The following is a 144,179-nucleotide window of genomic DNA, read 5'->3' as shown; positions in this document are numbered from 1 at the left end:
AGCTAAAAGGAAAAATAAGAGAGGATCCTATGGTAGCCCATGACAAACTCTGGGATCTGTCCTGTAACCACTTGTTGAAAAGTGTTTTGAAAACTTTTGCTTTTTTCTTTCTTTGTTTTGAATATATGTTATACTATACAATAAAAAAAGTTTAAAAAAAAAAAGTTCTACTTAGAATGGATTCACATCCACAAAAATGGATTAAGTTTAAGAACGTGTTTTCCATATGGTTCAAATCACCATAGAAGATTATGGGAACTCTGTATTTTCTGCATGATTTCTCTGTAAAAGAAATGTTAGACTTTCCTAACAAAGAAAAAAAAGTTTAATGGAAATACCTTGAACAGGAGATATAAACTTTTCGAATACTTAGAGGAAAAGCATAAAGAAGAAATCTTGTTTTCTTTCTTCTTCCTATACCCTCACTCTTTGTACCCATTCTGATCGTAAACTCTGTCTCTCTGTACAGATTAAAAACTCCTTTTTAAGGAGCATTTATTTTTCAAATATAAAATATTTATTGTAATGTAAAATTTTGCTATAGAAAATTCAGAGATATGTGATAAAAACAACCCAAATCATCCATAGTCTCACCATTCTGAAATAACCACTGTTAATATTTTGATATAATGGCAATCAAACTCACTGCCCTCTCCCTCTCTACATGGGACATGACTCCCAGGGGTATAAACCTCCCTGGCAATGAAGGACAGAAATTCTAGAATGAGCTGGGTCTCACCATCGAGGGATTGAGAAAACCTTCTCGACCCAAAGTGGGAAGAGAGAAATGAGACAAAATAAAGTGTCAGTGGCTGAGAGAGTTCAAACAGAGTTGAGAGGTTATCCTGGGGGTTATTCTTACCCATTACATAGATATCCCCTTTTTAGTTTAAGGTGTATTAGAAAGGAGGGAAATGCCTGAAACTGTAGCTCTGTGTTCCAGTAACCACGTTTCTTGAAGATGGTTGCATAATGATATAGCTTTCACAATGTGACTGTGTGATTGTGAAAACCTTGTGTCTGATGCTCCTTTTATCTACGGCATGGACAGATGAGTGAAACATATAGATTAAAAATAAATAAATAATAGGGGGAACAAATGTTAAAATAAATTGAGTAAATTGAAATACTAGTGATCAGTGAAAGGGAGTGGTAAGGGGTATAGAAAAAAATAGGGGGAACAAAGGTTAAAATATATTGGGTAGATGGAAAAATACTAGCAGTCAATGAGTGGAAGGGGTGAGGGGTATGGTATGTCTGAGTTTTTTCTTTTTTCTTTTTATTTCTTTTTCTGGAGTGATGCAAATGCTCTAAGTAATGATCAGGGTGATGAATATACAACTATGTGATGATATTATGAGTCACTGATTATATACCATGAATGGAATGCTCATATGTTAAGAATGTTCGTGTTTGTATACTAAGTTCTGTCAATAAAAATATATAAAAAATATTTTGATATATTTTTTTCCTTTTCTATGTGGATGTGTTTTTTTAAGTTGTAATTATACATATGTATATACATATATTAAGTTTTGCATTTTGATTTTCCCACTAAAAATTGTGGAAGGCAGTGCAATGGTGCTCAGTGGCAGAATTTTCACTTGCTATGCTGGAGACCTGGATTCGATTCCTGGACCCCGCCCATGCCAAAAAAAAAAAATTGTATCTTGAGCATTTTCCCATGTCATTTGATTGTTCTCAAAACTGTGATTCAAAAAAAAAAAAATGGATGCAGCCTAATTAATTTTCCCAAACTGGAATCATGAATTACATCTTGGAATTCTCTTTATTCTTCTCTTCCATCAGAATGTATTGCAAACAACATTTTAGCCAGCAAATACATCTACTAGAAATATTACGTCTCACAGAGCTCTTTGCTGAGGTTTTGCTGCAACAACTTGGTAATAACAGTGTCACTAAGCTTTCTCCCTGGGGACTGCCATATTACCGTCCTTTTGAAGACATGCTGACTCTACTTCAGTTCTTCTCACCTGGCTGATCAGAGGGACCAGCTGTGGTACAGGTAAGCTCTTTCAATAGATAGACTGTTTATTTGGGAGAAATTGTTGGCCATGAGTACGGACTGTAGAAGTGAATGACTGATAATGTGACTGAAAGACTGGTAGTATCTACTCCAACAGTCTCTGCTCTCTTTACACCAAGGTGTCTACATAAAGCTAGTTCCTAGACTCCTCATGGTTTTTCTATTAAGGAGAGGTGAAAAGGTACAAGCCCAGGAGGCAATAGCTGGAAATTCTGTTTATATAAAGCTTATACTCGTCTTTAGTATTGCATGAATTTCTTTTTACTGATATGTGGTGAAACTTTGTTAGACTCTTACACAAAATTAAATTAAATATAATTAATTCAATAAACACTTATGGCATGGACTTATAAAGGACAAAGAGGACCTTGCCCTGCCCTTAGAGAATTTATACTCTATTAGAGGTGATAAGATATTCATAGAGATAATTATAAGACTGCTTAATGATGAAGAAATGCTCACAAAATAGTGTCATGAGGAAAATTAAACTGGACTGAAAATGTATATACAGACTGTGTTCTCTTAAAAGGTACCCATATAAAAGGGAATATTCCAAAATATTTATAGCGGTTGTCTTGGTGATGGATTAAACATGATTGCAATATTCTTTTCTATTGTTTCAAAAGAATTTTTTATAATGAATCTGTGCTACAATTAGAATTAGTAAAACCACCCTATGAAATGGTTGAGAGGGCTACATAAAAGTGCAAAACACAGTAAACGTGCAGAGGAGCAGAGACTATAAATGAAGTTGGGGGGACCAAGAAAGCTGTAGGATTTTGTCTTTTATAAGGATCAAAAACTTTCATATCTTGGAACTAGACAATGAATTATATTGAGTTGACAGGCATATTATATTTTTTCCCCATGACATTTAACTATAGTCTTTCTCTGTATGAAATATCTGTAGCTCTAGTAGCTGCTATCCGGCATATTATTTTTATAATTTTAGACACATCTTTAAAATGCGTTGCCATTAAAATTTGTTCCATCTACTGTGGAGAGATATTTCCTAAATCAACAGTTAATATAGGATGTATAGACTTGGCAAAGAATCTTTCCACTTGTCCCACTGATCCAGAAATGCTTTCTTTGATCATTTTGCTGACAAGGGGTGCTTGAATGGCCTTGGTCGGCCTGTTTTTCTGAAGACTTCTGTTAATATACAACCTTCAGAGCACAGTCTGCACGGTCCAATAGGCCTCTAGGAAAGAGGCTTCTTTGTGATATTCCACGAGCCATGTTCTTCATCAGCCCATGATGAAGCCCATGTGCTCCTGCTCTCTTGGTGGAGGACCTGGGCAATGGGGCTTCCTACAGTGTGGGGGTGAAATTATAGAGGTTTGTTGCAACAGAGTTTGGATGAAATGCACAGGTTTCAGCTACCCTTGGAAAGAGTCTTGGCTCTGTGTCACCTGGATGAATTATTTACACTTCCAATGACTTGGTTTCCTCAACTATGAAATGAAGGTAATAATAGTACCTACTTTGTAGGCTTTTTTTAAAAAAATTTTTATTGACAAATCTGCACACATATACATTCCATCCATGGCATATAATCAATGGCTCACAATATCATCACATAGTTGTGTATTCATCACCACGATCATATTTTAGAACATTTGCACCACTCCAGAAAAAGAAATAAGTAGAAAAAAGAAAAAACTCAAATATACCATGAACGTATGCACCTTACCCCTCCCTCTCATTGACCACTAGTATTTCCATCTATCCGATTTATTTCATCCCTCATCCCTCCTATTAATTTTTATATCCACACTTTTTTATTCATCTGGCCACACCCTGGATAAAAGAGGCATCAGACATAAGGTTTTCACAATCATACGGTCACATTCTAAAAGTAGTGTCTTTATGCAATCATCTTCAAGAATCAAGGCTACTGAAACACAGCTCAACATTTTCAGGTACTTCCCTCCAGCCACTCCAGTACACCATACACTAAAGAAGGTATATCTATATAACATATAAGAATAACCTCCAGGATAACCTCTGCATTCTGTTTTAAATCTCTTAGCCACTGAAACTTTACTTTGTCTCATTTCTCTTTTCCCACTTTTTGGTCAAGAAGGCTTTCTAAATCCCAGGATGCCAGGTCCCGGCTCATCCTGGGAGTTCTGTCCCACATTGCCAGGGAGATTTACACCCCTGGGCATCAAGTCCCACATTGTCTGGGAGGGGGACGGGGGTGGGGTGAGCTCACCTGCTGAATTGGCTTAGAGAGAGAGAGGCCACATCTAAGCAACAAGAGGTTCCCTGGGAGTGACTCTTAGGTCTAATTCAAGTAGGCTTAGCCTATCCTTTGCAGGAATAAGTTTCATAGGAGCAAACCCCAAGATCAAAGTTTCAGTCTATTGATTTGGTTGTCCGCACTGCTTGCAAGAATATCAGAAGTCCTCCAAACAGAGAAGTTGAATATTTTCTCCTTTCTCCCCATTTCCCCAAGCGGACTTTGCAAATACTTCTTTATTCACTGCCCAAATTAGTCTGGGATATATCAGGGCATCACACTAACCTGGACAAACCAACAAGATCTCAGTCCCTATTCAAGATTCCATGTACTTACGTAAATATCAACTAAACTGAATATACAAGTTCAATTAGGTAATGCACTACCCAAAATATAAATTTTGCACCAAATAAACATTTGTCTCTTTGGTCTCACACAGAAGTTGAAGTTTTAAAATATGGACGATATCGTCCTTTACCCTGTATTCTGATTTACTGTAGTCCTATCCAGATCAGCTTCATTCATATCCAATCACTTTTTCAACTTTTTATACAGTTCCTGTATGGGTTAGTGCTGACTTTCATAGCTTCAGAACTCTAACTCTGAGTCTCAGATGTCACATAAATATCTGAAGTTTCTGGGAACAACCAGGTTATATACAAACAGCTCAGTCTCTCAGAATTTGGAAATAACAGTTACACCTCCTGAATACATGTAACTGTTGTAAGAGTTTACAGTCTGGGACCCTTTATATAGGCCCCAACCTGATAACCCATGTTCTTGACTTCAGTGCACCGAGTTTTTATATTATAGTTAGTCCATATGAGTGAGGCATGATACTATTTCTCTTTTTGTTTCTGACATTTCATTCAACCTACAGTCCTTAAGGTTCAATTGCATGCCTCACAACTTCTTGCAGCTACTCAGTAGTTCATTGTATATATACACTATAGTTCCCCCTTCCATTCCTCAGTCATTGTACCCTTAGGCCACCTCCATCCATTGAGAATCATGAACACTGCCGCCATGAACACCAGTGTGCAAATGTTCATTCTAGTCCCCACACTCAGTTGCTCCAGGTATGTACTGAGCAATGGGTTTCAGGATTATATGCACGTATTTTTTTTTTTTTTTAGAGATTAAATTCAGCATTTCTAAGCATTTGGTACGTGGTTGTTATTATGATGTATCATAGATCCGGAAAGTTGTGGCTTTTTTTCCTCCTTAATAGATAACAGGAAAAAGAAGAGGCAAAAAATATGCTGGGAGGATATGATAAACTTTCCTTTCTTTCAAATAGTAGGAAACAAGAGAACCTGTAAAGGAGTCATTTCCATACAGTGTGATTCATGTAACAATAAAAGCATGTTCAAGATGCAGAAGAGGGAATGATTATCTGGATATGGGGGCAGGGAGGGCTTTGAGAAGAAGTGCTACTTGCGCAAAGGTTTGAATGACAAGTGAATAGTGGGGGGTGGGGAGAGGGTCAGGTGGTGATAGGGACACACCATCATGGCAGAAGCGTGACTTTGGAATGGTACTGGTGGAACTTAATAAATGTGAGGGTGTAGTGAGAGATGAGTCCAGAAAGGGGGGTTGGGTTCGGCTGGTAAGTATGATGACCTCTATCTGTATGCAGATGTGTGTTTGTTGCAGAGCTTCTCAGGGGCTGATTGTTCCCTGAATCCTCTCTCTCATCCTTTCAAGAGCCATCTTATATCACTCCCATTAAAGTGCAGGTTAGACTGAGAAGACTCATTTTGTACTGTTTCTTGGTTGTTTTCCTCCATTTGGGAAGCATTGCTCCATAACTACCCAGCTGCACCTGTATAGCCACTAGTTACACTTATTCTACCACAGACTTCCCTCTAGCAACTTTAAAGAGCCCAGCAAACATTGCTTGGGAAGCCATCTCTGACCCTTCAAATATCACCTCAGGGTTAACTCTGAATCTAGATGAATTCAACTGTGAATTGCTGAGAGAGACAGATTTGCTATTATAGAAAGAGGTTTGAGGTTCGTAGATTAAATCAAAGAAATCTTTGCACAGGATCAGCCTCAGTGAACTCAGTGCAGTGGTCTTCCCAGATGAGATGCTGAGGTGCTGGAAGCCTCTGCACCAACAGTGGATCTGGTACAGGTGTGCTGCCTAGAGGTGGTTGCTGGGGTTGTGCTGACAGTCTTTCTCAGCTGAAGCAAATTTTTTGCCTTACAGAATGTCTTCCTTTTTGATGGCCGTTAACATACTTCTACTTGTTCATGGTACAGGTGAGTCACTCTTCACTTTTCACAAAATCACTTTTCTAAGAGATTTTGTGGATATTTCTGAAACAACTTTGGGGAAAGCGAGGAAAACAGTGATTCGGAGATAAACAAAGCAAATGCCTTAATCTCTCTGAACCTCAATCATATCTTTGTTAAATGGAAATAACAAGTACCTGCTGAATTTGTGTCACAGGAAATAGTGAAGAACAGATGGGAGAATATAAAAGATACACATTGCAAAGCATCATGGTTTATTCTGTTTTCTTTTCTTTCGTTAATGAGGAAATCCTCCCTCCCACCTCCATCCCTATTTGGTTTGTCCATTTGAGACTACATCCAGATGACTACACTTGACACCTATAGTGTAAACTCCACAACTAAAAAATATCTAGACTACTTACTCCCCCTTTAATGACTTTGACAAGTGCCAATTTATTGTATAGTCTCAGGGAATACTTGAAATCAGGTTTGTCCTAAAACATCTGGACAAATATCTACACAAGTTCTATCTAACTCTTTGTTCTCAGTTCTTCAAAACTTTGGGGGACAACCAGTATATAGATATTGAAAATGTTTATGTAATTCAATTAACTAAAAGTAGATATGCAAATGTTTCTGAAAACTGCCCTTCAAAACCTGTATCCGAAACCCGTACTATACTCCAAAGGGAACAAACTCATTTATAGTCTTCTAGTATATGCCATCTCTCAGCATATTTGCCAGTCTCTGCAATGCAGAAAGTCTCTTCAAAGGAACTCTGCTATGCCATCTCTACAGCAGTTCTGCCAGACTCTTGAATATGGTAGCAACTTGGAGCCATCCGAGGCTCCAGAAATGACCACAGAAATGACCACAAAGCCCAGTCCACCCAGGTCACATTTACTGGCCCTTTTCACTTGATGCTTGATTGCAGTGGTGTGTGTGTGTGTGTGTGTGTGTGTGTGTGTGTGTGTGTGAAGGGAGCAGTAGGGCACGGTGAGGTTGTGATGCACACACAGGAACAACCCAATTAAGGGATTGATGTATATGTGGTGAGAAAGAGAAAGCATTCTTGATTGTTATAATATCTTATATTTCAAAGCAATATTTAAAACCTAATATGATGTACTATATACTAGATACTGTATAGCAAGTGCTTTAGTTATGTTATCTTCGTACAGTTTTCCAAGTGCTTTTCCACATTATTAGCTTTTTGCCTCAGTCTCCTCTCAGAGATAAGGTTTTTGGGAACTAGAGACGCAATGGTCTAGAGATAACAGAGACCGAAATAGACAAGGAGTTATTAAGATTCAAGTTGGATCATCCGCAGACACATCAGTCCGAAGTTGGCTTTTATATTATCAGTTACATCATTAGTAGATTATGTTTCATGATTCACTGGCTAGAGCTTTTGAATTCCTGATTCTGAGACCGTCTCGCTTGGGCTGAAAAGGGTACAGCTGCAGCAAGACCTCATGGGTCTAACCCAAGAAGACAGAATTGAGTACTCCTCATGGAAAAGCTAGCTACATATTCTTATTAGGTGCCTGGGGAGAGCAGTTTACTAAAGGACCCACTCACCTGGCCCACTCTCTATGCCTCTCTGGAAAATAACTAAGCCATGTCATATGAATGCCAAAATATTTCCTAACAACCCTGGGGCTGATGTCATTATCCGTAATGATACATGAGGAAACTATAACTCAGAGAGATTAAGTGACTTGCTTTATGCTAAATGATGAGTAAGGAAGTTACATAGAACTAGAACTTGAATTTACAACTCTTCAGACCAGGAATCTTTTCAAACTATAATATACTGCTTCTTGATTATAAGCACATCAAACAAATAACAAAAATTTGAGCATGAAAGCGCTTAGATTTTTATAAGAAAATTCATCCTTTTAAAGGTTATGCCAGGTATTTCTTCCAGTCTCCTTCCTTCCATTCTCAACCATCTTCCTTTATATTCACTCTGTCACTCATTCGATTCACCATCGATTCACTCGCCCAACTTATAATGAGCACCTACTATTAGGAGATGAAAGAGCATGCTTCAGAAGGAGGGCTCTGGAGCCAGACAGCCTGGGGCTGAGTCACAGCTCTGTTACTCACCAACTGTATATCCCTGAGCAACTTGCTCAACGTCACTGTTCCTGGCTTTTCTCAGCTGTAAATTGGAGATAATATTAATGCCTAGATTGGTATTAGTATATAGATTGAATGAAGTAAGGCAGGAAAAGCTCTTAGAATATGTCCACCACCTTGTAAATTTTTGTAAATTTTGTAAATGTTCCCTGTCATTTTTATTACTGTGTTAAGTGCCATGCTAACTGCTGGTGAAAGAAAGATGGTTGAGATATGGTCTCTGCCCTCTGTGGACATTCCCATGCCAACCCCATCAAGAGCTACGTGGTGGCCACTGCTGGAATAAGCAGATTACATCTATTATTCAGCTGGAACATTCCTTACTGGTGTCTTCCCAGCTGGTTTTTGCTAGAAAACCAGTTTTTGCTTTTGGTGGTTTGGAATCTTCCTTGCCTACTAACTTTTTTTTTTTTTGCATGGGCGGTCACCAGGAATTGAACCCGGGTCTCCGGCACAGCAGGCGAGAACTCTGCCACCGAGCCACTGTGGCCCGCCTCTTGCCTACTAACTTTTGCCATTAGGATTTGCCTTGGTGCTTCACCTATTTTTTTCTTCTCTTTCATCTCATCTCATGATAGCAAACAGTATCCTTACTCAGGTTCACATTGACCAACTTTTCCTCCTTTTTGCTGCTTGTTACCTGCACAGTGTCTCTGTGAGGAAAAAAAAAACAGAAAAAGCTTTCTTATTGGAGTCCTCACTCTCATAATGCTTATTATTCTCATTATTCTATCATCCTCCCACTGGGAATTTGATGAGTATTCAGGTCCAAACATTTGGTAACTAAGGCCCTAAAGGTCTTTTGTAAACTCTGGTTCTTTCCACAGTTCTGCCACTATGTTATTGCATGACCTTGAACAACTTTGATTCCTGGTATTGGTTTTGTTTTTTGGCAACAGAGACATTTCACAAAAGAATTCTTGTTTGGAAGCCCATATATAAATTAAATAAGAGAGGGGTTGTTCTGATTGAAGTGGGAAGTTGGTAGAGGTCCCACTAACTTGGTCTTCACTTTGCCATCAGTAGCAAACTCTGGAGAATATAGTTTAAAAACATTGAATCAGATGATCTCTAAGCTTTTCTTCCAGCAATAACATGTCAGGATTCTGTTCTATATCATGATTCTATGAACAGTATGTAGTGCACAGTTGCATATCCCACAGCCAGTCCCTAATGTTTATGACTATGTCCAGATTGGTATTTGTAGTAGATGGAATAGATTTACTTACTGAACATCTGTTTCTGCCTTTCTGATGTGCCTACCTAGACTTCTGAGGCTGAAGAGCAAAAAGCTCTATTTCTAAGATCCCCTTGCAGCTGGGTTTTGGATGTGACTTTAGCTCTGCAAATCAGATGCCCCTGTTCAAGGATAAATTGGGAGCTGATTTACATGGCGAAGGAGTTGATAGCATATGAGGCATCCTCTCTTTTGCCAGTGTAAATCTAGCAGATGCAATTTAGCTCTGGAGCCAACAGCTACAGTGATTTACCAGCTTCCTGATATGGCAGAGGCAGCAGCTCTGCTGGCAGGCAAGCTCTGCAGTCATGTTCTGAGCCTAACATAAGGCAGGGAAGAACAGGGCATATTTATTCTAAGTCTCACTTTCCACGCTCTACAGAGAGCTCATTCTTTCAGCCTTACCAAAGATTTTGTGAACATCTAGTTCTCTGTACTAAATCCCTTTCTGTTTAATTAACTAGAACAATTTCTTTTATCAGTCATTAAACCCTATGTGATGCAGTGTTCGCTGGTCTTTACAAACTTCTCTTCTTCTTTGACATTCTCAGTGTCTATGGAAGAGTTACGGGCTCACCCTTTCACCGATGTTACCCTCTCCTGCAATTTCTCCTTTGTGAAAGGCACAGAAAATCTTGAGTTCTCCTGGGAAAGAGAAGACATCAAAGAGGAATATGAGGTAGAGGATAAAGAATATTTCCGCTTTTTCAGGTACTATGACTTTTTTGAGGTTTTCTCAAAGTTGGTTTACCAGTTTCGCGATAACACAGAGCAACTAGAGGAACAAAACTCCTTGTATGAGGGAAGAGTCTCTGTGGATCGGGCTGAAATTTCTGAAGGGACTCTCTCGCTTTTAATAAGAAATGTGGACTTCATGGATGAAGCAATCTACACGTGCTCAGCTGTCTCACCAAATGGACGAGGCCAAAGTACAATTAAGCTAATAGTAGAAGGTAAGGGGATTCACTGGATGAGCTTGGTTTCAAGTTCTGTCTCTCTTCGTAAGGATAAGAGATATGTTTGCTTGTTTGTTTCCGGTGTTCTCACTTTTTCTCTTTTACTCAAATCGTTTTAAGTCTTCTTCTTATTCCCACCAGGAGAGTCAGGTGTCTGCATGTCAATTCATCTTAGCTAAAATATTGCTGTGAACAAAATATGCTGTATCTGCACCTGTATATATCATGCAAACAAACATAGATATTGGTCTTATTCCAAACTCTCCAAACAAATTGTAAAGTAGGAAAACCAAAATGTGATTTAGCATAACAGTCCTACCTGAAAACTCTGAGACGAGAAGTGTAGTTAGTGAGAAATGCCCTGGATTGGAAGTCAGGAGGCCCAAGTTTTAATTCTGGATGATTCTGGGCAACTCATTTAGCATTTCTAGGCTTCTCAAGTTCTAATTCTCTATATCAGAATGAGGGACTGGCCTGGATCAGTGGTTCTTCATAGTGCCGAAGGGATTCTCACCCTTCTAAGAATTAGGTGGGGAGCTGTCCTCTGCCCACCAGAGACTTGATGGGGCTGGGTGGGGCCATGACACAATTCCTCCAGGATAAGAATTGAGTGAGATTCTTATCCTGGAGGAATGAATTCATTCTGGTGAGATTCATTTGTTATTTTCTGTGATTCTCAGCAGGACATCTCAGGTCAGCAGAAGTTCTGGAATGAAACCCCGAAAGAGGGGGAAGGATTCTGAAAAAAAAGTCAGCAGGGGTAGATGAGACCTGGAGGGTAGGAGAACACACAGGTCTACAGTTCTTTTCTCACATGCTTGGATTAATCTTTTAGCAGCAGTGAACCTCAAGATATGTTACCTCCATAAGGGGTTAATGTAAAAACCCAGGACAAGATTTCTGCTAGCCTGAGTCTCCTGGGGCTGCAATTAAAAGAAGAGCTAATTGTTTTGTTATTTTTTCCAACCAGACTCAGAAATGCCCCAGGTGCAGTTTGGTAGGATTGATGATGAGGATGTGGCCACTTGCATCTCCAAGGGCTGGTACCTCGCACCCAATGTGACCTGGCTAGACCGGGCTGAGAGGAACCTGAGCAACCACAGTACCGTGGAGGTCCTGGAGGAGCAAATGAACGGCTTACACCGAGTGTTCTCCGTCCTGAAATACCCTGTCAAATTAAATGAGAAGTATGTCTGCAGCATATCAGAGACGGATGTGAACCACCAGCCCTTCAGAATCATCCGCAAGTACCCGAGTAAGTGGACATCTGAAAGGAAGGATGAAAGTAGGGTGGATGTCACCACTGAGAAGTCAGTGCTTGTTAAGAGTGCCTGAATGCCAAATGTCTGAGGCACTCCCAGGCATACTGGGACTTAAAGAAACATTGGGAAAAGGAGCCTGCAGCCTGGGGCAAGAGGAGGTAATGACGTGGAGTCTCTCTGGGTTTGGAAAAGTTCCTGCTTCAGGGACTGACATCTTTCACCCTGATGGATGAGGCTGTTATTGTGTATTATGTGGCATGTGTTCCCTCCGTTGAGGCCATTAGCTTATGATATGACTGGCTGAGTAGTAATAGCTGCCATTTATCAGCCTCTCACCATGTGCCAGGTGCTTTACCTGTTCATGTCTTTTAAAGTCCTTACCTCACCCCTGCAAGGTCATTGTTATTACGGTCCCTTTATATGTGAGAAAAGTGTGGAGTTAAATCATTTGACAAAGGATGTAGCTGATCAGCACCAGAGTTAGGATCCAAACTTGTAACTTCCTGAAACTGAAATTCATGTGCTTTCTGTTCCTTAACCATATTGAATTGATGCCATGACTCTAAGTCATAGAAGTCTTCAAGTCTTTCCTAGGAGAAAGGGAGTGCCTGTGGGATAAGAAATGAGAAAGCAAATGAAGTCACTGCTCCCTCTCTGAATCTTAACGTTGCCATATGTCAGGCCATCTAAATGGATTCTGTGGATCCCAGCAGTCCTTTGATAGAGTCTTTGAGAGAAAGTTTGATGGATAATTTATGGCATGTGTGTCTACACTATTACTTCTAAACTCCATCCCAGTATCCCTCAAAGAAGGATTCAGGGACTTAAAAAAAGAGTATAAGAAAAGGAACATGTGTTTATTGAACACCTATTATGTGCTAGGATGGACCACTGTACTTTCATATACCCCATTTAACCACATAGTGCCTGTTGAGGTAGAAACTAATATTACGCCACTTAGCAGAGGAAGAATCTGAGGTCAAGAGATGGTAAATTATTTATGGGAGCCTACACAGTTGTTAAGTGTTAGAACCCAGGACTGGAAGCTAACTCTAACTACTAACAAAATCCTGAGTACTTTCCACCACACCATGACTGGTTCAGGGATCTAAAGTTCCTTCTGTTAAACCATCCATTGCCTCAGGCAGAGGTGACTGATCTGTACTACCGAGTGCAAACCCATCTGCCCCTCCATCAAGGACAAAGGTGATGGTGATGAGCAAACTTGCACCACAGGCTAATTCCTTCTTCCCTACATCCCTGATTAGATCTGTACCAAGTCCCCCATGGAGGTAAGAACCAGCAGGGACTTTAGCCATTATCTTCTGCTAATCAACACATGTAGGGGTGACAAAACAAGAGGTCCAGAGAGGTGAGATAATTGTCAAAGGTTGCTCTAGCTATGCCACAAAAAGTATTAAGGGAATCTGACTCATGCAGGTGGTTGGTCACCTTTTGGGTCTAGTCTTTGTGATCCTGGCAATGAAGCAAACATTTAAGATAGTATTGCAATCTTGGACCTCCTGGTAACTAGCTGCATAACCTTAGGCAAGTGACTTCAAAAAAAAAAAATTCTTGATGGAGGAACTCTCCGCAACTTTTTTGAAGAGAAAGTTGGGAACATATATCAAAAGCTAATATACACCAAAAAGAATTATCAAGAAACATATCTTTAATCAGTAATTCCATTTTAAGAATGCCAATCTACAGAAATAATCAGACACTGTCAAAGAGTCACATGAAAGGATATTCACTAAATACTATACTAGAGAAAAATTCAGAAAAAAACCCAACCCTTAAGTGTTAAGTGAACTGCGCTATATCCATTTAATGGTATATTGCACAACTGTTAAAATTACCTTTTTGAATTTTTATTGACATGAGGAAAGCCTCGCAATATAATGTTAAATTTAAAAAGTAAGATGTAAGCTTTTATGAGTCGTATGAGCCCAAGTCGTTTAAAAATATGCAGATTAAAAATATAGTATTAGTCTTACTCTAATTACAATTACTAATAATACAATGACTGATTTCCTCTACATGGAGGGATTATAGGCCATTTTAGTTTTCTTCTTTGTATTTTGTCTTTTATACATTTTATTATGTATACCTATTACACTTTAAAAATATTTTCTAACATCTCTATTGAAATATATAATTCATATGCCATAAATTTAGCTGTTTGAAATATATAATTCAATTATTTTAGTATATTCACAGTTGCGCAGCTATTGCTACAGTCTAAATTTAGAACATGTTCATCTCTCCAGAAGGGAACTCTGTACCCATTAGCAGTCACTCTCCATTCCTTCCACCATGTATCTGAGCCTAAACAACCACAAATCTACTTTCTCTTTCTATAGATTTGTCTGTTTTGAGCCATTCATACAAATGGAATAATCTAATATATGTCTTTTGAGATTGGCTTCTTTCACTTACATAATGCTTTCAAGGTTCATCTATGCTGTAGAATGTATCAATTCACCATTCCTTTTTATTGCCAAATAATGTTTCACTGTATGAATAACCACATTTTATTTATTCATTCATAAGTTGTTTTCAGTTTTTGGCTACTATAAATAATGCTGCTATGAATATTCATGTACAAGTTTTTGTGTGGACATGTTTTTATTTCTCTTGGGCATATCTTAGGAGTGGATTTTCTGGGTCATATGGTAACTCTATTTTTTTAACTTTTAAAATTGTGTAATATAACATATATACAAAGCAAAGAAAGAAAAAAGTAGTAGTTTTCAAAGCACTCTTCAACAAGTGGTTACAGGACAGATCCCAGAGTTTGTTATGGGTTACCATAACATTAGCTCAGATTTCTCCTTCTAGCTGCTCCACAATATAAGAAGCTAGAAGGAATAAATATTTTCTTATCACCACAATCAACTCTTTTTTTTTCTTTTTTGTGAAAAATAGCATATATACAAAAAGTAATAAATTTCAAAGCACAGAGCAACCATTAGCTGTAGAACAGATTTCACCGTTTGGTATGGGTTACAATTCCACAGTTCTACATTTTTACTTTTATCTTCTCTAAGGTACTGGAGACTAAAAGAAATATCAATTTAATGATTTAGCTATCATATTCTGCTGTTAAACCCTACCTTCTCTGTATAACTCCACCATCACCTTTGATCTTTCTCCCACTCTTTACGGGTATTTGGACTATGCTCATTCTAACTTTTTCATGTTGGAAGGGTCTGTCAATAAAGTGGGTTAGGGAGATAGAATTAGGTGATGTTCTAGAGAGGCTGGGTCCTCTAGGTTTCAGGACTTATCTGGTCCAGGAACCCATCTGGAGGTTGTAGGTTTTTGGAAAGATATCCTAGTACCTGGAACCTTTGTAGAATCTTATATATTGCCCTAGGTGTTCTTTAGGATTGGCAGGAATGGTTTTCACCGGGGTTTGGCAAATTATGATAGGTAGCGATGTCTAACTGAAGCTTGCATAAGAGCAACCTCCAGAGTAGCCTCTTGACTCTATTAGAACTCTCTCAGCCACTGATACTTTATTTGTTACACTTCTTTCCCTCCTTTTGGTCAGGATGGCATAGTTGATCCCATGGTGTCAGGGCGAGGCTCATTCCTGGGAGTCCTCTCTCATGCCGCCAGGGAGACTTTCACCCCTGGATGCCATGTCCCATGTAGAGGGGAGGGCAATGATTTCACTTGCAGAGTTGGACTTAGAGAGAGTGAGGTCACATCTGAGCAACAGAAGAGGTCCTCCAGAAGTAACTCTCAGGCATGCCTATAGGTAGGCTAAGCTTCTCTACTACATACATGAGCTTCACAAGAGCAAGCCTCAAGATCAAGGGCTTGTGACTTGGCAAGTGAACTCACTGCCCTTCTCTCCCTATATGGGACATTGTCCTATGGGTGTAAACCTCCCTGGCAACATGGGACAGAAATCCTGGGATAAGTCAGGACCTGGCCTCAAGTAATTTAGAAAACTTCTCAACCAAAAGGGGGAAGAGAGAAATGAGACAAAATAAGATGCCAGTGGCTGTGATATTTTAAAGAGTCAAGAGGCTATCCTGGAGGTTATTCTCATGCATTGTATAGATATCACTTTCTTAGTTTATGGTGTATTAGAGTGGCTAGAGAGACGTACCTGAAACTGTAGAGTTGTGTTCCAGTAGCCTTGATTCTTGAAGATGAGTCTATAAAGATAAAACTTTGACAATGTGGCTGTGTGATTGTGAAAACCTTGTGTCTGATACTCCTTTTAACTAGGGTATGGACAGATGAGTAAAAGATACGAATAAAAAATAAATAATGGGGGAACAAAGGTTAAATTGATTAGATTGAAATACTAGTGGTCAATGACAGGGAGGGGTTAAGGGGTATGGTATATATGAGTTTTTTCTTTTTTCTTTTTTATTTCTTTTTCTGGAGTGATGCAAATGTTCAAAAAAAATAATCATGGTGATGAATACACAACTGTATGATGATGTTGTGAGCCACTGATTGTATACCATGTATGGAATGTTTGTATGTTAAGTTTTTACAATAAAAATATTAAAAAAAAACATTCCTTCTAGCCTCCAGTGTTCTGGAGTAGCTAGAAGGAAAAATCTGAAATAGTGGAAAGGTAACCCATAACAAACTCTTAAATCTGTTCTGTAACTACTTGTTGAAGTGCACTTTGAAAATTATTGCTTTTTCTTACTTTGCTTTGTATATACATTATATTTCACAATAAAAAACATTAAAACAAAACAAAACAAAAAACAAACAAACAGAAAAAGATAAAAGGCTTGTCCTATTGACTTAGGCGTCCCTAATGTTTGACACAGTATCAGGGGTTTCCCCGGTGGTCAAGTTTAATAGTTCCATATTTTTCCTCCCATCCCTCAAGGGACTTTGCCAATACTTTTTGATTATCTGCCTAATATATTCTAGTATATATCCAGGCATTACATTGAACTATACAGGATTAAAGGCCCTCATGCTTAAATCTGGGCTCCTGTGTTTCGATTGTTTAAATGAGCCATCCAAACAGGTTGAGTTAGATTATGTGCTGCAGAAAATTTAGTTTCCAGACAAAATAAACCTTTCTTCCTTTGGTCTCAAAGAGTAGGTGAGGTTCTAAAATATAGACAATGTCTTCTTACCCCTGTGTTCTGAATTACCTTAATTCTGACCTGATCAGCTTCATTTTATCTCTAAACGCCAGGTTATACATATATAAAAGGGCCTCTCAAAATCCAGAAATAATAATTACCACTCCGGACTAAATGTGTCTGCTACAAGAGCTTACAATCTAGGCCCCTGTTTTCTTATGAGCACTTCCTAAAGAAGATCATACAATAATTGCTCTTTTGTTTCTGGCTTAGTTTGCCTCACCCAATGTCCCACAGGTTCATTCACATTGTTGGATGCCTCACAACTTTGTTCCTTTTTGTAGCAGCACAATATTCAATCGTACGTATACACCATCATTTGCCAATCTACTTAGTCAGTGCATCCTTCAGCCACTGGCATTCGTTAGCATCATGTATAATGTCCAAAGTCCACCATCCATCAACGCTCTCAATTTTAGATAAATTCATTGTTCTCAAGAGAAAGATAACCAATAAACACACCCTCACCAAATAGGAAATCGAAACCTCCCCTTCACTCTTGTCCCTCCCCCCCCATTTAGCCCTGGTATTGCTGTGGTAGTGCTGATGTTTTCCTGTTAAACGTAGCCCATAGCATGCAATAGCAATTGTCCCTGTGTACCCTGAACTTAAACCTCTTTGTACATGAATCATACCTTTGAAGTAGTTCATGCAAGAACTTATTTATATTTGTGGTGTTAATCAGTGGGACACAGAGGTCTATACAATGTCTTTCAATCATGTTCACCTTCAATATGGTAATATTACTTATAGACCCACTAGTGAACAGCCTTCACTTCTATCTATTCCCTTACATTTGAGTTCAATCTCATTAGCTAACTGGGCAACCCTATTTCTTTAACCTTTTGAAGAACTGCCAGACTCTTTTTCCAAGTGGCTGCACCATTTTAGATTCCCACCGGTACTGTATGAGGGTTCCAATTTGTCAGCATCCTCACTGGTACTTTTTTTTATAACGTTTTTAAAAAATTTTTTCAAAGCACTCTTCAACAAGAGTTACAGGGCAGATCTCAGAGTTTGTCATGGGCTACCATACAATGCTCTCATATTTTCCCTTCTAGCTGCTCCAGAATATAGGAGGCTAGAAGGCTTAAATATTTTTTTTATCATCACAGTCAACTTTTTTCCTTCTTTTTTGTGAAAAATAACATATATACAAAAAAGCTATAAATTTTAAAGTACAGCACCACAATTAGTTGTAAAATTTATTTCAGGGTTTGACATGGGTTACATTTCCATAATTTCAGGTTTTTACTTCTAGCTGCTCTAAGATACTGGAGACTAAAAGAGATATCAATTTAATGATTCAACATTCGTATTTATTTGTTAAATCCTATCTTCACTGTATAACTCCACCATCACCTTTGATCTTTCCATCCCTCTCTTTAGGGGTGTTTGTGCTATGGTCATTCTAAATTTTCTATATTGGAAGGGTCTGTCACTAATATAGTGTAGGGAGACTATTTGATGTTCTAGAGAGGCTGGCCCCTCTAAGTTTCAGGACTTATCTGGACCAGGGACCCATCTGGAGGTTGTAGGTTTCTGGAAAGTTACTCCAGTGCATGAAACCCTAGCGGAATCTTAATCATTGCCCTCGGTGTTCTTTAGGATTGGCTGGAATGGTCCTTGTTGGGGTTTGGCAAGTTACGACAAGTAGCAATGTCTGATTGAAGCTTGCATAAAACAACCTCCAGAGTAGCCTCTCGACTCTATTTGAACTCTCTCTGTCATTGACACCTTAGAAGTTACACTTCTTTTCCCCCTTTTGGTCAGGATGGAATTGTTGATCCCATGGTGCCAGAGCCAGATTCATTCCTGGGAGTCATCTTCCACGTCGCAAGGGAAACATTCACCCCTGGATGTCGTGTACCACGTAGCGGGGAGGGCAATGGTTTTATTCGCAGAGTTGAACTTAGAGAGACTCACCAGTACTTTTGATTATAACCAACCTGTTGGATGTGAAACAGTATCTTCTTGTGGCTTTGATTTGCATGTCCCTGATAGCTGATGATGTTGAACATCTTATGTGCTTATCAGTAATTTCGATCTCCTCTTTGGAGAAATATTTATTCAAATCCTTTATGTATTAAAATGTATTATTTATCTTTTAATTCTTGATTTATATAGGTGCTTAGCATATTCTGGTTATGAGTCCCTCATCAGATATATGGTTCACAAATATTTTCTTTCCTCTTCAAATCATTTCCTTTGAAGCAGACAAGTTTCTAATTTTGATGAAGTAAAATTTGTTTCTTTTTTCTTTTGTTACTTGTGCCTTTGGTATCACATGTAATAAATATGACCTAATCCAAAGTCACAAAGATTTACACCTATGTTTTCTTCCAGTATTTTTATAGTTTTGTTCTTACATATAAGTCCATGATTCATTTTGAGTTAAATTTTATATATGGTATGAGGCAAGGATTCAACTTCATTTTTTAGTATGTTGATATTCAGTTGTCCCAGAACCATTCGTTGAAAAAACTTTTTTTTCCTGTTTCTTAGTGTTCTTGTCAAAAATCAATTGACCATACTGTAAGGGTTTATATCTGTATTCTCAACTCTATTTTATTGATTGGTATGTCTATTCTTATGCCAGTACCACATTCCCTTGATTATTGTAGCTTTCTAGTAAGTTTTGAAATTGAAAGAGTGAATCCTCTAACTTTGTTCTTTTTCAAGATTATTTGGGCTATTCTGGCATTTCCATATGAATTTTAGAATCAGCTTCTCCATCGCTGCAAATATATTAGCGGATATTTTGTTTGCAAATGTCTGTAGATCCATTTTCGGAGTACTGCCATCTTGACAATATTAAGTCTTCTGGTCTAGGAACATATGATACCTCTCCATTTATTTAGGAATTTAATTTCTTTCAACAATATTTTGTAGTTTTCAGTGTGTGTCTTGCACATTTTAAATTTATTCCTATGCATATTATTATTTTTGATGCTTTATAAATGGAATTGTTTTCTTAATTTCATTTTTGAAATGTACATTACTAGTGTAAAGAAATATAATTAATTTTGGCATAGTAATCTTGGATTTTGAAACCCTGCTGAATTCATTTATTCATTCTACTAGTCTTGTGGACTCAAGATTTGATTTTCTATACACAAGATCATTTCATCTGTGAAGAGAGATAGTTTTACTTCTTCCTTTCCAGTATGGATGACTTACATTTCATTTTTTTGCCTAATTGTCCTGGCTAGAACTTCCAGTAAAATGTTGACTAGAAGAGGTAAATGTGGACATCCTTCTCTTGTCCCTGATTTTAGGGGGAAAGTGTTAAAATTGTCATCAAGTATGATATTAGCTGTAAGTTTTTTGTTGTCAGCCTTTATAAGATTGTGGAAGTTCTCTTCTACTGCTGGTTTGTTGAGAGCTTTTATCATGAAAGGGTGTTGGATTTTGCCGAATGCTTTTTCTGTGTCTATTGAGATCATCATGTGATTTTTGTCCTTTATTCTATTAATATGTTATGTTACATTGATTGATTTTCTTGTGTTGAATCAACCTTGCATCTGGAATAGATCCCACTTGCTCATGGTAGGTGATCTTTTTTTATATGTTGCTGGATTCAGTTTGATAGTATTTTGTTGTGAATTTTTGTGTTTATTCATAAATGATGAAGTCTGAAGGTTTGTGTGTGTGTGTGATGTCTGTCTGATTTTGGTATCAGGATAATATTAGCCTCATAGAATGAACTGAAATAGTTTCCCTTCTCTTCTGGCTTTTTTTTTTTTTTGATTTTGTGAAGGATTGGCATTTCTTCTTCTTTTAACACGCGGAAGAATTTACCAGTGAAGTCATCTGAGCTTGGGCTTTTCTTTTCCGGAAGTTTTTATTGCTAATTCAATCTCTCTACTTTTTATACATCTATTCAGATTTTCTATTTCTTTTTGAAACAGTTTTGGTATTTTGCATCTTTTAAGGAGTTTCTCTGTATCACCTAAGTTATCTCATTTGTTGGTTCACAGTTGTTCATAGTATTCCCTTTTCACTTCTGTAAGGGCATTAGTAATTCCCCCCTTTCATTCCTGACTTTAATCATTTGTCTTCTCTCTTTTTTCTTGGTCTGTCTAGCTAAAGCTTGTCAATTTTTGTTGATCTTTATAACTCTTGGTTTTGTTGATATTCTCTATTGTTTTTCTATTTCCTATTTCATTTATTTCTGCTTCAGTCTTAATTATTTGCTTCCTTCTGCTTGCTTTGAGTTTGTTTGATTTTCTTTTTCTAGCTTCTTAAGGTGGAAGGTTAATTTGAGATATTTTTCTTTTTAACATAGACATTTACAGCTGAAAATTTCCCTCTAAGCCATATCCCATACATTTTGGCACATTGTTTTTCCAATTTCATTCATCTCAAAGTATTTTATAATTATCTTGGAGATTTCCTTTTTGACCTATTGGTTATTTAGGTTAAATTTCCACATATTTGTAATATATGGAAATTAGTTAAAAGTTTGAAAATGGACAGTGAGGGTTCCCCAACTTTGTCCTTTTTCAAAACTGTTTCGTCTGTTCTGGGTCCCTGCAGTTTCATATGATTTTATGATCAGCCTGTCAATTTATGAAAAAAAGCAAGCTGGGATTTTGATAGGAATTACATTGACTCTGTATATTACTATGTAGAATGTTGCCATCTTATGTTAAGTGTTTCAGTCCATGGACATGGGATATCTTTCCATTAATTTAGAGCTACACTTAAAAAAAAGTAAACTATAATGTGGAGAGCTAGACAAGGTTGAGTGAAGAGGAACAGGTTCATAATCAAATACTTTGAAATTTAGCCTAAGAAGAAAATATTAAGAGTATTTTATTTTTACCTTACATTTAAAGGACCCTTTTAAAGTAGACCTGATTAATTATTCTTAAGAATTGTGGATGATAAAATAAAATGGAATAGTATCAAATTAAAAGATGAAGTTTTCAAAAGATCATGAAAAGTTTTTCAATACTGAAATAGATTACTAAAGAAGGTTGTTGAATTTCTAGCCAGGATTGTATGTGTGTGTTTGTGTGTGCATTGTATGAGTAAGATAAAAATAATAACAAATATTTAAACAGAGTTCTTCCTTGATTTCAGTTGCTGTTGTGAGGCTTTATATATATTTATTCAATTAATTTTCATGAGAACTCTGTGAGGTAAGTAATGTTATTATCCTTATATATGAGGGTTGTCAGACCTAGCAAATAAAATACAGGACACCTACTTAAATTTGAATTTCAGGCAAATAATGAATAATAGATAATATTTATACTAAAACTTATTCATAATTTACCTGAAATTCAGATTTAACTGGGTTAGTTTATTTGGCAAGCCTACCTATAAAAGATGGGGAAACTGAGGCTCAGAGATGGTGAGCAGAGGGCATTCAAATTTCTCTGAAAGAACAGAAAGCACAAAACTAAAGAACTGCCCCTCCTTTATGCTTTCCACATTCTTTGGCAGAAGAGAGGGGGGGCTAGACTAATGCTCCATGGAGGCCCTTTTCTTCTCTGATTGTTATGTGACTTTTGGGAAGCCAGTTGGAGAAATTCACTTACTAATTCAACAGATATTGGCAGCATATCCACTCGGTGCCAGGCATTAGCATTGTTTATGATGATAAACAAGATGAACTAACTCCATAGAGCATGCAGAGTAGTGGAGAAGACACATTTTAAATGAATGAACACCTTGGGGTGTGGACAATTGTGATGGATAGAATATGGATGCAGCAGGAGCACCCAGAGAGCCTCCTTGCCTAATTTAGGAGTCTAGATTGCATAAGGCATTGTGGTTCGCCAATGGACTAGCAGCATGGCCACCACCTGGGAGCTTGTTGGAAATCCAAATTCCCAGACCCCACCCAAGACTTACTAAATAAAAACTCTGGGAGTAACCTCAGCAGTGTTTTAACAAGTCCCACAGGTGATTCCTGGAGGTCCAGTGGTTCCGGTTGAGAACTGTCAGTATAAGGCATCAGCCCTTGGGGGTGGTGAAGACACCCACCACATCTCTGGACTGTTTCTCCTTGCGGGGATGAGGTGCCATCTCCTCAAGCCACGTTCAGCAGGTGAGGAAAGCAGAGTTCTCGGCCACTTGCCCAGCTCAGTGAAACAAGACTAACCAGACTCACTCATGGATTTAAATTGTCCATTTTGAGTTGTCCTTTCCTTCAAAGGAAAGAGAAGCAGGAGTCGCTTATTCCCCAGATTATTAAGCCTTTTCCTACGTATTTAGGAATAGTTAGCGACCTTTGAATGTTATAGCAGACCTTAGGCTCTCTTCTGAGAACACTAGGATGTTATAAATGAACTGACTTCAAGGAAATTCCTGCTTTATGTGCCCTGAAATTTCAACACTAAGAAGTGTTGAAACACCAGGAAACATCTAAAAGGCCCCTATATTTTACTTTTCTCCAACTACATTTATGGACTTATTTGTATAAGGCCTTTTGAGATCTGGCATCTGACTATTTTTCCAGTGTCACGTCTCACACAGCATTGCTTTTGCTCTGGGCTTTCGGTGTCCTTGTGGTTTCTAGATCGTGTTTGTTCTTTTATGCTGCCAACTCTACACAGAGACTCTGGCTCTGCCTGGACTGCCTTTCTCTTCTCGGTCGGCCTCATCAACTCTTGCTCATTCTTCAAGATAGTGGTCAGAATATAAGCCCTTCTGAACTCTCCTACTCCTGTTCCCATTTCATTCATTTATTCATCAAATATTTTTTTGGACTCCTACTATGTGCCAGGGAATCTTTCAGGTACTGGGGAATTGGGCAGCAATGAACAAGACAAATCCCTGCTCTCATGGATCATATGTGCTAGCAGTGTGGGGGAATAGGCTGGCAAACAAACATAACTACAATGTAAAGTATGCTACTGTAGGAGTTCATTTTTTAAGAAATAAAAAAACAAGGCGAAATTAATCTATGCTGTTAGAAGTCAGGATGGTGGTTTCTGTTGGAGAGAGGGGGGATAGTGATTAGAAGAGAGCATGAGACCCCTGAGATGTTGGTAATGTTCGGTTTCTTAATCTAGGTGTTGGTTATTGTTATAGTTAATTTGTGGAAATTAATTGAGCTGGTCACTTATATATACTTTTTTGCATGTGCATTACATTTCAATAAAAAGTAAAACATATCTATGTAGTGTGTCTCCATAGTGGTATGGAGAAATCAGGGAAGGCAGATTAGAAAGAGGGGAGTGGGGTTAAAGAGGGTTGCAATTTAAAGATAAGCTGGCCAGGGGAAGTTTCACTGAGGTTCAATTTAAGTAAAGATTTGAAGGAGGTGAGGGAGCATGGCGTTGAGGTGGGCAAAGGCTAGGTTTGAGATACAGAAAAGAGGCTAGTGGCTGGAATGGAGTGAGCAAGTGGGAGAGTACTAGGAGTGAGATCAGGAAGGAGGCTGGACTGCGTGGTGCCTGGTAGGTCATCGGAAACACTTTAGCTTCTTCTGTTACCATGGGAAGAGATGGAAGCCATTGGAGATTTTTTTATGGTGTTGCTGAAATTATTGTTCATCTCCTAACAAGACTGAGAATCTCTCAGAAGCAAGGACTGGGTTCTCATCTCTCTTTTCTGGCCCCTGACACATAGCAGGCTCTTGAAATGTGTGTTGCTCTTGACTCCCATGTCTTATCACCACAGTCCCAGAGATGCAAAATAACTTAAAATTTTGAAAAGGAATGATCTCTTTAGCCCTTTTCTCAGGGTGCGTCAGGAAAATTGTCCTCTCTTCTTCCCCATAAACTCACAAGCTTACAAGGAGACTTTGCTATCTTTCCTCAGTCTAAGATGATTTTCTTCCAGGGTATATTTGAATGGAGTGGGAGTCTTTGATCTGATGATGCCAGCTCCTCTTAAACAAGTCTCAGCCCTACAAGCCTAATGGACAAGAAGTACTATTCGAAGGCCTTGGACGCATTTCACTTCTGTTTCTCTCTCTCTTTGAAAGTTAATAGGAAATATTGTCCCATTCGCTTCCTTTTTTCTCTTGTTCCCTACAAATAGCTGTCGAATTAACGAATGAGTAAATCATAATTTTGCCTTGCAAATTAAGGAGAATTGGGTGGTGGCCAAAGAGAGTAATTACAAGTTATTTAAGGACTCTCTGCTCTAAGGAGATAACAAAGAGTTCCTTGACACAGCTGTTCTTTCCTTTGTGACTTTAGGAAATGTCTTAAACCTAAATTCAGGGTTTACCTGTAACACAAACTCCTGCCTTCCATGTTGTTTTCTCTTTTTTCTTACAGAGAGGAAGCTTCAGCGAATAGCTGACTACTATTAGGAGGAACTCTGAATGACATCCCCGATGGACCAATCTGTCTTGCTTTCAGTCACTGGAGCTCCCGGTTTTCTCTTGGGGATGATACTGTTTTTGTACTAGGCACCCACCTGTCATAAACAGAAAAGAAGTAGGAGGTAACAGGACCAGTGTGTTGGATGTTCAGTAAAACCATAAGAGCCTCCATATTTTGCCTCTCTTAAGTCTTTAGGTGGAGTCCTGTTTCTGTAACTTTAATTCTCTGTTTTATTATAAGATTTGTTTGGCTTTATGCCTCTCTAATGTTAACTTCTCTGAGTTAATTTCAAAATCTCAATTGAAAATGAAAGATAATTAAAAGTCTGATGAACCATTTCCTTTATGTATTATTTTTATGGTGTTACTTTTTATGGTGTTACACTTCAGTGATAGACAATTTGTTGGAGATTCAGGGTACAGCAAATTTCCTCTAAGCCAGATTTTCATTTTTGACTGGGCACTTTGCTGCCATGAAAAAGAACCCAAGAAAAGAGGCATCTTCCTAAAAATGATTTTGGATGGAAATTATTATATTTGTAAAAGACTTCTCTGGACATTACTGGAAAATGGATATCATGGAAACTCAAAGATGGCAGACTAACCCTTGAACTTTTCTGATTTGCCCAATTGATTTCAAAGTCTTTATTATTCCTACACCCCCCACCTTCCAAATCTCTCCTGTCTCTGTGCTTTTTTTGTACAGCTTCTCCTCTTTCCCTTCCATGGGAGAAGAGGGAGAGAGTATATAGCCTACTGATTGGGCTTTGTAGGATCAAATTTAGATTCTGGGAGAGAGGAGAAAAAGTATGGAACAGTAACGAGAAGGAAAAGACAGAAAACTGCCCAGGAGCCATCAATTTCAACTAGCTTAAAACCCCTATTTTTTTTTTTTTGAATCACCAGATTTGAGTGATGAAATAATTTCAGTGGGGGTAAGACATATGTCTGCTTCTAAAAACCCCACATAGAAGAAGATCTGTGTAATGAACAGATTTGGTGTTTATATTTCTAAGGTAATTTTCACCAGGACAAACCTTTGAGTTGTGTACTGGGGGTGTTGGGGACCCACACTGGTCTGCTTGGCTCCTAGAAAAAGCATCCGTGGGGAGAACGAACTGGATCGGGAGAATCACTTTTCAGGGAACTTCAGAAGCCTGCTCTTAACTGCACTCACATATCTACTTAAAGGAAACCAAAGTGAGAGGATTTTCTGACAACTGTTAGAGCTAAATGGTGGAATGTGTGAATTGTGTGTACTTGCTTAGCAATTACATTATAGAGAACACTCATTAGGAATTAAAGGTTCAGGTTGATGTGATGGTCTTTAGAGGGCAGTACGGTAGCCAGCTAGAATGAGCTAGAGAGGCGCATGGGTTTGAATCCTGATTCTGTTCCTTGCTAGTCCCTTAGACTTTATGAAGATTGTTTGCCTTATCTGTAAAATACCTTTCTTACAGGGTCATTATGAGAATGATGAGAATGTATAATAGGTGAAAATAATTGGTAATCATGATTTTTGACATTTCGATAGTACTTTCTATGTGCCAAAGATGACTATGGCAAATATTTTATATGCATTAGTTTGTGAACCTTCAAACAAAAAGGAGGTAGGTGCTTGTATTATGCTACTTTAAAGATAAGGAGACAGTGGAATAGAAAGGTTAAATAACTTCCAGAAGCATAAAGGGTAGGGCCAGGATTTAAACCCCCAGTTTTAAACACTATGGCATATCGTATCTCAGAATAGACTCAATCACAATAAGAATGATATGATAATATAGGTCAATTATAAAGAAGTTGAAGTGTGAAGTTAAGAATGGTTGGTATTTATGAAAGATGAAGGATATGTGAGGATATGAAAATTACTGGCTACCTTTGTCATATTTGTTTCTTTCTATAGCTTTGATCTACTGTCTAGTGTCCTTTCCTTTTGATCTGAAGAGCTCCCTTTACTACAGTTTGGAGAGCACATCGAGTAGTGATGAATGTTCCTTCTACCCCTTTCTCTCCCTCTTCTTCTTTTGGAACTCCCAAAATATGTATATTGGTACACTTGATGCTGTCCCTTGGTCTCCTAGGTTCTGCTCAGTTTTTATTTTATTTTATTCTTTTTGTTCCTCAGCCTATATCATTTCAACTGTCTTGCCTTTGAGTTCACTAATTCTTCTGTCGGCTGCAATCTGCTATCGAAATGCTCTATGAATTTATCTGTGAATTTATCCTGTCAGTTATTTGGTCTTCATCATCAGTGTTTGTTTGATTCATTTTAGTGTCTATTTCTTTATTGAGATTCTCATATTGCTCATTCTTTGTGTTCCTGATATCCTTCAGTTCTTTCCCTGTGTTTTCCTTTGTCTCCTTGAGCATACTGAGGACCTTTTTTTTTAAGTCTCTTTCTGATATGTCCAAAGTTTAGTCTTTTTTGTTAATAGTTTCTGGATTTTTGAACTAGTTCCTTTGGATAGGTCATTATTTCCTGTTTATTGCCTGTTTCTTTGTTTGTCTTGTTATCTTTTGTTGTACACTGTCGTTTTACTATTTTGAAGAGTTAACTCTGGGATTTAGTCTCTGAGCTGTGTGCTCGTTGAGTTTGTATTCAGCTAGTGATAAAACAGAGATTTCCTTGAATACCAAGGGCTAACAAAACCAAACAAACCACAAAGCAAAAAACACCTGTCCCAGTCTTTGCATATTGGCTCTGCTTTGGCTGGTGCTCTGCTTCGGGGTTTATTCTTCCTACTAAGAAGATTAACTTAAGGCAAATGTGAAGTGCAGGGTCCTCTCTGTCTTCTCTGAATCTATCTGGTCCTGGGCTTGTACTTGCTCTTGGCCTTAAGAATTCCCCCTCTACTTCTTATGAAATAAACTTTCTCCCCCCTGTAGTTTACTCTAAGGTATAACTTAAAGCAGATAATCCTTTGCCTCAGGTCATTTTTACTTAATTGTTCCTTAAACTGCTTTATCTGTCTGCAAGCTGACACTTCTGCCTACAGGGCAAGGTCGGGGAGGGCAAGCCAGGGCTGAATGCCCAGGTTCACTCTTTCAGGCTGCCACCCAATGATTGGCACAGACATATAGGCACCCCAGTATGCACATGGGGTTACTCTGCTCTCTCCAGAACAGGGCCAAGAACCCACAATGGGAGTGAAGGCTGGCTCAATATGCATTGAGGAGGGAGTGAGAGAGAGGCCAGCAAGTTTGCTATGAACTTCTCCTACCATTTTTGGAGCTGTGTTTTCTTGATTTGGCTCTCACCCAGTATTACAACCCTGCAACTTCTCTGGAGTTTTGTGGAAGTTGTCTGACATTTTTTTGCTGGTTGTTCAAGAATTCTGTGAGGAATGGCATCCTGGAGTATCTTATGTCGACATCTCGGTCAACTTCCTGGTTAAATATTTCATTATTTTATTAACAATCCTGTCTTTCTTATGTTTCTTGGCAATTCTTTTTATTTTTTATTAATAAATATATTATATATGCATATACTGTGCAATCATTCAAAGTGCACAATCAATGGCCCACAACATCATCACACAGTTGTGCACCCACCATCACAACAGACTTTTTTTTTGAAAAATAACATATATACAAAAAACCAATACATTTCAAAGTAACAAATATACACCACAACAATTAGTTGTAGAATAGATTTCAGAGTTTGGTATGGGTTTCAATTCCACAATTCCAGGTCTTGACCTCTAGCAGCTCCAAGACACCAGAGACCAAAAGAAATATCAACACAATGATTCAGTGATCATACTCATTTGTTAAATCTTACCATCTCTGTACTACAACTTGATCAACCTTGATTCTTCTCCCGTTCCCTAGGGGTATTTGGGCTATTGCACATTTTAACTTATTCATGTTGGAAGGGGCTTCGATAATATGGGATAGGGGGATACAACTAGCTGATGCCCTGGAGCGGCTTCCGCCCCCTCCTCTCCCCACCACCTCCTGCTGCAATCCCAGGACCCACTTGGTCCAGGGACCCATCTGGAGGTTGTAGGCCTCTGGAAAGTTACCCTAGTGCATGGGACCTTTGTAGAATCTTATATAACCTCCTAGATGTTCTTTAGGACTGTCAGGAATGGTTTGGGTTTGGGAAGCTATGATAGGTAGCAATGTCTAACTGAAACTTGCATAAGACTAACCTCCAGAACAGCCTCTTGACTCTATTTGAAGCTCTCAGTCACTGATACCTTATTTGTTATACTTCTTTTCCCCCTTCTCATCAGGATGGCATTGTTGATCCCACGATGCCAGGGCCAAGCTCATTCCTGGAAGCCATGACCCATGCCACCAGGGAAAGTTTCACCCCTGGACGTCACATCCCACATAGTGGGGAGGTCAATGATTTCACTTCCAGAGTTGGGCTTAAAAAAGAGAGGCCACATCTGAGCAACAAAAGAGGTTCTCCTGAAGTAACTCTTAGGCATGCCTATAGGCAGGCTAAGCTTCTCTGCTACATACACAAGCTTAAAATAAACAAGCCTCAAGATCAAGGGCTTGGCCTATTGATTTAGGTGTCCCTAATGCTTGACACAGTATCAGGGGCTTCCCCAGTTTGGTAAAGTTTAATAGTTTCATTTTTTCCCCCTACCCCTCAAGGGACTGGCAATTCTTTTTAAGTTTTAGAGTTTTTTCAAATTTCTTACCTGACCTCAACATGTCAGATAAGACCTGTACATTCCAGTGACAATCATCAGGGTGAATTTCCTGTTCTTTTCTCCTAAGTTCATTTAACTTGTTTTCCAGCAAGTTGTATTACTCCATTCTATGGGTGGATGGTGGTTACTCTCAGTTTTGTTCCCTCAATAGAATCACTTTCCATCTGAATTTTCTATACAATATGCCTCCATATATGAATCCAGCCTATTGTACCTTTGTTGTTGTTGTTGTTAATGATGCCATGGGGAAATATGAGAAATACACACACCCAGAGTTTCTCAAATGGGTTTTCTTTATTTATGGTGGACTCACCCAGTTCAATGTTTTTTTCTTTATTTCTTACTTGCTGCATTTTCCATGGACCATCTTGTACTCACACAGGGATATCATCTGCACGCTGTCTGTTCCTGTTTCTAAATCGCCACCCAAAATTTCTTCTAGAATCTCTATCCAATTGCTCACAGGACATTTCCATCTGAATGACTCATGGCAACTCAGATTTAACCTATACAAAACTGGTTTCATCATCTCCCATTCCTTCCTCTCATTTCCAGTCAAGTGGCTTCTCCTCCTCTTTTCCCAATCTCAGAAAATGACACCACTATCTAATCTAAGTAGTTCAACACAGCTGGTATTTCTGACCTTGACTGCTACCTTCTCCTTAACTCCCACAGCCAGCCAATGGCCAACTCCTGTCAATGTGACCTTCTCAACTTTGTCAATACTCAATGTCATTATTTTAATTCAAATTACCATCAGTTCTTGCCTATTTCTGAAAAAAGCCTCCTAACTTATCTCCTCCTGCTAAATCTTGCCCCTGTCTATGCTGCATCTGAGATAAAGATAAAGGATTCTTTCTTAAACTGAATCTGATCATGCCTTCTTGCCTTTAAGCTTTCTTCAGCTTCCCACTGCCTTGATGATACAGTTCCACAAATATCACATGCAAGTATCTCTATATTTCACAATGTCTACAACTACTTTTTATTGAGCAAATACTTTTTATTATATTTCAGGGTCTTTACATGTTTTTTTCCTTTAATCTGCTTAGTAACATAATGACATATGATTATTACCTTTATTCTGCAGAAAAGGATAGAAACAACATCTAGGGCTAATACATACTTAGTGCATACTTAGCATACTGCAGACTACTTCTAAACTCTTAAGATTTTTTTTCATTTAATCCTTATAACAGCCCTATGAAACACATATTATTATCTCCATCTTATAGATGAGGAAATTTAGGTTCAAAGAAGCTAAGTAATTTGCCCAACAGTAAGGGAGAAAGTGGGATTCAAACCCACTGAACTGAAAATCATTGACTCTCTCACATCCCCGAATCCCCGAAAGCATTGCTATTCCTTCTCTATGGTCTCTGACCAGGCTAACTGTATTTAGTCAGATTTCAGTTTAGAAATACCTCCCAGGATTCCCAGACCCCTGATCTTGCTTCCTTAACAATATGTACTTATCTCATTTTATAGTATGATCACCAAATTTCACAGATGCTGATCTTTTCTTCTAAGAGCAGAAACTTGACTATGCTTGTATTCTTAGCCCCTTTGTAGTGGGAAGCTATGTACCCCAATGCATGACCGATGTTATGGGTCTCGTTGTTATAAAGGTATCAAAGGAATTTCTGAGAATGTTTGGGCACACATACAGAAAAAAGAACCATTTGTGGTTTACTCAAATTACTTTTATATAACAACCTAAAAATGCTTCTCATCTCACTTTGAGGAAAAGTCAAAGTCCTCACATGGTCTATAAGGAACACAAGATATACCTTCTTAACTCTCATCTCCCTGCCCTGTCCCATCACTTCTCTGTTGTATTCTACTACTCTGCTTCAGTCCAGCCATGCTGACACTTCCGCTGTGGGTTTCTCTTGTCTGGGATGCTCTTCTTCAGGTGTTGCATGTCTAATTCCCTCACTTCAAGCTTTTTTTCAGGTGTCTATTTGTCAGCGAGTCCTATCCTGGCCATATGTGGTAGGTAGGGTCAGGTGTCAATTTGGCCAGGTGAAGATACCTAGTATATTGCTGTAGACATGAGCCAATGGCATGTGAACCTCAACTGTTGCTGATTACATCTGCAGTCGGCTAGGAGGTGTGTCTGCTGCAATGAGTGACATTTGACTTAATTGGCTGGTGCTTAAATGAGAGAACGCAACATAGCACAGCCAAGCAGCTCAGCATACCTCATCTCAGCACTCGCAGCTCAGGCCAGGCCTTTGGAGATGCAGGAAGGAATCACCCCAGGGAAAGTTGTTGGAATCCAGAGGCCTGGAGAGAAGGCCAGTTGAGACCATCCTGTGCCTTCCCACGTAAGAAAGAACCTCAGTTGAAAGTTAGCTGCCTTTCCTCTGAAGAACTATATGTTAAATAAACAAATCTTTTATTAAAAGCCAATCCATATCTGGTGTGTTGAATTTGGCAGCTTGCAAACTAGACCACCACCCTATTTAAAATTGCCAAGGGAGACATGCCCCCTTCATCCCATGTACTCCAGGTCTTCCTTATCTTGCTGTACATATCACCCGTTAACACCCTTTAACATACCATAAACTTTACTTATTTATTATGTCTATTGTCTAGCTCTTCTCCCCCTGCTGGAACGTAAGCTGCATAAGGGCAGAGATCATTAACTCCTTTGTGCGCTGATGAATCCAAACACCAAGAACAATGCCTAGAACATAGACCATGCAAAGAATATTTGTGGAATGAACATTATGGTACTAACCTCGGTGTGGTAGTTAGATTCAGTTGTCAACTTGGCCAGGTGAAGGCACCTAGTTCTGTTGCTGTGGACATGAGCCAATGGTACGTGAACCTCATCTGTTGCTCATTATATCTGCAGTCGGCTAGGAGGTGTGCCTGCTGCAATGAATGACGTTTATTGGCTGGTACTTAAATGAGAGACTCAATGTAGCACAGCCCAAGCAGCTCAGAATACCTCATCTCAGCACTTGCAGCTCAGCCCAGGCCTTTGGAGATGCAGAAAGGAATCACCCTGGGGAAAGTTGTTGGAACCCAGAGGCTTGGAGAGAAGGCCAGTAGAGATCGTCCTATGCCTTCCCACATAAGAAAGAACCTCAGTTGAAAGTTAGCTGCCTTTCCTCTGAAAAACTAACTAAATAAAATCCCCTTTTATTAGAAGCCAATCCGTCTCTGGTGTGTTGCATTCTGGCAGCTAGCAAACTAGAACACTTGGTCTCCACTTTTCCCTCACAACAGAACTGGAAATAACTGTTAAGAAAGGATTATAGGGATGCACAGGTAGTTGAGTGGTTAGAATGCCCACCTTTCATGTGGGAGACCTGGGTTCGATTCCTGGACCATGCACCCCCCTCTCCCCCCAAAAAAAGAATGGATTATAGGATAGTTGTGGCTCAGTTCTTTTCTCCATTGGAATAATCTATCCTCGAATAGTCCCTTCATTATAACCTTAGATTTAGCTGATATATGTGCTATCTCTGGCAGTGACTGCCTCATGCCATGCAGTCCTTACTGTAAGCAGGCATTTTCTGTATTCTTTTTGGCAGCCTTAGAGTTCTGCTGTTTTCTATCTTTATTCTTTGACAGAGGCACAGATCTTAAAGTTCTTTTAACTAGAACCATTAAGGAGATGATGGATAAATCGGATTACACAAATAGCAAGATTTCTACAAGAACACCATAAAATAAACAGGCAGAATTTAATTGCCACACTCATGACATTGATTGTACAAATCAGTAAGGCCAGCAATCAATAGACAAACAAGGAAAGGACATGAAAGAAAAGGATAAGAATAACCAGAATTCATAGAAAGATGCTTACGCTCGCAATAGGGATAAAAAAAAATTTTTTTTTTAAAGCAGCCGGTTACTTTTTTTCCTTTACTCTAGGCACAGAAGTTTGAAGGCACATAGTCTTTGCAAAGATGTAAGAAGAGACAGACTCGCTCTATGTACATTTGGTGGGAATGCCAATTGGTTCAACCTCTTTGAAGGACAATTGGTGAGAGGATGATTTTATTCCTTGCAATTTTTTTGATACAGTTTTGTAACAGAATATATTTTAAATAGTTAGGAAAAAATGAACTCTTCTGGACAGGATGGCTCTCCCGTTCAGACAGCAGCATGATGCTTCATGCCTCACATTAAAAGGCTCCCAGCAGCAGGAGCCCAGGGTTTTCTCTCTGCATGCCTCACATCCATGCTAGATTTACTTCAGGGCTCTCGAGGGATCTGCTTAGATCTATCTACACAGTTGTTCTAGTTTGCTAGCTGCCGGAATGCAATATACCAGAAATGGCATGGCTTTTAAAAGGGGGAATTTAATGAGTTGCTAGTTTATAGTTCTAAGGCCAAGAAAAATGTCCCAATTAAAAGAAGTCTATAGAAATGTCCAATCTAAGGCATCCAGGGAAAGAATACCTTGGTTCAAGAAGGCCGATGACGTTCAGAGTTTCTCTCTCAAGTGAGACGGCACATGGTGACCATTGGCAGGGCTTCTCTCTCAGCTGGAAGGACACATGGTGAACACGGCATCTTCTGCTAGCTTTCTCTCCTGGCTTCCTGTTTCATGAAGCTCCCCGGGAGGCATTTTCCTTCTTCATCTCCAAAGGTCACTGGCTCGTGGACTCTCTGCTTCATGGTGCTGCAGCATTCTGTGCTCTCTCTGAATCGCCATTCTCCAAAATGTTTCTTCTTTTATAGGACTCCAACAAACCAATCAAGACCCATCCAAATGGGTGGAGAAATGTCATCACCTAATCCAATTTAACAAATACTCTTGACTAAATCACGTCATCCAGGGAGATGATCTGATTACAGTTTCAAACATACAGTATTGAATAGGGATTATTCTACCTTTATGAAACGGGATTTTGATTAAAACATGGATTTTCCAGGGGGCATATATCCTTTCAAACCAACACAACAGTCTTATTTTTTTCTCCTGCCTTCACTTTTCCACTGGAATGTTTTTCCCAATATAGTATGTATATAGCAGATAAAAGCCACTGCTGGTCATGACTCCATGCTCCCTGGGTCACTTGCTTCTCACACAGCCAGTCACCAGATGCCACTGCTGTCTCATACAACCTGTAAAGTCATTTAGTACAACCTCCTCCCAATACAGAATGCTTCCTGCCTTCTCATCACCTTCTAGGCCAGACCTACCATCCATGGCCCTTTATCTTTCCAGCCCAGCTGCAGTCCAAAGGTTTTTAAGGAAAAATTCTTCAAGCCCCATTCTTGAGGTTCCTGAAACCCAAATCCACTTTTATGGAGTAAAGGGTTAATGTTCCACAATTTTAATTGGCCTAACTGGGGGGAAGAAAATGCATAACACTATTATTTTAATGTCTTTATTTATCAATAGTATCCAAAAAAAAAAAAAGAATAATAATCAAGAGTTACAAAACCAAGTTTAAATGCAATATGGAAGTCTACTACATACAAATACATTTCACACATAGGTGACAGAAGCCTGTTCAAATCATTTCTTGAAATTTGACTATTTAAAAAAAATAGGTGCAAAGGAAAGATGTTCAGAGCTTGGTCCACATGGGCTCATTAGTAGGTGGAGGAGCCCTGTTTTCCAAAAACAGTGAAGTCCAGAGTCATGACATATGGGAAGGACACTGGATCTTCACAGACAGTGTAATACGTTTATAAGACCATACACGCATACAGAGAAAGTCCGAGACAGCTTGCAGCCTAAGCCCTCTGGTTTTAGAGAGCTGGAGGAACTGGACCCAATTTAATCCTGTTTTTTTGCTTCATGCGAAGCACTGTGCAAGACTTCCCAAACAAGGCTATTTAGCAGCTTTCCATGAATGGTTCTGAGATTATGTAATATTACGGTGCAGACAACAGCTGCCCTATTTACGCAGAAGCAGCAGAGTTCAAGAAGAATGCAGATTTGCTTTTAGGAATTCAGTGTTGCAGGGCGGGGTCGTGTTGGAAGTTAATCACTGTTGTAAGTGTGATTGGTGAAGAGACACTCTTCCTTTTCCTTTTAAACAAACTGGTGCTCCTGTCCTCTCCCCCGTAGTGCCTAAGAGCTTGCAAAACATCTTTTGATTAAGGCCTGCTGCTGTGAATTCTCCCAGGCACTTGGACAGGGACATACATTCCGGACTACACAAGTTGGCACCGAAGAGAGATTTTAAGTGGTGTGATACATAAAAGCTCAGAGGTCTAAACAAAGGCTTCTAAACAAAATGGAAACTTGTTTAGAAGGAATTCCAATTTAGGCAATACCAGTTTCCCAGTGTGGCGAGAAACCTAAATAACATCCCTGTTTTTTGTACATGAGCTCATATGCTAAGTTTTTCATTTTTGTTATTCCAAATACATCCTGAACATTGTGTTGGATTGGGGTTCATAATCAGGAGTCAAAAGACTCAGGAACAACTGACTTCTTGCCAACTCACAGTTTTAAGATACAATTTTCCTTTTTCTGTCTTGAAATCGAAATCACTTTTTGTCCTTACCTCTAAAGCGAAAGCTATAGGTTGAACATGAAAGGTAAAAATAAGGACAAGATGGGGTGGTTCTCTTTCCCACCCTCTTCCTGGCCACACTTTACCCACGAGGGCTCTAAATCACAGCACAACCTGCTGGGGTCATGCAGGCCAAGGTCAAATGCGGTCATCTTGTTTTTGGCTATTTGGCTTGTTACAATAACAAGGTTTCATTTATCCTAAGGAGAAGAGGAAAAATCACAGGAACCTCTGGACCAAGCACTAGAACCACAGAATTTATAATTCATCAAATCTAAAGATCATCCTACATGTTCACCAAGGAAACTGAGGCCCAGAAATGAGAAGAGACAGGGCCATAGCTGCCCTCCTAGTTTGCGGTGAATCAATTAGTATATTGGTAGAGAGGATATCCTGAGCCCTGCTTAGCTGCACAAGTCTCTCATCTCCGCCCTTTTGGAATAACACTGAACTTTTTAGCATAAATGAAAACAAATCAGTTTTTTGGATCCAAACGTTTTTTATGAAGAATGCTTCTTCCTCTGGCTTCTTTCCGAGGCATCCCCTGTTCCTCTGGCAGTGGTGACCCACCGCCCTGGAAGGAAGCCAGGGGAATAAACCCTGGGCTGCATCTACTATGTGGCAAATATGGGGGAGTCTGAGTTACGGGAATGCTTGCACAAGGAGCATAACACATGGAGGAACCCCAAATTCCTCTCATCTCTGAAATGGTAGGGTTACTGAAAAATTTTTTTACAAAAGCTTAATTTCTAGTAAAGAAAATAAAATATTAAAAATCACAACAATAATGTGATGATAATAATTGAAAATGGAGTTGACCCGCCAAAAAAGAAAGTGTTTTACAGAAAAATAGCACCTTTGGTAAAAAGTATTTTTATATTTGGTTAGGTCTCTAAAGGGCTTGGCGTATACAAGTATCTGCATCATTTGGAGGGGACCCACCCAGAAACTCCATCCAAGCCTAGGGGACCCGGGGAAACAAGCAGGATGGAGGCAGCGACTGGGGCCATAAGGAGAGGTACAGATGCTGGAGATCTGTCATACTGACGGCAAAGGGAAGTGGCCAAAAGCGGAAGGCATTCCTCTCCTTTGAGCTTCCCCAGCCCCTCCTCCAGGGACAGCCTGGCAGTCTCTCTCTGGCATTGCCTGCACTCCCTGCAGCCTGTTTACAGCTGCAGTGAACTCAAAAGGGGTCTGCACCTGGTGTTCCTTTTCCAACCCTGATGCAGTTGCCTTACTCCCCTCTAGCCCCAGAGCACCGTTTACAGTTTCTCTCAAAGCACTTCTAGAAATGAAGGCTAAGGCCCTTCCCCTCTTAGCCAGGCACTCCCAATTCCTTTATTGCAAAACAAATAAACAAAATAAAAGTCGTTGCTATACAAGCAAAATACTGGTGATTTGGCGATTGTAGCAGACACTTGTGTATACTGGACTCAGCGCTGAGAAGAGAAGGTGCCAACTTCCAGACACCACTCCCAGATGCCTTCTCCTTAGATCTCTTTGGTGCTCATCCTCTTGGTCTTTTCAGCTGTTTCCTTTGAGAAACAAAAGAAAAAAAATTATGAGTAAAATATCATTTTTGTGTGCATTTAGTCCCCAAGAGTTTTTATACTGCATTGACAGATTTATGCTTATCCTGCTGAACTCAGTTCTGTTTACTTGTCTGTCTTCTCCATGGATGACTGAACAACTTGAGGGCAAGGAGCATGTCTTATTATAATTTTTTGCACTTAGCCAGCATACTGCTTGGCACGTAGGAGCTGTGCATTAAATTAAGAGCTGGTCCTATTTGAATTCCTATGAAAGAGGCAGATCAGACATTATTATCCCCATTTTAAAGATGAAGAAAAGGATATTACTAAGGGGAAGTGCTATAAGAAGCCAAATCCAGCAAAGTGCTAAGAGCAACAGACTGGAGGAAGACAGCCTGAGCTTGAATCAAGACTGCTCTTTATGCTTGATCTTGGGCATACTGTGAAACCTTTTTGTCCTGTTAATGTCCTCAACTATAAAATACAAAAGGGTGCATGGGTAGTTTAGTGGTAGAATTCTCACCTGCTATACAGGAGACCTGGGTTTGATTCCCAGCCCATGAACTCCAAAACAAAACAAAACAAAGCAGAACAATCAATAATTGGTGCTGCAATAAGAGAATATTCTTACATGGAAATGAATGAAATGTGACCTCTACCACACAGCATACAAAGAAAAAAGAAAATAAAATATATAATAACAGTATCACCTCCTACATTTCTCCAAAGATTTACAAATGGTCAATAAGCACATGAAAAGATGCTCAAATTAAAACCACAAGAAGATACTATTTTATACCCACTAAGATGGCTAAAATTAAAATGACAGACAATAACAAATATTGGTATAGATATTGGACTCAATGCATCACTGGTGTGGGAATGTAAAATGGTGTGACCACTTAGGAAAACAGTCTGAAATTCCTCAAAATGTAAAACTAGAGTTACCATATGTGCTAGTTTGAAATTTATATACCCCAGAAAAGCCATGTTCCTTTCCTACTCCATGTTGTGGGGACAGATCTATCTATTGCTTAGGGTGAAAACTTTGACTGGACTGTCTCCATGGTGATGTGATATACCCAGTTGTGGGTGTGGCCTTTTAATTAGATGGAGGTATAACTCTGCCCATTGAAGGTGGGTCTTAATTAATTACCTGGAGTCCTTTAAGAGAGGAAACATTTTGGAGAGAGCCCCGAGCTGACAGAGATGCAGACATTTGGAGATGCTTGGAGTGCCAACAAAGAGAGCAGACGCCTAGACATGATGTTGGGAAATGCAGAGCCCAGGAGACACTGCCATGTGCCATGAGACGCTAAGCAAGCCAGAACCCAGAGTTTTGCCCTGGAGAATCTAAGTGAAGGCCCACAGACGCTTAGAGAAGAAACCTCTGGAATCAGGAGCTAGAAGCAATGGAACCAGGAACGAGGACCAGCAGACATCAGCCAAGTGCCTTCCCATGTGACAGACACTGATGGCCTTTCTTTGAAGTCAGGTATCTTTCTCTGGATGCCTTAGTTTTGGACATTTTTAAAGCCTTAGAACGGTAAACTTGTAACTTAACAAATTTCCTTTATAAAAGCTGATCCATTTCTGGTATATTGTGTTCTGGCAGCTTTAGCAAACTACACCACCATATAACCCAACAACTCCACTCTTAAGGTACATACCCAAAGAAACTGAAAACATATACCCACATATATGTATACAAGCATTCATTGCAGTATTATTTATAATAGCCCAAAAATGGAAGCAATCCAAAGTCTAACAACCAATGAGTGGTAACAAAATGTGGTATATCCATATAGTGAAATATTATTCACCCATAAAAAAGGGAATGGAATATTGATACATGCTACAAATGGATGAACCCTGAAAAAATCATGCTGGGTGAAATAAGCCAGATATAAAAAGACAGATATTGTCTGATTCTATTTATATGGGATATCAAGAATAAGCAAATCTATACAGGCTGAAAGTAGATTAGTGGCTGCTAAGGGCCAGGGGAGGGAAGACTGGGAATGACTACTAATGGGTATGGAATATCTTCTTGGGGCAATGAAAAGGTTCTGGAATTAGAGGGTGGTGATGGTGGCCTTAACTTCGTGAATGTACTAAAAAAAAAACACTGAATTGCACACATCAAAGGTGAATTTTATGATATGTAATTGTATCGTAATGAAAACAATAGGAAAAAAAAACCCATCGCCACAGTGCCTGGCTTCTAGCACACATGGTTGGTGCTCCAACTCAGCCCTGGCCTTCAACGTTTGAGTGGGAGCTGGCAGGACGTGGTACTGTCAGGACTGTGTCTCTTTGCCTGAGGGCTTTTGTTGGCCATGGGAGCCTGCTCAACTCACAAATGATGGTTAGCCAGAAATGCTGGCTACCTGGTAGCAGCTCTCAGCTAATGGCTCTGATAGGAGTTCATGAATAAATATCCCAGCTCCCTTCCCCCTCAGGCCTGAATATACACTCTATACTGCTTCCTTCCCTTTTTAGGATCATTTACCAAGTCCCCTTCTGGTGTTTCCTGGGATTGCCTCCCAAATAAACTTTGCTCATGAATCCTTGCCTCAGGGTCTCCTTCTAAGGGAACTCACATAAAATAAAAACATCTAAAAATGTTAGCTATTGTAAGTCACTTCCCACTGTCTACTATAAATAATTCTTAAATGTTAAAGCAAAGAATTCATATTTTTTCCCCTTTTATGGGGTTGTCTTCATTTGGACACTCAAGACTGCTAAAATATAGAAAAGCAAAAGACAAGGAGCTTCTGCCTAAAAGTCTGACAACAGATTTCTATAATATCAGTGCCAATGACAAAATGCATATAAACAGTAAGCAATAAATATAGAGCAAATGTTATTAATAGTTATTTATACTTCTGTCAAAATTTTCATCTTAATAGTTTAGCAGTTCTTGTGACTATTATATTCCTTACAAACTTATATGTCAGAGAGAAGACTTGAAATACTAGTTTCAGTCTACAGACAGGTTATCTATGGCACAATATCCATTCTTAAAATGACTTGGTAAGTCAGTGGAAAGATGAGTCCAGGAGTCCAGGGTTTCCATATTTTCTCCAGGTCCTTAGCATAAGATCTCAGTGGATCACTATTCTGCTAGGACCCTTATCCCCAAGGAGACTCTCAATGACAAATAACTGAAAGAATTCTTATTAATTATCTGCTCAAAATCCCTAGGAAGGAGAACCTCTATGTTCCACATGGTTGACAATCCCAGGCTATTTTCTACCCATCCTGGCATTTAACTTAAATCCTTTCTGCTATGGTCAAAATCCACTAGTTGATGCATACTGAATGCTAACCACATACCAGCCCTGTATGAAATGGGGGATACAAAGGTGAATTCACAGAGCCTGCCTGCCAGGAGCTGGCAGTCTTCAGGTCTAGGTACTGGTCATGACAGGAAACTAGCACTTCTTTAGACCATGCTCATTTGCAGCCCACCACCTGGCTGATTATTCACAGCAACTCTTCAAGCTATAGCCTATATCTGCTGGGACCTGCTGGACCTCAAAAGGACTCCATCAGGGAACTATCTAGATCATGGTCTGATACTAATGGTGTGATGGTATCGTTTGGGACCTATTGTGTTGAATAAAGCACATCTCCTTGGTCTCCTTGGGCACCAAGCAGCACCCCAGTGGTGGAAAGACCTGGGCGGCAGCAGTGATACCTGAACTAGCCTGGGAGCTGCCACTCACCTGGTGCTTTTGGAGTTCTTGTAAGTATCTGGTCATCTCCTCCTCTGTCTGGGTCTGGAGGCCCTTCTGATTCTTTCCTGCAAAAGGAACCAAGGGTCAGAGCAGTGGCAGTGGTGGGGTGCTAATTAGGCATCCCATCAAGATCTGCCTTTTAGACCCTCAATTTCCTGTGGAAGGAAAGGGAAATTGCCAAGGCCCATATTTCTCTGAATATGAAGGCATGAAGTGTCCCAGTGCAACTGATTCCTCCAAGGTAACATGCTGTGTACAGAACAATCTACACCCACCACTCTCCTCTGGCCTGTTCCTAGTGTCTCATTTAATTGCCCCCAACACATCCATGCCAGGGTTGGCCCTGCAGAAAAAAGAACTCAGTGAAAATATAGATCCTGACCCAGAAAATTCCCTGGAACAGTGAACCATTTAAAGGGCTTCATACTTCCTGGAGAACATTTAAAACAATTGTCTAGGTCCCACTCTCAGATTCTGATTTAATTGATATGAGGTAGGGCTTGGGCACTATTATTTTTTAGAGGTTCTGTAGGAGCTTCTGACGTGCAGACAAGGTTGATAATCAATGTTTCCCAAACTTGTACAGCGATAAAAATGTCATCTAGAATATATCTTAAAAACACAGTCTCCCAAGCTGATTTTTTTTTTTTTTTGCAGATCTTGAATTAATAGGTTGGGGATAGAACCCAGGAACCTGTATATTTATCAAGTACAATTTTTTTCACTAGAAAACATCGCTGGACATGCCTTCCTGACACTGGCATCAATCTACCCCTCACAGCAGTTATCCTCAGCTCTGGCTCCACCTGGTTTCACATCTTGATATACCTTGTATGCCCTATTTGGATTTGTGATCTAACTCCAGGCTGCTAACTTTCAGCTACTGACTTGAAGATCCCTTGGAATGCTGCCTCTTTAATTTCCTCTCATATCTATGGCCTGCACCCCAAGACCTGATCCGGCCCCCGGGGCACCACCATCTGGACTGTTGACACCCACAGTCAAAGCTGTGTGACTATGGAAGTGGGCAGTTTTCCATGGGGAAGATCATCTGGCTTTTGGCTGATGCATGGATAAGACTTACTACCCATATTATCTATAAACCAAATACCAACTGCCTGTGTCCTAGAAAGGGAGGGCTACATTAACAAAGACAGAACAGGAGCAGTTAGGTGTGCAGGGCTGCTGCAGGCAGTGTTGGGAAGTTAGACACCAGGCTTTGATAGAACAGAAAGAGCATAGGATGCTTCCTGGTTGAGGCAGGCTGGGCCACTGTTTTGAGACCTTCTCTGCTGGTCTCAGTAGCTGCTGTGTGCTTGGCCTGGTTTCCCTGGCTTGGTACTGTCCTCCTCCAGCAACTCCTAAGAATTTCTAACATCTAAACAGCCTCTTCCTGTCCCCTCACTCATACCCTGAGTGAGGCAGGCCTCCTGCCTCCCTGTACTGAGAACAACCTTGCTCCCAGGTAGTGAGAGACTGGTGAGCTCCTGGTTAGTGCTGAGTTCCATTTGTATTGGTGCTGTTCCCTGGGCTCCTTGCTTAGAACCTTTTCTGGGTCCTTGACCTGCCTCCCAGACAACATCTTATCTCATTTTCCTAACACGATTCTTGATACCAGCCTGCTCTTTCTTGCTTCAGCTGACATTCTAAAATAGAAATTTATGTTCACCCCATCTCCTGTATAACTTTTGGGCCTGATTCCTTCCAATTGTCCTTTCTCCCCAAACCCAATATGACTTTCCATTTTCAACCTGGCTTCAATACCCTTCTCTGTCTTGCCTCTAATCTGAATGGTCTCTGGTTCTTTACTGGGGCTCGTCTTTGATTTAAGCATCCCTCCCAATCTCTGTCATTGCTGTAGCCCCAGGACCTGAGACCCTAATGTTCCAACATATCCTCAGACTCTCCACTGGCCTCAAATCCCCTCTGACACCACTATTTCCATGACCCACCCTGTCCATGTCCCAACTATCTCAACTTTCTTTCCTTTTTAAGGACTAGAATACCCAATTGTTAGTTCAAAGAGGGTCTAAGAATATTTTTCCTTTTTCTGCTGGGTATGGTAAGAAAAAGTCACTTTACTTCCAATTGCTTGTGACTTTTATATATATTATTTCCTAAGACGTCATAAGGATTATGTGGATTAATATGGAAAGTGCTTAGAAAAGTGCCTGATCCAGAGTCTGCACTAAAGTGTTTGCTTTCATTTATTATTATTATTATTCTTCCAATCTCATATCAATATTCTCTCTTGCCCTGGGACCTGGTCTTTCTCATGTCAAGCTTCTGGAGTAAGTTTTGAACTTAATGCATCGGGGATAAATGCTTTGGCCTCCAGCTGGTCACTGGGAGCTCTGACATTGCAAGTTTGTGTCTGTGACTTGCTCCCCACATCCTTTTTCCCAGCTACTGCACTCTTCTCCATCTTCCTAGCCCGGATTTCTCTCGTGGTGATTTCATAAAGGACGTTCTCTCTGTGCTGTTCTTTTCTCTGCCTGAGGCACAGCTCACCGTCACAGGTCATGGCTGTGCAGACCCAGTTTCCGCAGGCACAGACACAGCGATTACAGTCCACCTCAGTCTCAGCTCCATCCGCATATGTCTCATCCTCCAGGGCACACTCTGTTGGGGACAGAAACAAGGGGCATCAGTTTGGGTGTGAGGGTGGAACAGGGGGTCTTTGTGAGCCTGTGAACCTTACCCTTTTTCCAGACAAAATCTGTCTGTCCCTCAGAGACACTGTATCTGAGCACATCTTACCATCAACCCAAAGAGTTATGGGTCCTAACCTCAGAGGAGGATGAGGGGCTGGGACCCAGTATAGAGTCGTGAAATGGATTTTCTCAGCAAGTGCTGGAGAGCTCCACCCATCCTCTCTCTCACCGCATGCCTAATGCCCCCATACTCTACAAATCCCTATTTCTTATGTTAAGGTGAGGGAACCATACTCTTCTCTGGAGGGTTGAAAGATGGGTTGAGGCACTTCAGGAACTCTTGGAAGCTGAGTTTCCAATCAGCATTTTCATCAGACAGTTCAATGAGAGCATCGATACAGAGTCCTCTGAAATGAGAGACCAGAGAAATGTGTCAGCAAGACCTTGGCTCTACTTCTGAGGCAAAGGATTTAAGCATCAGGATGCACTTGCTGTCATGTACACTGGAAGTCTTGAGAGAAGGTCAAGAAAGTAGCTGTTAACTGAGAAAGTTTCTCTCTACACTGACCTCCCACCACCATTACCATCATGAGCACTGTAGGTATCCAACCTTTATTTTGTTATTTTGGATACTGGATCACCCAAATGTTCAAATGCTCCTCCCAAGACAACTAACATCTCCTGAGTGGTTTTATTCACCTTGAATGACAACTGTTCGTTACCTGTACAGCTTCCACTAGCAACTGACTGTCTCCATTGTATAAACGTCAAGTCAACAAAACTAGGAAAACTAAAATAGAAGAGATACAAAGAGATGATATAAAAAGGAACATGGAATTAGAAGGAATATAGAGTCCAAGCAAGAATCACCATTATCACCATTCTAGAAAGGGGACAAAAGAGATCTCTCAGGTACTAGGATCTCCCAGTTTCATCCCTGCTGCCTTGGCCTGGATATGAGCTTGGCTTCCAGGACTTACCACCCATATGGCCTTGAGCTAGTTATTGAACCTTTCTGAGCCTGTTTCCTCATCTGTAAAATGAGGACAGAAAGCCCTTCTTCACTGGGATGCTATTAGGATCAAATGTTGCAATCGTAAAAAAAATACTTTTGGTTATCAAACTAGGAAGGATTTGCAGATCTGATACTTACATCATGGACTGCAAAAAACAATCCTTCTAGAAGGTGGGTTTTGTGCTTTATACCTCTCTGGAACAAAAGAGGTGCTCTTCCTATTTTTAATTCTTATCAATGTACTGGAACCACATCAGGAGTTTCTTACGGGGTTAATTTTTATTATCATTCACTCTAGAATAATGCCAGAAAAGATATTGTTACATATTTGTAACAATTAGGGCTCTCAATATGAAATAGCATCTTAAAAAGTAGAATTAAAGCTATTTTAGACCTATAGTTAAAGATACATATTAATGCAATTCTGTGCTTGTTTGAAAGGATTTATGTACCCTAGAAAATTCATGTTTTAATCCTAATTTCACTTTATAAAGGCAGCCGTTCCTTCTAATCCCTATTCAGTACTGCATATTGGAAATTTTAATTAGCTTCATGGAGATATGACTCACTCAGTGTGGGTTTTAAGCCTGATTAGGTGGAGATGTGTCTCCACCCGTTCCAGGTGGGTCTTAATTGGCTTTACTGGAATCTTTTAAAAGAAGAAGCACTTTGGAAAAAGTTGGAGAACAAGAGAGAAAGCCATGAAATTCTGAGAGCAGAGAATGCTGCAGAATCACAAAGCAGAGAGTCCATCAGCCAGCATGGAGCTGAAGAAGGAAAACACCTCCTGGGGAGTTTGATGAAGCAGGAAGCCAGGAGAGAAAGCTGGAGACTGCTGCCATGTTCGCCAAGTGCCTTTCCAGTTGAAAGAGTAATGCTGAATGTCACTGGCCTTCCTGAATGAAGGTATCTTTCCCTGGATGCGTTAGATTGGACATTTCCATAGACTTGTTTTAATTGGACATTTTCTCAGCCTTAGAAAATTCCCCTTTTTAAAAGCTGTTCCATTTCTGGTATATTGCATTCTGGCAACTAGAAAACTAGAACAAATTCCTTCAGAAATCAACTCTAAAACATCACCTGCAACACCAAGAAACTAATTTAACTTTGCACTCTTATGACCTTGATAATTTATTTTAAAATCTCATTCTTTTTGTTTTTTAGAGTTTTGGCCAAAAACACTATTTATTTAATTAGATACTGATGTTCAATATACTAGTTTGTAGTGTGAATAGAACAGGACAGCAGAATACTTATTATGCCTTTTACTTCACATTGGCACTGGTAGCTCTTTTACAGAGAAGAGGGGTTCACACCCCCTCTCCTATCAGCCTTCCCCTTGTGGATCACCTCTTGATCCCCGGACTCCACTCACCTGAGCAGCTTGTTGTTCTCCTTGTCTGCATAGGTGGTGATGTTGATGGCAGTTTCATTCTGCTCCACGAATTTCAGGAATTCACTGGAGTCCAAGCGAGCGTCACCGTTATCAAAGTTCTAGAAAAAGGATGAAGAGAACTTTCAAGAAAGTTTTGTAGAGACCCAGTTCCATCACTCCCCTGCCTTGGCTTGATCCACCTCTGGTTCATCTTACACTTGTCAGGTCCCAAGCTTTCCCTTGCCTGGCCTGAGAGAACCAAAGCAACAAAGGCTCAAATCCCTGGGGCATCTAGAGAAGGTGCTGTGATGACAGAGTGAGAGTGAGTGCCTGGGGAGAGAACATCATGGCCTTTTCAAACTCAGATCCTGCTCAGGAGGAAAGCTGGAACCTCAGAGGCCCAAACTGCCCAAGAAGCCTGGGGTGCGTGAGCAGTCTGTGGCTTCATCTCTGACAGGGTCCTGCCAACATCCTCAACTTCACTCCTGGATTCAGAGCAGCGACCACACCATGTTCTCAAACTCTGATGACATGTAACAGCAGAGTCTAAATTTGCAAGCTATAAATCTGAATCTTCATGGTAGAGACCAGGATGTGCTAACAAGCTCCTCAGAAACAACGAGCTCACTTCAGGAATCACAGGGCCACTTCTTGCTGCTTCACTTCCTGCCTCCCTGCCTTGCTCTCAGTGCTTCTCTTTGACACAGATGGCCCCTACCACACACATCAGGAAGCCCTAGGCAAAGACCCTTCTACTGTATTGAGGGTGGAAGTAGCACAATGCCCCCCACCACTCTGCCCTGTGCTGTGGGCCCCACTGCAGATATGTGCACAGTCCTAAGATTATGCTATGCAGGCTGTCCTGGTTGGCTGAACTGCACCCTATGAGCATGAGGCAAGGAGGTAGTGAGCTTGGCTCTGTTCCCTCTTTGGCAAGATGCTAAACCCAGGCCTTTGCTATCTAGGACCATTCAAGGTGCCCAGCTCCCATCTACAAAGGAGGGTGTTAATTTCAAGGCTTTGATCAAATTTCACGTTGGATACTGCTACTCTCTTAATCGTTCCAACAACATTTTCGTTGCTAAATTCTTTCCCTAGCCTGTCTCATACTGCTGCTCTGGGGAATGAGCAACATCTTATGTCAATTTCAAAGTGGATCCCAAGATGGACAAAGGATTATTCTGGAGGAAAATCCTGTCCAGATTTCCAGTTAGAAGGAAAAGATTAGCTGTTGACTCTCCTTTCTGACTGTCACATCTCACCTGTATCCCACTCTAAGGGCGTACATTTTCCCATGGCACGTATAATGACAGGCATTTATAAAACAAGTACAGAGGTCCTTGTTGAGTACTCATTTATCATTCTTGTCCTAATTCCTAGGAACAGGTCTCATAGCAGTATGAGACAGGATGGGGAAAGAATTTAGCAAGGAAAACGCTGTTGGAACGATTAAGAGAGTAGCAGTATATCTAGGTGTCAGATGTTCTCTATTTGCTATACGTTCACCTAAAGAAACCTCCCTAATTGTCACCTTGTGAGGTATTGGTTAATAGGGAGTAACTGATTAAAGAAGCCCGGCCAGATGCCATTCTTAATAGCACAGGACTTTGTGGAGTCCAAACGTTCCTCATGCCAGGCAGCCCAGAGCACCCTCACAGACCCCAGCATCACTGGGGCCTGATGACAGAGTCTGCATGGGGAGAGGGAGTCCAGTGATATCTGCACGCCTAGTTCAGAGCACACAAATGAGCACCTGGAACCTGGTATTATGCAACTACAACCCAGGCATCTCTTCAAAGCCCATGGCAGTGCTCTGTGCACACACTTCAAATTCAATGGGACGAAAAATCCTGGAAAGGGAAGGTCTCACCCTGCCTGCATTCTCATAACTGATGAATTACTGAACAAAATAAGGGCTCAACTGGGCCTCCCAAGACCAGATCTGTATGTAGACTGTATAAGAGCAGAGAGATTGGGTACTTGCCCCAGAAACCGCCTGGAATGCCAGACCTGCCTGTGGGGTTCTGATCATGGTCTATGAATTCACTCGGCCTCTGTACAGCCAAAAGTGTACAAAGGCACAGTGGCTCTGCAAGTCTCTACTTCCCAGTTCTGCATTTGAGGTAGTGACACTTCTCTTGTATGACATTGTAGGGCTGCGGAAAGGTAGGAAGATGTTATGAGACTCCTGCTGGGTCTTATCATTGTGTGTTTGGAGGGTGTTCAGAAGAAATGGTCTGAGCCAGGCTGGGCTCCATTCATGCAAAGCAGCTGAGGAAACGGGACATGATGCCAAGATAAGGGAGATAAATCTGGTTCCAAGTTTTAGCCCTGGCACCAGGAGTTACATGGTGTGTGTCTGACATGGCCACGAAAGGCTCTTTCTTCCTGGGGTCTTCCCTTCTTTACTCTGTTATACTTGCATCTAAGAAATAGTGAACAAATCATCAGTTGAGGTGAAAGTCATATTTTGGCCTTATCCAAATTCTGATTAGATTCTGCTTTTCTACTAATTTTGATTTAAGGAAATGACAGTTGGGCCAGAGAGCAACTCACTGATCCAGAAACATTTCTTTGATACATCAAATCTCTCACCAATAGGCAGCTGCTTCACATGGTGGGAAAGAGTCTTCCTTAGAAGACAGACCATACGAGCCTATGATCATCATTAAAGGGTAGAGGGTGAAACTTTCCTATGTTCTTCTGGAAGACACTGCCAGGGTGTCTGAGAAGAGCAAGCTTTGTGTTTTGTCAGTCATGATAAGTTTTCCTACTTTGAAGTGAGAATGCCCTAGAGAAAAGCCACTTTCTCAAGGGGACTTGCAGTTTCCAGATGGAAGCCTATGAGAGTGAGCTACTGCAGTGGGGAAGATTGTTGAGGGCTCAGATACCTGGGAATCAAAGCTAACAGCTGGTGTCAGTGATACCAGAGGCAAGTTGCCACCCAAAGGGCACCAAAGGCCACTAGAAATGGTTCTGAGATCTCAGGGCCCCTCTGACAGCATGGCTGAACTCCAGCTCCCCTGCCATGGTCACCATGACAAAGCTGCTGCTTATGACAGGAGCTGCAGGGGATATTTCCTCAGCTTCTGAAAACTTTTCTTTATGTTACTCTCTGTTCCTGTCTGACTCTCCCAGCTGGGCAATATGATATGATTTTCTGCGGAAAAGGAACCACTCCATCCCCACCCCCTGCCCAAAGGCTCTCAGAAGGGCTGAGTTTTCTCATGCAGGTATGATTTCAAATTTGGAATGCAGAGATACACTTTCTGCTATAGAGGAGAGAAAGCGCTACCTAAAAACAATGACACAAATGAAGTCTTAAGTGACTAAATATCTATTTCAACCTAGCCCAGTGTTTCTCCACCTATTGGGTCCATAATCAAATGAATTAGAAAGAGGAGTCCACAGACTACACTGATGTTGACCACAGCTGGTGGTCTCAGAGCTGGCCAGACGCCTCTTATGTGTCTGCAGCTGCTCCTGGCTAGCTAAGCCCCAGGACCTCAGGCACTGAGAGTGTGGAGAAAGTGTTTGTCTAAGGATGGAAATCTGAGGTCATCTACTCCGAGATCTGTGTCTGTAAGTGAAGGGCGCTTCTGTGTTTATGTGGGCATGTGGGTATCTGAGTATGTGTGTCTTTGTGATGTCTCCGTGTAGGGTGGGAATATTTGTGATGTATTCATGCCTGGCTCCTGCATGGGGTGTGCTTATCTCTGCGCACAACGTACAGATGTGTGTGTTTGTGTTCTTGCCAATCGGCTGGCAGATAGCCCTTAACCACTTCTTCTAACAACTGTCTTAAGCTCCCTGAAAGATCTCCATGCCACAGTGGCCCTTTCCAACCAAGTTGCTAGATACTATTTCATCCATCTTCCTTTTTTGAAGGCTGCTTCTCTCCTGCCCCAATTGGAATCATTTGTTCTAGTCAACCAAAGTATGATGGGAAGCAGCAATAACTAGGTTCACAAAGAATCTCTGGTCCAGTTAAATGCCAGGCCATTGACTTGACTCTGATAAAGGAGAACCCTGCAGACCATGCAGATGAACTTGACGACTCAGAGAAATGTCAAACTGGATGGGAAGGAGCTGAAAGGGCCTGGGTGTGGGTGAAACTAGAAGGTATTTTGTATCAGCAGCCTTTATGGCTTTAACTGCCCAAAGGCAGCTCACATGTAGTTAGACCCCAGGGATTCAAATGATCAAACTGGTCAGCAGGCAACTATCATAGCTTCATGGGATAATCCATGATCAGGAAATATTCAGGGGACTCTAAGCAGTTTGTATTTCCTTGTGGCCTGGGAAGATATGATCAAGGAATGGGAGGAGAAAGTCTTCCTTTCTTTGGGGTTGAACAGTTTTGACCCCCAATTGTGAATTACCTTGAAGTACTTATCAAGGATTTCACTGTAGTTGCTGCCTTTAGAGAACCAGCCATCCGGAATGATTTCGGCTTCTAGCCACTGGATGATCCGACGTCGGAGTTCATCACGGTTGGACTGATAGCAAACGACTGAAGGAGAGTGAAGGGAGGTCAGCGGAGTGATGAGAGGAGGCTCCCCATGTCACTGAGCCTCTACTTCAAGGATCTCTTTAACCATTCATTGCACTCCAGGGAGATAAAACTATCACACACATTTTACACAGTTAGAAAACAAACCCAGCCCAGGGTACACAAATGGAACAGGTCTAACCTAGGATTCAAGCTCACATCTCTATAAAATTTATAAAGATTGAAACTGAGAAATTATGTTACCCAGGTGAGAAAAATAAAGGTTATTTTCATTAACTTAAGGAAACTGGAGAAGAAAAAATCAATCCATCAATGGAACAGCTTTTTTTGGCTCAAACATGAGCTGAAATAATATACATGTCTAAATGAGACTATTACAACTCTTTATGCCACCGGATTTCTGCATTTCTATATATAGTTTTTTCCTCTTTCACCAACTGGGTCTAGCAAACCTTTCTTCCACTTAAAATTTTACACCATCTGCATCATCCTTTATTATAAACAAGAGAAAATTAGGCCAAAGAAGGGCCATGTTTAAGCTCTGCTCTGGAGAGCTGCTACAAGCCACACTGAAAACAAAGGCTGGGCCTGCGAGTCAAGTGGATGGAGAAGTAGAGAACAGAAAGCCTTGGCAGAAAGGAGTTCCCGGAAACAACATATGTTGACCTGTGTGAAAAGGGAACAGGGCCAGGAGAAGAAAAATCTGGGCACCCTTTCCCACTCTACCCCTTCCTTACTTTGTGATTTGCAGAAATTCATATAACCTCTATGAATCTCAATTTCCTCATCTCTAAGGTAATTGAGTAAGACCTACCTCACAAGGCTGTGGTGAGGATCTAAGGAAAAAATACAAGGGGGTCTGTCACTATAAACCATTACAGCATTTACATTTTTATTAATAGAAAGTCATAGAAGGAATCTCACTGGCACCTCCAATGATCTCCCTTCAGAAACAATCTCCGGTTCATACGGGGTTGTGCTTTCTGATTCTTCTGGATCTGTGACATGTCTTGCAGGCCTTCCTGTCCTTGCAGTTCAGTCGCTACTTAGCAGAAATGGAAAACACAGCCAACATTCTGACCCAAGCAGCTGCTTCAATTGGCAGCACATACATAAAACAAGGTAGTTTTGCAGCTTTTCTGAACAGAGAAGTTCTGACACACAAAAGATCCTCTGAGCTCTGGGAGGGATTGAGGAATGCAAACTTCCCATCATGAAAAGAATTTTCTCCCTTAGGTGCAATCTGTTACAAAAAATAGGCACTCACCTGGGCTGGCAGATGGACTTATGGGCTTCTTCTCTGGAAAACAAAAGGAGAAAATATGTAAACAAAGTTAAGAAAAAAGAAAATGTCTGTAAATCATTAGGATTAAAACTGCCCCATTTGTAACTTTTTGATCATTTTGTCTTGAGCTGGTCTCATCTTCTAGGGCTTCAGTATGGGGGATCTTTAACTTCCTGATTTGTCTGACATTTTTAAGCTGAGGAGTGGGGGGCGGGGTTGTCACTGGGATTTTGTGAAATCATGTAGAGAATCATTATGGACAGGGAAACCGAATGGAGACCAATGACTGGGAAACAGTTTCTTGTTTCTCCAGGGAAGTTCAAGGCTGAGAGGGGCTGGGCAGGGCTGGTGCATGGAAGTGGCCTTATATCTAATTAGCAACAAGCTCAGGGGGCAGAGGAGACGTGGGACCCCTTCCCTCTTAGGCTAATGGTTGCGGTTTGAGTGCAAAATAGACACGTAACACGACCAAGTGCTCAGAGGTGCCCAAATTAAAACAAACAAAAAAATATGAGAAATGAAACTTACATGTTTTCTTAAAAGGTACAAAATTCATATATGGACTTCCTTATTATTGATGTGGTCCCCTTATCTATTATCCTGTTGCAGACAGTTCTGGAAAGTCCCCAGAGGTCTGACTTTTGGGATCCCTGGGCAGAAGCCTGTGCCATGAGGGCAAACCTAGTATGCTCACGGGCGCCAAGAGGATGCATTTTCAAGCAGCCAGGTGGTCTCCATGGCTTTGGGCAGCTGTGGTCAGGGTGGAAAGGACTTCAGAAGGCCGGGCTGCCCTCTTCTGCTCCTTGGCTCCCCGTGGCTCGGGCTGCAATGCAGTGATGAAAGCACGCCTTACCTTTGCAGTGTCCATCGTAATTGACCTGGATTTTAGATCCAGTGAGGCAGGCATCACGATGCAGCTCACAGTGGTTGAGGTAGGTCTTGCCATTGCTGCCACATACAGGCCTCTTGTGAGGTTTGCATTGCTGAAAGAGACCCACCAAGGGATGTTCATGCAGATATAGATGCCAAAACACAGGGACATATACAGAGCCACCTGAGATGGAACTCTTCACCAGCAGAGATAAAGCCTCTGTTCCCACCAGGGAACAGGGAGCCTCAGCTCTGGCCATTGGTGATGGACCCCACCCCATAGTCCCCTGGCCCCCCATGGCCCACTGTGCCCATCCTGGTACAGGATCATCTCTTCTGCTCCATGAAGAAATGTAACTTCCTAATCTCAACAAATCAGTAGCGGGGATATTCAGGAGTCAGGATGTGGACTGTCTACTACTTTGCCACATTGGGTTTAAAAGTCTTGAGATGATCTAACATCCCTTAAAATTCTAACATTCTACGACACAAGACAGCAAGAGCTGAGAGCTGGCAGTGTAGAGACTGAAAGGCTGGCAAACACACACACAGCCTTCTACACCATTCTCTCTCTCTCTCTCCCTCTCCCTCTCTCCCCGAGTCCTGGGACCTAATTATAGGGATCTTTGGTCCTTTGCTCTCAGGCTTTGTTTAGCATTTTGGGTCCACCTTATTTTCCTCCTAATTTTACAACTCCTATTGTGAAGCTTGGGGTGGGGGGTGGGGATGAGGTGTTTGGATCTTTGTAAAGTAGAGCAAAGACTCATTAGGGACAAGGAAATGGGATAAAGTTCATTTGGCAACTAAGTTCTGCCATGGCTATTTAAAGTGCCAAAGTCACAGGCAGACTTAGCTTCTTTAGACTTTTGTGGTTTCTAAAAGGGCATGGAGGAAGTAAGTTCATCTCAGGGACTGACAGAAAAAAGAGCAGATTCGGTAAAAAGAAACATAGAACATTGGAAATGGAAGGGTTTTCTAGCCCAACCTCTCCAATTTATAGATGAGAATACTAAAGCCTAGGAAGACAAACTTTTACTCATTTAACCAACATTTATTATTGAGCACCTGTTAAAAGATTTGCTCAATATCACACAACTAGTTTGAAGTCGAGCTAAAACTAAATGTCAGGTCTCTAGACCCCAAGACCAGGCGTAAGCCACCACACAGTGGCCAGGTACACCTCTAGTGGGGTCCTGCCAGCAGGACCTGGTTCTCAGGGTTCTGGGTGAGAAGCTGTCTTTCTGCGGCATTGGACCAGGATCCTTAACCTGGTTGAGAATAATGATTTACAAAAAGAGAGATGTGTTTCTAGGTCATAGGTTGGTTTTACAGGAGGGAAAAGGGGTAGGCATATATCCAGGTTCACTTACGAGCCTATCAGAATCCTGCCTACAAAAGAGGCAAATAGGGTATTTCTTAACAGCTCACTTTGCTTTTTTAAGCTTCATTAAAAAAACAAACAAACCTGCAAAACCTGCATTCTGCTATTTTTAAAAAGTATGCATATCCTTTGACCTGGCCAGCCCATCTGTGACAATCAATCCTACAAAAATAAAGGTAGCAGCATGTAAGGATATTCACATAAGGGTGAGGTTTGCAGTGGTAGAAAAATAACCATGAAACAACCTAATGTCCATCTGTAGGAAAATGGCTGAATAAATAAGGTTCTTTTATTTTGCTAAATATTACGCAACTGCTAAAAAATGAGTTAGAACTATATGTACTGACGGGGTGGGTTATCCATGACATATTAATGAGTGAAAAAAATGTAAGTTACACATTACCTATATATCTTCCTGTGATCTCATTTTTTGTATAAAATAGAGGGAAACCCTATATGTTTCTATTAGCATAGAGAAAAAAAGCATTTATTACAATATACACCAAACTATTTCACACTAGCTACTTCAGACTAATGGGATTGGAGGGTTATGGACAAAGAGTAATTATTTTATCTTTATAGAAATATCTGTATCCTTCTACTTTTGCTAAGCAACCATTAATTCCATAATTAAAAATATCTTGCAAAATGTTTTTTATGAAAGCAAAAAAAAATCCTCGCATTCACATCTGACTTTCAAGCCCGGGGATAAAAATTCCATGTGTCTCTTGGTTGATTTTATAGGTAGGGGCTGGGGGAAGCACACATTCGGGGTACTTGTGCTTTTACAAAGATGATAAAATAGTTGGCACTACCTTGCGGACTGACAGCTCCAGCAAGGCGGCCATAAGTAGCCTTTGCCACTGCCCGTCCTTGAGCTCAGAGCTTACCTCAATGCAGAGGCAGGTAGGTTCTCCCTTCTCTGTGACTGCACACTCCCGGCCGGCTCCACAAAACACATTGGCACAGATCTTGGATTTGCTCCTTAGCTCTTCCTGAAACACAAAATCATAAAGGAAACCATATTACTGACATGAGTCCATCATGGATGAGCCAGTAGTGGTGATTTTTCCCTTCCTGGCTCTGAGTGTGGCCTGGAATCGTGGTTCATGGTGGTTGAGAGGTTTTCCCCAGTCACTGGTACCACACTCTCCAGCACTGTTCTAGACCAGGCCCAAGTAGCTCTGAGTCACTGAGACTGTTTCTTTAAGAGCAAGAGCTCCTTTCTCACTGGCTTCCTTCCTTTCTTCTACTAACATTTAGTAAGCGCCTATTATATGCCAACATTTCACTAAAGGTTAGGGATATAAAGACATAATCTCTGTCCACAAGAAGCTCAATGACTCTCAGAGGAAACTCACAAAGAGCCACTAAGGAAACAATATGGAAGTGAAACAACAGGACCATCAAGGAGCTAGAAAGAAGGGTGAGGACCAGATGAGACTTTCTGAAGATAAGATGCCTTGACTGTTTCTTAAAGGATGAGCAAGGGTAGGCTGGGCAGTAATGGAAGCATCTGAAAGAAATATGGGTAGCCGAAGGATCAAAACTTCACTGAGTGGTGTGCAAGGTACCCTCATCTCAAAGGGCAACAGAAGGATGATGGCTAAACCATCGGAAATATGCTGTTATTCACTGCGTGTGCTACTCAGCCACCTCTCCATGTCTGCCTCTGGCTTTAAGACAAAGAAAGCTGACCACCCACTGGAGAGCAGAACAATCCTCAAACCACATGCTGGACAGGAATTCCTGTTCTGATGTGTGAACTGGCTAGGCACAGAACATCTTGGTCTGAATGTTTCTGAGCTTCTATCTGTAGGAGACTTAGTCATTCCATCATATTAACTGGTGACAAAAGCCAATCCTGCCTCATTTGTCACTCAGTCCAGCAGTAATGGTGATTAACGATGGAGAATGTGACTTCTCCAGCCTGCCACTGGGCAGGCAGTCACTGAAGGCGTCCAAGCCCAAGCCCTGGGGTTATCATTTGCTGTGACAAAACGAACAAAGATGGCAGGGGCTGTGAGGACATCGTGGACTTGTGGTAAAGGCAGGGATGGAGCCTAAGATTCCCCCATCCAGACCATGTCTACTATATCACACAGAACTCATACCCACAAAGCTTGTAACGGTAAACTTTTTGCAATCAGTAAGCGTTTTATGTCCAGGATTAGCTCGGAAAAGCAAAAACAAAGTAGATGTTTGACCGCTGAGGACCTGTGTCCAATAGTTGGTCTGCTGCCACCTGGAGGCTGCTCTGGGAACTCCAGGTTATTATTTTCTCAAATAAGCCATCTTGCCTGTCATGCAGGGCTCCTATTGGTCGAGAACAGAGCCCCAGGCTTACATTTCATTGGCTCACATGCTGTTACTAAACCAATTCTTGTTTTGGATGTTGCTAAGGAGGATTCAGTAAAGCTTGCAGGCAGGGAAAAGAAAAAGGAAGTAATTCCCAGAAGGCTGGGGGACTAGAGAGCTGTTGTTTTCCTAAACAGGGAGTGGAGATAAAAAAATCAAGCAAACTCTCCAGGCAGGGCCCTCTTGTGGAAACTGTGCCTGGCAAATGTAAAACAAGGCTAAAATGGAAGAGGAAAAGGCTATTACTGATCAGTGTGACAGTGTGATAGGATTACCTTTCTCCTTCCCTCCACCAAACAGCACTCTAAGACAAATACAGAAATAAACGAGGAAGAAAATTTTCTCCAGAAAGGACGGCTCTTTGTGGGTATGTCACACGAAATCACAAACACACAACTGCGTAAGTGTTTGGTCAAATGTCTACACTGTGAGGCATACCAGCCTGCTGCCCCTGGTGCCACAAGCCTTTACTATTTACTAGCTCTCTGACCAGAACTAGTCATTTAAATTCTTCCAAGCCTCAGTTTTTTCACCTGTAAAATAAAGGTAAATCCTAGATCTACCTCATTAAGATGAAATATTTGGAAATATGTTATAAATTATAAAGGAGGCTGTCAGTGAGAAGGGTTATCAGTGTAACTGTCTCATAGAGCTTCCTGCAGAGTAGCCTGTGGCATTTACAGTCTACTTTTATCTTGTGTCGCTGTTTTTAGTGAGCATTAACAAAAGAAGCTTCATATTTATATGTTGAATTCAACCCAAATCATTTTCAGAAACAATTCTCAAAAATCCATTTAAAGAAATAGTTAAAACTAATATGTGAGTAGTACAATTAAAATTTACAAAGCGTTATGATTTCATTGTACTGTACAGACAACCCTGTAAGAACATGTCTATTATTATTAACCCCACTTTACAGATAAGGAAACTGAAGATCAAAAGGTTTGGCCCAAGGTCCCAAAGTGAAAAATTAGAGGAGCTAGCAAGTGTTCAGAAAATGGATTGGCAAATAGACAGATAGATAGATGGATGGATGGAAAAAGATAGACAGATACAGATAGAATGATATGGCAAATGAGACAAAATATTAAAATTGGTGGATCTGGGTGTCTGGGAGGTAGCAGGGGTAGGCTGGAGTTTTCTGTACGGGGTTTGTATTACTTCTGTAACTGTCCTGTAAAAGTTTAAAATTATTTTAAAATAAAAAGTTAAAAAAAATTAGAGGAGTTTAGAATGCCAACCCAGATTTTTTGACAGTAGATCATTAAGCTCCCATCTGTAACCTGGCACAGGACAAATGATTTTCATTATACATTCTTACTCAAGCTCTACAACAACTCCCTTAGTTAGACATCATTACCATCTCCTTTCACAGATGAGGGAACTGAGCCTTAGAGGTTGAATAACTGTAAAGTGGCAGATCTAGGAATCTACCCATTCTAAGGGAACACAGTTCTTTCCTATTTGATTTATTTTTAATTTTTTAATTTATTTTTATATCCAGATGATTCAAGGTTAAGGAAAGGCCCTCCAAACATTAGCATTATGAGAGGGATGTGATTTGCATAATTAGCAAATGTTTGGAGAAAGTGGTTAAGAGTGGGTTCGAAGTTTAGATTTCAATTCCCCAGGTCACACTTCTGCAATTTACTTGCCAAAGTCATAGGCAAGGTATTCTCTATGAAACCTCAGTCTCCTCATGTATAAAACAGGCACACAAATCCCTTATTGGATTGTTTGAGAATGAAATGAGATATGTTGCCTGCAGCAGGGTACCTGCCACACAACTGAAAGTGGCTATAATTATACTGTGCGCTTTACTTTCAGTCAGTTTTCCCACTGAGATGCCATCTTGCCCCTGCTTTTTCCCCTTTACCATTTACACTGGAACGATTAATAATGGGAGCACGACAGCTGACCGGATGGGAACACCCCCCCCCCCCCCCGCCAATGGCTGCAGTTTGAGAGGAACAGGGGAAGCCACTAGTTACAGCAGCACTCTTCTTTGCAGGTGGCATGTCTGTCAATAGGTGGCAATCGCTCTCTTTGTCTCAGCAGAGCCCAGAGCCGCAATGCAGAACTGTCTGGGCTCCGGCAGCTCCACCCTCTCATGAGATGGGCTGGGGGAAGGTGTGAGAATAGGGCTCCCCACACGCCCAGGCAGCAGGTACTGGGAACTGCGGATCTGCTAACTTGGGAAACAATGTCTCATATGCAGCCTTCAGCCCTCCCAAGTTATTCCCATTCACAAGCACGCTTTAATACAGAAACCAACAAGGAAGATTTTCTCCAGACAGAAGGTCTCTTTGTGCCACCAAACCCCCTATGCCAAGCGCCCTGTTTTCTGGGAGTGGGAGCCTGCATGCCCACAGCTCCCAGTAAAGTCTGTGGGGGTGACAGGGGGTCTTACCTGTCTTTGATGGGAGAACATCCAGAGAGCGGACCAACATGGCATGAATGTACTCGTGGGCAGGAGGATGGCCTGGCTGCCTGGTGGGGAGGGTGTGATGGGATGGGCATTGGGCCTGGGAGGTTTGGGATTGGACAGGTGACATGATGAATGTGGTGCCCTGAAAAGCTGATATGCGTTGGGTCCACTCCAACTCTGAAATTTGGACTCCAAGTGTAGCAACCTGTTGGGGTTGAGGCCGCAAACTAGGTAGGACTGACAAGGGTCCAGGGTCTAGTCTACCATTATAGGCTCCTCACAGCTATCTCTGTCCCCACACCTTCATGCAAGTTTCTTGTCATTTGAGACTCAGAAAAACGTCGTGCCAGAAGAAGGCCATGGGTGCAGTCAGAGCCGAGTTGGGATTGTGGAACCCAAGTGGGCTCAACCCAGAGCCTCAGTGCTGCCTTACAGGGAAGAGCCACAGGGTGCGGTGGCAGGGAGAGGGCCGGCACAGGGGGTGGTCCCAGGGTACAAGGCAGTTCTTATAAAATTAAGTGCACTTTTTTTGTTTATTGCTATAAAGGTTTTAGGAATTGGGTGCCAAGACTCTATGAGAATTTCAACTGTAGGTATAGATTACGACATGAGCATATGTATGTTAACTAGGCACATGAGGTCATAGGCAGGTCCATTATTACAAAAGTAAGAACCTTTGTAAGTCTAAATGTCCCTGTGAGAGTAGGAGAGGTTGAGGTGGGGGAGGGGGTGTGTTCTGGGAGCGTGGGCACCCTGATATATGGACAAAAATCAACAGAACGCCTGCCCCCAAATGGAGTAGCATCCAATTTCTCACTTAATCGTTCTGCATCATCTCCCTGGCTTGCCTCCATGTTATTTTCATTTTGTGTTACAAACCATGCTCTGGGGCCTTGGTCTCGTGGTTAATTTTCACAATGCAAACTCCCCTCATTAAAGGGCTGAATAAGGACATTTCCTCACTTTTACCACCCCAAAACTTTCTCTCTGAGCAAATACTAAGTGGTAACAATGTCACTTTGTACTTGAACAGCAATTCCATTAATCTGCAGTTTTTACCAACATTTTTGCTTCTCAGAACCTTTGAAGATAGGTAGGCAGGGGTTAATCCTAAGGTCCTTCCAGATTTAATATCCTAGGATGAAGAGGAAACTGGCTCTCAGCCACACTTGGCTTGTCCAAGCTCTCCAGTGGCAGAGCTGTTTCTTGGCCCTAGGTCTCCAGACGTTAATTCCGGGCCTCTGTCCACTAAAATACTGCTTCTTTATTAATCAAAGCCAGGAAAGACACTGTCTTAGATCCAAGGTGCTGAGAAAACAGGAATTATTTTTGCAATCGAAAAAGATTCTTTGTAAGCGACTAACAGACTAAAGGCAAGACCTCCACAGAGGTGACAGTGTGCCTGCATCTTTAGGTTAAGTCCGAACATAAAATACTCTTAGACTGTTTTAAAAAAAAAATCCTCTGATGTAAAACAATTTCTGGAAGAACAGTGTGCTTTGGCAGGAGAGGGAGCCTATAAGCCAAGCCATAAAACTGTCAGCTTAATATACCATCATTTCACTGAAGCGAACTGGCTCAGTTCTGTCCCCTCCATCCTTTTCCTCCTTCCCAAATTTCTTTGTAAAAAAACAGTCCTACTTATGCCAAGGTGGAATTTGGCTCTACTTGCCACTATTCTGTGACAGAGCTGCTTTGTTGCTGTGAGAACAGCTCTCCTTGCTCTGCCAGAATTAGTCATGGAAACTTCACAGGAACACCAAGCGCTTAGGACAAAGGAATTCACAGATCTGGGGAGAGCAGGGGGAGTGCTGGGTTGGGGTGTATAGGGTGGGATGCTGGCTGCTCCCAGGTAGCCGATCTGGAATGGAAACCAGGAGCACTGGCCTGGGAAAGCCCAGGAAAAAGAGCAAAGCTTCTTGAGGATCTTGAAAGAATCTACCTGGAGCACTCATTTGACTTTTATCAAGTCTTGCTGATTCTTTTTCTCTAGAAAGGAAAGTGTTGGTGAGTCCTCCGTGTTCTAGCAAAAGCGAAGGAGGGGTGGTTTCTAGCAGTTGCTCTCCTGTGCTCTGCAGTAGGCACTGTTTTTGCAGGTATGAGCCCCTTCCTTTCTGTGCACACAGCTAACCTCATTTCAAGGTTAAGGCGGCAGGGCCAGATCCAGGTTTTGTGGGGCCTGAGGCTTAAACAATGTGGGGTCCTCCTTAAGAAAACAGAATACGCAATTATGAATGCAAAATTGGGCATAGGGCCTTGGAAGGGGCTTTACAACGAAGGCTCTGAAACTTACTCAGCTTAAACAACCTTGCCACAAATCTGACTCTCCATATACCCTATCATTTTTTTTTTCATAAACAAGATCTTTTCAATAATGGCTTTTGGGCCTTTGGGCTATTAGTCAGATCCCTATTTAATATTTTATATGCATATGGCTCATCTCAGGGAGATGGTAAGCATCTTGCACATTTTGGCTTTCCTCAGACCCACTGAAGAGCCCTACCTGAGAAAATGCTCACTAAACGCTTCTATTTTTTCATTAAATGTCACATGGGGTCCATTCAAGTCAGTGTGCAGGGACAGTGGGACCCAGGATGTTTTGGGGAAAGGATGGCTGGGTTCCATGACATCAAAATAAGGGATACACCACCCTAAGAGGATTAATTTTAAGATAAAAAATATCTGTATGAAATTGTCATTCAAGAACTATTTAATCTTCCCTTGAATTAATTTCTGTGTTCGGTCTACATCACGGTTTATGGCATAACAAGTCCCTGTTATTTTTCTGCTCATAATTTGATGACGTATGTGTGTGCCCAGAAATGATTACTTTCATATTTCAATGGGGAGAATGTTTTTTTTTATTACAGTCATATTATTATTTTACAGAGTCTATTCCATTCTCTGCTTGCCTTTTTATACTGGACATCTTCTTTCACCTTCCCTGCTGCTTACCTGTCATTTCTGGGATGCCTCCTATTCCATATCCTTAGGACTTCCTAGTCGTGGCCCAGACTCAGTACAGCAAACCAGATGCTCAGTCTCTTCTAGTCAGGACAGAAGTATAGCTGGCATTTATCAAGCACTTACAGAGTTAGAAACATGCTGGGCCCTTTGGCAGAATAAAAAATAATCTCACAGGGGTCTGTGAGGTCAGAGGTATCTTCCTTGTGCACAGTGAGAGTTAGGGTGTCACTGAGGGATGATTCAAACCTAAATGAATCCTTCTCCAGAACCTGAGCAGGACCCATTCCACAGTGACGAGGTGGGGTGTCTCCCTGGGGAGTCCCACACTGCCTCCCCAGCACAGGAGGCTCCCACGACTCCACTCTTACTAACAGAGTCCAAAAGAAGCTGCCCAATAGGGAGGTGAAGCTTACCTGTGGCCCTCAGTGGGATCCCTGGGAGATTCCAAGGTTTCCCGTCAGCTTTACCCAAAGAATCTGGTTGGAAATCTTCTAATCCGGACCACTTACCTACCCTGCATTACAGTCTGTTAGGTTGGAGCATAGTATTCATTTCCTACTCTCCAGCTGTCTGCCTAAGACTTACTTTAAAGGGCAGAGTGGGGAATATGCTATTCCTCTAGTCTTCCTTCAGTAAGGGCCAAGGCAAATAAAGTTAAACTCATCGAAAAGCAAATCTGAATGATGCTTATAACAATAAAACAACAATGTTTATGTGATCAGTATGGTGCCAGCTCTGAGGCATAAGTCCAAAAGGACTATAGCTAGGATGTGGCCTCTCCCTTCACTGGAGTTTCTCACTTAGTTGGGGTGGTGAAACTAATCTGCACAGATCAAAGCAGTCCTGAAGCTAATGAGGCTGACCCCGAGATGGTGCTTCATGGAAGAGATGGATGGGCCTTGCGAAAAACTTGAAGACTGGAAATTTAAGATCTGGATGGAAAATCTGAAGGTCTTTGAGCAGGAGGGTTTTAAGAGCAATAATCTTGACAGTGACACATGAGTAGAAATGGTTGAGAAGGAATTGGGGGCACAAGGAAACCAGCTAGAAAGGGTCTAGGGATGGCTAGAGTCTCGTGTAAAGTGGTGGTGGTAACAGAGAAAGGAAGGAAGCCAAGAGCAATTCTGAAGAAAGAGATGTGGCCACGTGCTGGGTGGAGGAGAGCAAGGAGAGGACCCAGAGAGCTGCAAAGAGAAACTGGAAGGTCAGTGTCTCTGCAGGAGGTGGAGCCCTGGGAAGGAGCTGAGTGGGGGTGGGCAGACGATGATGAGTCAGTTATGGACATGAGCCTAACGGGACAGCAAAACATCCCACTGACACTTGAAAATAAAGGACTTAGAAATGCACATCTGGACATCATCCACGTAGGGGTGAGAAGTGGGGCTCAGGGAACAAATGAGCTTCGGAGGAAAATGTAGGAGTGGAGGGCTTAGAGCGGATGAGGAGAGGAAGGGAGGGGTTGAGCCGAGGGAGGAGCAGGAAAGGGAATGGGCTGCTCCCAACCCACATGGGAGTCTCTGCAAATCAGAAAAGACACTTCTCTCCCACGCCTCCCTGTGGATGCAGTCCTGGGCCAGGGTATGGGGCTTGACAAGCAGGGTGCAGACTGGATTTCAGTTCCCCTCACCGCCTCAGGCAGTGAACAGCCTGCATAACTGCATGAAGGCTCTGAAAGCAAAGAAGCCAAGAAAGCAGAGCAGGAGCGTTCAAAAAACTGGGAGGAAAATCAGGAAGTGTAGAGAGTTCCAAGGAATGGATGATGAATGCAGTTATATGAGAAATGACTTGGCAAACATTGGAATGAAACCGCCACACACACACGCATACACAAAGCTTTAAAACTCTGCTGAAACATTAACCAGTAATCCAGAGGGCAGACCAGGAAGAGGCAGTGGGGTCCTGTATAAAGAGAACAGATGCAGGAGCCTGGAGATTGGGTCCTGGATACGTCTCTACCTCTAAAATGCTGAGTGATATAGGGCAAGATGCTGACCTTCTGGGCCTCGGTTTCCCCATCTATAAAATGAAGGGGTTGTAGATGATGCCTATCTCTTAAATTGTCAGAATTCTATTAACTAGAAAGTTCTGGAATTCCTCATTTCAGATGTTTCTGAATATCAAATTTTAACCTCCCAATGAAACTAGCTTAAATGCCCAAACTAAAAAGATTAGGTTGCAAACAGCCTCAGGGGTTAAGAGTTTTTGCTGGGTTTTGGTGTGGAAAATTAAAGTTAGCTCTTGTAGTCAAAAGATTTTTGTAAGTAATCCTTTTCACTCTTTCCTGGATCATGGCAGGGGAAATCATGAAAGTAGCAATGGAACCCCAATTTTGTAGCTTGATGTCACTCTTAGTTAACTGGTTGGAACCCTTTATTATCCTTAAATGCTATTAATAAAGTTTTACATCTACTTGTGTTTGTCCTGCAAGAAAAAAAAAAGGGATGAAAAGAAGGGAGAGAAAGGCTAAAGGAAATTCACACGAGATTCACAATTCTTCACTCTTGCCAAGAACCTGTCACTGAAGTATGTCTGAACTGCCAGGGTTCACATTTACTCAGCATTCATGCTCTAATTATTTTCACATGTAGTTCAAGGAAAATAGTTGATTAAAAGTTAAAAAACAAAAACAAAAACAAAACACACACTTAAATCCCAATGCCCTCATCTCAAAGATGGGAAAACCCTAGGGCAGCTGTGGGAGAGTTCCAAGAAAGCCAGCTTTAGAGGTATCCTTTGCAGTGTCTGTCACATTGGAACCCATGTCCCTGCACATTCCTGTCAATTCATCCCGAACAAGCCAACCTTCCACCTCCCCAGCTCCTCAAGCTCCAAACCAATGGGGATTCACAATCTTTGGAATTGTAAATGGAATGTAGGATTTATTCTCCTGATCTGTGGAGGGCAGATGAGCTACGGTTATAGCCTGAGAGTTACCAGGTTCTCTTGCTCTGGGCTGCACTGAATACAGACAGCCCCTGAGTAGTTCCTGATACCAGGTTATCTACTAGGGAAGGAAGACACTGTGGCAGAGAACTTGGGTAGTTTTCTTGGGCTGGAAAACAGCCCCTCTACCTGCAATTACATTACCCCTATCTGTACACAGCTCCCCTCAAAACTAAAAGCTGAACTACCATTCTCCAAGGGGGTCACATGACCTGGCACTGAGTTGGATGCCCAACACTGTTATTTCCTGACATCTATGCCCAACACTATCATCTCCTGACATCTACGCCCAACACTGTCATCTCCTGATGTCCACGCCCAACACTATCATCTCCTGACATCTACGCCCAACACTGTCATCTCCTGACATCTACGCCCAACACTGTCATCTCCTGATGTCTACGCCCAACACTATCATCTCCTGACATCTATACCCAACACGGTCATCTCCTGACATCTACTCGGCCACACTTAACAAGGTCTTTGGCATGGGTCTCAGTCTTCCTCCTCTTTCCTAGGTAACTTGGCCTAAAGATCCTTGGCCTCCTCATCTCAAGTAACCTCTGATTCCCTCCATTTCTCAGGTTCTCTGGCTGTAGGGAGCCTTGGGAAGTGTCTATGAGTAGGAGGTAGCCACAGTGCATTGAAACCACAAGCTGACTAAAATAAAATGTACAGGGCTCTTGGGATTCTCCACTTTGAAATGAAACATGATTACCCTTTGAAAACGTCAGCACCATGAGGAATTGTTAGATGTGCCTCTAACCTTCAGACGGGTAGAGAATGCCCCACAAGACCAGCTGAAAAAATGATGTCACCATCTGGGAAGTCTAATTTACTGTTGGGCCGATTCAAATTCATCACTTTCTTCAAGGCTTAGCTTGTTATACCACTCCATCTTTGGATACCTTTTCCTTTTGGTTTGTATCAACTCCTTTCTTCTCTAAACTTTGATTCTTCTTTGTGGAAACTCATTTTGATCACCTTTTTTTCTTTAAATTGGTTTGTGTGGATTTTATCTTCCCAGCTGAACTTATAAGCTCCTAGAGGACAAAGATTATGCTTTAGAGTTCCTTTGTAGATTGTACCATAGACATAGGATACTACAGTATCCTGTGCCAGCCACTCAATCAACCTTTATTAAAAGTATGAAGGAATAGACTGATCCCTACTGGCCTGGGGAGGTAAGGTAAAGGCAGTGCCAACCCCTTTCCTGGGGCTACTTCCTCCCAGAACTGGAAATTCTGGGGAAATAGGCTAAAGACCCCACCCTCCTCCTCCAGACTATAAATATTGAGCCTGGAATTTTTTTTTTTTTTTTTTTAGGTGCATGGTCCAGGAATCAAACCCAGATCTCTAGTATAGAAGGGAGTTTTCACCACCGAACCACCTGTGCACCCCAGCCTGGAATTTCACTAATTAGAAATTGTCTTAAACCCAAAGAAAGGTGTGTGTGTGTGTGTGTGTGTTGGTGAGGTGGTTAGGAGAGTAATAGGGGAGCTGGGTAGCTATCAGTCATTTCCTTTGTCCAGAATTAATGTATAACCTAGCTGAGACACGCTGAGAAAATGAGAATTGGGTGGAGGGGAGAAAAGGGTAGAAGATGAGGTGTGGAAATACGAGGGACCTCAAAGGAAGACAGCATTGGGTGGGACTTCAGAGGGCTGCATGGGGCAGCCAAAGAACAGCCTGACACCTCGGGCGCCGACATTAGGGAGAAGCAGAAGTGCAAAGAGGTGAGTCCAAGAAAAATTGTGAAAATGGGCTAGTTATCCAAGGCAGCTGTTTTCTGTTAACTCTTTTCAGGAACCCCTACCCCTACCTACAGTGTCCTATGAGGTAGAAGAGAAGCAGGTTGGACAGTTTCCCTATGCCAGAAAAAGAAGCTTCTTGCTTCAACTTTACCTCCCCCACTCCCCAAATATTCTGGGTTTCCATGCACTCCCCACTAGGCTGACCTTGCAGTTGCCTGGGATGCACTGAAACCTGGGTTGCCAGGAAAGGGCAAGGCCTTAGATGTGCCCAGGTGACTTATTCCGCCTGAGGCTAGGTGTCTTAAAAGGAATTGTGATGTCAACCAAGAGTAGGGACCATCTGACAGAATGGTTGAGGCAGGATGAGTACAGCAGGGAGATCAGGGTTGACTGGAACAAAATGGGCTCAGGAGACCCCACATAGCAGATTAGCATGTGTCTCCACTATAAAAACAGGGGCAAGGCCCTGGGAATCCTTTGGGGGCAGTGTGGCTGCAAAGCAGTTCTCAAGTTTCCAGCATCCCTGGTGATTACTATCCAGCTCAAAGAATGCAGAAGGGGTTAAAACCCAGCAAGAAACTCTGGGCTAAATGAAGTTTCCATATGTGTGGCTCTGTAGGGTTCTAGGAGAAGCAGACAGATGTAATTAGAAGTTCCCAGACACTGGTTGCCACGGCAACTGCTCGGGGTGGGGATGGGGGGTGGCTGGAGTCCCAGGAATATAGTATTCCAAGGAAATGCCAGGAGCAGGTGGTGTACATCACCCTCAGGCTTCTCGGGCAGGACTTGTTCCTCTTGCTTTCCCACTCCCTGAGTCTTGAGGACCCTCTGTGTCCGATTCCCACTCCTCACTACTCCCCAACCCGACCACACTGCAAATATGCATCCGGAGCATTTCCAACTGCAAGTGTCGGGCTTCCTTCAGGACAGCATCCAAAGGAAGAAATATTGGGGGGAGATTCTTGGAGGAGGGCTGTACAGGTGATACAGTTCTCTGGGCAGTCTCTGGTCCCAGGGACTTCTGGGAACTGAGTCTGAGGAACACTGAGGGAGTCTAGAAGCTTCATTTGTCATGGCTATAGAGCCAGCTCCTTTAGGAGGAGGGGGGAGGCACTGGATGGATGCCACAGGATAAGCAGGGTTTGTGATCTTGAACAGAGGGATATCTGCTCTTAGTAGGACAGCCATATATACTTCATCATCTAAACTGGGCCATTTTTGAGAGTAAAAGGGGAACTTTTTACTAGATACACTTAGATAACAGGTATAAGCTAGGCCACATAGTCACTCTAATGATTCTTCTTTTCTTTTTTTTTAATTAATTAAAACTTTTTTTAAACATAACAACATACAAACACGAATATTCTTACCATATGATCATTTCATTCTTGATAATCACTAACTCACAATATCATCACATAGCTGTATATTCATCACCATAATCACCTCTGAGAACATTTGCATCAATCCAGAAAAAGAAATAAAAAGAAAAAAATTTATACATACCATGTATCTCCTCCCCCTCCCTGATCACCAGCATTTCAATCTACTAAATTTATTTTAACATTTGTTCTCCCTATTATTTATTTATTTTTAATCCATATGTTTTACTCATCTGTCAATAAGGTAGATAAAAGGAGCATCGGAGACAAGGATTTCACAATCACACAGTCACACTGGGAAAGCTATATCATTATATAATCATCTTCAAGAAACATGGCTACTGGAACACAGCTCTACATTTTCAGGCAGTTTCCTCCAGCCTCTCCATGACACCTCTTAGCCATTGGCTAAATGGCTAAATCTCTTAGCCACTGACACTTTGTTTTGTCTCATTTCACTCTTCCCCCTTTTGGTCAAGAAAGTTTTCTCAGTCCTTTGATGTTTTGAGTCCCAGCTCATTCTAGGACTTCAGTCTCACGTTGCCTGGAAGGTCCACACCCCTGGGAGTCATGTCCCACATAGAGAGGGGGAGGGCAGTGAGTTTGCTTGTCATGTTGGCTGAGAGAGAGAGGCCACGTCTGAGCAACAAAAGAGGTTCTCTGGAGGTGACTCCTATGCCTAATTTTAAGTAGGCTTAGCCTATCCTTTGTGGGGTTAAGTTTCTTATGAACAAACCCCAAGACTGAGGGCTCTTTGGTTGTCCCCACTGCTTGTGAGAATATCAGGAATTCTCCACACGGGGAAGCTGAATTTCTCCCCTTTCTTGCCATTCCCCCAAGGGGACTTTGCAAATACTTTTTAATTCACTGTTCAAATCACTCTGGGATTTATCAGGGCATTAATCTGGACAAACCTACAAAATCTCATGCCCTACTCAAGGTTCCATGTACTTATGGTGTTCAATTAAGCTGTCCACATAAGTTATATCTAACGATTATTTTTATTTCATACTGGGAATTCTAACCTGGTATCCAAGGACCCCAGAAACTCAGCTATAGATTTTCAAGGGACTGGGCCTTCAAGGGGGGCATATATGTTTAGATATGCACAAACCCAAACTCAGCAATCTAGGAATGATTAGAGACCGAAAGAAATTATTACTCTGGACAGGGACTGCCTCTTGTAGCCTTTCTCTCCTTTAATTTAAAAGTCACATAAAGAATTTCCATGGTGTTCTGCTGCTGGGAAGTTGGGGAATGTATGCAGATAGGTCCATCTTTGCTTCTAAATTTGGTCATTACAAATCCTTCCAACTACTTCTCTAAAGAGACCACCAACCATTCATTTCATGTGCTGTCGCCCAAGGGAGATGGTTTTCTATGAATTGTTTATGGCAAAAATGTGGTCAGTAGAGTGGGATCATTCCACAGCAGTGAGGCCTAATAAATCTCCCTCCAAACGGGGGGTTTCCAGGGGTGCATTCTTACACATTCTTTAACAACTGGACTAAAAATGGTTCAGTAATCCTGTGGTCATGAAACCCACGGAAAGTCAGCTTTAAGGTCAGACCCTCCTTGGGAATGAGCAGAAATGACTGTATTTTAGGCATAACATGTCCAGCAAAGAAATTATGAGCATGTGGTTCAGCCACAAGTTCAGTTACAAAATTGTAGGATGCTTAATGGGAAAGGCCCACCCAGGGTGCATCCCTAGGAATTTTTTTCAGAGACTGTGAATCACAGCCTTCTGGTAGGAGTTCCTGGCAGTTACTTGGCAACCATGGCTGGTAGTGACCCTCCTCTCTTAATCTTGGCTCTAGGCTGGGAGACACTGGGACCAAAGTGCCTTATTAGCCTGCATCTACACACAGACAGGTCATGAAAAGTGGGAACAAATCAAGGAGTTGAATGCGGAACTTTTCCAAGAGTTCTGGAGCGGTAACTAGGGGCTCCTTTGTATTAAATATCCCCACTGGTCTCTGGTGGGCATGTGTATCAGGAAGTTTTGCCCCCCACCCACCACACACACAACAGGTCCTCTGGATTTTTTAATAGTTCGGTTCAGAGGAATATTAATCTTTCTGAAACAAATTAAGAGCTACATAAAACCAGTCCCTCTAAAAAAGCAATGCTCCAAACACAAACTAATCTGCATTTCCTTGTCATTCTCCAAAGTGGAATCAGACAGAAACCATTTCCAAGCAAGTAAGCAACATATGGGACAAGCAAGCAACAAAACACCAAACATCATGCTGGATGCTGGGGGCTCTAGGAAGAATAAAATACTGTCCATGTTCCTAAGAAGCTTACAGTTTAGATGAGGAGACAGGGCATAAATACAAGGAATTTTAAATAAAAAATAGCACAACCTAATAAGCAATAACTCAAGGCAATGTATTTGCATTAAATGCAATATGTGGTTAATGACAAGCGTCTAGAGCAGCACTGTCCAGTAGAAATATGATGCAAGACTCATATGCAATTAAAAGTTTTCTAGTAGCCACATTTTAAAACTCAAAAGAAACAGACAAAATTAATTTTAATAATCTATTCTTTCTGCCAATATATCCAAAATATTATTATTACAGCATGTGATCAATATTATTGAAATATTTTACATTCCTCTTTTTGCTTTGAGTCTTTGAAATCCAGCGTGTATTCTACACTTTATAGCATATCTTAATTGGACTAGGCATATTTCAAATGCTCAACAGCACTTGTGGCTAGTGGGTAACCATATCAGATAATGCAGCTCTAAACAAGGCATTCTGAGTTTAGACATAGTACTGAGGGGTGACTTGAGTACTTTTTAGGAGTGGTATATATAATTCAGTTAAATAAACATTATCTCAGCACAGGGCAAGGGAGCTTGCCAGGCTGAATCTGGGACCTTGATACTTTAACAACCAAAGTCCTTTGAAAATCGGCAGGTGTCAAAGGTACGGCACAGATACACTTAAACTTAATCCTGGCTCTGCTTTCAATGCCCGCGGACACTACACCATCTGGTCTCCCCTACAAGAAAAATAAAAGTTTGCCATCTTCTGTCTTTAGGACTTTGTATCTTAGCTCTTAAAACAATGATAAAGGGCTGATTAAATTGTATACATTTTGAGTCTTCTCCTAACTACTTAAAAAATTTTTTTCCATAAAAATCCACGAATGAATTTGGCAGGATATGTCTTTTTCAGAACACTTTTAGAAATTTTCTTTACTCAACTGTTACACTGTCTTGCCTCCAGCTTTTAATATTACACACACACACACACACACACACACACACACGCAATTTTAGTGCCTTGAGATTAAAGTCAATGAAAACACGCACATTCTATTGTTTTTCAGACATTCCTGCCTTGCATTCTTTCCTGGGAGCAGTTGGAAAGTCACAGCTGGGGGGAAGGAACTATAAAACTTGCCTGTGCTGGCCAATAGGGCCTTAGCTGACAGGAGGCCCACCAATGGGAGGCTGCCAGGTGTTCTGCTCCATTGTAGCAAAATCCCCTATTTGCACAGAGATAAAAATCCCACGAGACCCTCAAGCAGTCCAACAATGCACAGAGACTTCCTTTTCTCTTTGTTTCTCCCCAAGGACTGCATTAGAAACTACACACAAAAACCTACTAGCTTAGTTGCTAAGGGTAGATGATCATTTACAGTGAAAGCATTCCCAAGAATTATGTAGTGGCATAATTCTCAGAGCTCTTTTATCTTTCATTTTTAACAGAAATAACACAGGAGAAATGGCACATAGCTAACTGGGTTAAGTTATGTGCCGTAACTTGGGTTATGCCAAGCCAAACCACACACACACACACCCTCCAGACACCACTGAAAAGTGGAGTGATTTGCTATGGTAAGTCAGGCAAACTGGTCTATGGGTCAGGTGTAAGAGCCAGCGTTTAGAGAGGAAAGAGTAAGTACAGACGACTGCTCTTTGGGATCCGCCAGTGCTGATCCCCGTGCCACTGGCGGAACTTTCCCCAGATAACAGACTTCTCCTCAGAGACTTTAATATGTAAACCCAACATGGAACACCTTTTCTTTTCATTTGCTTCACTTACGCCGAAGCCATCATGATTGCCACTCAAATGAAACAGGAGACAGAGAGAGGGAGCAGAAAGAGTGCAAAAAAAAGCAAAGGTCTCAGCAAAAGGTGAAGTCAGAAGACAAAGTGACCAGTGGCTTTGAGGCACAGAATCACCAACAAAATAATTTAATGCTTTATTTAATATTATTTGGGACATTAGTTTCCTCTGGGAATGGTGCCCAGTTATATCAAAATTAAAATTCCAACCTAACTTGGAACTGAGAGACTCAGAGTCCAGGTGCCTGACTTTGCAAGCCCAGAGTCAGCACCATGTCCAAGGTTAAGCAAGCGTTGACAGGCAAGTGCTGTCAACCATCCTCCTAGGTGCACAAGATAATTGCACAGTCTGGCACAGAGATGAACAGGATTATAGGCAGAAAACTATGGGCCTCCTCAGAGGTAACCATTTGGCCACTGGATTAATCCAACAACTATTTATTGAGCACTTACTATATGCTAAGCATAATTCCAGATGCTGGGGATTCATTGGTGAACCAGAGGGCCAAAGGCCCTGCCCTAAAGGAGTACACATACTATAGGGTGGACAGTCAACAAACAAACAAAAGTAGCAAGATCATTTCAAATTGTGATGAGTATTTGGAAGAAAATAAGAATATTTATGGCATAGAAATTTAGAGGGAGCCCTTAGATAGAGTGATTAGAGAATGCTCTCTTGAAGCATGAGAGCAACAGTCCAGACAGAGAGAAGATAAGTGCAAAAAAGTGTGAAGCAGAATGGAATGTGTTAAGTTCCCTGCAAAGAAAGGAGGCCAGTGTGGCTGCCCACACAAGATTCAATAGGGATTGTGGTGGGAGGTAAACTGGAAAAAGCAGGCAAGGGCTAGACCATGGAGGACCTTTGTAGGTGCTGATGAGAAGTTTATATTTTATTCTTAACACAGTGGGGGTCAGGTTACTGGAGGGCTTTACACAGGCAAGTGACATGATGTTTCATGTTTTGCAAAGATTACTCAGGCTGCTGTGCAGAGACCTAGAGAGCAGAGAGGCAAGGAGGAAAGGGGGGAGAACCTTTGAGGATGCTACTGCACAAAATAATGACAGCCTAGACTAGGGTGGTGGCCATGGAGCCGAGTAGCAAAGGGAGAGGTGATGTATTTTGATAACTGAGCCAAGAGGACTTGCTGATATGGGGATGAGGGGAAGTGAAGAATCAAAGAGAAGATTCCCAGGCACTTCAGGTGGGTACCCAAAAACTCTAGCCAGTTTCATGGAAGTATGGACATAGTTATGCCAATGGTCCAATCTGGATTTACTTTCAGAAGGAGACCCTTCCCCGTGACCTGCCCTCGAGTCTCGAGGAGTTGATGACTTCTGATGAAACTGAGTTTAGGAAGGGAGTTCAGGAAGCCTACAAAGCACTGGAGCCAGATGTAAATACTCTGCTCGTGGAACTCTGTCCAGAATTGACTCATGTTTTTGAACCGTTCCACAAAACACTAGCCTTTAAAATGTGGTGAGATTTTTTGGAAACACTGCTCGATATATTTTCCTCTGGGAGTCATAAATAATGTACATGGACAGAGTAAGGCTCTGAAAAGTCCTGCAATTAAAAAAAACATTTAACCTAACATATACATTAACACTGCTCAATTCAGTTTGAGGAACACAGGCCTAGGCTCTAAGTGTCCCTCCCTACTAGTCAGCGGACAGCGATTACTGTTTATTGAGCACCTGCCTTGTATAAGGTACTTCAGATACACTATCTCTCTTGGTATCCATTATAAACAGATGCCTTTTTTTTTAAAATAGCTTCTACATCCTCTCTTGCCATTAAGGAACATATATTCACTTAGTAAAAATGGTATATGTGTTTTCTGATCCTTTATATCAGCAGTATTTGCTCACAGTATTTCCTCTTGAAGTGTTTAAGACCAGAAATTCTTCTTTTTATCACCCCATCTTCATCTGCTTGCCCCCCTACAACCCACAGTAAAAGTTTCCTACCCGATCACTGCCTTCCTCTTTCCCAATCCTCCTCATCACTATTTTCCTTCTTCCTATTTGCTCCACCCATTGAGTATAAGAAGCATTTGGAGACAGTTCATCACATGCTTTGAACTACCTTGGGCTTAGAAGCCCCACCTTTTCTTGCTCCTTCAAAAAGGACATCGTATCAATTACCTTCTAAAAGATAAAACCAATCAACTCTTTTCTGTTCTTACCTTATTAAAATTAAAAATTAAAAATTTTTAAATTAAAAATTAAAAATGCAACATTTTACATTATTGACTAGTTCTGAAAAGTTCTTTTCTCCCTAGATTTCCACACCACTCCCCCTCTTCACAGGGTCCTCCTCCTCTATGTGTACCCCAATCTTTTTAATGATGATTATTATAAAAGGAGTGAAAGCAAAATGCTTGTACCTGGTTAAAAAATTGAAAAAGTGCACCAGAGAAACCAGAGGTTAACGGTTTCTTGCATATTTTTCCAGAAAAAAATTTTAATGTATAAATACATCCTCCTCTTTTGTTCTGTCAACACATGTTCTGTACCTTCAGGTGTGTGCGTCATTTTGCTTTGTTTCTTTTCAAAAGTGTATCTTGGAGATCTTTCCATATCATCTATTGACACCAACAACTCTATATCATTCTTTTTAAAGGCTGCATATGTATCCCACCGAATTAACGTATTGTCGCTTATTAACTAGTTCTTTACTGATATACATTAGGCAGCTTTCAAGTTGTATGCCATTGTAAATAATGTAATGAAAATCCTTATACATATGTAAAAAAAAGTTCATTGCTATGAGTGGGACTGTTAGATCAAAAGGAATGTTTTTAATTCCAGCATTGTCAAATTGCCCACCACAAAATTCACAAGAATGCATACCTCTATCATGCCAGAAGACTACCTGTTTCCCCTCATTTTTGATAACACTGAGTCATTTAAGTTTGTTTTGCCAATGTATTAAGTGAAAAAGGAGATCTCTAAAGAAAAAAAGAGGATATTATGGCTTTCTGAACCTGACTGTTGTCACATCTGAGCCCACAGACTGGTGGGTCCAGAGCCCACGATGGCCTTCAGCTATCTAGGAGCCCAACACACACACACACACACACACACACACACACACACACACACACACAACTTCACCAACCTAGGCAGAGAGAAAACTTTTACATGGAGTTAAGCAACACATTAGTGGGGAAATGAAGATGCTTTTACATTCTAGGTCACCGTAATGTGACTAATAATGGTCACAAAATGACAACGCCATTTACACTGGGCAAAAAAACGACAGCATTAGCTGGAGGAAAAACCCAGTCTACCAAGTGAAATACACACCCTGGGGAGGCACCCAGCGTGCTCACTAAGGCACACAGCAATTCAACGAGGCTGAATTGAGGAAATGAAGAGAGTTCTATCTGATCAAATATGCAAGAGGAATTTTGAGGGATAATGCAATTTCTTAAATTGTAAAATGACTAACACAGTGGGGTTAATACATAAGCATTGCTTGTTTTTCTAGAATTTCACAATATTACCACATTTTCTTTATTTTGCCCAAAAAGAGAGTGCCTAATATAAGGAACTTAAATACAAAAACATCCCAACTTTTGTAGTCTATATTATAAATGTTCTTTGTAGAAAATTAAAAAAACACAAGGCATCTTTTCAAACTGTACCTCTCAAGAGAGATAAAGCTGTTAACTTTTAAACAGTAAGGCCCATAAATAGCTTAGGACATTTTATTAAGAAACATGTCTGCAGTGAATGCTGGATTTATTCTACATACTTTTTGTTAAAGAGTTAAATGCCTGGCTTCTGCTCAGAACACTTCCCAATCCAATTCTCCATTCTAATCCCATTCCCCAAGACAGAAAACAGAGAAACCCAAAGTGAACTCACACCTGAAATGGGTGTTCCTTGTGCTGGGGTTTTCTTTGATCATTAGCCAGCCAGCCCTTGGTGCCATGCAGAAAACTACTCTTCTGTTGAACACGATACAGGCACCAATTAAAGCACAAAGTGAAAGTCTTTACCCTTAAAATAAACAGATAACAGAGGAAGTCTGCTTCTCCATGTGTAGCTGAAGGCAAGGCCAAGGCCACACAGGATAAGAAAGAAAGGAAAGAGAGAATGGCAAGGATAAAAGACAAGAGGAGCAAGAAGCAAAGTATAAGTGGACACATACCTAAAAAATTACTGGGACACTAAGGAGAAGCTGAATTAATTACCTGCTCCTTATGTATGTATCAGCCTGTCCCCACGAATTAAAGCATCATCACCCAGTGAGGACCCAGGGCTGGGGACACCCTTGGAGAAGTAAAACTGAGTGTTCTGAGTATCTGTGAATGACTGACAAGCATACATCTGTCTCCACCCCAAAGAAGCTCTGGTGAGTAGGCCTGGACCACCCAGAAGCTATCAGGGCCCTCCTTTTGGGATCCTCACAGTAAGGGGCTGTGTGGCTTGTCTGAGTCTGTGCTCAGCTGGCCATCTGTACCTCTTCTCCAATACATTTTAGCTGCCCTGATTGAAATTCCACATGTATCAATTTCACACCAATGAGATGAGCTAGGGATCTTGGTGTGAGTCACAGCAATTTCCTGGATTGTTTTTTCAGTTCCTTGTCCCTTTTATTTCTCTGCAATGAAAAATATAAGACCACAAGCTTAAGTCCTGCATCATAACTGAAAATATGCTTAGCTAGGCTAATCCTTAGGGAAGCTGATAGGATATGCTGGCCAAGGGATTGCAGAGGAAAGACATAGTTCTTATTTTTGGAATGAACGAACATACTTCTATTAAGCTGATGCTCATTAATAGACTAACCTTACAACAATAAAATTAAGCACTCATCCATGTGCTGCAGGTCAGAAAGAAGTCAGGGCATTATAGTGGAAATCAAATACTAAGCTAAACTAAAATAAAACGCTCAAATTAAGGAACATTTATTAACATTTCTTTTTGTCTGTTTCTCTTCATTGTTTTCCATAGGAATGTGTTTTCATGAAGGAAATATCACTTTTTGAGCTACAGGTAGATGGCCATGTTCTCCAAGTAGTAAAACTGAAGTCAGTGCATGTTACGTTTGTGTTTGTAGTACGTATGTATATATATAGTCTATCCAGCGACATAGTTAAGTTTAACAAAACTCTGATGTGTGTAAGTATGAGGAAAGCCACACACAACATTGGGATGATCGGGGGGATTATGGAACCAGAATGCAGCCAAGGGACCGGACATTATGCAGGATAAAACAGTGCGGTAGCCTTGCCTCATCACTGACGTCACCATGCTTAGCCACTTGATTTAACCTCTGAGGTCAGGGCTGAAGATCTGTGCCCAAGACTGTAATACATGCCTAGAGTTGATTCAGAGAGCAGGGCATGGGGACCACGGTTGGAACTTCAACAGTACTTACTTCAGGAGACCCGGGATCTCGGTCATGGGCCAGACAACCAGGGTAAGATGCTCCAGAAGAATTCTGGAAAGCTGATTAGGGTTCCTGCAACATTTTCAGATGACCTTTTAGGTGCATTGTTATATTTTAAAAGAAAATCTGAACATTTGCAAAGGGTCAGAAGAAAACTTTGTTTCTATTGTTTGTTTTAAAATAAGTTCTATAAAAACTCAGGTGGCATACTTCAGAATTTTAGTTTCTTTTCCTTTTTTTTTCTTTTTAAAAGATTCTTTGCTCAAACCTAAGGGACCCAGTATCCTCCACTTCTTGCCCTGGATTGCTGTGCAGCTAGTTTTTCAAGTGGAAGAGTAAGTGATTCCTTTCTTTTTGTAGGGTAAACTGTGTTCAGGATTCCTCACCATGAAGGTTGCTGGGGAGCCACATGCTGGACTGTTTATATTGCACTCAAAGCATGCAGGAAGAAGTAAGGGACACAAAATACCTCTTGATTTTATTCATTCCTCTTTTCCCATTCCCGGATCAGTGTCTCTTTCCAACAGCTCCAACCTGGGCTGTACATTAAGACAGGGCTAATCAAGAATCCTAACTGCAATAAGCGTAACGTTTTGATCAGCTCACTTAAAATACCTGCCTCCTTTCATCTGGATAGGATTTCAGAGATGGGTTTTAGAGGACACCTACTCTAAACCATGTTTTACAGATGAGGGGTCCAGTGACATGCCCAAATTCACACTACCAGCAGAAGTCTGGGATGCCTCCGTCTGTCCTGGGCTGTTCTCTCCAGTCCATCTCTCGCAATAAATGCAGGCATGTTTGAAGCCAGCTCACATCAGGGATCTCTGTAAACTTAGCCACAGCTTCAGCCAGCACTGCTACCATTTTCTCAACTCGGAACCTATCAAAGCAGCTGAATCCTGACAGTCTCATGAATTTACTCACCTGCTTCTTATGTGTGCTACTCATGCTGGTCCCCAGAGACAGTCTAAGGCTGACAAAGAAAACCAGGGAAATGAGTGAGAAGAAGCAAGCAGAGCCAGATCAGCAGAACTGGGCGGATTGTGCTGCAAAGGCGCAGAGCCAAGCAGACACTGTCTAGACTTTACCCAGCCTCTCCCAGCAGAATGTGGGGAGGGGGGAGTAAGGCAGAAAGCCTGCCTGCTTTTTGTTCGGTTAATGCAAACAAATGGCGCAACCTTGATGGGCTCAAAGCTGGGGATCATTCTATTTAAGACATTTCTTCCCAGGCCTGGAATTCAGCTGTGGGACTGAGGGGAGTTCTGCTAAACCAGTGAGGGGAGTTCTGCTAAACCAGTGATGAGAAGGAAGCTGGGAATGCTTTTCTTTCTTTTTTTTAATTTTTAATTTTAACTTTTTTTAGTGTATAGTATAACATATATACAAAGCAAAGAAAGAAAAAAAGCAATAGTTTTCAAAGCACTCTTCAACAAGTAGTTACAGGACAGATCCCAGAGTTTGTCATAGGCTACCTATGTGATCTTCTCATATTTTTCCTTCTAGCTGCTCCAGAATATAGGAGGCTAGAGGGCTTAAATATCTTTTTAACATCACAATTGACTTTTTTTTTCCCTTTTTTTTGGTGAAAAATAACATATATACAAAAAAACTGTAAATTTCAAAGCATAGCACAATTAGTTGTAGAACATATTTCAGAGTTTGACATGGTTTCATTTTCACAATTTTAGGTTTTTACTTCTAGCTGCTATAAAATACTGGAGACTAAAAGAGAGAGCGATTTAATGATTCAGCATTCATATTAATTTGTTAAATCCTACCTTCTCTGTATAACTCTAACATCACCTTTGATCATTCCATCCCTCTCTTTAGGGGTATTTGGGCTATGGCAATTCTAAATTTTTCATATGGGATAGGGAGATGGAACTATCTCATGTTTTGGAGAGGCTGGGCCCTCTAGGTTTCAGGACTTATCTGGACCAGGGACCAATCTGGAGGTTCTAGGTTTCTGCAAAATTACTCTAGTGCCTGGAACCCTTGTGGAATCTTATATATTGCCCTAGGTGTTCTTTAGAATTGGCTGGAATGGTCCTGGTTGGGGGTTGGTAAGTTATGATAGGTAGCAATGTCTAACTGAAACTTGCGTAAAAGTAACCTCCAGAGTAGCCTCTCGATGCTATCTGAACTCTCTCTGCCACTGATACTTTATTAATTACACTTCTTTCCCTGCTTTTGGTCAGGATGGAATTGTTAATGCACCACAGTGCCAGGTCTAGATTCAGCTCTGGGAGTCATCTCCCATGCTGCCAGGGAGACTTTCACCCCTGGATGTTATGTCCCATGTAGGGGGAGGGCAATGATTTCATTTGCAGAGTTGGGTATAGGGAGACTGAGGCCACATCTGAGCCACAAAAGAGGTCCTCCAGAAGTAACTCTTAGGCATACCTATAGGTAGTCTAAGCTTCTCTGCTACTTACATAAGCTTCTTAAGAGTAAGCTTCATGATCGAGGGCATGGCCTGTTGATTTGGGTGTCTCTAAAGTTTAACACAGTATCAGGGGATTCCCTGATGGTAAAGTTTGATAGTTCCATATTCTTTCTCCCATCCCTCAGGGGACTTTGCCAATACTTTTTGATTATCTGCTTAATATACTCTAGGATGCATCCAGGCATTACAATAATCTACACAGGATTAAAGGACCTCCTTCTTATTCTGTGCCAGGAATGCTTTTCTTAATTCCCGGGAAATCACTGTTCCCAAACTAGACTGGGTTGGGCAACAGCCAAAAGTAGCTCAGTGTGGGTACAAAAGAACAGATTTTTAAAATTTCCATCTGTATCACTGTAGCTTATCCATGAGGAAAATCCACAAAAACCTAGTTCAAACAGAAGCCTGTTGTGAAAAATTTTAAAACTCTGAATGAAATCAATTTATAAAACATACAATTCTCTGGTAGGCAAACAAACCCTATCCTGGGGTCTGTGGTTCAGCGAGCAGAGTGCAGAATGAATTCAGTCCCACTTGCCCCTCTTAGCTGGGTGCACTTGTGCAGTAGACCAACTGTATGACCATACCCAACAACTCTACTGGAATTTTACAGCTGTCTTGCAATTTGGTCTTAATACTGGACAGTTGTGAATAAATCTGAAGGACAAAGAAATTACTTTATAACATCTCCCAAGTCACTAACAACTGCACTCCAATGTGGGCCTCAACTGAATCCAAGTTTGAGACCTTGCCCATATCTATGTGGCCAGAACGACCAGGACTGAAGTGTCAATCCAGGCAGTTTAGTCTTTTAGTAATGCTATAATTTGAAGGGTTAAATGACCAAGCCTGTTGGCTGAGTGTTGAGTCCACATTTCCTAGTCAAAAATGTCTTCAAAGTTGTCTTCTTAAACAAGACACAGTGGGCCTAGAACACCAAGCATTTGCCTTGGGATTTTATGTCCCAGGTTTGCACCTTGGCTTTGCCATTTACTAGGTGGTTGATTTTGGATAACTAGCTAAATTCTCTGAGCTACGGCTTCTTTGTAGATGGAATGAAGATTATAATAAGTACACCACCAGGTTGTGAGAATTAAGTAAGTCTCTTTCCCTCTCCTTCCTCTTCTTGTCTGGCTAATTACTATTCCTTTTTCATGGCTCAGCCTATGGGCCACTTTTCTTGGAGAACTTGCTGGAACTCCCAATGCTGGGTTAGCTTTTGAGCCCTGTCCTAGCACTTAACACGCTGTTTTACTCTGGACTATGTCCTTGTCTGTCTCCTCCCCTCTGAACTCCAAGCTCCCCGAGGACAGTGTCTATGTCTAACTCACCAACACTAACTCAGTGCCATAGAGTATTTACTTTGAGAAATTTTACTTTGTCCCAGATGGGTGAAATAAAATAACACAGGAAGACGTTGTGCAGCTTTATCCGTACATAAAATATGAACATGGGGCTCCTAATGTAGCCCCCCAAACTTCACTCTGACCTCTTTGTAACAGGAGGAGGAAAATGAGAAAGAAAAGCACAGTCTAGCAGCGAGAGGAGAAAGATGAAGATAAGCAAAGACGACAAAGGGAGCAGCGAAGAGATTTGGTTCTGGGGCCTGGGAAAGTGTGGTCCCGGGAGGCTGGAGTCAGGAATGGCTTTCAGACACGGCAGGGCCTTCCCAGCAAAGGACTCATGGTTTATGGGCAAAATGCCAGAAGCTGTTGCCTTTGGTTCCCAAGGGGCAATCCTACCCTGCTCCAGGAATATTTTTCTACCCTGTCTTTGAGGATAGTTAGTATTTATTTTTTAAACATTGAAAGCAAAGAGCGTTCGTCCTCTGTGTGATCATATTTTCCACCCCACAAATTTAGAATTCATGGCCTGTGTGTTACAGGGACTACAGTCAGAAAACATGGAAGTGATCACTCCAGAAAAATCCAAGCTATCTGGTGACCATCTCCATAGGTATGAAGAAGGATTACGGGAGAGAGAAAAGTTAAGTGTAGAAACATTCCAGGGTGTTTTTTTACTGCTATCCTTTTGCCTTTCTCGCTTACTGTTCTCTTTCCAGTTCTTCCCTTCACTCATTTGTCTTTGGGGAGAAGCTATGCCAGGTGCACATTCCACTTGTACGCATAGGAGGTGCTCAATGAATATGTAATTCTTTTCCCAGAAGAATGACTGAGTTGTGACTTTGCAGAAGAAACTCTATATGGAAGAAATTTGAAGGGGAGATTGGCTTAATAGAACCAAGGGTTCTGATATAAATTCTGGGTGCCAAAAGGTCTACCGGCCCTTTGTCACTACCAAATAAATAACCCCAGCTCTCTTTTTTAAAAAAGAAGATACTTAAATGTCTGCAGAGATAACAAGAGGCATGGGGAGGCTTGCATGCTGAGAGCATATATGCACATACACGTATGCATGCATACACACATGTGCAGGTACACAATTCCCTCATCCTTAGCTTTTGGAGCTCTTCCTATAAACAGCTACACCACAAAAATGATAATAACAGCTAATACTAATCAAGTACTATGCCAAAACACTACCCTAACTGCTTTGCATGTATTAGCCTATCTGATTCTCACAACTAACTTTTGGGGGGTAGATATTTGTATTAGGCCCATTTTATAGATGGGGAAACAGGCCCAGAAGGTTAACTTTCCCAACATCAAGTGGCTAATAAAGGCAAAGACAGGATTTAAACTAGGGTAATCTAGTTCCCAGACCTGAGTTCCTAAGCACTATGCAGTATTTTCTCAAGGATAAATCAGTAAATGGAGCAACAACTTGAGCGAGTGCACATGCTGTGCAAAAATAGACAATCTCTAATGGATATTTACATGTAAACAGAGAATTCTCTCATTGAAATAAGTACAGAGTCAAAACATTTCTTGTCAGTGTCTAGTAGGAACTGGTAAAGGGCACGTTATCTCTTGGGTCTGGTTCCCTCAAACTCTCGTAGGTGTTTGCTTGTTTGCTTTGGGTGTTGATTTTAAGATGATCAGGTGAAACCTTTTCCATTCTCTAAATTGGATCTGAATAAGAAAGGTTATTCCTGGTTTACAGATGAGGAAAATAAGGTCAGGGAGGTTAAGGAACTTGCTCAATCCATAGCCCAAAGTCCTTGCTCTTAGCTAAAGCTGAAAATCATAGATATTAGGTGAACTTACAAGGTCACAGCAGCTAGAAGAGGCAGAGCAGAAGAAACGAACTCAGTAGGAGCCTTGAGTGATATGAAAATGGGGAATAAGAGAAAAACTGCAGGACCCCAAGAACAGACACAATTTCAGATGAAGTTCCTTGTGAAAAAGCTGCCACTTATTGGATACACCTATCAGGTAGACAAGTTGAAAATAGCCTCTGTTGCCCAAGAGGAGCTCCCCAAATTCTGAGAAGGCAGCAGTCATCCATCCCACTGCCTCATCTCAGGGTTTTCTGAACCACTGACAAGAGATGAGGGAGGGGGCAGTAATTTCTGCTCAAGCCATAAATTTAGCCCCCTAATGAGCAGGGCCATTTGAACTGTACAGTAGCTATGGTGGTAGCAGATCCTTAAGAATAGAGACCTAAGGTACTCTTAGTCTCATACTATTCTTAATAATAGCATATCTGCAAAGTAACTAGCACAATGCACTTCAGTAGAAGATCAATTAATTAGCTTCTGTTATATTATTATTACTATAGTTAAAAATATTAAATATAGTGAACACTCACTACCTGTAATTGAGGGATAGAATGGAAAACTGTGGGGAAAGATATATTGTGCCTCAAATGCAAGAATTTTAAATCAGGAATAACAATGAAAAGTAAAGGAATGAAAGAACCGTGGGAAGATGGCAGAATCAAAATTATTAAGTCAAAGTGGCCCCAGGAATAATTAATTAACAATTAAGTTGAAAGTCCCAGAATCAATCACTCCACCAAATCAACTATCAAACTGGCTAGAACTGTCTGAATGAACCATTCTTAATCTCTGGAGTCTAGTGGAACACTCCAGGGAGGAATGAGAAACAGGCAGGTAAATTGTGCCAAATTCCTGTGAGTTTACCTTCTTTGCAGTGACTATGATCCCCCAACCCCCAGCCTGTGGCAGGCAGCAGTGGGGACTTCAGCGTAGGCTCCTGGTACAGCTTACTGGTGCCAGGGTGGGACACAAAGACCTAGTCGTCCAATCTGCACGTGTGAGATCTGAAGGCTGATCACTGTCTTTGATCAGCTACTTCAGATTGCTGAGGGCCTCTCTGAATGTAGCATTGTTCTATCCCCCCCTGGCAAGGGGAGTAGTAAAATCTTAAAGACAGTAACTTTTCTCAAAACTACAGAAAACAGTTAAAGGGCTAGGTCAACTGGGCAAGTGCTGAATCAAGTGGGTAGCTTCAAAAGCCATAGAAGAAGGTCCCGTAGCCCTTGCTGGCCTCTTCCCAACCCCCTTCACAATGCGGGATGGAGCCAGTTTGTGATCCCACCATGGGTCCCGGCCATGATCCAGAGGGAGAAGAGTGGCCTCTGTGTGCATGCCAGGGTGCGTACGTCAGTGACAGTCCATTGGGTAGAAGTCTGAGGGACTGAGCCAAGGAATCTGTCTCAGGCTCATCCTCACATTGTTTGTCTTGAGGACAGGGAGCAAGTTAGCAGACAGTTGGGACAGTATGAGAAGTAAGTCAAAGTGGCCTAGAGAAAGGACTACCTGCATTAAGTCATAGAAGAGAGCACACAGAAGGAAGTGAAAGTTTACTTCCAAAGGAGTAGAGAGGGTGTTCACTGGAACACTTGCAAATTGTAAAGAGGGGAATTCCTAAAGCCACAATCAAGCACAAGCCCAGGAAAAGAAGCAGTCTCCATGGCTCCAGGCAGGCTCAGATAAGACAGAGAGGACCCTGTACTTTGCATTTACCTTGGGCTGAACTTCTTGATAGGAGAGAGAAACTCTGAAGGAAATCACCACCAAAACAGAGCCAATTAGCACAGACTGTGAAAGGGACTTTTTGCTTTGGTTTGTTTAAATTAGCTCCTGACATTCAAGAATGTTTTTGTGATATCACTACTTGGATACAAACTAAAGGAACAGACAGCTGCAAGATTAAATTCCAGAGTTAACACCTTAAAATATTAAAATGTACAGTGTATAAGAAGAGTACAAGACAAACAAAGAAACAGGAAATATTGGTCCATCAAAGGAAGAAGCTGAAGATCCAGAAAGCTTCAACAAAAAGGAAAAAGGCTGGATTGAGAAAACCTTCTCGACCAAAAGGGGGAAGAGGGAAATGAGACAGTGTCAATGGCTGAGAGATTCCAAACAGAGTGGAGAGATTATCCTGGAGGTTATTCTTATGCATTAAGTAGATATCACCTTGTTATTCAAGATGTAAAGGAGAGGCTGGAGGGAACTGCCTGAAAATGTAGAGCTGTGTTCCAGTAGCCATGTTTCTTGACGATGATTGTATTATGATAAAGCTTTCACAATGTGACTGTGTGATTGTGAACACCTTGTGTCTGATGCTCCTTTTATCTACCTTGTCAACAGATTAGTAGAACATATGGAATAAAAATAAATATGGGGGAACAAATGTTAAAATAAATTTGGTTTGAAATGCTAGTGATCAATGAAAGGGAGGGGTAAGGGGTATGGTATGTATAATTTTTTTAATCTGTTTTTGTTTTATTTCTTTTTCTGTTGTCTTTTTATTTTTTTCTGAATTGATGCAAATGTTCTGGGAAATCATCATGATGATGAATATGCAATTATGTGATGATATCGTGAATTACTGATAATATATGTAGAACGGAATGATCATATGTAAGAATGTGTTTCCTTCTTGTCATATTTTTTTAAAATTTAAAAATTAATAAAAATTTTTTTGTTAAAAAAGGAAAAAGGTTTTGGACTTATTGGACAAAGACTTTTTTTTTTTTCTTTCTTTTGGCATGGGCAAGCTCCAGGAATCAAACCCAGGTCTTTTGGCTAGACAAAAACTTTTAAAAAGGTGATCCTCAATATGCTTAAGGAGATTAAGGGAAAATATGGAGAAAGAACTAAAGGATATGAGGAAAACACTGAATAAACATCATGGGACTCCTGAGATTCTCAATAGGTACTGTATAGAAATACTAGAGTTGGAGTGTATGATGGCTGAAATAAAAATTTTCTAGATGACTTCAACAGCAGACAAGATGTGACAGAAGAAAAAATTAATGATCCTGAAGGAAAGACAATGAAGTGATTCAGGCTGAGGAGCAGTAAGAAGAATAAAAAAGTGTAAACAGACTCTAAGAGACCATGGCACATCATCAAGTGTACCTACCAATATACGCATTATGAGAGTCCCAGAAGAATAAAGAAAGGAGAAGAATGAAGATTCAAAGAAATAATGGCAGAAAACTTCCCAAATTCAATGAAAGATGTGAATATTCACATTCAAGAAGCCCAACGAACACCATATAGGATAAACTCAAAGAGCACCACACCCAGACACATCTAATAAAACTACTGAATGCCAAGGACAAGGAGAGGGTTCTGAAAGCTGCAAGAGAAAAGCAACAAGTTACGTACAAGGGAATTCCAATAAAATTGTCAATTTCTCATCAGAAACCGTGAAGGCAAGCAAGTAGTGGACAGGGATATTTAAAGTGTTGAAAAAGAAAAAACAATTGCCAACTGTTTTTGGTTTGCTAAAGTTGCCAGAATGCAATATACCAGAAATGGAATGGCCTTTAAAAAGGGAATTTATTACATTACAAGTTTACAGTCCTAAGGCCATAAATATGTCCAAACTAAGGCATCCAGGGAAAGATACTTGACTCAAGAAATGTAAACGAGTCCAGAACACCTCTGACAGCTGAGAAGGCCCATGGCTGGGGTCTGTCGGGGTCTTTGGCTTCTGGTTTCAAACAACTTCCCCAGGGGCATTTTCCTTCTGCATCTCTAAAGGTCTCCGGCTGTATGGGCTCTGAAGCTTCTTCCAAAGATTCCAGTAAGTGACCCCTCCTTGAATGAGTATAGACATATCTCCATGGAAACCACCTAGTCCACAGGTCCAACCCACAACTGGGAAGGTCACATCTCCATGGAAACAGCTTAATCAAAAAGATCCCAGCCAGCAATGTCAAATAAGGATCAAAGAACATGGCTTTTCTGGGGTACGCGACAGTTTCAAACCAACACACCAACCAACTACTTTATATCCAGCAAGACTTTCTTTCAAAAATGAAGGAGAGATTAAGATGCTCTCAGATAAAAAAAAGCGGAGTTGGTCACTATTAGACCTGCCCTACAAGCAATGCTAAAGGGAGTTCTTCAGACTGAGAGAAAAGGCCACAGATGAGTGGGTAAGAGTGGCACAGAGAAATAAAGTCCTCTGGTAAAGTTAACCATATGGGTTATTATGTAGGTTATGGTATATAACTCCATTCTTATTTCCTACAGGTGCTAAAATGCAAATGCATAAAAATTAATGATAAATGTATGGTTTTGAGACATTCAATGTACAAAAATCTAATTTGTAACAAGTATAAAAAAAGTGGAGAGACAAAGGGATATAGGAAGTGTATGTGCATGCTACTGAAGTTGAATTAGTATCAAATCAAATAAGACTATCATACTTTTAGGATGTTAAATTTTAACCCCATGTTAACCACAAGTAAAATATATGAAAAAATTTGTTTTTCAAAATGTTACAATAAAAAATTCAAATAAATATGAAAATAGGCACTAATAGAGGAACTGAGTATCAAAAAAGATATGACTTACAAAGACAAATGAGCAAAATAACAGAAAAGCTACACATTATCAGTAGTTACTTTAAATGTGAATCGACTGAACTCTCCAGTCAAAAGGCACAGATTGGCAGAATGGATAAAAGAGCATGACCCATAGCTCAAATACCCTAAAGAGTAAGAGAAAGATCAAAGGCGATAGTAGAGCTATACAGAGAAGGCAGGGTTTAACAAACGAGTATGACAGCTGAATCATTATATTAATACTTCTTTTAGTCCCCTGTATTTTAGAGTAGCTAAAAGTAAAAGCTAAAACTGTGGAATTGTAACCCACACCAAACTCTGATATCTGCTCTACAACTAACTGTTGCGCTGTTCTTTGAAATTTATTGCCTTTTTGTATATATGTCATTTTTTCAAAAAAAAAAAGTAATTGTGCTGATAAAAAAATATTTATTCTTTCTAGCCTCCAAAGTTCTGGAGTAGCTAGAAGGAAAAATCTGAGATGATGGTATGGTAGCCCACGACAAACTCTGGGATCTATCCTGTAACTACTTGTGGAAGAGTGCTTTGAAAACTAACGCTTTTTTGTTTCTTTGCTTTGTATGTGCTTTGTATGTATGTTATATTATACAATAAAAAAAGTTAAAAAAAAAAAAAAAAGAGCATGATCCAACTGTATGCTGTTTACAAATTCATCCTAAATTTAAAGAAGTAGGTTGAAATAGAGAGGATGGAAAAAATAGATCATGTAGTAGCAACAACAAAAAAGAGCTGGTCAGCTATACAAATATCAGATAAAATAAACTTTAGGTCAAAAATTGTTACTGGGACAAAGAAGGTCATTATATACCAAAAAAGAGGTCAATTGAACAAGAAGACAGAACCATAAATATAAATGAATATAACGCCAGAGGTACAAAATATATGAAGCAACTACTGACAGAACTAAAGAATAGATGGCTGTATTTTAATAGAAGGCTCTGATATACCACTTTTAATAATGGATAGAACATCCAGACAGAACATCAATAAGGATAGGGAAGAATTAAATGACACTCTAAACCAACTAGACCTAACAGACATGAACATTTCATCCAACAATAGTAGAAAACACACTATTTTTGAGTGGAACATTCTCCCGGGTAGACCATATTTGGGTCACAAAAGAAGTCTCAGTAAATTTAAAAATACTGAAATTATACAATGTACTTCCTGTGACCACAATGGAAGGAAGCTAGAAATTAATAACAGAGGAAGAAATGGAAAATTGACAAATAAGTGCAAATTAAACAACACACTCTTAAACAAGCAATGGGTCAAAGAAGAAACCAAGAGGGAAATTAGGATATATCTTGAGGCAAATGAAAATGAAAAGACAACACCAAACTTATGGAATGCAGTAAAGGCAGTGCTGAGAGTGAAATTTATAGCTCAAATGCTTACATTAAATAAGAAAAAAAAAATTCAAACCAGTGACCTAACTTCAAAACAGGAGGAACTAGAAAAAGAAAAGCACACTATACCCAAAGCAAGCAAAAGGAAGGAAATAACAAAGATTAGAGTGGAGATATAGTGCAAGAGAGAATCAACAGAACTCTAAGTCAGTTTTTTGAAAAGATAAAATTGGCAAACCTTTAGCTGACTGACAAAGGAAAAAAAGGGTAGAAACAAATAAGTAATATCAGAAGTGAAAGGGGAACTTTACTACGAACCCCATAGAAATAAAAAGGAGTATAAGAACTGAATGATAGCAAATTAGATAACCTAGATGAAGTGGGCACATTCCTAGAAAGACACATACTACTTATACTGACTCAAGAAGAAATAAAAAATATCAACAAACCAAAACTAGAAAGAATGAATTAGTAACCAGAAACCTCCCAACAAAATAGAGTCCAGGACCAGAGGGCTTCACTGGTGAATTTTACCAAACATTACAAGAATTAATACCAATCCTGTTCAAACTCTTCTCAAAAACAGAAGAGAAAGGGAACATTCCCTAACTCATTCTTTGAAGCCAACATCACCCTCTTAACAAAGCCAGATAAAGATACCACAAGAAAAGAAAATTATGAATGTAAAAATTCTCAACAAACTATTAGCAAACAAAATCCAACAGTGCATTAAAATAGTATTAACCATGACCATGATTAGGTGGGATATACCCCAGGTAAGCAAAGGTGGTTTGACATGAGAAAATAAATTAATATAATCCACCATATTAATAGAAGAAGGGGAAACAAAATACATGATCATCTATGTCAGTTGATAAAGGAAAGGCATTTGACAAAATCCTGCATCCCTTCTTAATAAAAACACATTAAAAACTAGAAATACAAGGAAACATGATAAAGGGCATATATAAAAATCCACCATTAACATGATACTCAATGGTGAAAGACTAAAAGTGTCCCCTCTAAGATCAGGAACAAGAAAAATAAAAAGTCCACTGCCATCACCATTGTTCAACATTGCACTGGAAGCTCTAGCCAGGGCAACTGGGCAAGAGAAGGAAATTAAATGTGTCCAAGTTGGAAAGGAAGAAATGAAATTTTCCCTACTTGCAGTTGACATGATCCTATAAACAGAGTATCCTGAAAAATCCACAAAAAAAGCTACTAAAGCTAATATGAATTCAACAAAGTGACAGGATACAAGAGCAACATACAAAAATCAGTAGTATCCACACACTAGTAATGAAGAAGCTGAAGAAGAAATCAAGAAAAAATTCCATATACAAAAGCAACTAACAGAATAAAATTTCTCAGAATAATTCTAGCCAAGGATGCAAAGGACGTGTACACAGAAAACTACCAAACATTGCTGAAAGAAATCAAAGAAGACTTAAATAAATGGAAAGACATTCCCTGTTCATGGATTGGAAGACTATTGTTAAGATGTCCATTCTACCCAAAAGGATTTACAGACTCAATGTAATTAATCTGAATAAAAATTCCAATAGCATTTTTTGCAGAAATGGAAAAGTCAATTCTCATATTTACATGGAAGAGTAAGGGGCCCTAAGTAGCCAAAACCATCTTGACATAAATGAACAAAGTTGGAAGACTCAAACTTCCTTTTTAAAATTTATTACAGGCAGGAGATGGTGGTGCAGGGACAGAGTTCTCGCCTGCTATGTTGGAGACCCGGGTTCGAGGCCTGGTGCTTGCCCATGTTAAAAAAAATTTTAAAAAAAACCAAACAACTTATTACAAAGCTACAGTAGTCACACAGCATGGTACTGGCACAAGGCCAGATATATAAATCAATGGAATGAAACCGAGAGTTCAAAAATAAGCCCTCACATCTATGACCAGCTGATTTTTGTTAAGGGTGAGAAGTGTAGTTAATGAGTAAAGAATTGTCTCTTCAACAAACAGTGCTGGGAATACTGTATATCTATGTGCAAAAGAATGAAGGCAAATCCTACCCCACACCATACGCAAAAATTAACTCAAAATGGATCAAATACTTAAATATAAGAATCAAATCTATAAAACTCCTAGAGGAAAATATAGGAAAGCATCTTTAGGACCATGTGTTAGGCAATGGTTTCTTATACTTTACACACAAAGCACAAGTGACAAAAGAAAAAAATAGGTAAATGGAACCTTATCAAAATTAAAAACTTTTGTCTATCAAAGTCCTTATCTTGAAAGTAAAAAGACAACATACACAATGGAAGTATGTGTCTGATAAGGGTTTAACACCCAGAATATGAAAAGAAACCCTTCAACTCAACACACAATTTAAAACAACCTAATAAAAAATGGACAAAAGACTTGAATAGACATCTCTCTAAAGAAGATACACAAATGGTCAAAAGCACATGAAGAGATGCTCAACATCATTGCCAACTGTGAAATGCAAATAAAAACCACAATGAATTACCATTTCACACCCACTAGAATGGCTACTATTGAAATGAAAATGGAAAATTACAAGTGTTGGAGAGGAACACTCATTCATTGCTGGCATGAAGGTAAAATGGTCCAGTCACTATAAAAGACAGGTTGGTGGTTCCTCAGAAAGTTAAGTATAGAATTACTGTAAGACTTGGCAATCCCACTTCTAGGTATAAACCCAAAAGAATTGAAAGCAGGACTCGAGCAAATATTTTCACACTGACATTCACAGTGCCATTATTCACAATTACCCAAAAGATGGAAGCAACCCAAGTGCCCATCAGCCAACGAATGGATAAACAAATGTGGAATATACATACAATGGAATATTTTTCAGCTATAAAAGAAATGAAGCCCTGATACTTGTTGCAGCTTGGATGAACTTTGAAGACATCACGTTGAGTGAAATAAGCCAGACACAAAAGGACAACTATTGTCTGGTCTCACCGAAATTAATGAGTCAGAAAATAGAATATAGGCTACCAAGAGTCAGGCTGGGCATAGGGAATGGGGGTGGGGATGGGGGTTAATCTTAAACTATACACTTTTTTCTTGGGGAAGTGGAAAAGTTTTGGTAATGGACAGTGATGATAGCACAACATTGTGAATGCAATTAGCAGCATTGAATTGTATATTTGTATGTGGTTAAAAGGGGAAATTTCAGGTAGTATATTTGTTAGTATAATAAAATGTTTAAAAACCAAGGTATTGTACAACATAAACAGTGAATCCTAATTCAAACCATGGACTATGGTTAATACTAAATTATAAATATTCTTTCATGAATTGTAAATTGCAGCAAATGAACCACACTAATGCAATGTGTTAATAGGGAGGTATCCTGCATTTTATGCATGATTTTTCTGTAAACCCACAACTTCTGTAATTAAAAAGAAAAAAAGTTAAGTAAAAGAGACCTTTCCCCACATCAAATCAAGCCAATATCTCCTGATGCACGTGCACACACACACACACACACACACACACACACACACACATCTGAGATGTCAACTGTCATGGCTATTTGGTCACAGTGTTGAGGATTACTCAGGGTGATGTAAATTCAGACAATCCTGGGAATGACTTATGGGTGATGGCATTCAAATGAGCATATAAAACATCTGGAAGAGATCACATACAAATCCTTCAAAACAGCAGAAAATGCAGATTTATAGGATATAGTTGTACTCCACCTACCCAAAGAGCTTTCTATTATCAAGTTATTGCTAGATGGTTGATAACACAGAAACTATTTTCAAAGACAGCAACAGCTTTTGAGCCTTAGCAGGACCAACAGTTTTCTCCAACAGCACATCAAAGAAAATTCTCATTATCTCACTAGCCAATATTAAGGGGTTTTGGCTTACTTTATGGTGTTCAGATTTATCTTAAGAATTTAGAGACATGGGTCAGAAACTATTAAGTGCTGGTTTCCTGAGATTTTCATCCATTTGCTATCCCAGTTCTATTACCTATTACCCCAAGTGGTCTCCCGACCATTTCACACAGCCCCATATTCTTCCTTCTAGTCACCTTCCTTTTAGCTAAAGATAGGCCAGTGTTTGCCCAATTGAGTTTTCCAACAGGAATGGCAAATTGCTTTCATCTTACATACAGATGCTATTTTTTGCTAGTGGCTATCTAGAACAATGCTGAGAAGTGTTTTGAAACCTCCTCCAGGCTCAGCAGGAAAGAATTTCAGGATTGATTAGCAGGGTCTGTCCTGGGTAAGGGCTAGGATAGTGGTGACATGCATGCCAGGTTTGTGCCATACCTGCAGTTCACTTATTTCACAGTATTGGCATTTATATTGTCTGTAGGATCTAGTAGGCACATCACACTTATCTGTTGATTGATTTTGATAATTTCTCTGAAAAGGGGGGTAAACAATGGTGGTTATCTGTAGAACTTGAACCCCCCTCTTCTTCTCACTATGCAATGCAAAGAGCCACCAATCCCTGGAAGTCCTATTCCTTGGATACTACAGCCAGTACCTTGAAAAGAGGAATTTACCATTCTAACATATGCTATTTTATTTTATTTGAATAAAAATATGCTATTTTCTGATAAAATATACTCATAAAAATGCAGAATATAGAAATATTAGAGCAAGGAATAAAACTACCAATAATTCCATCACCTAAAGATAATTTCTAATACACTTTGTTGTATTTCTCTATACATTTTTACCCAGTTGTGAAGGAAAGGTGTGGAGGTGGGGGGTGGGGGAAAGGGTGGTGGTGGTTAAAATTAAATCATAAATATTTGTGAGAGCTTTAAAAAAATGTTAAGCATGATTTTGGGGGGTGCATTTGGATGTGCCAAGATTTGTTTTAACCTTTCTCCTATTATTGGATGTCCAGTGTATCTTAAAAGCTTTTAGCTGCCATAAATAATGTGATTGGCATCTTATGTAGCATCCATTTAAAACAATAATGACAAGGGCAAAGTGGCCCAATATAATGATTTAAGTTTTTTCCCTTTATTTCTCAGTGTTGACTGTAGTCAAGTCAGCACCCCCAAAGCTGATCTAAAGTTTAGTAAAATGGATTCATGTCAATAAAGTCTATAAATACCATCATTTGACTGTTTGCTATATGTCCATGTAGTTAACAAGGAAAAAATTTTTCTACTGCAAATACCATTAATTACAAGATAAAAAGCTTAAAAAAAATCCAAATTGCAAGTCTCATATAGAGAGGGTTAATTTATCTTTTCATGAATCATTAAAGGTTTATTATTATTAAAACATGGATTAAAAACCATCAAATATTACTAAAGTAACAAGAGACTGGATGATTAAAAGATAATAATCCTTGGACAGAGTCATAAAACAGCAATCCAGGTCATGCCTACCTCTCATTCATTTCACTGTTAACTGTTGGCACACTTCTGCACCAACTCCTCCAGTCTTGATGACTGGGTAGTGGATGCTAGGATGTATTCATAAGTAATTTATCAATTAATTATGATAAATTAATCAATTAATCAGATTCATGCATTCTAATGATGTACTATTTTTAAATCATGGAAGGCCTTATGTTAAGACACTTGCTCAACATGTAGTTGTGATAGTACATGTTCTATTAGCCATAATTTAAATAATTTAAAGCAACTGCCCCACCACTAGATCGTAAACGACCTGAGGGAAGAGACCATGTCTCGCACTTCATCATCCATGATTCTGCCCCCAGTGCAGGGCATGTTCAGCCTGCAGCGGGCCTCAGGGAATGCTGCCTGTGGAGCACAGTGCCAAAGCCACCTGAGCCAAAAGAAGGCACGACAGAGAAAAACATGCATTTGACCTCTAAGGGTGTTAATCCCTTGGCTTCACGAAATGAACCCAACCAATTGAAAAGGTTTCTTTTCCCCAAACCTGTAATACTGGATATCATTAAGCTAATATTTGTATCTGCTAGAAACTTCCTGTCTGGATGTCCAGTTCTTTGAAGGGGAGAAGGAAAAAGAAACCATGACATTTTCAATTCCCATGTACAATCACGTATTTTCAGCTCAGCCTTCACTTTCTTGGTTCTGGGGGAAACTTGTCGTTCTGCCTCACTGAGTACAAAGACTTTAGTTTCCTCTTTCTCGGGACATTTTCTCTAGGGTCATTACCTCCACCACGGTCCATGCCCCCTGCTCTTCACCTCACAGCTCCTCCCCAACTCACTCCTGCGAGCCTGGGAACTGACTCCTCCTTTCCATCACCCAATCCAGAGACTTCCACAGGAATTGTAACATGTACCTTCTCAAGATGCTTTCAATGGCCAGGACCTCAAATTTCTGGGTGCTTGTCCATCTATTTTGGATATTCAGAAGAGTCCCTGCTATGCTTTAACATCCTAATTTCCAATGATGATCACTAGAATCACAGCAAATAGTTTACTTTACAGAGTATAAAAAACCAAGAGATTATTTTAGTGATTAAAAGTACAAGCTATTCAGGGTGGTGCGACAGAGGCTCAGCAGAGACCTGGGTTCCATTCCCAGTGCTTGCCCATGCAAAAAATAAAAAATAAAAAAAGTACAAGCTATTCCTGGAGCCTGCCCATGAAAAAAAACAAAAAGGACAAACTAGAGGTTAAAATCCTAGTTTCACTGCAGCTCCAAGAAGCAGCACTCAGGGGACATGGGTCAGACTCGAGGCCTACCTGTGTTTACCATTAGAACAATTCTAAAGAATGCAGAGATCCAACATCACCAATAAAACTCCTGGTTTTTGAATGTTCATTGATAAGAGGGTGTAAATAAGGTTAAGAAATGTGGTGTCAGAGGGAAATTCCCTAATAATCTCATTTCTAATTTTGTATCCCCAGAACTCAGTGGAGTATGTCTAACTGTCTAATTATTGCTCTTGTTATTATTATTATCTTAAGCGATTCACAGTTCCTAGTTCAGGTTATGAGTCCTTATTGGAATGAGTATTCCGTATTGTACTCTGTATATATGACTTACAATGATGAATTTCTAGATCTAAAATGCTGGAAATCATAGTGCCAGACGGGACAACCACCAACAATGAGGGGTACTTGGGCACTTGCAAAAAGGCAGTCTTTCTGAAAAAAAGAAGTTGGGCCACACTGTCCCTCCAGTCTGCCATGTTAGAATGGCTGAGAGCTACCCATTGAGATGCAAGGGGCACGCACACTAAGGCCAGGGTTCTCAACTCCACACTGTGCCTCTTATCACTGACCTTTCTCTAACTGCAGTAATTTCCAATGGGAGGAGGGTGGTTGGGGAAAGGAGAGTGAGCAAGGGGACACAAGTACCCTTCCAACACAATCTAGCAAAGGGGTAACTGGATAACTGCTAGGTCAAGAACTCCCTCTGCTTCCCTATTCCACCCACCCCCAATCCTCCTCCCAGCCAGATTCTAAGATCTGTCCCTCTAGAGACTTGTGCTACATCTAACAACCCTTCCAAGCTGAGACTTGCTGTTCTAAAGAGTCCATGGTTGTGAGCTTAGGAGGATGGAAGCTGTGCAGGATCATGTTGGTAAAACAATAGTTAAGAGAATGAGTAGGTAAGGAAGAGGGTAAGCAATAAAAATAACAAAAACAAAAAACAACAACAACAAAAAACTGAGGTGTAGGGTAAGAGAGCTTGGAAAACCTTTAGAATAGAAGGCTTTTCTTAATGAGATGTTAATAGTTCCTTGATTTACATAGTCTAGCAGCATTAATAATGATGACGTCACCTTTTCCCAAGCTTGGGACATCTCTGATTCTGGAGAGTTACCATTCTAAAGGTTTGGCTTCGTTACATAGTAACATGATTTTCCAGGCAATCACATTTTTTAAAAAATAGGCTGAATTAATTGAAAAAAAACATGTTTTTTAATTAAATGAAAAACAATTAATTGAAAAACAAAAAACTTGAACACAAATTATCACAGTAGCATTATTCATAATAGTCAAAAAGTGCAAACAACCCAGATGTCCACAGACTGATGAATGGATAAACAAAACGTGATATATCCAAACAACAGGATATTACTTACTCATAAAAAGGAATGAAGTACTGATACATGCTACAGCATGGCTGAATCTTGAAAACATTATGCTAAGTGAAAGGAGCCACACATAAAAGGCCACATATCATATGATTTCACTTATAGGAAATGTCCAGAATAGGCAAATCCTTGGGAACAGAAAGCAGAGTAGTGATACCAGGGATAAAGGGAGGGGAGGTGGGCAGGATGTAGAATGACTACTTAATGGGTATGCGATTTCTTTTTGGGGTGATGAAAATGTTCTGGAATTAGATAGTGGTGATGGCTGCACAACACTGTGAATGTACTAAAAGCCACTGAAATGTCTGTACACTTTAAAATGATTAAATGGTGAATTTTATGTTGTGATTCTTACCTCAAGGAAAAAATATGGCAAATCAAATCCTCGTGCTTGTATGAAAGCAAACAAGAAACACCAAGAAACCTGTTTCTTCTCTAAATTTCATTTTTAAAAAGTTCATCAATACTCATACAATTTTAACTGATCTAAAGTTTACTAAATTGGATTCCTGTTAATAAAGACTGTAAATATCATTATCTGACTTTATGTTTGCTACATGTTCTGGTAGATAACAAGGGAAAATTTTTCTCCTGCAAGTAATATTAACTACAAGACAAAATGCTCAAAATAATATCCAAATTGCAAGTCCTGTACCGAGAAGGTTAATTTATCTTTCCATGAATTATTAAAGGTTTATTATTAAAACATGGATTTAAAACTTGCCAAATGTCATTAGGGCCAGACACCAAGAGGTTGGACTGATTAAAAAAATAATAATCCTTAATAATCTGGAGTTACAAATTACAGCCTACAACCCCTCACTTGTTTCGTTGTAACTGTTTTCCCACCCCGAGCTCATAGCCACCTTTCTGCACCAACTCCCTCAGTTTTCATGCCTCAGCACTTTTCTATTTTGCCTCATTCCCCATGGATTTTGCTTGGGAATTCTGTGAGAGTGCTGGATGCTCTTCTACCACAAGCAGGAAATTGGACTGGGGGAGCTTCCTCTGAGTGCTAAGCTTTTTCTTGCAGTGTACTTGCAGGGAGGGGGTGGGGGATGCAGACTGCCTAGAACAGATCCCAGACCTGGAGCCACACAGCCTGGCTCTGGGTGAACCAAAAACCTCCTTACACTTCATATGTGCGTTCCAGTTCACAGAGCGATTTCACACACTGGCTAGCAATTCTTAAGCCTGGTGTAAAACCAAATACAGACTCTACCTCATCCATCACTGGACTGTAGTTGCTTTTTGAGGGTCACAGCAGGGGATGGAGGAGTGTTCCCTAACCAGGGCTAATTTCAGCCAGAGATGGAGGGCCCTCCCTCAGATTCAAACCCTGGAGAACATAGTGGGTGAGCAGCAGACCTGGAGTTCAAGATGGGCTCCAAAGGTACAGCGAGCTGGATTCGTATCCTTCTTTGGAACTAATTAGCATTTGTGACTCTGGTCAAGTTACCCAATCTCCCTAAATTTGTTTTCCGCCTCTGTAAAATGGGGATAACAATATGTACTTCACAGGGCTGGGGGTGGGAAGCTTTAGAAGAATGAACCTTGTAATATACTCAGTCTAATGCCTGGTATCCAGGAAGTAATTGGTAAATGCCCTTGTGTATGGAAGTGCTGTGGGCTGGTGGTTCAGAGCCTGGGGTATGGAGCTCTACCATCATCCCCATCATTTAACAGCTGAGGGCATTGGATAAATTATGTAACCTCTCTGAGACTCGGTTTCCCCGTCAGTAAAGTGTAATTTTATTATATACATAGTAAATATTTAATAAATATTAGTTATTTTTCCTTCACTAGGAGTAAAAACACTTGTGTTTCCACCTCAACCAACAATGTAGAATTAAATGAGAATTCAGTGTAATGTGGCTTTTAAAAAAAATCATGAAGAACTTTTATGCCTTTATGGTTTTTCTGAGCAGAGTTAAATTGTGATGCTAAGGGTGGGGTTAAGCTGTAATACGAATAAAAAAAATTCCAAGAGGGAGAATAAACCACCCAACAGAGAGCTATTTCTTTTGTAATGCACATTCCATTTCTTCTCCCTCATGCTTTCTAATTCCTTCCACATTTCCTAACGTAATTATCAAATGTTTGGTTTCTGACCTCACTTTTCTGGAGTCTAGAGCCCAGGGAATTTAGAATCGTTTATTTTCTGTCCATAAACGTTTGAGTTAATGGAGGGGCTTGTGAGCAAAGGGTTTGTTTGTAATGTCTCAGGAAGGTCATTGGAGTTGCGAAAAAAATTACACACACACACACAAAAACCAAAAAAACCTTTAAAAATACTTCATCTGGAAACGCTGAGCCTCCAAAGAGCAGAGCAATGGATCTCACACTTGCGCAACGTTAATTCAGAGGAAAATTTAGATTTCAGAAGGCCGTTACACGGCCCAGATAACACAGTAGCCGAGGGCACTTTACGAAGAAGAGGACAAATATTAGGAAATCTTATCATCTCACTTTATAAAAGAGAAAGTAAATGTTATTTCGCCCCCAAGGAAGAAATCTCATGAAATTTCTGCTTTTCTTTCTTTCTTTCCGAGGAGACAGATTTGGAAGGAGAAAGTCCCCAACTTTCCTCTTAAGGGAAGGAAAGAACTCCAAGACGCCTTTTTGAACTCGGCTGCTGCTCTCCCCGCCGCCTCGGTCCCAATCCGCCCAGCTCGTCCTCTTTCCCCCTCCCCATTCCCCCTCCATATTAGCCACGCTGGGGCTCCCGCTTACGGCCCAAACTACTTTTCCTGATTCTGAGATTTAAGTTTCTTAAGCAGCATTTCTGCTCGCAGCGCAACCCATCCCCGCCCCACCCCAAGTATGGAAACTCGCCGTCCCACCCCGGGGGAGCAACCCCAGGACCCACGCGCCGCCCCGGCCGCCCGTCCCGCAGACCCAAGGGCCGCGGGGCGCTAGTCCGGCCCTCCTCAGGGGCTCACCCACCTCGGCGTGGACCCAGGCGACGGCCACCAGCGCGAGCGCGAGCCAGCGTTTCCACATCTGCGGGAGAGAGAAGAGAGCTCGACTGAAGGCGCCGGGCCCCGCGCAGACCCGGGAAACTTCCTCGGTCCCGCGGACTCGTCCCCTCCGCCCGGGAATCCCTATCGCCCGGGGGTCCGGCCACCTCGCTCTGCTCCGCGCGCCCCGCGCTCACCATGGTCCCGTCCGCGTTTCCAAAGGGCGCGGGGCACGGCGGCTGCGGCGAGCTCTAAGCTGAGGTGGGAGTATCACTCTTCGCCAGCCTCGGAGGAAATTCGACCTGGGCTCGCGGCCCCTTAAGACCCCTCCTTTCCCAAATGCCGGCCCCCCAGCTCCTCCCCATTCTCCTCCCCCTCCTGCAGCAGCGGCCCCCGCGGCTCCCCAACCCGCCCTCCTTCCCGGCCCCAGCTGCGGGAAGCCCGCTGGCGTTCCGGCGCCGCCCGAACGCCTCATCCCGCCCCGCCTCGCCGATCACCCCTCCGGCTCCGGGGACGTGGAGGCGAAGCTGAGAAGGGGGCGTCCCGGGGGACACTGCAACAAAGACGGAGGGGGTGGAGGGCGGGAGAAAGAACCGAAACCCCACCCCGGGGAGGGACGCTGGCTTGCCGCAGCCCGCGCGGGCCCTGGGCGCTGGCTGCGGCGGTGGCCAGGTGGGCGGTACCGTGGGGGGACCCGGGCCGGCTCTGGGGCGGGAACCTGGAGGAAAAGGCCTCCCGCGGCCCCGGAAGCCGGAGTCGTGCCCCACAGCTGAAGAGATGAGAGCTCGGGGTGCAGAGGAGTCTCGGCAGTCCGGAGTTGAGGGTGTCACTGCTGCCGGAGCGCGGAGAAATGGGCGCAAGGGCCGGAGGACCAGCCGGTGCGGGGAACAGTGCTTGGGTTCACACGGATTTCCTGGGGACAAGGTGGCGGCAGCTCTGCTCTGCTGAGAAGATCCCGACTCCAGCATTTGCGGACCGCCTCATCCAATCCTTTCCTGGGATTCAGGATGGTGTCCTCCTCTTCTCTTCGGCCCACCTCTCACCTCTGTCCTCGTTCCCACCCCTGTCATCCCAGTTAACCTCCATCTTCATGTTTCCCATCTCCACGCACTTCTTCCCTGCCTCCTTCAAATGTGTGCTCCCTCTTTGATAGCGTTGACTCTCCAAACTGCTCTCAACTCCTTCCTCTGGGTTAACTTCAGTACCCTGTCCTCGGCACCTAGTGAACAAATCCACCTGGCACCTCAAATTTATAGTGCCCAAGGCAGTGCCCCACTTCCCACCAGCTCCCCTGCCCTGCTCACCTCTCACTTTCAGAGAGGTGCCTCTCTTTTACCAGTAGTAGCCTCCAGAATGCATCTCCATCTCCCAGCTCTGGACATTCACCATATGCTGTCAATTTTCCATTTGAGACCTCATATCCATTCCTTGATCCTCATTCACATTTCCATTTCCCTAAGTCAAACCCTTATCCTTCTCATCAATTCTGGAAACCACCTTTGGCTGCTTTCCATCTCCAGGCTCTCCCTCCACTGCAGCCTATTGCCACATTCTCTCACTACTTGGTTTAAATACTGTCTTCTTTATGCTCTGCCCCCTTGCTCAGAAAACTTCAGCACTGTTGTTCCCACATTAAATCCTTTCTTGTAAGATCCCCCATTACTGAGCCCACCCTATCCATTTAACTTCAACTACTTCAGCATACTCCCTCTGCTGGAATCAGGCTGGTCGTCTCACAGACCTCTGAACTTGTCATATTCACTCTTCTATTAGGGTTTGTTGATTGTGTACTGTTGAGGTTTTAGGGGGATCTCTAAATAGTACCCATGTTCCCCATGTGAGTTCTAAATCAATTAAGATAGCTATAGGAGTCACTCTTTCAGAGAGCAGAATGTCATCTTTGTCCCTAGTAAAAGCTGTAATAGTGGCCATGCCTTTAGATCTGTAGGGACAGTGCTATTGCTTCACCCCAGAATTGGACATACCCATCCACCCATCCAGTCACAAACAGAGCAGGAAAACTTGCTTGTGTAAAACTGCTTGCATGGAAGAGCAGACTGCTCCTCCAATTGAGAGGTTAAACTACATACCTAGTTCCTCTTTCAAGGTCACCAGTCAAGCAAGTCACTCCTGTGATGGAAGCCAGAGGAGTAAAGAATACATGCCCCCCACCAGCTACTCTGTGCTAGGCACTGTGCTCTAGCAGGGAACTAACTATGCTGTACAAGATTTTGTTCCTGCCGACTAATAACTCACAATGCTTTGCATCCCTTTCACATGCACTGTGCCCACTTTAGAATCTCCGGTTTATTCAAATCCTGCCTTTTTAATTTTTTTTGGTCCCCAATTCAAGTTTCATTGCTTCTCTAGCACCTTTTCTGATGGTAGTTAGGCATAGCAGAAAGTGCATGAGGTTTGAGGTCAAATGGACCTGGATTCCAATCCTAACACTGCCACTTACTAGTTGTGTGACTGTTTTCAAGTTACTTAGGCTCTCTGAACCTAGGTTTCTGCGCCTGACAAATGCAATAACAATGCTTTGCAAGGGTTTTGAAATGTAAATACGAGTAACATAAGGTACCTGGAGAATAGTAAACCCTCTATAAATGGTAGCCATTATTATTTCACTGATATGCTACACATCTAAATGGTGTTGATGCCTTACAACTTGGCATTTTATTGCATACTGTTACATAATGTTTAATACTTGCTTAAGTGATTGTTCTGGAGTCTCCTGCTGTACTTTTTGTTGCTGAGGACATAGTATTTTTCATCTCTTTATTCTCCAGAGCATTTGGGGCACACTTGATGACTTTGATTCCTGTTCAGTCCAGAGCACTGTTGGGGGTTGAATTATGCCCCCTGCAAAGGCATGTTCAGGTCCCAACCCCTGGTCCTGTGGGTATGAACCTATTTACATAGGACCTTTGAACATGTTATTAGTTAAGGTGTGCCCAAACTGAACGAGGTTAATCCAATGGCTAAAGTCTTTGTAAACAATGGAAATTGGACACAAAGAAACAAGCCATGGCGAACGCCAGAATCTGGAAGTCAATGGAGCCCAAAAGAGACGATGTCGTGCTGTGCATTGCCTTGTGATGGAAAAGCCAAGTACCAAGGATGGCTGGCAGCCAACCTCTTGAAGGCCACAGTCTTTGGAAGAGAAAGCAGTGCCTTCCTAATGCCTCCGTTTTGGACATCCCTTGGCCTCAAAAAACTATGAGCCAATAAACTTCTGTTTAAGCCATCCCACTGTATGGTATTTGTTTTAGCAGCTAAGAAACTGATGTAGGCACCATAGACAAAAATGATAGGTTAGAAGGAGATCCCCCATATTTAAAACAGACATAGACCTCATAACTGCAGTATGTATGTGTCCCCTGCAAATCGATTTGAAAAAGACAGGAAATCAATAGAAAAATGGACAAAGGTCTGAACAGGTAATTCACAATAGGAGAATTTTAATGGCTAACAAGTATAGAAAACATGCTCAAAATCATGCACAACGACCTTACGAAGTCAGTATTATATTATTACCTCCGTTATACAAAGGAGGAAACTGAAACTCAGAGAGGTTTATTTGTCCAAAATTACACGATAAGTGGAAAATATCACTTCACATTCATCATAGTGGCAAACATTGGACAATTGAAGAATGCCAAGTGTTACCATGTGGGCAGTGCAGCATTTCTGGTGTAACATAGCAATTAAGAGGAATGGTTTAGGAGCCAGATTGCCTTAGTTCAAATTACCTTGATAGTAAATCTTGGCTTTCCTCCTTACTGTGTAAACTTTGAGATGTTATTTAACCTCTCTGTGTCTCACTTTCCTCTTCTCTAAAAGGGAGATAATAATAATACTGATTTCATAGGGTTATTGTGCAAATTAAATGTGTTAATGGATGTAAAGTGCCTGGTGCACTGTAAGCATATAATTAAAGTGCTACTAAAGACAATACAGAAAAGGGACCTTGCAGGAATTGGTGATAATATAGAGTATGATTAACTCCACTCTTTACAATAAAGCACAAAAAGAAAGAAAAAGAAACGAGCAGATAATAACAACAACAAAAAAAAACCTGCATAAAGCAGTTAAAACAGTTATATCAGTGAGGAATTTCTGGTTTCAGGTGACGGAAAAGCCTATTTAAATGGGTTTCAGCAATTAAATGGAATTTATTGGCCCTTATAAGAAGTCCAGGGATAGGACTGGCTTTAGGAACATTTTCATCCCAGAGCTCAAATAGGGCTACCAAGAATTTAATTTCTTTCTGTTTCCCATTTACCTTCAGCAGTCTCATTTCATCTGCAGCTTCTACCTAGTGGCTCCTAGGAGCTCCGATGTTCTCAGGGCCCTAAACTGGCTGCAGGGCCAGCCTCATCACACTCTTGCACTTCTTAATCTGGGGTGGGAAAGAGAGTCACTTCCCATAGGAACAAAAGCCCTAGGGTTCACTTGTTTTTTTAAGCCCCAATTGAATCTCTTGTCACCCCCAAAGCAATCACTCTCACTGGGGGAGGGATGGGCTGACTGGCTTAAGCCAGTGAGGACTCACCCCTGGACGTATCCCAAAGAAAATTAGGCTAATGTTAAAAGGAAATAGATACTGAGAGCAACAAACCCCTATAGCAATTAATCAACCAACTTACACTGGGAGATCAGTGCTCTCCAAAGTGGGGTGCATGCTCCCTAGAGGGCATGGGGAAAGAATATTAGAACTTCTATTTTTGTTTTTTTAATCTAAAAACAGAAATTGACTTTTGCAAATATGCAGATTTATTTAGGACCCATACTTGGCCCATATGTCAGTCAGGAGTTTCACACCATTTCCCAGGAACTGTGTAGAGAGGGGCATTCTCCCACACAAAGAAACTGACAGTGGCTTGTTCCCTTCAATATTTTGTGATACATGCAGTGTGTCCAACTAAATGGATCGGCATATTATATACACTCTCGTTTAAACTTGATAGTATACCTAGTGTATATATTTCGGCTACAAAACCACAAATTGAAGATAAAAATTTTTTCTCTAAAGAAAAGGATAGAGCTGATATGTTTCCTACCTCTGAAAAGGTATCTGCCACATGAACAGAATTAATAACATAATTTAATCAGGTCTGACAATGTTAGTAAAAAAAATTTCAAAATTGACAATAAGACTACTTGAAATACAGTTTCACATTCATTATTATTAGGGATATCCTCATCCTACGTGCATACTGTGCCTGAAGTTAAAAATACTTGCGAGTAGTGAGTCCTTTAGAAACCAGTATAGAGAACATAAAGACAAATCCTACTTAAAAAAAAAATGATTTAAATAACCTAGTTCGCATTATTCCCTTAGTCCAGTGCTCAATAATTAGCACGATTCAAGAAAAACCAGCTGCTGTTGTTGAGGAGGTGGAAGTTTCAATATTCCAACAGGCTCTCTTGCACATGGAAGTGCTGGTAGGTCAGGGACAGAGACAAAAAAGAGGAGCAGAAGGCAAGTCTCAAGGGCAACCCCACCCATCTTGCTGGGGATCTCTTTGCCCAACCTCTAAGATTCAGCCTCCACATTCTGCCTCAGTGCAGCCTTCCTTGTCCTCAAGCCACTCTACCCCAGGCAGGTTAGGGCTCTCTTCTTTTTGCCCCCACAGAACCTGGAATGGGCTTCTTTTCCTTTTTTTGTTTATTTGTTTGTTTTGTGAGTTTGGTAAGTGCATTGGCCTGGAATCAAACCCCGTTCTCCTGCATGGCAGGTGAGAATTCTACCACTGAACTACCCTCACACCCCCTTTGAATGGGCTTTTATTATGGCATTTATCAAGGTGCTGCAGATTATTTTTTAATTTTTTAACCTGCTATGTATCCCACCTTCTATGAGTTCGTCTTGGTATCCCCAGTACTTGACAAGTTTCTAGTACATAATAGGGATTAATAAGTATTTGCTAAGTATTAATGACCCCAAAACAGGAAAAATGAAGAGACAGCAAATGTATCACTTCTTTTTTGTATGTGATGTTTAAAGACATGCGATATTGTTTTTGTCTAACATTTATTTAGGTCTTTACAGAAAACAAAGCACACTTCATATCTATAGTCGTATTTTCCCTTCTTTCTAAAAAAACCTTATGTGGGGATACAGGGCCCTGGATTCCCCTTGATATTGAGAGCATTCCCCTCCATACTGAGAGCAGGTCTTTACATTTAGCTCTCTATGTGACCAGGACAGATATTGCAGATCATCAGACATCCTCAGGGGGGAAAGAATGTACAAGTGGCATTGTGAACTAGGCATTGAAACTCCCCTCCCCTGATCACTGCTGGTAACACACCTCCAAACCCTATGAAATTTCTTTGTCTTGAACCCATATAAGCTGTCCTCTGGCACTCCCCACCTTTTGCAGTATGCTGACCTTCATTTTCCTTGGCCAGCCGCCACTGTGGAAGATCTCCTGTCTGTAAGTCTTAATAACTTCATGCCCATTCCTGTGCCAGACATATTCTTTGGTGTTCAGGCTGCCCTGGCCCAACCCCTCCAAAACTGGGTTGAAACACCTTATTTTTGTTTCTTTCTACAGAAGTATTACCCGCTTTTTATTGACTAAAAAGCCTTCATCTCCTTGGCCCAAAGTCAGTGAGCTATTAGTAGGGAGAGATCCAAAATTCTCCAATTCTGAATCCTGAGTTATTTCACAGTTTACCACTATGGAGATCCTAACTAATGATAGCATGTTTTTCTCTATTTAAAACTTTTCTTGATTAGAGGATTTTTGAATTCTCCAAATAATAATTTTCTAATAGACAGATTTATACTGTGGCATATTTTACAGTATCTGCACAGTATATTTTATTAATTAAAAATATACTACACATGCCAGTAAAAGAGCAGGCAGCATCTACTTTTCAAAATGGGAGCAGCAGTAACTGCATCAAAAAAATATGCTTTTAAGGTATATATCATGAAATAAAGCCTATTTGAAGGGAATTAAATCAAACTTATTACAACCAAAAAAGAATATCATGAAGCAGGTATTGTTTGGGGAGAGCAAATGTTGTGGGTTGAATTGTGTCCTCCAGAAAGATATTTTGAAGTTCTAACCCCCATTACCTCCCAATGTGACCTTGATGGGAAATAGGATTGTCACAGATGAAATTTGTTAATTTAAGATGAGGTCGTACTGGCGTACAGCAGCCTCCTAATCCAATATGACTGTTGTCCTTAAAAGAAGGGGAGAAGACACTCAGACATAGAGGAAGAGGCCACATGTCAACAGAGGTAGAGTAAAGTACTGCAGCTACAAATCAAGGAACCCAAGGACTGCCAGAAAACCACGAGAAACTAGGAAGCGGCAAGGAAGTGTTCTCTCCTTCATGTTTCAAAGGAGTAGGCCCTGCTGACACCTCGATTTTAGACATCTGGTTTACAGAACTAGAGATAACAAATTTCTGTTATTTTAAGCCACCCCGTTTATTGTACTTTATTATTGTAGCCCTGGGAAACAAACACATCAAGTGAAATTTACTAGAAAAATTATGTAATCACCTCTAATCCTGCTATCCAGAGATAACCATTGTTAACATTTGATATGTACATCCTTATATTTTTTCCTATGCATGATTTTATATATATGGATATTTTTCTTTCCACAGAAATGGTATTAAACTGAATATACTATTTTATAACCTGCATATTTCATACAGAATTATAATGTTAACATTTTTCCCATTTCAATAAATATTCCTCTGTGACAAAAATACAAAGACATGCAATAGAGAGTCACTGCTTTAGGAAATTTCATTCAATTTAATGGTAAATGTTTAAAATTAATTTAGATTTCTTAATTGCCAAAGATAGACCTTTGGAGAAACAATTGTCTTCTTGCTCTAATCAATTATAGTAGAAACAGTACATGAAAACAAAATGAAGACAAGCTGCAATGTATTCTTTCATCAGCCATTGGAATTAACCAAACCAAAAAAAATTGCCGAAGATTATCAGGAAAAACGTTCATTAGAGCAAATAACACTGTGTAGGAGATTTGCTATATACTGAATGAAAACATGTTTCAACTGTTTGTCAGCTTTTTACCTTGGTTAGATTTTGTTTCAGTAATGAAATACACAAAGAACTGCTTTTGGGGGAGCAATTAAAGAAGGTTATGCTGGAAAAGATACATTCTTAATAATAAATGACTTCTTTAATGAAGACAGTATTTTCTGGAATAACTGTGTAAGTGGAGCCATAGAGCAGTGACTGCTTTGAATTGAGTTGAAGAAAGATGCCTGGGTCAGATTCTACAGCTAACCTCACCCGAGAAATTCCTTCATTGCACCATTCACAGGCAGCTACCGTGGCAAAGACCCTAAGGTAAGAGCTGTACAGCATGTTATACAAAACTACTGATGAGATTAATTTTATTAAAAAAAAAATGCCTTTACAATATAGCAGAATATTTGTAACATTTAGTAATAATGTGAGAAGAAGTAACTTGTAGAGGTTCACCAATTATCCTGGAACAGAGGACTTAAATGTCGTTGAACTTGAAAACGTACATCTTTTTTTGACATAAAGACAACTGGTTCAAATTTGATGTCTTTATCTGTGAAAACAAGTAGACTGTTACCTATCTTATTAAAACACACACCATCTTCCACTTCAGGGTAAAATGTGATGTTAATAATGAGTGAGAAGGTAATTGTTTTTTTTTTAAAAGAAACGTGCTATGGAGAGATTTTGAAATTGAATATTTGGAAACATTTCATCATTAGGTGATTTTGTTGCTATAAAACAGTAAAATTGGTGGCACTCATAAAAGCTCTCATATATGCATGTTTTAAAAAATTAGAGACATATTTTCTAACCTATTTTAAAATCCTCCAATAAAGAGTTTCAGTAGTTTATTTATGCATTTGTTAAAAATATAAAAATGCAATGAGTTTCAATTAGTTTGAAGGACAAATGAGTTTCAATTTATTAGCCAAACTTCAAAAAACTTTCACATGATTGGCTTCCAGGATTGGAAAATGAATTAGTCATTTGGTGAGTGAACCAGTGATGTTCATCTTCTGTCAGGATCTTTTTCAGCTCATAAACCTAAATAGTAGGGTAATTGGACATAGAATTAAACCTTCATATCTGTCAGTTAATTAAGCAAATATTTTTTAATAAAGTGAAACAACATCACTCTTACCAAATTTAATTGGTTAATTTAACTGTTACTATTTTTTTCAGTTAAAGTAAAAAGGTTTTTGGCCATTAATAAGTAAAATAAAAAAGTATTTTTAAAATGTTGATTATTTTGTCTTTAACTCCTCTTGCTATTTTATATTTTTTTGTATGTTTTAAAGTATTTATAATATATTAGCATAGTTTTATTGGTGGGGGCGTGACCATAAAGTTGTGACCACTGCTACAGAAAAGCAGACCTCACACTAGAAAAGAACACTTCTAGAGTTGAAACACAATATTAATTATGGTTAATTAATCACATTAACATTTTGTTTAATCATTGAGCGGACCTGTGACAGGATATGCTTGTCAGCAACTTGGGGTGATAAACTATTTGTTAAACATTTATATGCTTGTTGTCTTGTTCAGGGCAATGCATAATTTAAATATATGCCTATTTTACCCTGTCTAAAAGTGCTAGATTCACACAACCTCCTCCAAGTGAATGTCTAGAAAATTCTATTCTGTAAATTGGTAGTATAAATTTTCACATTAAATTCACAAAACTGTGATTCATGGTAATCAATCTATTCATCACAAACTTGGCAGACTTATAAATTTGGATAAATAAAGGGACTTGATAGAATTTTTAAAAACCTTTTTATTGTATAATATAACATATATACAAAGCAGAGAAAGGAAAAAGCAATAGTTTTCAAAGCACTCTTCAGCAAATGGTTACAGGACAGATCCCAGTTTGTCATGAGCTACCATACCATCCTCTCAGATTTTTCCTTCTAGCTACTCCCTTTATAGAATTTTTGGTTGTCATGATATCTGGTGCCCATCAATCCCTTTGCACCCAGCACACTTTCACCTCACTTTAAGTTGCCGTACTCAGTTTACCTCTAGTACCGCTCCTCCTCCATTCTCCATCCAATTGGTGCGTTTCATCTTCCTGGCCACAGTGACTGGCTCAAGTGTAGGCATTTTTGACCAAAGCCAAACCAGCCAGGTCCATTGAGGTCCAATTTCAACACTTTTGCTATATCCATTAGGAATGCTGATTCTTCCACTGGTCTGGGTACTAGATGATGTGAGCCTGAAGGTGCAGGGGTACTACCTGAAGCCTGAGATGTAGCTGACCAGAGGCGGCAGGACCAGGAAATGGAGCCCAATAGCATCATTAGAACCCAAGTTGAGCTATGCCTGATCTGGCCTTAGACTTTTTTTTTTTTTTTTGGCCCCAGACTTTTAAAGTTAGTTGTTTGCTTGTTTTTGCTCAAGTTTCTCAGATTGGATTTTTTGGTCACAATTGGAAAAAAACCCCAACTGATCATTAGGCCATAAATGTTATTACAGAGTGTCTTAGTTTGCCACGGCTGCGATAGCAAATATTTAGTTGGTTTAAATGACAGGAATTTCTTGCCTCATGGTTTTGGAGGCTAGAAGTCTAAAGTCAGGGTGTTGGCAGGATATGCTTTCTCTGAGGACTGTAGTGTTTTGGTGGCACCTTGCTGGCAATCTATAACTCAGTCTCTACCTCTGTCACTTGGCCATTAATCTCCTTCTGTCTCCTATTACTATTGTGTCTGATCTCCTCTTGCTTCTAAGGTCTCCAGTCATATTGGATTAAATCCCTCCCAGATTCAGTTTGGCCTCATCTCAACTAATAACATCTTCAAAGATCTTGTTTATGAATGGGTTCATATCTGCTAAAACTAGGGGTTAGAACTTGAGTGTGTCTTTCTCGGAAACTGATTCAATCCATAATACAGAGTGTTTAAAACAATTAGCATAAAAGATGCAGTAGTCCTTAAACTTAATATTTGGAAGGGTCTTGAAACACCAGGACTCAAAAAGGGAGGTAATTTTCCCAAACACTCAAGGGGAGCTTGTGTTCTGCCTGCTGCATCAGCTTGCCTCCTCCACTGCCCCAAGCTGCTGCAGACAGGAGAATGTGGGTTATCTAAGATTCCTTCAAGGCATGTGACTGAACCCAGTACATACGAGGCTAAGGCAAAAGAGAACTTGCCGATGGGGAGAATTTGGGGGTGGTTCGCAGAGCTGAAGGAAGAGTTGCAGAAACTAACCTCTCAGGGATATGAATGAGACTTGTGGTAGGTTGAAAAAAATGCCCCTCCCCTCACAAATATATATTCCTTTCTAATCCCTGGAAACAATAAAGTTTCTCTTTTATGGCAACAGAGTGAATATTATTTTATATGGCAAAGATGTGATTAAGTTAAAGATCTTGAGAGGAAGAGTTTATCCTGGAAAATCTGGTGGGCCCTAAATGAAATCAAATAAATCCTTATTAGAGAAAGGTACGGAGAGATTAGCCACAGACAGAAGAGGAGAAGAACACACATAAAGGACGATGAGATTGGAGTGAATTGGCTCCAAACTGAGAATGCTGAGGAATACCAGGCAGTCACCAGAAGCTAGGAGAGGTCAGGAATAGATTCTCGGCCTCTAGAGGGAATTTGGCCCTCTCAACAACTTGATTTTGGACTTTTGGCCTCCATAACTGTAAGAGAATAAATATCTCTTGTTTTAAGCTACCTAGGTTGTGCTAAGTTGCTGTGGCAGCCCTAGGAAACAAAACTAATATAGGACTCAATGCTTTTATAAATTGTCTCTCCCTCTCCCTCTCGCTCTTCCTCCCTCTCCCAGTCTCTCTCTTTCTCACTCCTTCCCCAACCCCCATCAGACGCCATATGACTGAGAAGATGGATGACACAAACCCTAAATTTACATCCTCCTAGCTTTGGAACCCCAGCAGGAAGAAAACATTTATTCTCCCAAGGTCCATATATCCAACCTAAAGAAGAGTTCTAACAGGTCCTGCTTATGTCATGTATCCACCCTCTGGACAGCATATTGCTGAGGAGAGAGGCCCTGTGGCCTCCATGTCTGGGCCATGATACCATCCCTCTAGCAGGCCAAATGCACTAATTGAGAGCTTCACCAAACCACATGGTATACAGAAGAATGGTTTCTCCAAAGGGAGGGATGCTGGGAAAACTAAAACAACAAATATCCACTGGCAGTCAGGTTCCTGGGCTCTTCTCCAGCTTTAGATACTCTGAGTACTTGTTGGATTGGGGACCAAAGAATAACAGACTCGTACCTGGGACACAGGACATAGGATAGTCCCTTCTCTAGATTCAGAGATGGGAGTGAACAACTGCCCTTAGAAGTGATGTGAAGACTGGAGAAGCTGCTTGTTTGGTAAACATTTGGGGCCCACACTCCTGTAAGTGTCAGAGTGGGGCTAGTCTAGGCCAGAAGAGGGGGTGCCTGAGGAGCACCAGGAAGCATAATTGGCAGCATGATGTTACAGGCTGGGCTGGGATCTCCTGCTAAGACTCCTGGGGATAGGGTTTTTCATACCAGAGGTCCAAGGCTGAAGAGAGCCTCTTCCTCATTGTTTAGCCTCTTCATTTCCCTCTCTTGCCCTGCTTGTAGTCTTCCTGCCTCAACTATTCTCCCTCCCTCTTCTTTGTTTCTTTCCTTTTCTCTCCCAATTCCCACCCGTATGTGGGAGAAGCAGCAGGCTACTAATTCACCAGCCAATTATGCCTCCCCCCATGGTGCCCCCAACACACCCCAAACAGAAAACACCTTCCCTTGCCTAGTTTTGGTGACAGGAGCACTCTGTTGTCAGTATAATCACTGACATTTATCATAAAACATCACTGACTAATATTTTCTCTGGCCTGGGCTTCTCTGTAGGAGTAAATCAGGCACTTTTGAACAATGACAGTGTTTCTTTCAGGCCCTTTAGGTTTTAGTTTTAATGGACCAGCAAAATCTAAAAATGGAAGAGAATAAATGCTCAAAATAACTGACTTGCACACAAAGGTTGTGCAGTAAAAGAATTTGGCTCATTAAGAATGTAAGGACATGGCAGAAAATGCCTATTTTCTACTGGGTTTTCATGGCAAATAGAAATGCTGTTATTAACCTGCAGAAGAAGCACTAAGAGTGAGCTGCCAAGAGATGCTGCCTGGCAGCCTCCTCCAGCTGGGCCTTCTCCCTTTTTGTCTCTCTTTTGCCCTCATTACAATTTTAGTTGCTTGTGGCTACTTCCAAAGAAAGCATATGCTTTCAAGTCACTGGCTTAAATAGCTGTAATGGGTTTTTGGTGGGGGCATGTAATATCCCTGCAAGGGAGAGACTTACAGTTGTTTTTTTAATATGAGGAAACGGTGCTATCCCAATATGAATGAAAATCTATGGACCTGAATTGACAGTGTACGTCCAGGGTCCCCAAAATGACCCTCAGTGTGGTAGTTAGGTTTAGGTGTCAACTTGGCCAGGTGAAGGTGCCTAGTTCTTATGCTGTGGACATGAACCAATGGTATGTGAATCTCATTTGTTGTTCATTACACCTGCAGTCGGCTAGGAGGCGTGCCTGCTGTAATGAATGATGTTTGATTTAATTGGCTGGTGCTTAAATGAGAGCGCTCAACATAGCACAGCCCAAGCAGCTCAGCATACCTCATCTCAGCACTTGCAGCTCAGCCCAGACCTTTGGAGATGCAGAAAGATATCACCCCGGGGAAAGTTGTTTGAACCCAGAGGCCTGAAGAGAAGGCCAGCAGAGATTACCCTGTGCCTTCCCACATAAGAAAGAATCTCAGTTGAAAGTTAGCTGCCTTTCCTCTGAAGAACTAACGAAATAAATCCCCTTTTATTAAAAGCCCATCTGTCTCTGATGTGTTGTATTCTGGCAGCCAGCAAACTAGAACACCCTCAGGTTCAACAATTTACTAGGATGACTCAAAAAACTGAGCATATAGTTGTATATACATAGTGATGATTTATTACAGCAAAAGGATACACATCAACATCAGTAAGGGGAAATGGTGCATAGGACAAAGGTCCAGAGGAACTTGTACAAGCTTCCAAGAATTGTCTCTCAGTGATATTATAAAAGGATGCACATCACAAAATTCCCCCAGTGACTTGTGACAACACATGTGAAGTATTGTCTACCAGGGAAGCTCATTAGAGTACTCAACGTTGTCTTGGGACCTAGTTATCTAGGCACCCCTTGCCTAGTATGTACCCAAATTCCAGTCTCTAAGAAGGAAAGCAGGTGTTCAGCATAACCCACGTTGTTTGCACAAGCAGTTAAAGCATAGTGAGTCAGTCATATCTGTTCTGGGAATGGTGGGACCCCTTCTGAAATCTAAGTTTCCAGATGCCAGCCAAGGGCCAACCTTGAAAACAGGCTGTTTTGAGGATAGTAGCCTCAGCCCTTCTATGTTAATTTTTCTGCATACAGTGACAATGAAAACTTTTCGATTTTTGAATCTCTACAATTTACCAATGGCCATGCATCTTCTGTTAAGAAAACCCTGAAGTTATAAAACAAAACTTACTAAATATAAATTAGGAAATATATCATGACGTCTCAAATATTTGTCATGTTCCTAGCTTGCTTCTTCCTGGTACTCACATACCGTCTACTTATCCTGTTATCCTGCCTATAAATGATTAAACCAGGGATCTTTGCTCAAGTCAAAAGCTAATAGGCATAAGCCAGACATGACTGAGACGAAGAATCGCAGAGTCTGACAGTAAAGGGAGTTCCATATTGTATGGTGACAAACTGAACCAATTGACTGTCTTTGGAAATATAGATGCAGATGGAGAAAGTGAAACAGGGTAATTAGACCTCAGACCAAATGAAGGCAGTGCTGAGTTATTGTCCCACGTTTCTCTGAAGCCTTTTGTGTGCCCCAATCTTTGAACTCTACAGTTAAAATGGAAATGGTGGCTTCTGGTTCACATCCGCATGCATCCTTGCAGTGAACCCACTTCCTTCACTAATATGAGTATGTTTCTTTCAAGTAATGTGAAAGAGCTAACTAACACAGGGGTAAATATTTTCATTACAAAGGGATTTAGTAACTAAAATGAGACTAGGGGATATCTAGGGAAATTTAAAGGAGTATAGTTTGGGTCAATAAGAGAAAGTGGTACCTTCTAGTGTGAAAGGAAGCTTTCAGAACACAGGCTATCCCCTCAAAAATAGAAAACATAAGTAGGCTTAAGAAAAACTTTAAAAATTATCTTGTAGTTGAATCATAAGGTGTTTTATGGAAAAAGTTCAATATACTGGGGCAACTTCCTAGCCTATGAAGTGAATGTCAGTAAAGAGAATGATGTCTTCCTATGACATAACTCTGGTGTCCTTGTTACACCCCGGTAGGTTGGACCAGGATTATTTGAAGCATGGACTCCTTAGACACTTCAGTTGCTGGCCTTTCGATGAGGTTGTCAGCAGGGCTGTGAAGCTGGGAATATTCCCTGAGGTTTTGCTTCAGAAGCCCCAAACTGGATTCAAACAGTGAGCCAAAGCATCCTGATGGGCTCACTGGGGGCCAATAATTGACTTTCTGCCTCTGAGTCAGACTCTAAGGCAGAAATATAGTACACATGTCAAATTGGCTATGGATTAAATATATCTCAAGTGAACTTTATGGGATGAGGATAATTAAAAATGTATTCCATGGTTGGATACTGCTTAACCCAGGATTTTCTTGTGAGAAGACCCTCAGACCAGAGTTTGGTGTTCTTTAAGTGTTCAGGGTATGGTTACTGCCTGCCATCTAACTAAGCACTTACAGACACTCCCATTGACGTGATGTTGGCTGAAGCAGGAATGTGATTAGACAGGATGGTTTCATTTCAACTCCATCACCTTCTTAAGGAAAGGATAACCTTTCTTTATCTGGCATGTGACCTTTTAGTTGAACTTTGAGTATTTTGGATTCTGTTCAAAGATAGTGTTCATGGCACGAGAATACTTACTATTGATGATTGTTCCCTAGTGAGCTTCCTGTGTAAAATTGATAACAGTTGTTTGAGACTATCTAAGTATTGGGGCCTGTTTTAGATTCTTGGTTGCTAAAACAAATACCATGCAATGGGTTGGTTAACAACAGGAATTTATTGACTTATGGTTTCAGAGGCAAGAAGGCTTGCTTTCTCCCTGAGTTAATATCCTCTTGCTGGCCAATGATCTTTGGAGTGCCTTGGCTTTTCCACCACTTGGAAATGCATATAGTTGACTTCTCCTCCTTTTTCTTTTGGGGTCTGTTGACTTCCAGCTTCTAGCTATTCCTCCTCATGGATACTTTCTCTGTGTCTAGTTTCCTTGCTTATAAGTACTTTAGCCATACTGGCTTAAGATCCTCATCCAGTTTGGGCATACTTTAATAGCATCTTCAAAGGTCCTATTTACAAATGGGTTCATACCAAGGGGCCAGGGTATGAACATACCCTTTGTGGGGACATGATTCATCCCTATCAGAGCTGTTTCCATCCTTTGTGATTAAAAATGGACCCAAGCTTTCATTTTTGATAGGGATAGGGAAAAATGAATAACTTCTTTAAGTGTTCAGGGTATGGTTAGGCTTTTGAATACAGGGCAATGATTGAGGCTGTAGATTTTGGAGTATTAGAGACCTGCAACTTAGTAGCTACTTGGAAAAAATGCTTAACCGCTTTGCTCCTTAATTAATTCTGTAAAATATGAATAATAAAAATATCACACAGGGGTTTTGTGAGGATAGAATGGGATAATTCATGAGAAAACACTTAGCCTAGTACCCAACGTAGAGTAAACACTCAATTACTATTAGTTGATTATTTAAAATTTTATTTGCCATAGGTGGAGAATCACACATATGATTACTTTATTCCTAAATTTTCCAAGATCGAAATTCCATCACTGGAAGTGACCAGCAATAGAAAGTTCTATAGCCATTTAACAGGGATCAAGTCGAATCATTTGTAAAATATAGTAGACTTTTGGCATTTGTGGGTTTAAGTTTTGTGGTTTCAGCTATTCACAGACAATATCAAGAATATGTGACATGGTACATTTAATTTATTCCTATCTTGCCTTAGGCTAAAAAAGATTTTAAAAAGTAGTCAGAATGTGGCAAAATCATTTTGAGAGCTTGCCCAGTCTATGTCCTTCACTGAGAACTGCCCTGTCATGGTCAGGTTCACGTGTCAACTTGGCCAGTGGTGGTGCCTGGTTGTCTGATCAGGTGAGTGCTGGCCTGTCTGTTGCAATGAGGACATTTCACGGACTTAAGTCATGATCACGTTGGCTACATCCACAGCCAATTGCATTTGCAATCAGCTAAGGAATCAGCTAAGGGGACTGTCTTCTGCAATGAACGACACTTAATCTAATCACTGGAAGGATTTTAAGGAGGATTCAGAAGAGACAACTACTTCTCCTGCTTCAGCCACCCAGCCTCTCCTGAGAGTTCATTGAGGACCTTCACTGGAGCTGCAAGCTCATGCCCTGCCTTACAAATCTTGGACTTTACATCCCCACTGTTACATGAGACACATTCATAAATTTTATATTTACAGATATCTCCTGCAGATTCTGTTTCTCTAGAGAACCCTAGCTGATACATGTCCCTTTAACAGTAAGATGGGTACCTGGGGCCAGGATCATTTCTTTTGATCCCATCCCTTTCATCACAGCTGATCCAAGCAGGGAGTGGAAACTGAACCTAGGAAGAGCCAATTTGGTGTTTGAGTGAACCAATGTGTCTCTCCTGGACAGTTTTTGTTTTCAGGAGATACATGAATAAGAAATTAGAATTAGCATCTTATGATGTTTGCAATATATTTTCAAATGGTTCAGATTAAAAATGTGTACATATAAAGATAGATATATTGTTTTAGTTTCCTAAGCTGCTTAGGCAAATACCACGAAATGTTTTAGCTTAAACAATGGGAATTTATTTGCTCACAATTTGAGGCCAGGTAAATGTCACATTAAGGCATCATCAAGGGTGATTCTTTCTAAAGAATAGCTGCCGGTGATCCTTGGCTCCTCCATCACGTGGTATGGAGGATGGTAAGGCACATAGCAGTATCTGCTGGTCGCTTCCTTCTCTTCTTGATTTTGCTAATTTCAATTTCTTGTTTCCATGTCTGAACTTCATTCTCTTATAAAGGGCTCAAATAATAGGATTAAGACTCATCCTGATTGACATGGGTCACACTTTAACTGAAGTAGCCTCAATGAAAGGTCCTCCTTACAATTGGTTCATACACACAGGGATGGTTTAAATTTAAGGACATGTGTTTCTGGAGTGCACACAGCTTCAAACAGCCACAGGGAACCCTGAAGTCTCTCTATTCCCTGGGCTCAGATTTCCCCCCAGATTCTGGGAGTTTTATCTACCTTCCTCCTGTGGTTTGCCTTGTGACAGATAGGCACAAGGTCCTTTCTCATGTGACTAATGTGATGTTCTCTCCCTTCCCTGTCATGCAATGGGGGCTGGATCAAAGACCACTGGAAATCCTTCTCAATCTAGTGTTTATGCCACATATTATTTTAAAATTTAGTTTTTTTGCTCTTATTAGAGTAGCTACACTGAAATAGCACATTTCATCGCTCCTTTATAAGTCATAAAATAACCAGAACTGGCAAAGAAAGACTTTCTGTTTTCCCCTTTTAGAAACATGGGATTCATAATTTAATAATATATAGTGTGTCATTATTTTATACTATGAGTTTTTGAGGGCAGTAGCTTTTGAGAACTAAAATCTAAGCTTTTGTATCTCAAAATGCTTTTGCCTTGAAAAGCCTATTTTAAAACCCAAAAGCTTCAATCTATTGGCCTCTGGGTTATGGGCCCAGCACTTTTCCATTGCACTACTTTGCTATTTGGGGTGATGGAAAAGTTTTAGGAATGAATGGTGATGATAGTAGCACAGCATTGTGAACATAATAGCCTTGAATTATATATTTGTGGCTAATACAGAAAAATTTAAGTGGTATATATTACTAGAAAAAAGAAATCCATGGGACTGTACAACACAGTGAACCCTATTGTAAATGATGGACTATAATTAATAGTACAATTATAAAAATGAACTGTAACAAGTGTACTACAATAATGTAAGGTGTTAATAAGAGGGGTGTAGTGGTTTGAAGCTGTATGTACCCCAGAAATACATGTTCTTAAATTTAATCCAATCCTGTGGGTGTGTACAACATTGGGAGTAGGTCCTTTTAAGGAGGTTACCTCACTTAAGAAGTTGTGGTCCAGCCTAATCAGGATGGCTCCCAGTCCTGATCCTGGAGTGCTTTGTAAGCAGAGTGAAATCCAAACAGGGAGAAGGCCACAGAAATAAGAAGCGGAAATCAGCAGAACCTGGTAGAGAAGGGAGAGACCAGGAGAGGCTGCTATGTGCCTTGGCATGTAACAGAGGAGCCAAGGATCACAGGCAGCCAACCCCAGAATGCCGGTCTTCAGGAAGAAAGCATTGCCTTGATCATGCCTTGATTTGGACTTTCTATTAGCCTCAAAACTGTAAGCAAATAAATTCCTATTGTTTAACCCAACCCATTTCATGGTATTTGATTGAGCAGCCAAGGAAACTAAAATGGGGGTATATGGTAGACCTGTATTTGATGTGTGATTTTTCTGTAAGCCTACTATTTCTCTAAGAAAAAAAGAAAAAAGGAAAAAAAAAAGAGCTAAGAACTGACTTCTGTGTTGTTTGCATTTTGTTGGAACAAGCCTACCCAAGGCTATGACTACCTCAGGTCTAAGTCAAATGGAGACTGGTGAAGCACAAGGAAGTGTGGGTGTGTCTGGGGGTGGGGGTGAGACTCAGGGAAACAAGACATCAGTTATATGCCACTATATATGCCAGTGTGGTATTCATAAATTTGGGGATTTAATAAGTCCCAGATTTTCTCTTGCCAATGTCAAGGTTTTTCACTGGGGAAATGGAAAATTTTCCCTTTCCAAGATCTCACCTACCTGAATCTTGGATCAGATGGGCCAATCTTATTAAACCTGAATGTAGCTGGGGATGAGAGGTCGCAAGCAAAGTCTCTAAGTTACTAAAACAGGTTTTACAGAAACTGTACACTAAAGAGCTCACTCACAGGAGAGCCCTTTAAACTCTCCAATAAAGTCTATTTGTATTTGTATTTATGTATTATCCAAACACACTCAGTTAACAAGTTTCTACATTCAAGTGGGGTTAGTAAGTCACAGAAGGATCTGGGTACTTGTTACAAACAGTGAGGAAAATCTTGATAGCATGGCAGCAGTGGAGGAGCTGGAAAAACAACCAGTGATCAAGTAAAAAATCAATTCAGTGTGGGGACTTCAGTGTAAATACAATGCATCTCAAATTCCTCATTTGTTCCTGTACCCAATGCGATACTTTTTTTTCCATGTACTTACGGTGTTCAATTTAACTGTCCACATAAGTTATATTAGGAAATGCACTAGTCAAATTATAAATTTTGTACCAAATAAACATTTTTTGCCTTAGTCTTAAATATAAGTTAAGGTTTTAAAATATGAATTACCATCTATTTTCAACACCCTGCAATATCTACAATCCTTTGTTCTTCCTCATGCAAAATCATTTTTTAATTTGTACATTTAGTCACTATCATTGTACACTCTAGACATTCCTAGATTATACCATCTCAGTCTTCATCACTTATCTTTCCTTCTGATTTCATTTGTGCCCCTAGCCCTCCTCCTATCATTTTCACATTCGGCTTCATTCAGTTTACTAACATTGTTATATCCTATACCCAATGCTATAATTGATCATATTGTCTTAGAGCTCAGTGGGAATTTAAAGGAATCTAATCTAATTATGAACATGGGATTCTTAATTTAATAATATATGGACATTATGCTGAGTGAAATTAGTCAGAAACAAAAGGACAAACACTGTATGATCTCACTGATATGAACTAACATTAATGTTGGAAGTTAAAATTTAGAACACAGGTTATCAGGAGATAGAAAGAGGGAAGAGATTGGGCATTTGATGCTGAAGAAGTACAGAATGTTCAACAGGACTGATTATAAAGACCCAGAAATGGATAGCTCAATTCTAGGTTGCAAGTAGGAATGAAGTCATGAGGCATGCAACTAGGTGACTGAAACTTGAGGACAGTAAGTTAAGTGAAATAAGCCAGAAACTAAAAGACAAATATTATAATGCCTCACTAATATGGACTAACTATAATGTGCAAACTCTGAGGATTGAATTTGAGAATATAGGTTATCAGGTAAAGGTCTATTGTAAAGGTTCCTAGATTGTTAGCTTTTTCAGCAGTCACATAAATTCACGAGCCATTACTGTTATTTGTAAAATTCTGAGATGCTAAGCTCTTTGTGCATAGCCTGGTCTTTCCCTGGAACTTTGGGTATCTGTGTGACACCTGAGACTCAGAGCTGGGGTTCTGTGCTATGAAAGTCAGCATTACCCCATACAGCAACTGTTAAAAACACTGAAAATGTGATCAGACTTCATTTAGAAATATGAATGAAGCTGATCTGGGTAGGACTAAGGTAAATCAGACTGAAGAGTAAAGAATGATATTCACTGCATTTTAAAATTTCAACTTCTGTGTGAGACCAAAGGAGGGGATGTTTATTTGGTGCAAAATTTATATTTTTGGTATCACACTATCTAATTTAACTCGTGCGGTCAGCTTTTTTGCACACCATGATTACATGGAGGCATGGGTAGGGAGTGAGATCTTGTTGGTTTGTACAGGTTGATGTGATGCCCTGATACATCCCAAAGTAAGCTGGGCAGAAGATTGAAAAGTGTTTATAAAGTTTCCTTGAGGGACTGGGTAAAAAAGTGGAAATAGTAAACTTCCCCACCTGAGCAGGACTTGATATTCTTGCAGGCGTTGGTGACTGCCAATTTGATGGGCCAGGCCGTTGATCTTGGGAATTGCCCTTATGAAACTTATTCATGCAAAGAAGCTAAGCTTACTTATAATTATGCCTAAGAGTCACCTCCAGAGGGCCTCTTTTGTTGCTCAGAGATGGCGTGTCTAACTAAGCCAACTCTGTAGGTGAACTCATGGTCCTTCCCACTATGTAGGTGAACCCTATGACTCCTAGGGTGTAAGTCTCCCTGCAATGTGAAACATGACTCCTGGGGATAAACCTGGCTCTGGTATCATGGGAATGAGAAAGCTTTCTTGATCAAAAAAAGAGAAGAGAAAATAAACAAAATAAAGTTTCAGTAGCTGAGAGATTTCAAATAGAGTTGAGAAGTCATTCTGGAGGTTATTCATATGCAGTACATAGATATCCCTTTTCAATTGTTGGTATATTGGAGTACTAAGAGAGGAATATCTGAAACTGCTGAACTGTAATCCAATAACCTCGATTCTTGAGGATGATTGAAAAACTATCAAACTTTTTATAGGTGTGAGCATGTGTAAAAACCTTATGACTGATACCCCCTTTATCCACTGTATGGATGGATGAGAAAAAAAAAAGACAAAAAATAAATGAACAATAGTAGGGGTATGGGATGTTTTGAGTGCTCTTTTTTACTATTATTTGTATTCATATTTTTATTGTTTTGGGAGTAATGAAAATGTTCAAATTTTTGTAATGATGAACGCACAACTTTATGATGGTAACGTGAACCATTGATTGTATACTTTGGATGATTATATCTCAATTAAAAAAATCATTGAAGAAGACAAAAAAATATATATGACATGACATGATTTCATGTCATTATTCTTTTTGGGCATTAGCCATTGATAACTAACAAGTCAAGCTTTTGGAAATCAAAACACTTTTACCTTGCAAAGACTATTTTGATAATATGCCAAAGCTAAGAACTGCCTTCTTTTTCTGCATTTTGATGGAAAAAAGCCTTCCTGGGGCCTTATAATTTAGTTGCAGAGCAGGCAAGTGGTTTTTCCAAGGTCCCTAGGAAGATACAGAATTGAATCCAGTTCCTTTCCCCTTGGGTATGCTGCTTGGTGTAAACAGAAAGAACGAAGTCTTTAGGTTCAGAGCTAGACCTCACCATTTAGACGATAAGTTACAGTTTGCAAGCTCCTTAACTTCTCTGAGCCTCAGTTTGCTCATTTATGAAATCCAGATGAGCTGTGCCAGTTTCATCAGATTATATATTCAGGATCTGAATGTTCAGGTTATATGTGTAAAATACCTAGAACAGCCTGGGATTTAATGGGCAGATAACAAATATAACTCTATTGCTATTTCTGTTATACCATATTATGACCTTCAGCTTTCTAAAAAAAAGTAAATTTTGTTTGGCATTCTCTCTTAAAGAAGGAGGGGAAGTATGTTCTCTTTAAAATAGATTTTAGCTTTATTCGATGAGGTTCAAATATCTAGGTTGTTAAAGGAATGGGCATTAGGTATTTAGAATGCTGGATTATACAGAATTATTCATTCTTCGAAGATTGTCCATAGCTAAGATTTTAGTATAAACATATTGTGTCCTCTGAACTGTTTTCAATTTCTATTCTCCTTTTAAAATTCTTTTCTCCAAAGACCCAGTTCTCTCATATGTGCCCGATAGCTTCTCAGAGGCCCTCACTGGGATCTTTTAAAACTATATTTTATTCTCTTCTGTATTTCTCCAATTGTCTATTATGTATATGCATTGCTTTTAAACCAAGAAAAAAATACTAAAATCTACCAAGAGGTCAAGCAAGTGAGGTGAATTTGGTGAATTTGGTCATTAGGTCATTGCTGACCATTCAATTGAGTGATGGTGATAGAAGCCAGACTTCATGGATGGAGGAGTAAATGAAAAGTGAGGAAGTAAAGATATGTGTGGATGATAGTGTGAAAAGGGAGCTGGATTTGGAGCTGTCTTTTTTAGGATGAGAGGGATATATTTAGAGGTGGAATGGAAGTTGCTCCTGAAGAGGGTGAGATTTAAAATAAGAGAGCAAATCTGGTTTGTAGCACACAGTAAGAGGCTCAGCTCACAAGTTCTTCATCTGGGATAGACAGGAAGGAGGAAGGGTTACGTTTAGAGGGAAAGAGAAATAGCAGCTGAGGTAGTTGATTATCTTTGTGACAAATGATCTCATCTGTTGAGCTTGACAGGGATAGGCAGGGGAGTGTGTGGAGCTGCTAACAAGGAGAATGAAAAAGGGCATTCAGTAAGGACTAGTGAAATAATTACTGCTCAAGGCCGAGGGCCTTTCAAAGTTGAGAAGAAATAGAGATATAAATACAACTGTGACTTTCTAAAGGTCTTTGAGGAGAGGAGTATTGTAATGACAAAGGTATTTTAGGAAACATTTTAACTTAGTGGTATACCAGATGATGCAGGTAAACTTTGCCAAATTCCAGGGCTGCTGGCAGTGTGGCTGGAAAAGGGATGGCAAGCAGGGTCCTACCAGTGGAAGACCACTTAGGCCTTGATGATAAGGGAGAAGTCAACAAACCAAATTTCTCCTTGGCCACTTGGGTCCTTGTGATGCTCTGATTATAGGAGATGTTAAAGGCAAACTGGAAGGCATTCCGTACTCGTCCATGTCATTGAGGAAAGGTTCTTCACCCTGACAATGACAATTAGTTCTGCTTTTCATGTTTTTCCACACTACCAGACCTTGCCTAATAGTGTCCTCTTGGAGATATCAGGGCTAATAAGCAGGTACCCTCTCCTCAGAGATCTATGTTCCCCCCTAAAGGGTCCCACCTTTGAACTCCAGAGGCAGCAGAACCAGACAAACAGTCCCAAAGCCTGGGTTCCAGATGAGCAGGGACTTTCCAAACTCTTCCTATAGTTCCACTAGCCCTAGGACGGTAGCTCCTTCTTGCAATTGCATGCTACCTTACTGTTTCCACCTTTGCCTTCTCAGACCTTCAATACTTGTTTAACCGGTTCCTTAAGTTAAATTCTTTCTGTAAAAAGTAACTGGTGTATAGGTGGGCCATGGTGGCTCAGCAGGTAAGAGTGCTTGCCTGCCATGCCTGAAGACCTGGGTTTGATTCCTGATGCCTGCCCATGTAAAAAAAAAAAAGAAAAAAGAAAAAGGAAAAAAGTAACTGGTGTGGTTTTTGTTTTCTTGGCTGAAATTTTGGCATAATGAGCAGGAATTAGAGAAGAGTGGGTTTAAATGTTGGCTAGCTGAGTGTACTTGGGCAAGGTCTCAACAATTATTCTCGGTGAAAGGATAGAGTAATTCCTATTTCAAAGGCTAAATTAGAACATGTAAATGTCTTAGTTTGCCAGGTCTGCTACAATGATTACCACAGACTGATTGGCTTGAACAATGGGAATTTATTGTCTCACAGTTTTGGAGACTAGGTGTCTAAAATCAAGATATTAACAGGATATGTTTCTCTGGAGTCTGTAGGGTTCTGATGGTGACTTGCTAGCAATCTATAACCCAATCTCTGTCTTTATCACATAGCCATCTGTCTCCTGCTGGCTGTCTGCATTTCTTTCACTTGTAAGGATTCCAGTCATACTGGGTGTGATGGTCAGGTTCATGTGTCAACTTGGCCAGGTGGTGGTGCCCAGTTGTCTGGTCGGGCAAGCACTGGCCTGTCTGTGGCTGTGAAGACATTTCATAACAACATTGGCTGCATCCACAACTGATTGCATTTGCAATCAGCTAAGGGGAGTGTCTTCTGCAATGGATAATGCTTAATCTAATCACCGGAAGGCTTTTAAGGAAGATTCAGAGGAGACAATCACTCTGCTTCAGCCAGTGAGCCTCTCCTGAGAGTTCATTGAGGACCTTCATTGGAGCTACCAGCTCACAGCCTGCCCTACAGATCTTAGATTCTTAATCCTATGATTGCCCAACCAGCCTCTCCTGAGAGTTCATTGAGGACCTTCATTGGAGCTGCCAGCTCACAGCCTGCCCTACAGACCTTGGACTCTTACATTCCCAAGGTTGCATGAGACACTTTTATAAATTTTGTCTTTGCAGATATCTCCTGCTGATTCTGTTTCTCTAAAGGACCCTAGCTAATACAATGGGTTAAGGCCCACCCTGATTCAGCTTGACCTCACCTTAACTAATAATATCTTCAAGGAGCCTATTTTCAAATGGGTTTATATCCACAGTTCTTGGGGTTAGAACTTGCACATGACTTTGTGGGGGACATGATTAAATCTATAACAATAAAGAATTCTCAATTCTCCCCTATGCTCTGTTTTATTTTGTAGGAGAAAATGAAAATATTGCATCATCCTTCAGTTCCAGCTTGACAACTATTCTTACCTCATTTATATAAAAAGGTGGAGCTTGGTTGATCACAACTCTGTTTGAGACTTGACTGACAAGGGCTGACTTCACCATTGTTAATTCATACCTCCATTTCAGAGATCCAGGTCTCTGCAGCCTTTCATCCCGGCTCATGTATGTCAATAGAGCTTCCTTCCAGCCTCCCATGGCTCTGTAACTCATCCCTCCCCTCCCTTGCCATTATCTGGGTGTGCCTGTGTTAGAGACCCCACTTTCCCAAACAAGTCTTGGCCAGGTTTCTTGCTACTAACCACACCCCTTGCTTCCTGTGGGGGAGTGCTTTTCCACACACTAATTTGTTTATGAAACCTCACCCCTGGAAGCTGACAAGCTGTGAGTTGCTTGAAATGTAATGGTTACCTATAAACAACACAACTAAATCTAGTCATGCAATATACAGTATTTTCGAGCAAGAGAGCATTGTTTAAGCAAGATTTTTATGTTTCTTCCAGGTGGGGATAAAGTAACTGGCTTCAGCAAAGCCTGCATTATATAATAATTTGAAAAGAAATGGGCTTTTAGGGTGAGTTGGAAACTTTCAGCAGTGCTTCTCAAACTTTTAATGTGAATACAAATCACCTGGCAACTGTGAAAATGCAGGTTCTGATTCAGGAGATCTGGGTTGAAGCCCGAGTTTCTGCATTTCTAAAAATATTCTAGGTCACACCACGCACCACGGTCCATGCATCACAACTTCAGCACTTTTGATGTTTTGGGCCAGATAATCCTTTGTTTGGGGGGCTGTCCTGTGCATTATAAGATTTTGCCTTACATTGCTTTACCCACTAGATGCCAGTAGCATCACCCCTCTACCCCCACGGCCACTAGTGACAATAAAAAATGTCTCCAGATATTGTCAAATGTCCTCTGGGGGCAAAATCACTCACCTCCTTCATGTTGTGAGTCCATGATCTAGCCCAACCTTCTCATCTTCTTGGAAAGTGAGGTCTAGAAAGTTCAAGTGCCTTTTGCGATGTCGCAATGTACCCACACTGATCATGGACATTAGAAAGTTGATATTAGAAAGTTGACAGATTGCAAAGCTGACAACTGTCTTTAACAGGGTATGGTAGACAGTATAATGCCCCCCTTCCCAAGTAATTCCCCAAATCTGGCAAAAGGGTCTTTGCAGATGGCATTAAGATGGGGCATTAAGATGCCTTTGAGATGGGGAGATTATTCTGGGTTATTTGGGGAAGACCAATGTTATCACAAGGATCCTTATAAGAGGGAGAATTGAATTGGAGTGTGAATTGGAGATGTGAATTGGAGAGTGTGAATTGGAGATGTGATGACAAAGGCGCAGGTGAGAAAGAGAGGGAGAGACAGAGAGAGAGAGAGAGAGGGACAGAGAGAGAGAGAGAGAGAGGTGCTATGCTGCTGGCTTTGAAAACAGAGGAAGAGGCCATGAGACAAGGACTTTAGGTTGCTTCTAGAAGGTTGAAAAGACAAGGAGATGGATTTTCTCCTAGAGCCTCCAGAAGGAATATAGCCTGCCTACATCTTGACTTTAGCCTGGTGAAAGTGACTTTGGGTTTTTGACCTCCAGAACTGTAAGAGAATAAAAGTGTGTGTTTTAAACCACTAAATTTGTGGTAAACTTCTGCAGCAGCAATCCAGATTAAGTATGGTTTAGTCAGGCCATACCTTAATGGAAGAAACATCTTCAAGAAATCCTATTTACAATGAATCCATTTTCACAAGAAAGTGGACCAAGACAAGAAACGTGTCCAAACTAGGGTAGGTAATTCAGTCCACCTCTAATGCCCAGGGGAGCTAGATAAGAAATTCTTTTTTGTTGGGGGCAGTAGAAGTAAGGTTGCGTTTGGGTAGAATGGAGTGGATGGGAATATAACTGAGGGAAGTGAAGAGACTGAACTGGGAGGAAGAATTGATAACAATGTTCCAAAATAAAATTAATGAATAACAATTCAGTGTGAGCTGAGGCATGGGCCACTAAGAGCTGATGGCCAATGCATGCACCTGTCTGCATTAGGGGATTGTATATGGCTCAAGTGTGGGGCTGTACATCATTTGCCCACAGCTTCTGCGTTGTGGGCCCAGCATACTTGAACAGGGCTTTGTGGTTCTCAAACTTTGCTGCAGCCAACCCGAGAGAATTTTAAAATGTGCAGACTGTGTCTCATACCAATTCTGTCAGAATCCCTGGGAATATCAGTAGCTTTTAAAACTTCAGATGATTCCAATGTGAGGTCACATTTGAGAATCAGTGATTTTGAAGAACAGGTGAGGGACAGATTAATGCATTGAAGTCTAATGAACATATTTCTGCAACAATAGTCCTCTGGTGCTTGCAGGTGGCTACATTCTTGGGGAGATTGATTATGATGGGAAACCTGGTACCATCTAATGTCCCTCAGCTTGTAAGCAAGCATGGAGTAAGGATTAGTACTCAACAAGGTCATAGGGAGGGTGGGTCCAACTGCAAGGCAGTGGGGACCTCAGCAGCAGGACAGGACAATGGGGAAGGAATTTCGTAGGCATCCTAGGGGCCAGGGCTAAGGGTGGGGCTAGTTATCTAAACCATGGAATCCAGAGAAATCTAGAGAAATTATACTGTTCTGCTCTGAGTCGGTATCATGGAAGGAAGGAAAAGTCTCCAGGTACCTGTGAAACACCATGACCTTCATCTGATTAATTCCTACTGGTATTTCAGGGCACAGCTTAGATACACTTAGTCTTGGAGGCCTTCCCTAAACCCAAGTCTGAGTTAGATCCTCCCTTTTGAAGCACTTTTTAAAAAATTTTTTTATTAACTAAAAAAAAATTAACAGACAAAACATTAAGATATCATTCCATTCTACATATACAATCAGTAATTCTTAATATCATCACATAGTTGCATATTCATCATTTCTAGAACATTTGCATCGATTTAGAAAAAAATAAAAAAGAAAACAGAAAAAGAAATAAAACGATAACAGAAAAAAAAGATTATACATGTCATATCCCTTACCCCTCGCTTTCATTTACCACTAGCACTTCAAACTAAATTTATTTTTAACATTTGTTCCACATATTATTTATTTATTTATTTTTAATTAATTAAAAAAATTAACACAACATTTAGAAATCATTCCATTTTACATATGCAATCAGTAATTCTTAATATCATCACATAGATGCATGATCATCATTTCTTAGTACATTTGCATCGATTTAGGAAAAGAACTAGCAAAACAACAGAAAAAGATATAGAATGATAATATAGAGAAAAAAATAAAAATAATAATAATAAAAAATAAAAATATATATATACATAAAAAACACAAACACACAAACAAAAAAAACTATAGCGCAGATGCAGCTTCATTCAGTGTTTTAACAAAATTACATTGCAATTAGGTAGTATTGTGCTGTCCATTTTTGAGTTTTTGTATCTAGTCCTGTTGCACAGTCTGTATCCCTTCAGCTCCAATTACCCATTATCTTACCCTGTTTCTAACTCCTGCTGGTCTCTGTTACCAATGACATATTCCAAGTTTATTCTCAAATGTCGGTTCACATCAGTGGGACCATACAGTATTTGTCCTTTAGTTTTTGGCTAGACTCACTCAGCGTAATGTTCTCTAGGTCCATCCATGTTATTACATGCTTCATAAGTTTATTTTGTCTTAAAGTTGCATAATATTCCATCATATGTATATACCACAGTTTGTTTAGCCACTCGTCTGTTGATGGACATTTTGGCTGTTTCCATCTCTTTGCAATTGTAAATAATGCTGCTATAAACGTTGGTGTGCAAATGTCTGCTTGTGTCTTTGCCCTTAAGTCCTTTGAATAGATACCTAGCAATGGTATTGCTGGGTCGTATGGCAATTCTATATTCAGTTTTTTGAGGAACCGCCAAACTGTCTTCCACAGTGGTTGCACCATTTGACATTCCCACCAACAGTGAATAATTGTGCCTCTTTCTCTGCATCCTCTCCAGCACTTGTCATTTTCTGTTTTGTTGATAATGGCCATTCTGGTGGGTGTGAGATGATATCTCATTGTGGTTTTGATTTGCATTTCTCTAATGGCCAGGGACATTGAGCATCTCTTCATGTGCCTTTTGGCCATTTGTATTTCCTCTTCTGAGAGGTGTCTGTTCAAGTCTTTTTCCCATTTTGTAATTGGGTTGGCTGTCTTTTTGTTGTTGAGTTGAACAATCTCTTTATAAATTCTGGATACTAGCCCTTTATCTGATATGTCATTTCCAAATATTGTCTCCCATTGTGTAGGCTGTCTTTCTACTTTCTTGATGAAGTTCTTTGATGCACAAAAGTGTTTAATTTTGAGGAGCTCCCATTTCTTTCTTTCTTTCTTCAGTGCTCTTGCTTTAGGTTTAAGGTCCATAAAACCGCCTCCAATTGTAAGTTTTATAAGATATCTCCCTACATTTTCCTCTAACTGTTTTATGGTCTTAGACCTAATGTTTAGATCTTTGATCCATTTTGAGTTAACTTTTGTATAGGGTGTGAGATACTGGTCCTCTTTCATTCTTTTGCATATGGATATCCAGTTCTCTAGGCACCATTTATTGAAAAGACTGTTCTGTCCCAGGTGAGTTGGCTTGACTGCCTTATCAAAGATCAAATGTCCATAGATGAGAGGGTCTATATTTTTGAAGCACTTTTTAATAGCCTGCTACTTTTAGTCCTTCTGGATACGTGGTACAGTAGTTAGATGATCCTCTGTATCCTCAGGCTAAATGTGGTTATGTAACACCTGTGTTATGGACCATGTATAAAATATACTTAATATTGTATAACCTCTGGGTAAATCAAAGACCTGACATTTGTTGTAGAATAGGAAATTATACCTCGAACTTTAATGTTCAAAAAAGTAAAATAAAACACACTAATTGTATCCAGTGCAGCTTATTATACTAGATTTTCAGAGTATTATGTCTAGGGGCATATTTTCCTAAATTTGACAGGACTCCACTTCCCAAGACTTATCCCATGCAAGCTGACCATTACCACCAGTGTGTGCCAGGAAGAAACTAGAGCTTACCAGGCATCTATAGTTGATATGATCTCTTTTCCATTTGCTGAGATCTGTGTCTTTAAGCCTACAACGTACACAGTTTGTGTACAGTAAGTATTTGAGCATTCATTCTCATCAATGATAAAACATAGTCCTTCATAGGACCAATTTTCACTTTTCCTGTTATAAAAGCCTATTTAGCTGCTGTGCTGGTTTGAAAGGAAGTATGCTCCCTAGAAAACCCATGTTTTAATCAAAATATCATTTCATAAAGGTAGAATAATCTCTATTCAATACTGTATGTTTGAAATTGTAATCAGATCATCTCCCTGGATGATGTGATTTAGTCAAGTATGGTTGTTAAACTGGATTAGGGGACGACATGTCTCCACCCATTTTGGTGGGTCTTGATTGGTTTATTGGAATCCCATAAAAGAGGAAATATTTTGGAGAATGAGAGATTCAGAGAGAGCGACACTACGAAGCAGAGAGTCCACCAGCCAGCGACCTTTGGAGATGAAGAAGGAAGATGCCTCCCGGGGAGCTTCAGGAAACCGGAAGCCAGGAGAGAAAGCTAACAGATGATGCCATGTTCACCATATGCCCTTCCAGCTGAGAGAGAAGCCCTGACTGTGTTCACCATGTGCCTTCTCACTTGAGAGAGAAACCCTGAACTTCATCGGCCTTTTTGAACCAAGGTATCTTTCCCTGGATGCCTCTGATTGGACATTTCTATAGACTTGTTTTAATTGGGACATTTTCTTGGCCTTAGAACTGTAAACCAGCAACTCATTAAATTCCCCTTGTTAAAAGTCATTCCATTTCTAATATATTGCATTCCGGCAGCTAGCAAACTAGAACAGCTGCCTACACCCTCTGCTAAACCAAAACTTTTAAGGTAGCAAAAGCTATGTTCTTTACTCCTGCATTTTCATCATGAATCTAGTTTGTCACATGGTAGGTTCTTATTTATGTTTGTTAAATGATTGAGAAAGAAGTTTACTTTATGACACGTTAAGTTTAAGGAGTTCTTATGACCTCCAGGTAAAGATACCTACTAGGCAATTAGTTGTACAAGGCAGAAGTTCAGGGACTGGTTTGGGATAGAGGTAGAGAAGGTGCTTGACGAGGTCACCAGGTCACCAGGATGAGGTCAGCAGGTCAAAGTCTCTAGAGTAGAATTTCACAATCTTCACACTATTGACATTTTGGGCCAAATGACTCTTTGTCGTGGGGAGCTGTCCTGTTCATTGTAGGATTATAGCAGCATCCCTGGCCTCTGCTCCACTAGATGCCAGTAGCTCTCCCAAGTTATGACAACTTAGAATGTCTCCAGACATTGCTAACTATGCCCTGGAGGGTAAAATACTCCCATTTGACAGCCACTTGTCTAGAGTGAGGAGAATCATTGGAAGGACAGCTCATGCAAATGTGTCCACATCAGCCTACATTTGGCTCCATAGAGCCAGTGGGGGGTTCTTCCTCATTCTGCAAAACTGGGTTTCTTTCCCTGGGCTTATTCTCCTTCCTGAGTGGAAGTCCCATCCTGAGTTGCTTCCAAGATCTTCTAAACTCTAAGGCCCCTGGACAGGAGCTGTGAAGTCTCAGAGAGGACAGGTCTGCCTGGAGGGGTGGGGGGAGTTGTTCTGAGAAGAGCTGGAGCAGGTACCAAATAGGATATTTCTTCTCAGGATCCATACAATACATGCTGGTCTAACCATACAAAAGCCTCATTTAGGCCAATGAGTGCGTTTTCTCAAGATGGATTTAATCATTAGAAAGTGGTACGCAAGCAGGAGTCTGAAAATGAATTCACTCTGCTTTCCAAACTGCGGGAAGATGAGAAATAAAGCCACAAGGGGAACTAGGAGGGTGTGAATGCATGTCATCCCTTAACAATACTGGGAAGCTGTTTTAAGGGTCTCCCTTTAGGTCCAAGTTGGGATGTAGGAAAAGGCTGGTTTCCCTCCATATATCCCTTCCTGTATCTCTGAGATCTTTCATAAAAAGCAAGCTCATCTAAGAAAGTATTGCCTATTTTTGCGTTTAGGGTGCTAGGCATCTTGATTTTCACAATGTCTTATGATGAAATATTTATTATCATGAAGGAGATCACAGCTTGAAAGTGTGAAACATTGAAGGAGCCAGTGGTTTCTGTAGGTAACAAAGGTGGGTAAATAGAAGCACTTGACCCTTTCATCATTCAACATTTACAGGGCTACTGTGTTATGGGGCTCTGTGCTCAATACAGGAGATGTAGATGGAAAAGATACAGTTTAGGACAAGTTGGTGGAAGGAGACAAAAATGTAAACAACTTATTAGCAGCCAGGGTGATAAGCTTAATGACAAGTGAGGGGTGCTGTGAGTAAAAAACACAAAGAACATTTGAAGTGAAATGGGGTCAGAGAAAGAGTTCCAGAGGTGTCATGGAAGCAGATGGGAGTTATTCAGATGGGAAGGCCATGTTTGGTGGGATGCGTGAGCAGTTCAGGTGAAGAGTAATTCAGAGGCCCCAAGGGGACAGAGCATATAGCCTGGTAGCAATTTAGACCGGATGGAGTAGAAAGTATCAAGTGGAGAGTGCTAAGAGAAGAGGCTGAAGAGGCATGCGTGGAGGAATCCACGTAAGCAATCTGGCTGTTTTCTTTCATCAGAAGCAGGATGCAGCTTGAGGCTCGGTGTAGAGACAGATATCCCCACCTTGGAGGTCAGCTTGACCTCAGCAAGAAAGATTCTGGAGCGTCCTGATGACTCCAAACTTAGGAATGAGGCTCACTAAGAAGCTAGCAGGCCCAGGGTGGGGTTTTGTGCCATGATAGATGGTGGAGTTGTAATTCTTGGACTCTGCACAGATGTGTCCGGTTGTCAAACTATGGTTCAACTGAACTATTCCCAAGGATTCATAGGACGTGCTCTGAGGGAATACATATGTAGGGTGAGGCCATATGGCTTATTTTCATTTTAAAAAAATGAAAACAGGGGAAGGAATGCATAAATAATGGATGGTAATTAGAGCTAGCCGATGACCAAGCTGGAATTTCTGTCAGCCATTAGAGGAAAAGGACCATCTTAAAGGCACAGAGTCAGGGTGGGCTCTTCTCAATGCCATGTGTCAACGTCTCTTCCCCAGTTTGGTCAAGCTGAGATCACCCGGGCTAGGTAAACGTTTTCCACCTCCATACTCTGAGCTTCACAGACCGCAATCCCTGTAGCATTTATGCTCCCTGGCGCGTATCATAGCCTGCCCTTCACTATTAAGGACTCCTAATAGAATTCCATCAAATTTTAAAGCCAGAGGGAGCTCACAGAGCATATTATGCAACTTTTCCATTTAACAGCTGAGGAAATACAATTTACAGTTAAGAGCTGTTGGTAGAAGCCATTATCTGCTATGCGGGCTCAGTAACAGAGACAGCCTGGCTGCAGCTAAAGAGGCCAGGAAGTAGACAGATTCTCAGAAAGGAGTAGGGGTGAGAGATTAGGAGAGAAAATTCCCAGGTTGCCTCTGCTCCTGAGGTCCAGCTGCATCATTGTCTCAGGCTCCATGAAACTCACCTGTATCCTGATTACGAATTTCCTTCTATGCTTATGGTAACTGAAGTCAGTTTCTGTTACTTGGATATGTTACTTTATAGGCATAATGAATCGGAATTCTGGTATGTAAACTCAATTGTAAAAGAAAGGGTGGTTCCCAGGTTGAAGCCATAGGTATTGGTGTATTTTGTAATTTGTTTCCTGTGGCTGTGGAAACAAATTACCACAAACTTGGTGGCTTAAAAAATAGAATTTTAGTCTCTCACAGTTGTGCAGGCCAGAAGTTCAAAATCAGAATCACTGAAATGAAGGTTATTGGCAAGGCCAACTCCTTTCAGAGACTTTAGGGGAGAATCTATTCCCTTTCTTTTTCCAATTTCTGGCATTCCTTGGCTCATAATCACATTACTTTAAAATCTGTCTCTGAGGTTACACTGCCTCCTCTTTGCCTGTCTGTGTATCAAGCCACTCTTTCCCTCTCTCTTACAAGGACACTTGTGATTGCATTTAGGGACTATCTAGATAATTCAGGATAATCCCACATCTCAAGATCTTAAGGTATACCCTATAGAGTTCCAGGGATTAGATAGTGGACATCTTTTGGGGGGCCATTATTTAAGCTACAACAACTGGAATATTTAAAAAGCAAATAGTCAATTAAAAAGAGGGTCAGCTGCAAAGCAAGGATAAATAGAAGTAGAGCCAATCTGTGTTTTCTGCACAGGGTTGAGTAAAAGGCACCCAGACTCAAAAACCACAAGGATCTGAGTCTGAAGGTTGCCATACCCCCTGGAGGAGATGGGCGCGTCATGTTTTCAGGATTCAGACAACAGCCATTATGATCACTCAGTTAACATCCCTTCTTCTGATTCAAGGAATTTATTGATAATTTGGCTGTTCATGTAGATTAACCTAGTGACACCTAAGTATCTCGCTTGTTGGATTATCATATTTCTCACTATAAATTTGAAAATCAGAGTAATGACTTTTGGTTCATTAGTTTATGCAAGTTTGGGTAAAACATATCAAACTTTGAGGTGAGTGCCTACCTTCTCAGAAGCTCAGAAATATAATCTGTCTATAGCAAACCTTCCCCTGAATTGTGCAGCCGATCTGGGTTTTAATTTCTTGGTCCTAATTCCAAATTTCCAAGGCAGATGTCAAATTAGCTAAACCCAGGTCAATTTCCTACCCTTAGTCCATCCAATTGTGGCCAGGGAATGAGCCCTTTTTGAACATGCTGCTTTTATTTTATATTCATTTGAGAGGGATGGGTCAATTTCTGTAAAAGTTGGAAAACAGAGGAAATAATTATCTACTGCAATTCTCAGAATGCCCTATTTCCAAGTGATACCTGTACTGTCTATTACATCTTTTCATGATTGTGAATGAATTTGTGTGTACTTTGGAGATTCATGGCAAAACTACAGTTTTCCTCCCTCCAATGTATTCTCAGTTCTACCAAAGTGACCTTCATAAAATACCTTTGATTTACAATCTATGAAGACTGCTATTCATATATCTGTTTTTAGCCATATCTATATATTTCCTGTATTTTATTACTTAATACTTTTTCATTAAATTAGCTCACTCTATAATTAAACACATTAATTTTAAAAATCAACTCTCTCTACCATAAATGAAAAACCAATATTTTCCTTAAATAAAAGGTGATTATACAAATAAATACAGCAGGATGTTAGAATGGGATTCTTCTGATTACAATTTAGACTGAGGTTCCAATACCATAGATATATAGTACCAAAGTCAGTGTGAGTCAGACTTCTCAGATGCAAATTTAGGAAGGAAATTGTGAAAAAATCAGGTTCCATGATTCTAGAAATCTCTCATCCAGATGGAAGATATTTAAAAGGAGTCAGAGTGTGGAGAGAGAAGAGGATTTGTCGGGAATTGATGCTATGTCAGAGACCCAAGGGAGAAGGTACTGCTTTCTTCTCAAATCCATCCTGAGAAGCTTCCTTGGGACCAATTTGAGAGCTGATGGAAAATGTTCCTGGCAGTTAGGATTCACCAAGGAAGGCACTCAGCTCCCACTTGGGGAAGGGTAGACGTGACTGTGTTAGAAATGGAGTGAACTCCCAGTGTTTTGGGGGGCAAGGGAGGGTGACTGTTTCCAATGGACCACATATATGGCAAGTGGGAGAAAGAGAACTGGAGTGGGGTCAGATCATTTTGGGTCCTTCTAATTAAGTGGACTGGAGGTACTCCAGCAAGAAGCAGACGTGAATGCTGACTTTTTCAGGGTCTGTGGAAGGAGTAATCAGTGACAATCCACATTAGAGTTGCTTGAGTTAAGCACCCTGCAACAGGAAGTGATGGAAATATCCTGAGTCCATGAAGATGAGATTGGCTTTTTTCCCCCACAAGCATAATTCCTTGGAGATTCATCCAGGTCATTGCATGTGCTGATAATTCATTCCTTTGTATTGCTGTGTAGAATTCCACGGAATGAATGTACTACAGTTTGTTTAACCATTCACAACTAGGACATCTGGGTTGTTCCTAGTTGTGACTTTTATGAATAAAGTTGCTTTGTGTAGAAGTTTTTGTGTGAATGTAGCTCTTAATTTCTCTGGAATAAATGGCCAGTTGCTGGGTCATAAAGTAGTAAGTTGCATGTTTAGTTTGTAAAGAAACTGAAACTATTTTCCAGAGTGGCTGTACTATTTTATATTCTTACCAGGAATGCATGGCTGACCCAGTTTCTCTCCCCATCATTTGGTATTATCACTATCTTTTTTTTTTTTTAGCCATTTTGATGGAAGTATAGTGATAACTCATTGTGATTTTAATTTGCTTTTCCCTAATGGTTAATGATGTCGAACTTTTTTTTCATGTACTTATTTGCTGTCTGTATATCCTCTTTGGTGAAATGTCTCTTCAAGTCTTTTGCCCATTTTTTAATTGGAGAGTTTAATTTTTTACTGTTGAGATTTTAGAGTTCTTTATATATTCTGAATACTAGTCCTTTGTTACATATGTGGTTTGCAAGTATGTTCTTCCATTCTGTAGCTTCTTTCATCCTCTTAACTTTTTGCAGAGCAAAAGTTTCTAATTTTGAGGAAGCCAAATTTATCAATTTTTCCTTTACTGTTAGAAGTAGTAAGGACACTACTTTGGTGTCAAGCTAAGAACTCTTTACCTAAGCCTAGAGAAGATTTTCTCCTGTTTTCTTCTAAGAGTTTATAGTTTTACCTTTTACGTTAAGTTTGTGATCCATTTTGAGTTCATTTTTGTATAGGGTATGAAACTTAGGTTGAGGTTCCTTTTTGCCTGTGAATGTGCCATTTCTGAAAGGGCTATACTTCTTCCATTGAATTTCTTTTGATGCTTGAGAAAAATCAGTTGGGAATATTTAGGTGGGTCTATTTCTTGGTAATCTAGTCTGTGCCATTGATGCCTCCACCACTTCCACACAGTCTTAATTACTGTAGCTATATCATAAATCTTGAAATCAGGTAGGCTAATTCTTTCCACTGTATTCTTCTTTTACAAAACTGCTTTCTATTTTTGAATACTCTTTTCTAAATCTACAAAAAAATTGTCTGGAATTTTGATAGGAATTATATTAAACTTGTACCCAATTTGGTAAGTATATTCATTTCTTGTTACTGTTTGTAACAAATTACCACAAATTTGATAGTTTAAAACATTCATTATCTTGTAGAAGTTCAAAATAGGACTCACTGAACTAAAATCAAGATATCAGCAGGGCTGCAATCCTTCTAGATGTACTAGGGGAGAGTCCATTTCCCTGCCTTTTCCACCTTCCACAGGCTTCGTATATTCCTTGGCTCATGACCCCATTCTTCCATTTTCAAAGCCAGCAACATCTGGCCGAGTCTTTCTTATGCTGTCATCTCTCAGGTTTTCTCTCCTCGGTCTCCCTCTTCCACTTTTAGGAACCTTGTGATTTCCTTAGGCCCCTATGGATATTCCAGGGTAGTCTCCCCATCTCATGGTCAGCCGATTAACAATTTTTGTTCCATCTACAATCTGAATCCCCTTTGCCATGTAATCTGACATATTCAAAGGTTTCTGGGGATTAGGGCATGGACATCTTCGGGGGTGGAGGTATTGATCTGCCCACCAAAGGGAGAATTAACATCTTTACTATGTTGAGTCTTATAATTCACGAACACAGTATGTCCGTCTTGTCGTTTATTTCTATCTTTTTTTTTAAAAAATCTTTGATCAGCATTGTGTATTTTCAGCATTCAAATCCTGTTCATGTTTTGTTAGATTTACACTGAAGCATTTCATTACCTTTTTTTTTTTGGGAATTGAAACCGGGTCTCAGGAATAACAGGCGAGAATTTTAACACTGAGTGCCTTTGCACTGCCTATTTCATTACCTTTTACGATCATGAATGGTGTTATATTTTTAAATTAATTTTAAATGTGTTCCTCACTAGTATATAGACACAATTGAATTTTATATGCCATCTTATATATTGCGACCTGGCTAAACTCACATATTAGTTCTAGGAGGTTTCCCTAGTAGTTTCCTTGGGATTTTCTATGTAGACTCTCATGTCATCTGCAAATAGAGACAGTTTTATTTCTTCCTTTCTGATCTGTATGCTGTTTATTTCCTTTTCTTGGTAGAAGTAGTGATAACAGACATCCTTGCCTTGTTCTTGGGAAGGCGATCAGCCTTTTGCCATTAAATAAATGTTAGCTATAGGTTTTTCAGTAGATGTTCTAGCGAGTTGAGGAAATTCTTCTTTATTCTTTGTTTTCTGTGATTTCTTTCTCACTCTCTCTCTCTCTCTCTTTTTTTTTTTGGTATGCTGTATGGCGGGGTCACATTTCATTCTTCTTCCATGTGAGTATCCCGTTACTGCAGCACCATTTGTTGAATTTTTATTACTTTGTTTTTTGTTCGTTTTTGCTTATTTGTTTGTTTTTTGGGAAGTGCATGCACTGGAAATGTGATTTCTTTTTAATTGCAAATGGATGTTGAATCTGTCAAATGCTTTGTCTGCATCAATTGATAGGGTCATGTGCTCTTTCTTCTTCAAGATGTTAATATGGTACATTACTTTGGTTGATTTTTGAATAGTGAACCTGCCTTGCATCTTTGTATAAACCCCACATGGTCATGGTGTATAATAATTTTTTTTAATTTATTGCTGAATTCTACTTATGAATATTTTGCCAAGGATTTTTATGTCTTGAGAGATACTGGTTTGTAGTTTTCTTTTCTTGTACTGTCTTTGGTCTCAATAAAACAAATTAGGAAGTGTTCCCTTCTTATTTTCTGTAAGAAATTATGTTGAATTGGCGTTAATTCTTTTTTGATGTTTGGGAGAATTCTCCTGTGAAATCAACTAGACCAGGAGATTTCTTTTTCAGAGTTAAAAATTATGAATTCAATTTTCTTCAATTTGTAGAGGAAAGGTAGGCTTAGATTATTGATTTGAGACTTTACTGCTTATAATGTATGCATTGAGTGCTATAAATTTCCCCCTCAGCACTGCTTTAGATATGACCCCCTCAATTTTGATATGTCATATTTTCATTTTCATTCAGTTTAATGTATTTTTTATTCCCTTTGAGACTTCCTTATTGACCCATGGACTATTTAGAAGTGTGTCATTTGTTCCCAAGTGTTTGGAAATTTTCCTTTTGTCTTTCTGTTATGATTTCAAGGTTGATTCCACTGTGGTTAGGAAATACACTCTGGATGATTTTAATTAAAAAAATTCAATTCACTGTCTTTCGTTTGTCCCCTCCGTTCTGCTGGTGAGTCCAGCCACTGAGCTTTTCATTTGGATTTTGTATATTCAGTTCTAAAAATTTCATTTTCTGCTTCTTTTTATTTCTTTGCTGAGCATTTCTTTTGCTTTGCTGAAGCTTTCTAACTTTTCATTTGTTTCAAGTGAGTGCATAACTACTTGTTGAAGCATTTTTATTATGGCTGTTTTAAATCTTTGCCAGATAATTCTAATATCTCTGTTACCTTGGTATTGACATCTGTTGATTTTTTTAAAAATTCACTTTGAGATCTTTCTGGTTCTGAGGAGTAAGTTTTGATTGATACCTGGATGTTTTCAAATTATGTTATGAGACTCTCTTTTAGCTAGTTTTCTCTGATACCACAGTGCCTTGCTACTGTCAAGTGGAGACAGAAGTCTGAGTTTCCAAGTTAGCTTCCATTGACACCCAGTGCGGCTCCTCATTACTGCTTGGTGGTGGAGTTCTGGCTCCTTATATGTTCTCCACTGACACCCAAGTTGGTGGGGAGGGGGCCTCGTGACCACTGAGTGATGGTGAAAGCGATACTGATTTTCCAACAGGCCTCTTCTGACAAACAGGGGTGGGGTGCATCTCATGACCAGCGGTGGTAGTGAAAGTCCAGGCTCTCCACCTGGTCTCCATTGACATGTGAAGTGAGGCCACATTACTAGCCAGGTGTGGTGAAAGTTCCAGATCCCTACGTGGACTCTCGATGCCACCTCAGTGGTGGGATGATGAGATGCCTCATTATAGCTTTACACAGTGGACATTTAGGCGCTTCATTCTACCTTTTTTGGTATTGGGGGAGGGAGTGGGCCATATTTTTTCTGGTTTTTCTTTTTTTTTTTGGATTGGAGTAGAGTGGCTATTATCTTAAAATTTTCTGTCTTGATAGGCTGCCCCTTTCCTGGTCCTTTGGTAGAGAGAGCATGCTATCGTTGGTATTTTTTTTTTTTTTCTATGTCTGTTGTTTCCAGGTTGCTGGCTTCTTCAGTTCCAAGACTGGGATATTTATGAGACAAAAAAAAAAAAATACATGGGGGGTATGAGGATAGTTCAGTGGTAGAATTCCTGCCTGCCATGCAGGAGGCCCAGGTTCGATTCCCGACCCATGCACTTCCCAAAACAAACAAACAAGCAAAACAAAGACAGAAAAGCAAGCAAAATAATTCAACAAATGGTACTGCAGTACCGGGATACTCACGTCGAAAAAGAATGAAATGTGACCCGGGGCACATAGCAAATATACAAAAAAAAAAAAAAAAAAATACATGGAATTCACAGCACATCTGTATTGTTCCTCGAGTTCCGAGGTCCAGCGAGTCTACCTCCTTCTCTACACCTTTCAGAGTCTTCTCGTTGGTTTATATATGATGTCTAGGGCTTTTAGCTGTACTTATTGGGAGCAAGAGGGAAAAATATGCTTATTCCATTATCCCAGAGGCAAAAGTCGCTGGGTTTCTTTTTTTTTTCACCATACCTTTTAATTAGCATATTGTGAAAAATAGTATATATTCAAAAAGTCAGTAAATTTCAAAGCACAGTGTAATAATTAGTTGTAGAAGAGATTTCAGAGTTTGGGATGGGTTACAATTCCATGCTTTTAGGTTTTTACTTCTAGTTGCTTCAAGACATTGGAGACTAAAAGAAATACCAATATAATGATTCAGCAATCATACTCATTTGTTAAATCCTATCTTCTCTGTTGTAACTCCTTTGATTTTTCTCCTGATCTTTAGGGGTATTTGGGCTATGTCCATTCTAGCCTTTTCACGTTGAAACAGGCTGTTGATAATATGGGATGGGGGATGGAACTAGTTGATGTTCTGGGAGGCTGGTACCTCTGGGTTTCAGGACTTACCTGGCCTAGGAACCCATCTGGAGTTTATAGGTTTCTGGAAAGTCATCATAGTGCATGGAACTTTTGTAGAATCTCAGATAAAGCCCTAGGTATTCTAGGGTTGGCAGGAATGGTTTTGGTTGGGGTTTGGCAAACCATGATAAGTAGCATGTCTAACAGAAGCTTGTGTAAGAGTAGCCTCTCGATCCTATTTGAACTCCCTCAGCCACTGATGCCTTATTTGTTACACTTCTATTCCCCCTTTTGGTCAGGAAGGCATTGTCGATTCCACAGTGCCAGGGCCAGGTTATCCCTGGGAGTCATAGTCCATGTTGCCAGGGAGACTTTCACACCTGAATGTCATGTCCCACATAGGGAGGAGGGCAATGATTTCACTTGCAGGGTTGGGCTTAGAGAGACTGAGGGCACATATGAGCAACAAAAGAGGTCCTCCAGAAGTACTCTTAGGCATAACTTTAGGTAGGCTAAGCTTCTCTGCTACATAAATAAGCTTCTAAGAACAATCCTCAAGATCAAGGGCTTTGCCTTTTGACTTGGGAGTCTCTAATGTTTGAGACAGGATTAGGGATTTCCCTGGTGGTAAAATTAATAGTTCCATATTTTTTCCTACTATCTCTCAAGGGACTTTGCCAATACTTTTAAATTATCTGTTCGACATACTCTGGAAGGTATTCAGGCATTATACTAAGCTAAACAGAATTACAAGCCTTCATTCCCATTCTGGGCTCCCTGTGATGGATCTTTTTAAGCTTAACAAACGCTTGTGATTTGACGCAGGTACATCCTTCCCTTCCATGTCTACTGTGCAC

At 40.6% G+C, this 144,179-nt stretch overlaps 1 protein-coding gene across 2 annotated transcripts; it reads right to left on the bottom strand.

Annotated features, from left to right (window-relative positions):
• Window positions 1-35,575: 35,575 nt before the first annotated feature.
• FSTL1 (follistatin like 1) lies at window positions 35,576-101,313 on the bottom strand. Of its 2 annotated transcripts, XM_077118214.1 has the most exons (11): window positions 101,162-101,313; window positions 100,951-101,007; window positions 55,990-56,094; window positions 53,702-53,831; window positions 52,831-52,863; window positions 51,433-51,563; window positions 47,051-47,169; window positions 44,955-45,067; window positions 44,518-44,628; window positions 41,995-42,071; window positions 35,576-38,266 (listed from the first exon to the last, which is right to left on the bottom strand). In XM_077118214.1, the coding sequence occupies exons 1-11, from the start codon at window positions 101,162-101,164 to the stop codon at window positions 38,222-38,224; spliced, it is 924 nt and encodes a 307-aa protein (XP_076974329.1). In that variant the 5' UTR covers window positions 101,165-101,313; the 3' UTR covers window positions 35,576-38,221. The 2 variants fall into 2 exon arrangements, with proteins under 2 accessions (XP_076974329.1, XP_076974330.1); XM_077118215.1 differs by lacking the exons at window positions 100,951-101,007; window positions 101,162-101,313 and adding an exon at window positions 59,868-60,215.
• Between the last annotated feature and the right edge of the window lie 42,866 nt (window positions 101,314-144,179).

The sequence above is a fragment of the Tamandua tetradactyla genome, chromosome 10, assembly GCF_023851605.1.
Source record: "Tamandua tetradactyla isolate mTamTet1 chromosome 10, mTamTet1.pri, whole genome shotgun sequence".
Taxonomy (NCBI): Eukaryota; Metazoa; Chordata; class Mammalia; order Pilosa; family Myrmecophagidae; genus Tamandua; species Tamandua tetradactyla.
Note: the sequence above shows the minus strand (reverse complement) of the source record. Positions and strands in the feature narration are given on the sequence as shown.

What these genes read in the sequence shown, in the direction of transcription:
- FSTL1 (XM_077118214.1), bottom strand. An exon ending in CTACCTGCCTCTGCATTGAG is followed by an intron (nt 53,832 to 55,989) that starts GTAAGCTCTGAG and finishes GGTCTCTTTCAG; the next exon opens with CAATGCAAACCTCACAAGAG. An exon ending in TCCTTGATAAGTACTTCAAG is followed by an intron (nt 47,170 to 51,432) that starts GTAATTCACAAT and finishes TCCTTTTTCTAG; the next exon opens with AACTTTGATAACGGTGACGC.